General features: G+C 54.2%; 26 protein-coding genes and 1 non-coding gene across 27 annotated transcripts; 15 read left to right on the top strand and 12 right to left on the bottom strand.

Moving 5' to 3' along the window:
• Positions 1 to 1,644: 1,644 nt before the first annotated feature.
• On the bottom strand, positions 1,645 to 4,226 carry COCSUDRAFT_68404 (hypothetical protein). The gene is made up of 8 exons (XM_005642674.1): positions 3,986 to 4,226; positions 3,826 to 3,895; positions 3,658 to 3,729; positions 3,497 to 3,574; positions 3,218 to 3,349; positions 3,005 to 3,106; positions 2,734 to 2,863; positions 1,645 to 2,638 (listed from the first exon to the last, which is right to left on the bottom strand). The coding sequence occupies exons 1-8, from the start codon at positions 4,117 to 4,119 to the stop codon at positions 2,001 to 2,003; spliced, it is 1,356 nt and encodes a 451-aa protein (XP_005642731.1). The 5' UTR covers positions 4,120 to 4,226; the 3' UTR covers positions 1,645 to 2,000.
• A 667-nt stretch (positions 4,227 to 4,893) lies between these two features.
• COCSUDRAFT_45597 (hypothetical protein) lies at positions 4,894 to 8,226 on the top strand (the record flags this gene model as incomplete). The annotated part of the gene is made up of 11 exons (XM_005642673.1): positions 4,894 to 5,164; positions 5,311 to 5,518; positions 5,691 to 5,790; positions 6,007 to 6,132; positions 6,249 to 6,341; positions 6,511 to 6,759; positions 6,887 to 7,012; positions 7,172 to 7,351; positions 7,530 to 7,766; positions 7,891 to 8,035; positions 8,141 to 8,226. The coding sequence occupies 11 exons, from the start codon at positions 4,894 to 4,896 to the stop codon at positions 8,224 to 8,226; spliced, it is 1,821 nt and encodes a 606-aa protein (XP_005642730.1).
• A 1,849-nt stretch (positions 8,227 to 10,075) lies between these two features.
• Positions 10,076 to 11,049, bottom strand: COCSUDRAFT_45596 (hypothetical protein; the record flags this gene model as incomplete). Its single annotated transcript, XM_005642672.1, has 4 exons — positions 10,076 to 10,255; positions 10,401 to 10,453; positions 10,571 to 10,663; positions 10,929 to 11,049. 4 exons carry the CDS (start codon positions 11,047 to 11,049, stop codon positions 10,076 to 10,078), a joined length of 447 nt encoding a protein of 148 aa, XP_005642729.1.
• A 492-nt stretch (positions 11,050 to 11,541) lies between these two features.
• COCSUDRAFT_55015 (hypothetical protein) lies at positions 11,542 to 12,301 on the top strand (the record flags this gene model as incomplete). Its single annotated transcript, XM_005642671.1, has 2 exons — positions 11,542 to 11,942; positions 12,067 to 12,301. Coding segments are annotated over exons 1-2 (354 nt in total), but the record flags the coding sequence as incomplete, so codon positions are not given.
• Positions 12,302 to 12,620: 319 nt separating this feature from the next.
• On the top strand, positions 12,621 to 14,903 carry COCSUDRAFT_26464 (hypothetical protein). Its single transcript, XM_005642670.1, has 6 exons — positions 12,621 to 12,801; positions 12,971 to 13,092; positions 13,265 to 13,360; positions 13,579 to 13,792; positions 14,000 to 14,088; positions 14,245 to 14,903. Exons 1-6 carry the CDS (start codon positions 12,681 to 12,683, stop codon positions 14,377 to 14,379), a joined length of 777 nt encoding a protein of 258 aa, XP_005642727.1. The 5' UTR covers positions 12,621 to 12,680; the 3' UTR covers positions 14,380 to 14,903.
• Positions 14,904 to 17,593: 2,690 nt separating this feature from the next.
• Positions 17,594 to 22,743, bottom strand: COCSUDRAFT_38742 (PIP5K-domain-containing protein; the record flags this gene model as incomplete). Its single annotated transcript, XM_005642669.1, has 16 exons — positions 17,594 to 17,725; positions 17,890 to 18,038; positions 18,660 to 18,801; positions 19,003 to 19,129; positions 19,417 to 19,595; positions 19,776 to 19,898; positions 20,021 to 20,118; positions 20,262 to 20,412; positions 20,611 to 20,760; positions 20,953 to 21,132; positions 21,232 to 21,384; positions 21,468 to 21,469; positions 21,545 to 21,736; positions 21,875 to 22,067; positions 22,198 to 22,323; positions 22,537 to 22,743. The coding sequence occupies 16 exons, from the start codon at positions 22,741 to 22,743 to the stop codon at positions 17,594 to 17,596; spliced, it is 2,304 nt and encodes a 767-aa protein (XP_005642726.1).
• A 1,462-nt stretch (positions 22,744 to 24,205) lies between these two features.
• COCSUDRAFT_49383 (PIP5K-domain-containing protein) lies at positions 24,206 to 30,070 on the top strand (the record flags this gene model as incomplete). The annotated part of the gene is made up of 14 exons (XM_005642668.1): positions 24,206 to 24,427; positions 24,735 to 24,954; positions 25,105 to 25,223; positions 25,341 to 25,505; positions 25,759 to 25,929; positions 26,172 to 26,308; positions 26,561 to 26,780; positions 27,018 to 27,149; positions 27,517 to 27,699; positions 27,927 to 28,223; positions 28,455 to 28,547; positions 28,742 to 28,904; positions 29,162 to 29,319; positions 29,584 to 30,070. 14 exons carry the CDS (start codon positions 24,206 to 24,208, stop codon positions 29,728 to 29,730), a joined length of 2,427 nt encoding a protein of 808 aa, XP_005642725.1. The 3' UTR covers positions 29,731 to 30,070.
• Positions 30,071 to 41,123: 11,053 nt separating this feature from the next.
• On the bottom strand, positions 41,124 to 41,342 carry COCSUDRAFT_20922 (hypothetical protein; the record flags this gene model as incomplete). The annotated part of the gene is made up of 1 exon (XM_005642667.1): positions 41,124 to 41,342. A coding segment is annotated over one exon (219 nt), but the record flags the coding sequence as incomplete, so codon positions are not given.
• Positions 41,343 to 45,123: 3,781 nt separating this feature from the next.
• On the bottom strand, positions 45,124 to 46,997 carry COCSUDRAFT_49382 (hypothetical protein). Its single transcript, XM_005642666.1, has 4 exons — positions 46,816 to 46,997; positions 46,403 to 46,684; positions 46,085 to 46,286; positions 45,124 to 45,903 (listed from the first exon to the last, which is right to left on the bottom strand). The coding sequence occupies exons 2-4, from the start codon at positions 46,637 to 46,639 to the stop codon at positions 45,728 to 45,730; spliced, it is 615 nt and encodes a 204-aa protein (XP_005642723.1). The 5' UTR covers positions 46,640 to 46,684; positions 46,816 to 46,997; the 3' UTR covers positions 45,124 to 45,727.
• Positions 46,998 to 47,309: 312 nt separating this feature from the next.
• Positions 47,310 to 51,928, top strand: COCSUDRAFT_49381 (hypothetical protein; the record flags this gene model as incomplete). The annotated part of the gene is made up of 15 exons (XM_005642665.1): positions 47,310 to 47,399; positions 47,589 to 47,687; positions 47,902 to 47,964; positions 48,052 to 48,121; positions 48,216 to 48,281; positions 48,396 to 48,466; positions 48,580 to 48,692; positions 48,823 to 48,937; positions 49,095 to 49,265; positions 49,510 to 49,692; positions 50,013 to 50,246; positions 50,575 to 50,749; positions 50,999 to 51,210; positions 51,381 to 51,473; positions 51,734 to 51,928. The coding sequence occupies 15 exons, from the start codon at positions 47,310 to 47,312 to the stop codon at positions 51,926 to 51,928; spliced, it is 1,950 nt and encodes a 649-aa protein (XP_005642722.1).
• A 937-nt stretch (positions 51,929 to 52,865) lies between these two features.
• COCSUDRAFT_38739 (DUF1000-domain-containing protein) lies at positions 52,866 to 55,059 on the bottom strand (the record flags this gene model as incomplete). Its single annotated transcript, XM_005642664.1, has 6 exons — positions 52,866 to 52,967; positions 53,214 to 53,322; positions 53,445 to 53,605; positions 53,716 to 53,871; positions 53,969 to 54,052; positions 55,057 to 55,059. The coding sequence occupies 6 exons, from the start codon at positions 55,057 to 55,059 to the stop codon at positions 52,866 to 52,868; spliced, it is 615 nt and encodes a 204-aa protein (XP_005642721.1).
• A 324-nt stretch (positions 55,060 to 55,383) lies between these two features.
• Positions 55,384 to 57,449, bottom strand: COCSUDRAFT_45588 (hypothetical protein; the record flags this gene model as incomplete). The annotated part of the gene is made up of 5 exons (XM_005642663.1): positions 55,384 to 55,634; positions 55,853 to 56,101; positions 56,619 to 56,778; positions 56,866 to 57,066; positions 57,180 to 57,449. 5 exons carry the CDS (start codon positions 57,447 to 57,449, stop codon positions 55,384 to 55,386), a joined length of 1,131 nt encoding a protein of 376 aa, XP_005642720.1.
• A 698-nt stretch (positions 57,450 to 58,147) lies between these two features.
• COCSUDRAFT_26453 (glyceraldehyde-3-phosphate dehydrogenase, type I) lies at positions 58,148 to 62,030 on the top strand. The gene is made up of 14 exons (XM_005642662.1): positions 58,148 to 58,224; positions 58,309 to 58,467; positions 58,812 to 58,870; positions 59,030 to 59,073; positions 59,198 to 59,305; positions 59,514 to 59,595; positions 59,722 to 59,754; positions 59,844 to 59,868; positions 59,979 to 60,088; positions 60,217 to 60,387; positions 60,697 to 60,863; positions 61,173 to 61,275; positions 61,424 to 61,465; positions 61,588 to 62,030. The coding sequence occupies exons 1-14, from the start codon at positions 58,206 to 58,208 to the stop codon at positions 61,624 to 61,626; spliced, it is 1,161 nt and encodes a 386-aa protein (XP_005642719.1). The 5' UTR covers positions 58,148 to 58,205; the 3' UTR covers positions 61,627 to 62,030.
• Positions 62,031 to 62,300: 270 nt separating this feature from the next.
• COCSUDRAFT_68396 (hypothetical protein) lies at positions 62,301 to 65,346 on the top strand (the record flags this gene model as incomplete). The annotated part of the gene is made up of 7 exons (XM_005642661.1): positions 62,301 to 62,421; positions 62,548 to 62,642; positions 62,947 to 63,164; positions 63,402 to 63,655; positions 63,912 to 64,112; positions 64,404 to 64,615; positions 65,128 to 65,346. The coding sequence occupies 7 exons, from the start codon at positions 62,301 to 62,303 to the stop codon at positions 65,344 to 65,346; spliced, it is 1,320 nt and encodes a 439-aa protein (XP_005642718.1).
• A 2,010-nt stretch (positions 65,347 to 67,356) lies between these two features.
• On the top strand, positions 67,357 to 70,038 carry COCSUDRAFT_34613 (hypothetical protein; the record flags this gene model as incomplete). Its single annotated transcript, XM_005642660.1, has 7 exons — positions 67,357 to 67,601; positions 67,730 to 67,798; positions 67,904 to 68,101; positions 68,381 to 68,498; positions 68,753 to 68,871; positions 69,194 to 69,354; positions 69,702 to 70,038. Coding segments are annotated over exons 1-7 (785 nt in total), but the record flags the coding sequence as incomplete, so codon positions are not given.
• A 20-nt stretch (positions 70,039 to 70,058) lies between these two features.
• On the bottom strand, positions 70,059 to 72,355 carry COCSUDRAFT_34612 (glutathione S-transferase). Its single transcript, XM_005642659.1, has 7 exons — positions 72,151 to 72,355; positions 71,843 to 72,003; positions 71,621 to 71,727; positions 71,387 to 71,506; positions 71,014 to 71,208; positions 70,734 to 70,804; positions 70,059 to 70,527 (listed from the first exon to the last, which is right to left on the bottom strand). The coding sequence occupies exons 1-7, from the start codon at positions 72,207 to 72,209 to the stop codon at positions 70,515 to 70,517; spliced, it is 726 nt and encodes a 241-aa protein (XP_005642716.1). The 5' UTR covers positions 72,210 to 72,355; the 3' UTR covers positions 70,059 to 70,514.
• Positions 72,356 to 73,589: 1,234 nt separating this feature from the next.
• Positions 73,590 to 77,396, bottom strand: COCSUDRAFT_31829 (putative plastid geranylgeranyl reductase precursor; the record flags this gene model as incomplete). The annotated part of the gene is made up of 9 exons (XM_005642658.1): positions 73,590 to 73,826; positions 74,174 to 74,271; positions 74,579 to 74,780; positions 75,086 to 75,153; positions 75,347 to 75,473; positions 75,823 to 75,993; positions 76,287 to 76,463; positions 76,769 to 76,840; positions 77,154 to 77,396. 9 exons carry the CDS (start codon positions 77,394 to 77,396, stop codon positions 73,590 to 73,592), a joined length of 1,395 nt encoding a protein of 464 aa, XP_005642715.1.
• Positions 77,397 to 77,700: 304 nt separating this feature from the next.
• Positions 77,701 to 77,773, top strand: COCSUDRAFT_t79. The gene has a single exon. It is a non-coding gene; the product is annotated as a tRNA-Phe (tRNA).
• Positions 77,774 to 78,152: 379 nt separating this feature from the next.
• COCSUDRAFT_26448 (starch-binding domain-like protein) lies at positions 78,153 to 80,250 on the bottom strand. The gene is made up of 6 exons (XM_005642657.1): positions 80,028 to 80,250; positions 79,752 to 79,944; positions 79,477 to 79,648; positions 79,218 to 79,322; positions 78,951 to 79,049; positions 78,153 to 78,665 (listed from the first exon to the last, which is right to left on the bottom strand). Exons 1-6 carry the CDS (start codon positions 80,155 to 80,157, stop codon positions 78,582 to 78,584), a joined length of 783 nt encoding a protein of 260 aa, XP_005642714.1. The 5' UTR covers positions 80,158 to 80,250; the 3' UTR covers positions 78,153 to 78,581.
• Positions 80,251 to 80,667: 417 nt separating this feature from the next.
• Positions 80,668 to 82,811, top strand: COCSUDRAFT_45583 (glutathione S-transferase; the record flags this gene model as incomplete). The annotated part of the gene is made up of 7 exons (XM_005642656.1): positions 80,668 to 80,845; positions 81,030 to 81,136; positions 81,370 to 81,402; positions 81,590 to 81,676; positions 81,895 to 82,092; positions 82,382 to 82,452; positions 82,757 to 82,811. 7 exons carry the CDS (start codon positions 80,668 to 80,670, stop codon positions 82,809 to 82,811), a joined length of 729 nt encoding a protein of 242 aa, XP_005642713.1.
• Positions 82,812 to 83,794: 983 nt separating this feature from the next.
• Positions 83,795 to 84,843, bottom strand: COCSUDRAFT_60541 (hypothetical protein; the record flags this gene model as incomplete). The annotated part of the gene is made up of 3 exons (XM_005642655.1): positions 83,795 to 84,285; positions 84,388 to 84,468; positions 84,729 to 84,843. The coding sequence occupies 3 exons, from the start codon at positions 84,841 to 84,843 to the stop codon at positions 83,795 to 83,797; spliced, it is 687 nt and encodes a 228-aa protein (XP_005642712.1).
• A 231-nt stretch (positions 84,844 to 85,074) lies between these two features.
• COCSUDRAFT_49374 (hypothetical protein) lies at positions 85,075 to 95,150 on the top strand (the record flags this gene model as incomplete). Its single annotated transcript, XM_005642654.1, has 20 exons — positions 85,075 to 85,131; positions 85,915 to 86,001; positions 86,221 to 86,335; positions 86,947 to 87,029; positions 87,261 to 87,394; positions 87,773 to 87,890; positions 88,065 to 88,169; positions 88,566 to 88,713; positions 89,029 to 89,139; positions 89,357 to 89,493; positions 89,806 to 89,909; positions 90,385 to 90,517; positions 90,950 to 91,012; positions 91,609 to 91,768; positions 92,106 to 92,347; positions 92,551 to 92,709; positions 92,968 to 93,201; positions 93,570 to 93,743; positions 94,128 to 94,220; positions 94,540 to 95,150. 20 exons carry the CDS (start codon positions 85,075 to 85,077, stop codon positions 94,819 to 94,821), a joined length of 2,739 nt encoding a protein of 912 aa, XP_005642711.1. The 3' UTR covers positions 94,822 to 95,150.
• Positions 95,151 to 95,838: 688 nt separating this feature from the next.
• COCSUDRAFT_55008 (BAH-domain-containing protein) lies at positions 95,839 to 98,572 on the top strand. Its single transcript, XM_005642653.1, has 10 exons — positions 95,839 to 96,058; positions 96,144 to 96,190; positions 96,292 to 96,393; positions 96,490 to 96,594; positions 96,689 to 96,739; positions 96,829 to 96,866; positions 96,988 to 97,056; positions 97,216 to 97,294; positions 97,383 to 97,496; positions 97,811 to 98,572. Exons 1-9 carry the CDS (start codon positions 96,007 to 96,009, stop codon positions 97,479 to 97,481), a joined length of 642 nt encoding a protein of 213 aa, XP_005642710.1. The 5' UTR covers positions 95,839 to 96,006; the 3' UTR covers positions 97,482 to 97,496; positions 97,811 to 98,572.
• A 51-nt stretch (positions 98,573 to 98,623) lies between these two features.
• COCSUDRAFT_68388 (hypothetical protein) lies at positions 98,624 to 107,559 on the bottom strand (the record flags this gene model as incomplete). The annotated part of the gene is made up of 12 exons (XM_005642652.1): positions 98,624 to 99,018; positions 99,314 to 99,753; positions 100,015 to 100,535; positions 100,899 to 101,027; positions 101,289 to 101,709; positions 102,138 to 102,369; positions 103,136 to 103,374; positions 103,668 to 104,177; positions 104,401 to 104,910; positions 105,188 to 105,883; positions 106,044 to 106,800; positions 107,019 to 107,559. 12 exons carry the CDS (start codon positions 107,557 to 107,559, stop codon positions 98,936 to 98,938), a joined length of 5,079 nt encoding a protein of 1,692 aa, XP_005642709.1. The 3' UTR covers positions 98,624 to 98,935.
• Positions 107,560 to 108,825: 1,266 nt separating this feature from the next.
• Positions 108,826 to 109,670, top strand: COCSUDRAFT_20950 (hypothetical protein; the record flags this gene model as incomplete). The annotated part of the gene is made up of 4 exons (XM_005642651.1): positions 108,826 to 108,940; positions 109,112 to 109,192; positions 109,385 to 109,471; positions 109,600 to 109,670. Coding segments are annotated over 4 exons (354 nt in total), but the record flags the coding sequence as incomplete, so codon positions are not given.
• An 890-nt stretch (positions 109,671 to 110,560) lies between these two features.
• COCSUDRAFT_20974 (DnaJ-domain-containing protein) lies at positions 110,561 to 115,331 on the top strand (the record flags this gene model as incomplete). The annotated part of the gene is made up of 11 exons (XM_005642650.1): positions 110,561 to 110,744; positions 110,974 to 111,109; positions 111,527 to 111,697; positions 111,952 to 112,024; positions 112,315 to 112,515; positions 112,864 to 112,944; positions 113,209 to 113,403; positions 113,674 to 113,878; positions 114,220 to 114,335; positions 114,752 to 114,856; positions 115,227 to 115,331. 11 exons carry the CDS (start codon positions 110,561 to 110,563, stop codon positions 115,329 to 115,331), a joined length of 1,572 nt encoding a protein of 523 aa, XP_005642707.1.
• Positions 115,332 to 116,015: 684 nt separating this feature from the next.
• On the top strand, positions 116,016 to 131,483 carry COCSUDRAFT_26440 (pyruvate carboxylase). The gene is made up of 26 exons (XM_005642649.1): positions 116,016 to 116,121; positions 116,575 to 116,925; positions 117,199 to 117,303; positions 117,664 to 117,797; positions 118,134 to 118,272; positions 118,627 to 118,803; positions 119,149 to 119,337; positions 119,765 to 119,935; positions 120,295 to 120,399; positions 120,784 to 120,975; positions 121,313 to 121,476; positions 121,868 to 121,943; positions 122,643 to 122,836; positions 123,205 to 123,345; positions 123,748 to 123,817; positions 124,136 to 124,369; positions 124,809 to 124,890; positions 125,374 to 125,547; positions 126,048 to 126,160; positions 126,618 to 126,722; positions 127,064 to 127,260; positions 127,726 to 127,962; positions 128,876 to 129,037; positions 129,544 to 129,725; positions 130,155 to 130,283; positions 130,896 to 131,483. Exons 2-26 carry the CDS (start codon positions 116,665 to 116,667, stop codon positions 131,003 to 131,005), a joined length of 3,843 nt encoding a protein of 1,280 aa, XP_005642706.1. The 5' UTR covers positions 116,016 to 116,121; positions 116,575 to 116,664; the 3' UTR covers positions 131,006 to 131,483.
• The last annotated feature ends 522 nt before the right edge of the window (positions 131,484 to 132,005 follow it).

Below are 132,005 nucleotides of genomic sequence, written 5' to 3'. Positions count from 1 at the left end.
ATCTGTATACATCCTCGCGAGTCCCTAGCAGCTGTTCCCTTGTCCTTCGTAAGAGCATGCTTCAGGTGCGCATCCGACTGGCTTCCCGCAACCAGCTTCCCACCAAAGGGAAGCTGCGATCTCTGACAATAGTTTGGGATGTTCAGAAGGCCAACATTGCTCTCGAGCCATTCCACCACGTCATTTCTAAGCTTACAAGCGCATCAATCTGTCTCTTAACATTGATCCGCAGTAGACAAGTTGTTCCACGTTGGTGATCTGAGCCGATCGGTTTTGTCGGCATCCACTCAATTTGCCATGAGGCAGTGCTTTACCCCGCACCTTCCTCCATCCTTGGTCGTTCATTTGACACCCAGGTCATTTGCATACTTGATGAAGCGCAGTTCAATTCTTGGACAAAGACGAACAACAACGATCTCAGCCATGGCCAGACCCATCATAGACGGACATGCGATCGCTGAAGCCTGGAAAGACAGCGAATGCATTGTATTTTACACTCACACACTGTGTCCTTACGCACAACGGGTCTGGCTTGCTCTTCTAGAAAAGGTGATCGGCTACCTATATCTCTAAATAATCAAAATATGCATGTTGTGCAGGGGTGGTCAAGACCCTGACAAGCTCATGTCCGTGACAGGGGACTGACTTCCAAGCAGTCCAGATTGACCTTGCAGACAAACCATCTTTCTACCGATCCATCTCCAGCCAACAGCTGGTACCTGCTACTAGTTACCGGGGAAGCATCATCACAGAGAGCATAGATATTTGCCGATGGATCAACGAAAGGCTGGATGGCCCCAACCTGGTGCCCACTCATGAGGCAGGGAGGCGAACGATGAATGCCCTGATCTCCTCATCAAGCACCATCAATTCAGCAGGTCTAGAGCTGCTGGCTGGGAGGACGGGAAGGTAATCAGCAGTGTTGCAAATAGAGTGTACGAATGTAGTATGCATCGCTTCTGATTGCCAGTGTGCTGTTTTCATGGTAGCTAGGGGGGAATGATCCATTCTGGCAGGGTAAGCAAGGCCTGAATTTATGCAGATCGTGGGGAATTGGCACAGCACAAAGCAACTCTCAGCGGAAGTCCTTTGAGGCACAATTGAAGAGGTTGGATGCAGCGCTTTTGGAGTCTGGGGGTCCGTTTCTCACTGGCTCGGCTGTCTCTTTGGTAAGTGTGTGTTGTCAAAATCCTGAAACAACATGATCACTGTTGGCGACATCCCACCGCCAACACAGTGGATGAACACACATTGATTGGTAAACAGTGTTGAAAGCAGAGCAACACATGTGTGCCGTTGATGCAGGCAGACTTGATCTTGTTTCCTTTCATAGAGCGCTTCGCGCTTGCCATGCCCGAATTCGCGGCATATGATGTTCAAAGAGCGTGTGGAGGGTCTGTTGGAGCTTGGCTGTCCTCGATGGCTGAGAGGCCCTCATGCAAGATTGCCTCAGCAGATCCCAACCTTTTCGTGAAAGCACTCAGGTTGAGCTTCTCATGTGTGAGTGAAGTACACAAAAAGCCCCCTCTGCCTCTTGAAGAGCACAGGTGATTGTTGAACCACACAGTAGTCTTGCTTTCATGTGCTGAATGTGGTACCAGCCCTAAAGAATTCTGGATGTGTGTGTGCAGATCTCATCGCAGTCTGGACTTCTTTGATTACATAAGTTACCCGGCCACACAGCTCCATCCGCACGTGACTGAACATCAGCAGATAGAGTTGTAACTTTGAGGGACATGAAAGCAGCGAGATGGCCAGATCCGCACGGCAGAAAGTTCTGGACACCTCACAGTGCTCTGTGTGCATGCTTGTCTGTTCTCCTGGATATTCTATAGCTGGTTCTATTTCAAATCTACTTCTTCATCAGATTCTCAATCCCTTGAACAGAAACAATTGGCACGCTGACTTGCATGGCCTATTTGTACATTTCCAAGCACACAAAAGAATACGTAGACGGCCCCCCAAAATTGCGAGAACTGCTTTAGCTGCAGCACAGCTGGTCATCCGATTTGGCCCGCCAGGCAGGCATCCACATGCGCATTGAGCTCAGCATCTGAGACGGCCAGTGCCGCCCATCGCGTGCCGCAGCAGGGGCACACAACCGTCTTCTGCTGCTGTGCATTGCCAGCCGCAGCATCGCTCTCATCTGCCTCCACGAGGTCCACCCACTCGCCGATGCTGGGTGTGCTGCCAACGCCGCCTGCCACGCTGCTCTCTTGAATCTTGGTGCTTGGGCCCTCCTTGTCAATGATCACACAGTCCGGCTCCGCGGAGACACCCGCCTTGTCCTCTGTACCATTGCGCTGGCTGTGGTCTCTGATGCCGCTGCTGCTCCTGCTGCTGCTGAGCAGGGCAGTCGTGTCGCTGGAAATTTCCTGCTTTCTTGGGGCAGTCCTGCTCTCTGAGTGCCCTGCAGAGAAGCTTGGTTTGGCGTCTGCCTCCACGGCCTCCGCACTGCCCTGCAGCCGCCGCAGCGCCGCATCTGCGAGCAGCCGCCTCCGCTGCTCTGGCGTCTCACCCCGCCCCAGCACCGCTTTTGCGCGGGATGGGGTGCCATCTGCGCGCTGCTCTGTGCCCTCTTCTGCGGATCCTGCTGGCGGGATGATGCGCTCAAAGAAGTCCGTGATCTGCACAGAACCTGCGCAAGCACCTCGAGGGATGATATTCCTTGTGGCATTTGTCACATTCCAAACGATTTCATGGCAAAGGAGTCAGATAAATTGGTGGGCACACCTTGGTTGGGCGTGCTCCTAGGCCGCTTCACCGGCAGAGGTTGCCCATCCGCAGTAGCAAACTTCGCCTCCTCTCCCTTCCCTTTCTTTTTGCCTTTCCTTTTGTCCACGTACCCCTCCGGCTCTTTCACCTGGGCAAATACCCATGCGGCATGTTATGTGGCAGTTCTATGCAACAGAGCAGCATCTACGTAGTGTGCCATGAAAATAAGGTGTACAAGTGTGCACGGCATCTTATCCTCTGAAGGCCCACAATGGCTGCAGGTATTTACCTTGGTGTAGGAACCACCGCAATACCGAATGTGCATGTGGAAAGCACATCTTGGATCTACGCAATCACTTCCCTTGCCCATCCTGCTCGTGCAGTCTGCCTCCTGTTGCACACAAAAAAGCAAGTCAGCCCACAGTCACATCTGGAAATCATTAATAATCTCAGCAAACGACCAGTTCAGAACCAGTCTGTCTTGACCGAAACAACACCGTGCCTGGGGTGGTCTGTTCATCGCCCTTCTGACAAAATTACCGCAGCGGTCGCACTCCCAGTGGTGCGTCTGATAGTTCTGAACCTCTGCAATCATGCTGTGGTGAGTTGTGATGTTGTAGCCGCCTGGCGGCCTCTGCAGAACATTGCACATGTGCATCACGGGTTGGCCCCTTACACTGCATCCTGGAAAGCTCTTGTTCCGTGCATCCGCCTTCCTGCCTGGGGATGGAAACAAAAGTATAGTAGGTGGTGCCTCCACCAGTAAGAAAGCAGGCCTCACCTGAGAGTCGGGAAAATTGGCGGTGTTGATCTCATGCATGCGCTTGCAGAACTTTGGCCCATGATCAGAATCTCTTACCTGTCAACACAAAGACGCGTCCATCAATGACCAGCCTGGGAAATCCTTCACAATTATTAGCAGGGACGCGGAGTGATACTCACTTTATTGAGGGCGATGTAGGCGTGTATCATCTCGTGCAGCAGGACCTCTTTGAGATCCTTGCTTGGTCGATACTGGGATGCCAAAATAACACAGACGGTCAGTACTACTCCACCGATCTACATCAGTGGCCTGTGTTCGTTCTTCTGCAGTAGCCAGGCAACCCCTACCTTCAATAGCGGCTCAGACAATCTGATCACACAGCCGCCCTCCTTTGTAGAGGTGCAAGTGCCCGCGCAGCTGCAAAGCAAAGGAGTTTCAATCGCATCCCATCAGAATGTGATCAGCGTGTGTCACAAATAGCTCGATGTTACAAGTTTCACAGCTCACCTTGTCATGCGCTTGCTGCTCCATTGAACGGAAGCGGCACCTAGAGTGCCTTCAAAGTACAATTCATTGAAATGCATGAACAAGCCATGGATGTCAGGGTGCGGCTCGAGGATGTCAAAGGTTGTTTCTGCCATAAGGGCTTTTCAACGTTAGGACAGCAGAGCAAAATGCTGATCAGAACCCTCCCACATCTTGGCGTGCTTAACCATCAGTACATTCGAAAAGATGTCCACAATTTCCCATTACGGAAGTAATTCCAAGGTTTGACGTCACGTCACCTCAAACCCTGCAGCTGCCTGCAGGGTTCCGGGCAAGAGCCCTGCAGACTACTTGGACTTGGCGCCAATTCAAATTGGAATCCTGGATCTCACATTTGATTGCCATGCGATTGAAGCAAAGGCATTGCAATCTAAATGTCAATTTGTATCTCCAAAAGTACCTTGGAGTTTGAAGGCACCGGAGATTGCAGCTGATGAGCAGGATGTGAGATTAAGAGGGCCTCCAATTTACGCGAGGATCTGCTTAAGAAGACCTTATGCTGGTAGGTAATATGTTCACAATGTGACTGTCATAACAATCACTGCGTCTCACTGATCGTTGAATAGAGGAGTAAGAACACGTTCAAGGAGTAAGCCAGTGAAAAATTGTGTGGCAGCCAGAAAGAACATATTTGTGCAAGTTGGGATCCTCATTCTTCCCATCAAGGGTACTGATGTCAAATGCTGGCACCAGCCACTTCAATTCTAAGATCAACTTGTTTCCATCTTGAAATAGAGAATTTGGGCTGAGCTGTTGCTGTCGTCCGGTCTACCGTCAAAGCGGGACAAGCATACAATCATTATCATGGATGCTGATCATGTGCTCCAATGCTTACAGGCGATCATCAATTGAGGGGCAATTGTAGAATTATGAGGCGTGGACCCCTGGTGGCAGCCCTCTTCCTGCTCACGTGCTGCAATGCAGCGCAGTTGCGCCTAGCCATCCTTCCCGAGCAGGATGCCACAGGTCAAGCAGCCCACAAGACGGGCATGCACGACCTCGCTGCCTTTGCACGGGGTCTGGAGAAGCTTGGCTATGCAGTCAGTGTCATATCCAAACTCCCTGAGGAGGGCATCCTTGAGCTGCTGGCCAGTGGACCGGCCCCGGAGGATGCATTGTTTGATGCCATCCTATGTCAAGGTGCGCCCCTCTGCTTCTCTTAAGACCCCTTCATGATTTATACAATATGATGGCAACGTCTTTGCATGCATGGTGCATACCAGATCAAGGAAAGATGTAAGCAGGCATCAGTGGAAGGACCTATGACAATGGATCACGTGTCACAGGAGACTCCGCGAGGGCCGTGGCAGATTTTGCAGCACAGCTGGAAATCCCAGTGGTGCGCTTCGTGGCTGACAGTGGGCTGAGCCCGGGTGATGCTCCCAAGCCCTTCTATGAGCGGCCAGCTGTGCTGGTGTTTGCCAGCGAGGATGGCCTGACTGCCTTTGGCGATGTCATGGAGGAGTCGATACGCCTGGTCATCTCCCCTTCCAGGTACTGTCCACAGCCACAGGGAGATGCTCTTGTTAGCTAATATTTACAGGGTGACCTCATGTAAAGCTACGGGGGTTTTACTGATTGCTTGTTTTGGATTACTGCCTTGTCATAGTCTCAGGAGCATGTCTGCATTACTTCACGGCAAAAACACCTACTTGTGCCTGCACAGCACGAGGATTGCTCTGACAAGCCAGAATGCATACCAAGCCGTGGACAAAGCCCTTCAAGACCTCCAGTCTTTCAACCCTAACAAGGTGCCCTTGGAGCAGGTCTGCGCCCTGGTGTTGAGTATCCTTGCTGTCATTTATGAGAGATGTAGGCTGTACTATTGCCTTACCTGCCTTATCCTGGCCTGGCCTGCCCTTTAACCTCTGTGATAGAGGAATGGATGTACTTCCTGCAACATTGTGTGCATGAGTGTGATTTGATGTATGTCCCTCCATCACCAAATTAAAAAAACTGGGATCTGTGCTTTGGTCAAGCAGAAAGCCTTGGGCTTGGTCATGATTGTGAAGGACGAGGTGGCCACTATTAACACGACGCTGGGGAGCATGCGTGACATGATCGATTACTGGACCATTGTGGACACAGGGTCCACTGACGGCACTCAGGTGCCATCTGCTCCTATGCTCCACACTCCGTGTGCAGCCTTCTTCACTTATGCACCTGTCTTCCTGGATCACAGATTGATGACCTGGAAACCCATTACACAATGGTGATTATGCAGGATGCCATCCGGGAGTACATGGTGGGCTACCCTGGGCAACTGTACGAGGAGCCCTTTGTGGACTTCTCTACAACACGTAACTTTGCCTTGCGGGTGAGAGCCCCAAGTCCCCACATATGCATGCCACAAGAGAGACACTGCTTCTCTGTGTTAACAGCCTCTGAGACTGATGATACCTGCTCCCTTCAATGCCACATGCACAGCAGACTCAGATCTTGGATGCATTCAAGGCCTTGCCAAAAGCAATCTCTCTTTTCTGCAGGCGCATGGTGACAAGACCGCATATGCCTTCATGGTGGACGCGGATTATGCGGTGAACAACACGTGGCGGCTGCGGGTGGCGGCCAAGCGCATGCAACGCGAGTGCCTGCACAGATCGATTCCAGTCTGCGCAAAGGCCGTCCAGATCAGACTGTACTCGGGCACCACCATTTTTTATACTACACGGGTTTTCCCCACAGATGAAGTTGGCACCGACAACGGCTGGCGCTATTTTTACCCGGTCCATGAGGTTTGTGCTCTCTCTGCCATGGCATTTTGCTATTGTTCATATGGTACCCAGCTGACTGAGGAGGCGTGCTGAGGCAGCCCTTCAGATGATGGAAACATCTGTAGATAAGTTTGGATGCCCTATGCAGAGCCCCTCGCACACCGGCATCGGCTACATGAATCAGTTTGGTGTGGACGACGCCATGCGCTTCCCCGTCATCAAGATGTATAATCTGCCCATCACACACAACAAGTCCAGCACGCGCTGGAAGAATGTGCGCAGTCTCTCATTTCCCATGACAGGCTTATTCAAGCATTGCCTTCTCACCTGAAAACACCCACACAATTGCAAATATGGGCGTGCTGGCACTGTAAACCTCGCTGTGATTAGAATTTCTAAAGACGAAATCTTTGAGATCACTGTGGGTGCGCAGTTGGATCTGCCTCTGCTGACGGCGGAGCACCAGAAGAAGCCGCATGACACGCGCGTTGTGTTCTACCTGGCGCAGACGCTGGACCTGGTGGATGACATCCCGGCCGCGCTGGACATGTACCAGAAGCGCATCGACATGGGTGGCTGGCAGCAGGAGGTCTTCGAGGCCCACATGCGCCGGGTGCAAAACCCCTTTGACCGTCCTTTATGCCCTCGGCACTTTCTCATTGTGTAGCCCAAAGACACATGCGCATGCCGGAGTGCTGCACCCCTGAGCTGTTCGCACGGATGAAAGGCGTTTGACCTGCATGTCATGCTCATCTGGGAAGCAGGGTTGATGAAGCATGTCCTGGCTGCAGGGGCGCATCAAGCATGACCGTATTCCGCTGGGCACGGTTGATCCCCGGACAGACTTCCTCAAGGCGCACCACCTATTCCCAGGGCGGGCGGAGCCGCTCATCTGGCTGTGCTGGCACCACCACAAACTGATGGACGCCTGCCCGCAGGGCACTGCCGGCACGGAGGTTTGCTGGCTCCGCGAACGCGTTGCGGCCTACTACTATGCCCGCAAGGCCGCCGCTCTCCCCATGCCGGATGTGCGCCTTCCCTGTTATTCACCACCACAGTCTGGTATCCACATGTGTGCTGTTGCCACTTCCCCTTGGTGCATCATTGATGCAGGGCTTTCAAAGTGTGATTGTCTGATGCAAATGCGTGCAGGAGGGCCTCTTCATGAACAAGCCGGTCTATGACCACCAGTCGCTGGACGCGCTGTTGCTGCACGCCTACTATGTGGCCAAGCACCTGGGCCCATCGCGCACACTGGGCCACAATGCGGCTGCCTACGTGCAGCAGAAACTCCCAGGTGATTGTGCGCATGCAGCTGGAAGCAATGCGGACTCCATTCCTCGCTTCAATCATTGCAGCAAGTCAGTGATCCTCTGAGGTTTGCAGCTCTCTGCTCCTTCAGGACCAGAGCACCGAGCGCGCAACCTGCTGCTCTATCTTGAGCTGGCCCAGGAACTGCTCATGGACGCCGCATCTGCATCGGTCTGAGGCAATCAAGGGGCTTGAACCGTTGGAGGTTGTCCCTGACTGGGCGATGCATACCGCGCCGACACCTCTTCCGGCAGCAGGCGGCTGTGGTGGCGTTTTGACGCCATCAGTAACTGCCGACACTGGTGAGTCATGCCGACAGGGTGCCAGCTGGTGAGGACATACTGGCTGAGAAGGGTGTCGGCGGGGACAGTGCAGCTTGTGCTGGCAGAGTGGTGAGCCGTTGCAGTCGTCACTGGGCGTTGTCAAAGTCTGAAATTGCAATGCCCATGGGATCACAATTGAGATTGCCACAGCATCGACTCTGCATACGTGCCCAAATCTGTTGGTACTGGGGGGGCACTTGCCCTCACAATTGCTGCTGCAGCCTGCGCAGTGGCTTCCACGTGTATTCCAGCATCTGCCCATTGGAAGTAATACCACATCCCAGGGTTGAGTGAATGAGACATTCCGGGTATTTCCATGCCGCTGATATCGCTGCATTTATATGCTGTTGGCGGACAAGCAGCTGCAGCCCTGGGAGCACCAGATCACTGGAGGCAAAAACATTCAGATATTGATAATGTATGTTCTTTTTTTAGGCTGATGCTTGCAAAAAATATTGAAGTGATGAGCTGTGGAGCACTGTATGGCCCTGAGAGTACATACCCAAAGTGCCCGAAAAGAATCTCCCAGAATGTGTTCATTGTTGTCTAGGTCCATGTACCACTTGGGCTGGGCAGAATGTGGTCATTGTCCTTTGTTGTGTCATGAGGCACAGGTTGATTAGATCGTGAATAATACTGCAGAAGACTCAGTCAGACTCTGAACCTCATAGGCGTACAAGTGCAGATATTTTCCATGTATATGGTGGGCCTAGGCAAGGTCCATATATTAGAATGAGATTTGCCGGATCATGTGAATGCCCTTTGCGATTGTCATGTTGACCAGCAGCCTCATGTGGCATACATGGACTTGATTCAGTGCTACAGCCGGGACCCAACGATCAAGTTCCCAGCCGGCCATGGTGTGGTCTATAGAATTAAGGCGTGCGTGATTGTGCTTTCATGATTAACACGACAACGTTGTTATATTGACAAACATTGTGACTTGAGGAAGCCAGGATACCCTATGTAACAATCGACATTTTAGCAAGCCTGGTGACTTTTGTATGGGCCCCCACCAAGCTGGGCTTTTACTTGTAGCACACTCTCTGATCCATTCAATCCTCTTACATGCTTGAGATGTACGTGTGCAAAAAGCCCCTAGCAAGGCCTGGCACTGGTCACGGCATCTCAATTGTAGCCCCAAAATGCCTGATGCCAGCACAGTTGGTAGATGGCACCATGTCACGCTCACACATCAGATCTTGCGGCTTTGCACTTCCTGGACCCCGTCTGAATGCCAGCGGGCACTCGCACACTGGCAGTCACCCTAACCTAGCAAAAAAGCTTTCGAGATGTAACAGAGATTATAGCTGAAACAGCAGCCAATTCCTTGAACACAGGCAGCTCGCTGACTCAGTCATGCTGCACGCAATGCTGCGAACACAGTCACCAAGACAAAAGAAGAAAACCATTGCTCCTTCTTTGAAATCCGATGCTCCAGCAGCTGTCCTTCCCTAGCACCCTCAGGGCAAGACTGCAGAAACTTCCTAAAAGACTTGCTAGCAGTAAATCACAGACTCTCCAATAAGTGTAGTCATATGTTACATTGTAGGGCTTGGCTGTTGACTTCGTTCCTCTCAAGCAGACAAAGACAAAAACCTGGCCACAGACCCACTCAACTTTCCTTGCGAGGAGCCACATTCGAAGCAGCTGCGGAAATTTGCACTTCAGAGAAGCTGGGCACATTTTAAGGTAAACAGAAGCTAGCGGCAGTAGTCCCGTGCTCCTACTGGCTGATGGCGAGGTGGGCAAAACTTTCTCGTGCACTTCCAGTGCAAGTCTCTCATTCCAATGCCAGGCACTGAGCTGCTAGGACTGCTGCTGGTATCATTGAAGAAGGCAATAGCACCCTTGCTGGCGTTCTTTCTCCTTCGAGCTTGGTCCTGCACAATGAGAGTTAAGACATGTCATGTCATGGCTTGAAGGCAACATTCCTCAGGAATTGACTTAGTCGACACTGATAAGCTCATGGAAAGCGCAGCTGCTATCACCTTGCGCCTTGCCAACCCCTGCCATTCTCACGATGACGTGCATTGTCACCACTGTGTCAACCTTAATCTCCCCCATTGCTGGCCTCAGATCTGCAAGCACCAATGGCATGTCAGGCTGTTCAAGTACTGTGCGTCTTTTCTGCTGCTTTCAACCAACCCAGCACAAGCAAACATGCTGTGAGGCTGGTGAACGGACAGAGGGAGCACCGTTCAAGATTTCTCCATTTTCCAAGAACTTTCCTCCCAGTATAAGCTTCAGGTCTGTTATGCTGGTGGGTTGGTCGGCGTGCACTGGTCCCTCTGCAGTGAAAAGGCAGTCGTCACTCTTACACAGGTAACTATCAGATGGTGTGCACTGTTAGTTAGTTCGATCCACCATATACCAGCTCGATCTCGAGCACAGGACACCCACGTTGGATGTGCATTCTCGAGTGTGCCATGAGAATTCGGGTTCACTAAGGCAATGTGAGAAGGCACAGTTCGAGCCAGCAACCTCGACCCGTTCTCCAGAACTAGATACAGGACAGTCGTACCGAACATACTGTGTCAATGATCTTGCACACACCTTTCGGCCACTCTGGTAAAAGCCTTTCTTTGACTGCCTCCACACTCATTGTCCCCGCACACTTAATGGGTCCAATGTCTCCAGAGGTATGCCGGAACCTCAGCTCAATATCCTCAGACATTGGGTGCAATTGCATGGGCTTGATTTCCCTGCAATTTTCTTCGCAGTGCTTTGCTGGCAGGCTCACACGTCCAGCTTCGTTCACAAGTACTGCTTGGGTTGTGTGCCAATCAAGACTTGGAATGCGGATCTAAGTAGATTTTGGTTCCTAATTGATATCGACAACAGGTACTAAGGCCTGTGTGACTACGGAGATTGCTTTGATTCAAGTGATGTACTAAAAGTGGACAATTCTTCGAGACACTATATCCCAGGGTCGTCGGATGATCACGGTCGCGCTTTGAGACACTGTCGCAGTGAACATATGGATGCTGTGTGCTTTAAAGAAAAATATGGAAGGAAAGGATGGCTCTGGTCAACTCATCGTGCTCCGCCTTGCATATCGATACTTTCCACACCTGCTTAATTCCCTGAGAAAGTACAGAAACCTGTTCAGGGCAGTGCTTACAAAGGACAGGTCACTCGATCCTTCCTTTCGATATGAAGGTGGAATATATGCCCAAGTGAGAAATAAGTTTCAGAAGTTCAGGAGTCAGGTTACTTGATTGTTCCAAGTGGCCAGCGCCTGTTCACTCCAGATCACAATTGGAGCTCTTCATATTTTGAGAAGTGGTAGATATGTGTAATCGGTACAAATCAGCATATTGAAAGTGATGCTATGAAGGTTGTAGTGCTCGTGAATTCAGATCAATGAATGGAAATTTCCTCGGGAGGTTAAACTCATACGCACTGCTGGCGGATCCTTCACGAACTACCCCAGCCCTTGCCTGGCCGGATGTGCATCAAAACGTCATTATGGAGGACAAAAATTGTGTCATCTCGGACGACCCCTTCCCGATCGCAGTCCTCAGGCTGCTGCACAATATTGCACAGGAAAATGCTCAGACAAAGAAGGTATGAACGTCTTCATGTACACTGATGCTATGATCATTGGAAGTTCACTTCCTTTAAACACATCCCAATATTGTGATTGTGCACATCACTTTGCACTGAAGGGAGCCAACGTGTCTGGGTGCAGGCCTGTCATCGCTGGGGCAGCGAGGAGGGACAGGGGATGGGGGCGCGGCGATGGGGCTAGCAATAATAAACCACCACCAGGTCCTCCTGGAGTGGATCCAGCTTCAGAAGAAGAAGACTGGGACGATTGGGGGGACTGGGGAGATCCAAAGGTGCTGTCAGATTGGGTGGATGAGGCTCAAGCAGCCCGCCGCAATGGCAAATCGCGCAGCCAGTCCTCCAGAAGGAGAGGCAGGTGCATGTCACTCCCACTCTCTGCCCTTGAAGCTGGTCTTCTGCCCAGCCCAGCTTCCTTGACTGACTCCACTGAGAAAGGATCACCTCACGCATGCAAGGTTTTGTGGCCAGGCAGTTGGTCAGAAAGCCTTGTTCCTCTTATCCTGTTTTGCCTGCTGGAAAGACGTACTCATTTAGCAGATACCCCTGTGCGAGAAGTGTGCGTGTCATCAAGCCTGCGGTGGGACTTGGCACTCTAGGACTAAGACAGGAATCCTGCCTTGGCATCTACAATGCCAAAGGGGGCTGCATGCAAAGGATGCTGGAGAGATGATGGCGGGTGCATGCAGGAGGCGAAGGGACGCGCAGGATCCGCCCAGGGATGAGTACTTGCGTCCGATGGTGGATGCGACAGGCATCAAGTATCGCATCGGCCTCAACGAGGATGACATGACAGAGGACATCAGGGAAGAGTTTGAGGAGAACCAGCGCGAGTCGTTGGCGGCCCTCAAATTTGCTGGTGACATCCTGGCAGGGCACGCCACATTCTTGCTGCTTTTGTATTGACATGGCAGTGTAACTCAAGCATGCAGGCAGTTGTGGCAATCAGGAGCACAGGAGCCCCTGTTTGTGGCACATCGCCTATTCTGCAGCAGTATGTGTGTGCTGATGTGGCGGCTCGCACGCAGGTGTGCTCATTGGAGTCCCAATTATCGTGGGCTTCACGGTGAGCCGCATCTTGGCAGAGCCCTTTTACGAAGTGGCTCAGCGCTACAATCCGCAGATCTTTGCCGTCAGCGAGCGCGAGAAGGTGGGAGTGAACACTTTTCCACGTGCCAAAACTAGCAATCACTGCCCTTGGAAGGGAGGACTTCCTGGACCAAGTGCAGGGCGGCGTCTCGACATGTGCCTGATGGCTGCTCTGCTCCTTGGCCACGATGGCCCTGGTGATTGCTGATCTGTAATGCCTGTTGCTGACTCAGGTTGAAGGTGCCAAGCTGGTGCATAAGCACGAGATGCGCCTGCGCATGGACGCCGCCATTGGCCGCGCGCCCGCCATCTCAGACCTGGAGATGCAGGTCAGCCCCTGTCCTGCCCTTGTCCCCATGTCACTGCCGGTCACTCACCAGATCTACGTGTTTTCCGCTCACACGGTGCATTGCGTTGAGCTGTCGAGGTGTCAAGCACCGGCATTTGCTGTCCCGCCTTGAAGCGCAAGAGCTGGTCAATGTTGAGAGCATAACGCAAAACTAATGTAACACTTAAGCCAGGTGATCTGAAGGACATGTGCCGGCAGATGGAGCTGCGCAGGGAGGCGCTGCACCTGGCAGAGGAGTTCCGGGCGCACAACCGCACGGCGCTGTTGAACCTGCTGTCTGACAGCACGACGGCGCTGACGGGCTTTGCGCTGCTGCTGCGCAACTCGGACGGCCGCGGCGCGCTCTTCCGCACCATCGGCCGACTCTTGTCCGGCTTCTCCGACACCGCCAAGGCCTTCCTCATCATTGCAAGTACGCCTCGCCTGATGACGGCCTCTTGCCACCCAGCGAGCCTGCAAAAGTGGATTGGTGACGCAATAAGCGTGCTCATATTATCATTGCCGCAATGGACGCGCACTGCCTGATTGCTCGGGCGCTCTTCATTGTTGCATGAGGTGCATTCTTGCAGTGCAGCTTGCGCTGAGCTGGTACTGACAGCATGAGCTTGCACATTTGCAGGCACTGATATTCTCCTAGGGTACCATTCTGAGGAGGGGTGGACCGCTGCTATCCACTTGCTCACCGGCCATTATGGTCTGGAGGTCGAGGTGAACCTCTTGCTGCATTCAGACTTGCTTACGTGTGAAAGTCACCTATACCGTACTATGACTTCATGGGTTGTGTTGTGGCTATGGTCAATTTGCCTTGCATGAGTCCCCCTCGTAGCTTGTGTCCTTCCCTGATCGTGAGGTGTTGCTGCACAGGAAGCACCCATCTACATTTTTGTGGCCATTGTGCCTGTTACAATGGATGCTTTCTTCAAGCTGTGGATATTCCAAGGCCTCAACAGAGTGAATCCTGCTGCCGCTGTGACGCTGCGAAGCATGGACCGGCATTGAAGTCTGCCAGGCATGATGGCATTACCGGGACGTAGTAGTGTTTCCATGAGAAGTCCTGGTTGCTACGAGACAAGATATCTGAAAGAAGTCATTGTGGAAGGAGTTGGGGTACTGTTGAAAAGAGAATATCCTTAAAACCTGCCAATAAGCATTGCGGCTCAACACAGATCTGAGATCTCCTGGCATTGCCATGCGCAGAGTCATATGCATGGTGTCTGGAGTATTGCAGTATATTTAATGCCGCAGCGCTGGCACGTTTTCATGCTCGTGACAGAAAACCTGACCTCATTATGGCTCAGAATTTGTTACATTATCAGTGAGTAACTACTCACCTTACAAGGGGTGAATGTGCTAGCACGGTAGCAGCCAAACAATATTGATGACAGTGCACATATCTTTCAAACGTGACTGGACAGGTGCAATTGATCAACATGATTGAATAATGACTGAAATCCCAATTGCCTGCCGAAAGATGAACATGCGAATGTGCTGCAAATGTAACATGAAGTGCAATGGCAATCAAGAACCAAGGATTGAATACTGACCTACATGTTTTCTTGCAAAATGTTAGATGCGCCCAAATTAATCATGGATTTCCAATGTCTTTTCATTCGTCATGGACTTGTCTGCTCATCCTTTCTTAGTCAACTAATTGCCGCCACACCCTGACATGAATATTCTCATGAAGAACTGTTGGGTCAATTCTACAGATAATATACATGATCCTCATGAGGCATGCACATGTGCGCATGATGGTCTCCAAGATCCATCTGATTAGTCGCCTCACAAGGGGGTTTGCTTTTCCGTTTGCGTATGCGGCCATGACTTGTAGGATGGTGAATTTAATGCCGACCTCTTCCACGGCTGGACTGACTTCCACTGGATTGGCCACTAGCATGGTGTTGCGCTGGACTTGTTGGGGCCCCGGGGCGAGGTTACTTCTTCAGGATTGTGCGCCTGGGCAGAAGGGTGGCCAATGGCATTGCGCATGCGACTGAGGCAGCCTGCACAACACAGAATTTGAAAGTCAGGACAAGCAAGACAATCACCATGCATGTCAGACAGAGTTTCGACCACAATTGCGTTTTTTAATTGCTTGTTCCTCCCAAGAAGAAGAGGTTGCAGTGTGTCTTGGAACTAGACAAGCACAGGACAAATAGCTTGACACCATGCTCGATGCAGACAAGATGAATCTTGTGCACATCTTGGACATGGCAATACCTCCGAAGCAGTGCTAGCTAGAGAGTCCACTCTGTGCCTTTGCTCGGACCAGTCCGGGATGCCATAGTCATACTCTGCGCAAAGAGCTCTTGGCACTGATGAGGCAACAGAAGCACTTGGAATGGAGGCCTTCATGGGGGTCTTCCGCGTTTGCAAGCGGTGTTTGCTTGTGCAATGCCTGCGATCACGCACAGTCTTGCATCTACCTGTTCAGAAGCACCATCAGCTCTCATGATACCCTTAGAGCCCAACAAGCAAGCGGGAGCGTAGACGCAAAGGATTTACCTGGCTGGAGGTGTGAAAATGGTCTGCTGGCTTTGAGCCCCCGAGTCTTCTAGGTCGTCAACGGGCATTGGTTGAACTCGGACGCCTGCACTCCACAAGCCATGACAGCCGGATGAAAAAGAGTACGTCATAGCATGTCATCAAATATGGTAGCTTTCTGAGCTTTTTTCTTCGAGAGGTAGACAGCGGGCTGTAAATTGTGCAGCTGCATCTTGGGAACGCGAAAGATTGCGTTTGGTCAGCCTTCAACAGTGGATCTTTCGCGATGTGCACATTCGGCAGAACTTTTGCAATGATATAGGTTATCAAAGGCAGTGGACCATCAAGCCTCACCAGTTGAATGCTGGGTTGTGTCAGACGGAGCGGGTAAGTCTGCAGACTCGTCATCTGACAGTAGGTCAAGACAGCCCATCGGCGCGAACATCTTGAGCGCTACATATCGATTTGTTTTTGCGTGCATTCTTGTGCTTTGACTTGCAGTCCTCGCCTCCAGGTGCCTGCAAGGGCGTTCAGATTCTGAGGTTCTCAAGCTGGTGACCACAACTAGCCCGTCGTCGCTTTTTCAAGCAAAGGTGACCGGGACACTGCGTGCAAACTATCAACGGGACCATTTGAGTCACACGGAAGTTTTTACACGTGGACAAGGTAGGACGCAGGCCACGATCTTGAGTTCATCATTTTCTAGGTTTGGACGCACCCGGATGCGAAGACACTTGCAAGGTTTGGGTCCTGTTGAAGCTTCTGTATCAAACAAATAACTGATCCCTGTATGAAGTCATCCTATTCGAGTTCTGACATCACAACCACAAGAGCTTAACTGGATGTGCCACAAAGCTTCCTGCTCTAATTGCAATGTCTAGCAGGGTATTCTGCTCCTCACCCAAGAGAACAAAGCCTGCAAGAGAGCTGGCTACTAAATAGTGCTCTTTTAAGAGAGCTGAGAAGTTCTAGATATCGAGAGAAAGAGAGATGTCGAGAGAAAGTGAGATGTCGAGAGGAGAGAGAAATCTGTAACGCATGACGAGGAAGGATGTGATAGGAAAACGGCGTCCCCTCCCCCCTTAGGCCTTAGTTTGGGCATATGAGACAGGACATGGAGAGTGACAGTCACAATCATTGGGACATCTGCAGTAAGGGCATCTGGGTTCATCAATACCTGGATCAAAGCTTCATGAAGCCTCAATTGCAATCATCATAAAATTGAAGCCTTAAGCCGTAGATTCATGCATATGTGAAAAAGAGGCTCCTTCATGCATTTATTTGATCAGCTTGAGGCAGACACTCACATCAATTGATCACACCGTCCCCCCAGAAGTCAGATGGCAAGACATTATGAAGGACTTCCACGCGTGCTGGATTCATCATGATTGTACTTCACAGTGCATTGTGCTAGGCCTGCGGGACCGCTCTCTGCACTAATTACCGGTACCACGATGAGTAAGGTGACTGCCTATAAGTCTCATTAGAGGCTTTTAGAAAAGCAAAAGGCCTCAACACGGCACATGCTTATCGGGAGGTGTGACACTTTCTCAGGAGTCTTCCTGCCCCGTATCATCAATGTTAGCTGTGACGCCTGGGCATTCGTACATTGTACCGCAAAGCAGCGCGATCACATCTCTCATACTTTAAGTAAGCAGTGCCCTGAACTGCTATGATAGCTCTGCTTATGAGCATAAAAGAAAAAGAAGTGCACGCAGGTTGTGCATGATTACACAAACACCTTCTTCAGGAAATCCTGGAAGCGCCGGGAATAGTGCTTTGGGTCTACCGCAGAGATAGTGCGGCCATTGTTGAATATGGACTTGTAGCCATGCTCCAGCCGCTTGGTCATGTTGTACTCCTACACCATGGCAGGGCCGTTTGTCATGCACGGGGAGGCTTCAAATCACACTGTCAGGTAGATGAGAAAGAAGCATGCTCTGCACTCACCTTGGAGTGTTTTCTTTTCAGATTAGGTGCTGAACTATCAACTAGTTCCAATGCCCAGACCTGCAATGCTCACACCTGCAGGATGTCGATGATGCCAAAGTAGAGGACGACATCTTCGGGCGTCGCGTTGGAATCTGCGTCAGCCGGCAAGGCGGTCCCGACCACGTTCATGCCCAGCTGCGTGCGCTGCTGCCCCATGCTGTGGCTGATCTCGTCTGTAGCCCCTGCGCTGAAAGCGACTGGCCTGCACGCATGCGCACAAGCTCAACGATTATTGTTCATTCTCTGCAGTCAAGATCCGGAATGCTCCACAACAGGCTCCCTTATCACAGTCGCCTTCCAACACTAGGGAGAGGAATGTGTTGGTGTGAAGGTATCTTGAAATGATAGAGAGCTGTGACAAGAATGGCAGGGAGTGGCGCACCTCATGGTGACGGAGCGCTGAGGCCGCATGGAGAGGACGAAGGTGGGGGAGCGGAAGGCGTGGGCGTCGCGCGACAGCATCTGGAACTGCGCCAGGCTCATCAGGTCCGCCAGCCGCTTGCCGCTCACCCCCGCGCCCAACGACGCCTCTATGCGCGCTCGCACCGCCGCCAGCTCAGCCTCCTTCGCCGCCTGCACCACAGCAATGCGCACTCTGATCCACAAAATACCCCAACATCTCTGAGATTCTTGTTGAAGGCGCGCTGACTTTCTTAAGCAGGGCCCAGCACTGATGTGGCCTTACAGAGGGTCCATCCCATGGCCATGGGTGCAATAGGGGTTCAACAGGGGGTGCACCTGCAGGCGCGCAAAGTGCTCGACCTCAGCGTCGGCGTCGGCCATGGTCCCGAGGGCGGAGCTGCCGGCGGCGCGCAGCGGCGACGCCTGCTGCGGGGACTCGGGGCCGTCCGTGGTGGATTGCGCGCTGCGCTGCGGCAGCACGGCGAGCACGCCACCGTTCATTGGCGCGTGCGGCGTATCACCGTCATCATCACCCTCATCCTCCTGCGCACAGTCATCCATGCTTGACACGCTCAACCTCTCCATAGATATAAAGAAAATTTGACAACAATGGAAGAACCTACTGCACAAAGCTCCTTGTTCAGTATGCAATTGGCAATTCTTGCTGTGTCTGCCTGAGCGAAGAGCCAACGTCAATAAAGCCATGAGCACAGGAATGTTTTTCCAGGAGGTGTGTTGGATGACCTTGTCGGTGGCGGGCGGGGAGGAGGCCCAGCCGGTGGAGCGGTAGTGCACGCCCAGGAGCAGGGAGTAGTCCATCACGCGCAGCTCCTCCAGCAGTGCGCAGTCCGCTGCCAGCTGGTCCATCAGCCTGCGCACCCAGGCACGCACAGCCTGAGACACTGCTCACCCGCTCTCATAGCACTCAAGGGTACTTCAATCTGCTGCACGTGAGTAGGCGCTCAACGTACCAATGTGCCGACTTGACTAAAAACACTACACTCAGATACAGGCAGCCAACCTGAAAGTGCAGGAACTTCCATGCAACTATTGGAGGGTTGGAAATGCCCTGCAAGGATCTGCATGGCAGTGCCAGAGCGGATCTGCAGGGGCCTCATCTCACGTCAGCTGCAGATGCAGGATGGCAGTGGGACCCACCTGTCGTGCCAGCCCTCCTCCAGCTTCACTTTGATGTCCAGGTCAAGGTCCTTGAGGATGGTGGCGGGCCGGGGAGCGTCTGTGGCGGAGGTACGCCCTTGCGTGCTGCCCTTCAGATCGTACTGCTTGGCGATGGGCAGCGCGTTCTGAAACACATTGTTCATGACGATGAACCGCACCTGCACCGCGCAGACAACATGCTTGCCAACTGGTTTGTCAATAGGCCAAATGCAATCCTGAGGAGCTGTTAATTGATTGCTTCAGAGTGAGTCTGGGAACAGCTGCAGTTTCGAATCTGCAGCAGCATATTGCTCACTCAGAAGGCCCATGACAAAATATAGGTGGAATGGATTGGGCACCTTCGAGCCATTCTCCGGCGTGACCCTGTAGAGGCCAAAGAATTTGACCAGGAGGGTGTGGGGGTGCTTCTCCACATGTGCCGCATATTTGGGCAGAAGCTCCAGCAGCAGCTTCACCTCACCCTGTGCAAGCATTGCATGTTAGTCATGACATAAATCGAGATCTGGCACTTGTTGTAGTTTTTCCCAAGAAAGTTTTCCAATGCCATCAAGACTGTGCATTGCAGCAAAGAGGGGCGCCCCACCTTGCGCATGGTTTTGATCATGTACTTGTCATCATGCGACACAAAGAAGACGCTGCCAGATTTGCCCGGCGAAGCCAGCTCTCTCAATGCCTGGTCACCTGTGTGCACACAAAACACATAGCACTTCACTGGTATGACTTCCTTTTGCACACCTCTTCCTGTTGTCAAGCTGCATGAGTTGCCAAGGAAGTGCTTTGACACCACAGGTGCACACAGGCTTGATGTGGAGATAATTGCGCACCGCAGATAGACTTCATGTACTCGGCGGCCTCGATGTTGAACACCTCTCGAAGCTGCCGGAAGGCCATGGGACAGTAGTCCTTCCACCGGAAGTCTGTCGATGGGTGTGGCGGGGTCGCCTTGCTGCCATCCCGAGGGAAGAACTGCTTCAACTGTACATGCAGGGCAGAGCAGAGTGCCACATCACTATTAGCTAGTGATGCTCCTCCCACATTTTTAAGTTGAGCATGCGCAGGATGTGCCAACAATTTACGATGCAGTGCATCAGCTGGCAGTCACAATGACCTTTGGTTGAAAATTCCGCAGGAGCAAGGCGTGATGTGCAGCTGGTGATGCATAGCACAGCACACCTTCTGCTGAAAGTGCTCCTCAGACAGCTGCTTCAGGGGCGGCTCCTTGGCGACCTGCTGCGAGCTGTGCCGGATGCCCAGCTGCAGGTTCAGCATGAGGTCGTAGCTGCGGTGGCCCTTGTATATGGTCTCCCCTAGCTTATTTGCAACCTGCAAGAGAACATTACCTCTGATCCTTGTTGATTTATCTGTACCAGCATCACAGACGTTGCCATGACTGTCCGGGGGGCATATACCAATCAAGTAGCAACAAGTACCCTAGCAGTGAAGGCAGTCAGGCGAGATTCTGCACTACCCTGGATCAAATAATCAAGTTAAAGGACTGAGGCAGCCGACGCTCACCCGCCTCCTGCGCCGCTGGCGCCGCTCGGCTCGGTCTGCGCGCCGTCTGAAGGGGCCAAACACGGCTTCCAGCTCCTCGGGTGCGATGGGGTCCTCGCGCACCAGCCGCCCCGCCTCGTACTCCCGCACAAATACCCGCTCTGCCCGGTCACCCCGCCCGGCTGCCCTCCCAGGCACCTCCTCCAAATCGTCTGTAAAAAAGCACAGAGCCCACCATTATCAATCTTGGCACGGGTTCAGCCACTGCTGCACACTGGAGAGCAATTAATGGCCCGTGACGATGGGTTGGACCAGATGCATCCCTGTGAGGCCAAGCCGTCCGCAACAGGGGCTGACCTGATGCATCCGACGTGTGGCCGCCCCGCGGTGATGGGGCATCCCCTTCTCCCTCCACCTCCTCCACCTCGGCGCTCTCCTTCGCCAGCGCGGCAGCTGCTTGCAGAAATAAAGGGTCAAGATTACCGCATGCAATGTTCGACATGCTTGACGACAGCACACCACATTCTATTGAGGACATCTGGGTCTTTCAGCAGAGTTGAGTCCTTCAACAAGTAGCAAAGGGTGCAAGGGCGAGAGCATGAGCGTTGCTGACCTGCAGGCTGCGTTGTATGGCGTTCCAGGGGTGTTGTTGCCCTTTTGTTCTCTGTTGGGGCAGGCCGGTACACGCCCACACCCTCTTTGCAGCCTTCTCTCCAGAACCCATTGTAGGTAGAACCATCTGCCCAAGTGAAGATGCCTATTCCATCTTCCTGCCCATTTTTAAACTCCCCATCGTACCGGTCACCTGATCATGACCACCGCACATCAAAATCGCAGTGTTGCCTTGCGGATTCAGTGTAGACATTGTGATGTGTAACATTACTTATGTTGAGTCAATCCATAATCACAGCATCAATGCAATAGTAGAACTCCTGCAACATACCTGTGTTCCATTTGAGAGTGCCCTTCCCATGCATCCGTCCAGCCTTCCATTCTCCATCATACTCATTCCTATTCTTCCATCTGTATCTGCCAGGGCCTTCGCACTTGCCGGCCTTCCACAGTCCCTCATAGATGTCACCATTTGCATACACTTTCTTCCCCAATCCCTGTTTCAGATCCTGCGCCCAGCCGCCCTGCAAAGTACCCAGGCCAAAGTCAACACTCGTTCAAGAGCACCAATCTCGGGTCCTCAGCATCATGTGAATGGTTGCCTCATGCACAGCAATGATGAGAGGGTAATCGTGGTTCCAGACAACCACCTACCTCATAGCAAGTTCCATCCGGTGACTTGAAGGAGCCGACCCCATGCATGCACCCATTCTGCCATTCTCCTTTGTAGGAGGCGCCATTGGGCCATGTATAAGTGCCAAGGCCATGTTTTGATCCATTCTGCAGATGACAATCACCATCCTTCAGCAAACATTAGGTGTGTCTCCTCGCAACTCATGTTGCTTATCCAGGCAATGTCATGACAAGATTTGGTCTCCCTGCCACGTGGAGTGGTGCTTGAGGCACCAATCTACAGGGGTAGCATGCATCTGCTGCAATTAGGACGATAAGATGTGCACGTGGGAGCAGCTGCATGTTGAGGCAGGCGCTCACCTTCCAGCCTCCCTTGTAGGTGCTCGCATCGGCCCAGCAATAGCGCCCCTCTCCTTCAGGAAGACCGTTGCGCCAGCCGCCAGTGTAAGTGTCACCATTGGGAAATTTCTTCTGATGCCTGCTGTAGCCGGATGTGCTGGCTGACTGTGCCGATGCGCGACGCAGCGTCAGAGACAGAGACCGGCCCTCGCCCCTCTTCAGCGACATCCACCCTCTGGCCCAGTCAACTGCACCTCTGCAAATGTCACGCATCGGCTAAGCACAGGTTTGCAACACTCGTGTATGCACTGTTGATACTGCAGGGACCCTTAGGAAGGCAATTTCTCCCATCTTTAAATTGTTCAGTGAATACAGGATGCAAGAAGGGGGTCACTGCCAGCACAGCTCAGGTAAGTATCATCGACTGCATTGGCAGACAAAGCGCTGCAAGGGCATCATGCAGAATAATCCTTTTAAAGAGCGCTCTTGATGACTCGATGATGGACAGAGCAGCCAGATTGAAGCTCGCACCTTTTGGTCAAACAGAGGTCAAACGCTGTCAATTCCCTTAGCTCATTGAAACTCGTCCTGCCTCCGAGAATGTTATCAAGAAAAGAAGAAGTAGTCTGCTATCGATCGGTACAAGGTTTGCTAGTGTCAATTCTGAGGCGAACAAAGGAAGCTAGGAGAAGATCTCCAGGAACTTTCGGCTTCTTCCTATGTTTTTTCGGTCGCACGATCTGATTAGTACCAAAATGCAGTGCACTTAGATTTGAAGCTGCATTCCAGCAAAACTGGACGAAAGGTTGTTGAATGTGAGCTTTGAGCCGATTCATGCAAGTCTCGATATATTAACGACCCGAAGGAAACTGCTTTGAACTCACAAAACAGACAGTAAATTCTTCCAAACAACAAAGCAACATTCAAGCGAGGTAGTCCTGATTTGATACAGGCTTGCTGAAGAAATCCCCTATTTCTGGTGCTGCTGATAAAACTGCTAAAGCTGCAATCAGTGTGCTATTGGAAGTGGTCCGTTGAAAGCTTCACGGGCCGCTTGTGGTGTAGAGTACAAGCACATCTAACACTGCATGAGCCTTCGTCCTCATGCTGTTGGCCCTGGACAATTTTTCAATAGGGAACCGAGATGCTCACTGAAGCTAGGTAGGCATCTTTCGACGGGCAGCAGGTCTTCCCCAAGCGTACTCGTATTGTCCTGATAGTCATTTACCATGTGATAGTTTTTGTACTTGTGATCTGCATGGCGTCTCGCAAAATCACCAAGGGCACCTTTAATCTTACATCCACAATCCCCCCCCTTGGACGCTGAAACCACGAGAAAACGACGGGGTTTTCTACTTCTGATGGGCACATATGTGTTTTTCAGGCGCATGTTGTATCAAGCAGCAGAAATTCGTGCGAGTATAGAGGACTTGCTCCTGACCAGATGCTGGTCTGCTGCAGGCCTGTTGCGTTCATGGGGCAAGCGTGAAGCAACGTGCCTGAATTCGAACTGGGCGCAATGGACGTGGTAGCGTCCCCCTCACTCCCAGAGCGGCTCGCAGATGTAGCAGAGGCGGCACTGCCCTCCACCTCAGGGCAGAGTATATTTCCAGTGACTGCTGCACAGCTGGCAGAATCAAGTGGGCGAGGGCAGACACAGGGAGGTCCTGATGCGCTCATCCTCCTTAGCATGGCGGCGGTGTTTCTGCTGGCGTGCGTGGCGGCATACCTGACCTTCCTGCGGCTGATGAGCATGGAACAGAAACGGCGCGAGAGAGTGACAGCTGGCAGAGTGTTCAGCCTGCCAACTATCACGGCAAATAAGAAAGCCGCTGTCAGCAAAGCGCCGCCAGTGCCTGGTGTGACAGCAGCGGATGGGGGAAGCAAGTCAGCCCCAGAGACGCCAGAGCAGGTGCACACGCCTAAGCAGGTCAGGAGCAGCAGCCATGATCTGTCTGAGGTAGGCACCCTTGCAAGCACCTGACCTCCTTTCCGTCCCCATGGCATCAGCCAAGATTGCACCTGCTGTCGGCACAACGATGATCACTGGCACCTGCTGAGGAGTTGCCAGCTGATTTCTCAGCACCCTGGTATATTGTGGCCTAGGCCCCATGTCATGAAGCTCATCAACTTCCTTCCATCAGGGAAATACATTGCGCATGCCCACCACACTTTGTACAGTGTACACTATGTAAATGTGTAAGCTTGCTGCTTAACAGGAGACGGATGACGAGCCAGGGACGGCGGTGGCTGGGTCCACGCGGGGCAGCCTGTCCAAGCCGGCTGCGGTGGTGCCAGCGGTGCCGCCCGGGCGCGGCCCAATTGCGGCGGAGGGAGTGGAGGGGGAGCAGCACCATGAGTTCCCAGACGGCGGCGAGTACTTTGGCGAGTGGCAGGGCGGCCTTGCTAAGGGCCGCGGCATCTATGTCTGGCCCTCGGGTGCGCAATCCCCACACGCTGCTCGACACCCAAGTCTTCGTTGAGTCCTTATGCAGTTTTTATGCAGGCAGGACGCCATGTGAAACTAGAATTTTGTGTCTCTTTTGCCAAACCTTTGGGCAGGCATAAGAGGAGATGACACTGCTGCAGGGGTGCGATATGAGGGTGAGTGGAAGGATGGGGTGGAGCATGGCGTGGGAACGCTGATAGAGGTGGATGGGTCCACCTTCTACGGCTTCTGGGCTGATGGGAAGATGCATGGGGAAGGGGTGCGCATCCTTCACCACATTGACAGCTTCTCAGATTTTGCTTGCCTTTACAGTATATCTGATGCTCTGCTTGCGTTGAGATTGTGGCTCTCAGCTGGCTGGGCTGGAGTTGTTCAGGTGTACAAGCCGGCGTCGGGCGCTGACGTGATCACAATGCGCGACTATGCGGAGGGTGTTTTGCGGAAGGAGAACGTGCTGCGCATCGGCCACGTGGACCACCACAAGAATGAGGTCAAGGCCGACCGCACGCTGCGCTCTGAGGAGAAGCGCGCCAGTGCCAAGGTCTGTGAGCCCCACACTCGAGACATACTAGAACACACTGTCTGTCTGTCCATTACAAGGGTGGCATGGGTGATGGACCCTCAGGATGGCACATTTGCTTTCAATTTTGACATACTTGTGGCCAAGGGGGATGTGGGTGGCTGCACTTCTGTGCTGCTTTCTGTGTACTCATGCTCTTATCAGAGATGTGCAAAGGTATAGACGAATGCATTCCAACGAGCTATTGTGATTCCTGATTTCTGGTGGCAAGCAGGAGCAGAATAAGGAAGCACGTCCAGGGGAGACAATTTACAAGGGCCACCGCAGCTATGACCTCATGCGCAACTTGCAGATGGGCATCATGTTCTCGATCGCACGGAGCAGCAAGGAGGCCTCTGACGGGCTCTATGCTGGGCCCGCCAAGGAGGACGAGTTCCTGCAGCAGGTGCCTAAATTTGAACAGTCCCCATCTGAAATATTTCCTGTTCTCACGTGAGGCAGTGCTCTTTGACGCCTGAGGCTTGCTGCACTGCTATAAAGGGCTCTTTGCCTCTTTGCTGGAACTGCTCAAGCGCCATGCTGCACCTGCATACAGGGGCGCAGCTGCGCATATGACTGCGGTCATAAGTGTAGCCTGTCACCGCAGCCGTGACATTTTCATGAGCGGAGGAAAGTCTTGGGGTGCAGGTGACGCAGTACTTCCCCCGAGGCGAGCACAGCGTGTCGTTCAAGTGGAAGGACTACTCCCCCAGCATCTTCAACCGCCTGCGCGACACCTTTGGCATAGACAACAAGGACTACCTGCTCTCCCTCACTGGCGACCAGTGAGCCGTCCTGCTGTTCTTTAGACACGCATGACCAATGAACTCATACATGCAATTAATGTCCCTGCAATACTGACACCAATGCCTGCGAACAGCATTTCCCGCATCTACAGCGCATAGCTTGTGCAACCTGGCAACATCAAATGCTTGTGCCAGCACCCCAGACCAAAAGAGCGCACCTGCCACTGTCGAGAATAGACAACATGCGGCACTCCCTGCAGACGAGCTACTACTCTAACCTGTGCTGCGCAGGGCGCTGCGAGAGATGGCGAGCCCTGGCAAGAGCGGCAGCGTGTTCTTCCTGTCGGGCGACGACCGGTTCATGATCAAGACGGTGTCGCACGAGGAGATGCTGCTGCTGCTCAAGCTCATTCCCGCCTACTACCGTCACTGCGTCGAGCACCCGGCCACCCTCCTCACGCGCTTCTACGGCGTCCACCGCATCAAGTCCATCACCAAGGGCGGCTCCAAGGTGACATCTGCCTCCGCTTGTGGCCACAGGCTGAATGTGCTCTTCGTGGGAAAGACACCTTGGGTGGTGCTCTATCAAGTCCCCATTGCGGTCTCCACTGACATGCACGCAAGTGAAGCAGCTGACACGCCCTTGTCTTGATCTGGGATGAGCGAACAAGTTTCACTTAAGGCAAAGCTGTGGGCCCCTCTGCTAGATTGTCATGCTGCTGGGCTGAACCCAGGGGTGTGTGGGCAGGTGCGGTTTGTGGTGATGGGCAGCGTGTTCCCGACGGAGGTGCGCCTGCACCGCAAGTACGACCTCAAGGGCTCCACGCAGGGCCGCACCGTCGGCACCAAGAAGCTGAACAACCCAGACACCTGCCTCAAGGTGGCCCTCTCACCTGCTTCCCTGCCTGCCGCTGCACCTGCACTGTCATCTTCGTTGATGAAATAGTCAGCATCGTTCCTGTGACTCCTTACCGGCTGGTGATTGCGTGTCTTGTTGCTCCTTCACCGGCCATGCACAACCACTGCACATGCACAGCCCAAGGCTAATGCCGCTGCAGGCGCGATGATGTTTAAAAGAACCAAGCTGCAAGGAGTCACAGATAGGATGGTGACCATTCCATGAAACACATGAGCAGTTGTTGCATTGACAGTCCTGACATGCTGACCACTGCAAATTGTGGAATGTGCCGGAGCTACAAAAACTCCTGCAGCCTGTCGACTGTGTGTGATTGCATTGGTGTGCGAAGGACCTGGACCTGGACATGAAGCTGGCGCTGGCAAAGGGCGCACATGCAGCGCTGATGCGGCAGATAGAGGCGGACGCGGCGCTGCTGGCGCGCATGCACGTCATGGACTACTCCCTGCTCCTGGGCGTGCACTACCCCAAGTGGGGCCAGAACGTCTGGTACCCCCCGCACACCCCCCACAAGGTGCGTCCCCCAGCCATTCTGCCGCCCCATTGCACTACCCCTCAAGCTGCCTGACCCTGAATTCGCCAAAGGCCAAAGTCTCGGGCTTGCTCGGCTGCAACTCCTAGGACACCCACCATTGGACGGCATTGCGCTGCACAACCAAAGCATGAACATGCAACGAATGGCAACTTGTCCTTGTGCAGGCGCTCATTGCATCTGACTGGTATATCATGTGTCTGGTGCAGGGGCTGCACCAGGAGCCTAAGAGCGAGGAGGAGATCGAGGGAGCAAAGGAGAAGGCCGCGCAGGAAGAGCTGCAGCACAGGCAGCTGACCAAGGTGGACACGCTGCTGCTGGAGCGCAACCAGAAGGAGCACTATGCCCGCGCAGCGCGTGACAGCAGCAATGGGGAGGAGTCAAATCCTGCAAACCACGTTCCCAGCTCGGGCATCGCTAGCGTTGTCCGCGGCAGCACCGCCCCTCAGCAGAACGGCACAGCGTCCACATCAGCGCCAGGTGTCGTCAGCCATGGCAACGGCCCGGTCGGTGATGCGAACAGCAGGCAGCAGCCGACTCGGCAGCAGCGTAACCCTCCGCACCCGCCGGCAGGACCTGGCAGCGTGGCCAGTAGAGGGGTGGGCCCACTCTCCTCAGTATCATGGAGGCTTTGATGTCTGAAAAGCATGACAGACTCCCCTGCTGGTGTTTGGAGGCATACCTTGTCATTTGCCGAAGACATCAAACATGCATCAAGACATAAATATGTGGTGCAGGGAGAGGCCTCTGCAGCTCCGACGCAGCTGCAGGCTGCCATGCAGAGCAGCACACCAGGCGCTGCTGGCATCCTGCCGAGCCCGTTCCTGGAAGTAAGCCCTTTCTTTCTCATTGCATAGCACTACTTTGAATGCCACCTGTCAGCTTGGTGACAATCAAATCAACTGAGTGCTTATCTATTGAGAACATCGTGCAATGAAAACCCCCGAATGGGGCGACTCGGTGTCTTGCTGTTCAGAGGTGTCGACTGTGTCGGCGCTGATGCCTGAGCACTGTGTGCGTGCAGGCCAGCAGCCTGGGCTTCGATGAGCCCGGCAAGGGGGGCAAGGCGGTGTCGTTCAGGAAGAGGGAGGGCGGACCCATCGACCTGAGCGACCTGCAGCAGCAGCGCCGCGCCAGCATCGAGCTGGGCATGACCGGCGCCTCACGTTCCTCACTCGTCAGCGCAGGTGCTTGTTCATGTGCCTGATCCTATCATCACAGCCCTTGCACTCACGGAATCTCCTTGCACTGTTTCTCCCAAGCAACAATAGTAGACATGCCTCTGTTCCATTGACTGTGAGGGATGGCCACTTGCCCCAGCAGTCATGCAGGTCATTGCAATGGGCGACAATCGTCTTTGGACTTGAATGTCCTTTGCCTCCAGAGCACAGTGCAGGCTGTTGTTGAATGAGTGTTGAGCGTTTGAGCATGTGGATGATTGCAGGGTCGAGCGGACTGCGGGCTCAGGGGCGCATGATGAGCCTACACAGCGCTCTGCGGGCGCAGCTGGGAGTGGCTGTGCCCGCGATGGCGCTGCCGGAGGACACAGCCGTGGACGCAGAGCCCGTGCTGCTCTTCTTTGGCATCGTCGACTTCCTGCAGGTGCCTGCCGCCTGTGCTCAGATTCTCCTGCAGACAGGACTAGCTTTGATGCTAGCCTAGTGCACCTGTGAGCCGCAGTGCCAGTGGGATGAATTATCGCGTTCTGCTTGTCGAGTGACGCGGCACATCTTCTGCACTGTGCGCATGCGCTCTGGATCGATAAGTTTGATTTCCTGATGGACTGCATCGTTGATATGCAGCTGGCTCCCATTGCGTTCTTGAGGCTTGCCAAAGAATGTGCTGAGGTGCGTGGTGTGACTGCAGCACTACAACTTGCGCAAGAGGGGCGAGCATGCCTTCAAGAGCATCTTTGAAGACAGCCGCCAGATCTCCTGCACCGACCCCCGGACCTATGCCGATCGCTTCTGCAAGTTTGCATGCGGTCTGTTTGTTGCACGCGGCTACCAGTAAAACAAGCCAGGCCCGACGGCTTACATCTGCCAGTTGATCAATCATGTCTGTACATTGTTGCGTGTGGCTTGCTATCCATGTTTACCTGAGGACCGGAGGTCTAGCGGATATGTCCTGACAGACAGGAGGTGGCTTTGATTCTTGTGAGGGGTTCTCAGCAGACAACTATGTGAGGACTTGAGTAGTGTAGACAGCATCTGGCCACCTGATTGTGTGGACGCCTGTATGTGCATGTGGGCTTCAGCTTGTTTGCAAGGGTGTTGACGATCTCCCAGCTGCTACAGCTGCCAGTATCTGCATGTTCTAGCTAGATTCAGTACTGGTAATGAAGCTCAACAGCCTTGGAAATATTTAAATCGCCTTTTAAGAGAGGGAGACTGAAAGTGCACATGTGTCTGTGTGAGGCGATCTAACCTAACACATGCATGGGAACTTCCCCTAGAATAATATTTAAGGCGGCCCATCTAGGCCAGATCTTTAAGGCTGGCCAGTGGCTTGAAGTGACTGTAGGAACAGGGAGAGAATTTCTTTGAAGCTTTTATCCTCATGAGCACCCAACGTGATGATGTGCACACGCGCGTCATCCATGGACTGGCCAGTGCATGCACCCCTTCAAGGATTACAGGCCCGGACTCCTGGAGGCCCCTGGCAGGGCTGACAGACCATGGATTTGACCAAAATCTTTAAAGGCCTCTCATCACTAGTCCGCTACAAAGACACTGGGCCAAGATGTCAATAGCACCAGGTGCAGGTGGAAATATATCTCATTTGTTTGAGTCAATGAGACCCAGCGCACAAACATGAAGAACAACTGATGTGTTTAAAAAAAAACAACACGAGTGCTTGATCCATTGGAGCTCGTCATCCCTTGGAAGCTACTTTCTTCTGAGCCTGACTTTCAGCTTTACGGCACCGCCAGCTTTATCAGTGGCGCCTTTGGCTGCCACTGAGCCACCAGGCTCTGGGCCTGCGGCCCTGCTGGCTTTCCTTCGCGAGCCAGACCCCTGACTGGGCGCAGCTCCACCCAGTGCAGCCCCAATCTGCAGCTGAGCGCCTCCGTCTTCTGGACCGGTGCTGTCCCTCCCTCGAGGCGACCACCTCCCGGCAAGCTCTGGCTCTTGATCTTGAGATCCCCCTGCAACAGCATGCACAAATTCACTATCAGTCACTATCATGTGGCTCCACCCAAAACCACACTGGAACGGGCCCGCTACCCAAAGCATCGCCATCAATCAACAATGGTAACAACAAAAGAGCGCTGGGGCTGTTATAATCTTACGTTTTCTTCGCCTAGCAGAAACTGCCTCTGCCGCGGGGGTTTCTGCAGGGCTGCGCCGGCTCGGCCGCTGGCCGCCAGACCGCTCTGTAGGCCCCGGCGTGGCCGCAGCCGCCTTTTCTGCCGCAGCAGCCGCCGCCGCCCTGGGCCCCTTGTTGCGTTCTCGCGCGCCTGAAGGCTGCTCCTGCGAGGCAGCTGCAGTGGCAGCTTCCGCGTCGGCGGCCTCTGCGATCGCGAGCAGCTCAGCCCGCTGCCGCCGCCGCTCCGCGCCCGTGAGCGCCTCTGTTGGTGATGAGGGAGCTGAAGGTGGCGCCTGACCTGGCTCGGACTGTGGCGATGGCTCTGCACAGAAAGTCAGCACACAACATCATTTGACCCAATTTATTAATGAAGCCCGCGGAATGCTAGATGAATATGCAAGTGGTACTGAAATGACACTGATCAGAGGAGTGTGTGGGGAAGCACCTGTGGGAAGGTCAGCAGCCTCCCAGCGCCTGGCAAAGTCAGTCTCAGCAGCGTTGCACAGGGGGAGCAGGTCGGAGGTGGGCTCGTTGTACTGCCGGCAATTGGCCCATACAAGCGCCACATCGTCCAGCACTGGGCCTGTTTACCAGCAACCGAATCATTAATTACCACCAACAGAATCATTAAGGCTCAGGGGTAGGGCAATTCCTCACAATCCAGCATAGATAGTCCAAAACACTAGCAGGCATGCAGCTGCTAGATTGACAGAAGCCTCGGTTACCATAGCAGATATATTTAGCTACTTTGTGTCTTGATGTGTTTCAGCCACTGGTTTGCTTGATCGGAAGGCCAGTGCATGAAATTTGCAGCTCCACTGCTGTTGCATCACAGATGCTGCAGACCATGCCACACACAACCAAGTTGCGTACAGGGCTCACCAAGGGAAGTGTAGTCGCCACGCTTGAGCGCCTTGGCGATGGTTCCGAGGTCCATGGGCCGTGCGATCTCGCGGCTGTACCCGGGCGCCATCGCGTCAGTCACCGGCGCCTCGAACGGCCAGCCGGCCTCGCCGCGAGCAACGGCGCGCACCACCTTCCCCGCAGCCGCCAGCTGCTCGGCAGACGCCGGCGGCCACTCCACCCGCTTCCCCTTCTTCTTTTTCTTCTTCCCCTTGGACTTGTCGCCAGGGGTGACTTCGGTGGCAGCGGCAACGGCAGCCAGGAGAGACTCCTCACCCACGCGTCGCCGCTTGCCGCCCCGCTCGGCCTCTGCCGGGGCCTCGTTGTCGTGGGCGCCGACGTTGTCGCGCCGGCGCTTGTTGCCGAAGGTGGGCAGCGGCTCGTCTGCGTCCTGTTCTGGCGCCTCCTCCCTGCGCCGCTTCTTCCGCCTCGGCTGCTCATCTGCAGACGTACATCATGGTCTGAGGATCATGAATAACACTTGGACTCTCCAAATGTTGGGATCGGAATAAAATTTTCATGAGCAACTGAAGAAGTTCTATTGGATCAGCCAGGAGTCTGCCGAGCTTGGGCAGCAGAGCGTGGGGCTGCACCTTGGGTGCTCTTGTTTTTGACGGCAGGCATCTCCTGCTGGGTGCGCTTGGATGCGCGGCCAAGGGATGACAGCTGGGGCAGGCCCTCCTTGGCCCAACGCTGCTCGAACGCGGCTTCGGCCTCGGCTGCAATGGCGGCTATCTCGGACGCCTCCGTGTTGAACTCCCGGCAGTTGGCCCAGATCAGTCCCACATCGGCCGCCACCGCCCCTGCCACCACAGCCACTGCTGCTTCAAAAAAAGCTCACTGGCAGTCCCTGACCAACTTTATTGCTTAATTGAATTGAACTGAAGACAGAGATTTGCAAGAACTGCACATCCCCGTCAAAAGTGATACACCAGACATGTGACGCATGCGCAGCTGTACAAATCACAATTGCGGCAAATTATTGCATATTATTCCCCAGATAATCCAGATAACCTAACTGTAGAGATCATCTGAAAATCATTCGACCCATGCAGGACTTACGACCAGCGGCTGAGCAAGCGGCGCACCGAGGGACTTGTAGCGGCCGGCCTCAAGGCGCTGCGCGACGGTTCCCAAGTCCATGGGACGCCTGATGGCGGCGTGGTAGCCGGGCGCGTGCTCCTCCATCACCGGCTGTGCGAACAGCGCCCCCACCTTGCTGCGCGCCACCTTCCGCACCGCCGCCAGCGCCGCCGCCGCCACGGAAGGCTTTAATCCCTCCGCCGGGCCGCCTGCAAGGGAATCTTTACTGACTGACTGCAACCATCATATTGTTGCAAAGCTGCCACATGCCAATTAACTGACTTGAAGTCTGGCATTCAGACCCGGCGTGGCACACCACCCTTTCAAGAATTGTTACACAAAGTCACCTTGACAATCTAGCGGAACCACAGGCAGGACTGCCCCGGTAATTGTCACCGTCAATCTCACTGACAGAGGTGCGGTTCAGAGCTCAGCACAACTCCTGTTTCCCCCTTGGCACACCATGCAGGGGATGGGGAGGGCCTACCAACAGCCAGAGTCGCCTCTGCCCCCTTCCTGCCCTTCCTTCTGGCGCTCTCAGCTGCCGGCACAGCGCTGGGCCCGGCCTGCGAATCGTTTGCATCGGCGGCGGGCTGGGGGTGCTTGCGCGGCAGGTCAGCGTCCTTCCAGGCGGCCAGCAGCAGCTTCTCCAGGCGCTTGCAGATGCGCATGATGTCGCTGCCCTCCGCGTTGTACGCCCGGCAATTTGCCCACACCTGCCACAAACCCCAGATCCACCCTGGTCACCTCAACCCAAATCGCGAACAAACCCACGAGCATCCCATGAGAAGCACCTCGCACGAGTCTTCAGCATCCTTGGCTGCATAAAACAAGAAGCTTGCAATGACTTTGCTGCTGCTGCAGTGCAATGACCAGCAGCTGAGACACCCTCGCAAGGATTTTCCTGTTGCCCATAACAATTTCCATTGAAGGTTTATGCTTTTGACAAAGAAATCTTCGCCCTAGCGGTGCCCACGGTAGCTGCTGCTGTCCAGCCTGCAGCTCCGCTAATTTTTTAATTTTCTGTGCCTGCAGGGTCTGCAGTTTTTAAAAAGTGGGCGTAATCAGCGCGCACCTGGCGGACGTCGGTGTAGGCGTCGGCCGGGTGCGCGTACTCACGCCGCTCCAGGGCCTCGCGCAGCGTCCCCAGGTCCATGGGCCGCGCCACCACCCTGCTGTAGCCGGGCGCCACGTCATCCGTCACCGGCGCCGCAAATGGTGCCGCCTCCGGCAATGCCAGCACCTGCAGCGCGCATGCTGTGTGAAGCTCTGAAAGCAAATGAAGTCAGTGCATTCCGTACAGCACACCAGTGCGGATGGTTGACATCCATGAAAACCCGCGCTGGGACGTTGTAAACACCACTCCATTTCTGTCTCCCATGGCAGCTCAGTGTCTTCAAAGCGGGTGCTAATTTTGATACGGATGGCTTGAGCAGCCAGGTAAAGAGAAAGACTGGTGCAGGGAGAATGGTGCAAGGATGCATGTGAGCAGGAGAAGCGCACCGAGTCGATGGCGTCAATTGCGGTGCGGCGCCATCTCTTGGGCAGGCCCCTGGACTTGGGCTGCAGGCCATCTTCTGCCTCAATGCCCCTCTGCAGCAACATCCATAACTCAATTTTTGACTTTGCCGAACCAACAGGCTGCAAAAGGGATGCTTTGGTAGTGCACAACAGGTCTGCTGGGAGGGGACTTGAGAGGGTACCTGGGATTCAGAGTCCTGCCTTCGAGGCAGCTTCACGCGCAGCCCGGTCACCGGCGTTGCCTCCGCGGCCTCCTCCTCTGCATGGTGCCTCTTTTTCTTCTTCTTCTTGCCAGATCCTGCCAGCGCTGCATCTGGCTGCTCCACCTTGATCTCCCTTAATACACCCAAGATCGCATCATTACAGCAGCAATTGAACTTAATACAGCTTGAGACCAAGCCTTTCAAAGAATTTGCGGGTGGCAAATGAGCAATGCTAGAAATGTCACGGGCATCTCAAAGATCTGCAATGTGCAGAGAGACACTTACTTGGCAGAGTCAGTAGGCAGAGCAGCTGTAGTGGAGGGCAGCCTGGGCGGACGGAGGCCACCACGCCGCCGGGAGCACAGCGGACACACCCACCCGTCCATGTCGGCAACCTCCTGCATGGCAAATGCAGAAGAACATTCAATTTCTGTTCATGTTTGGAAATGTTCCACATATTATCAAGCATGGCACCCACCGAAGGGCATGCACCACCATGCATTCGTATAATGCATGACAATAAGACAGTGGCATCGGTCACGCCGACGCAGAGGCTCACTTTAAGGGCACAATGCAGCAAGTGACAGGTCAGGGATGAAGCGGGAGGAAGCAGACCTCCATGGTAGTGTCGACGCACTCGGGGTGGAACCACTGCTCGCACTTGTCGCAGGCCACAAAGTCGCGCGGCGCGGCCGGGTCGTCCGGCTGGCGGCACAGGCAGTACAGCTCAGCGGCCTGCCCCTCCTCGTCCGCCTCCCCTGCGTCCTCTTCATCACCCTCTGCCTCCTCCGTCTCCTGCCTCGCCGCCTGAGTGGCAGCAGCCACATGTTGTTATCAGCAAAGCTTCCTTGTGAGCACGCAATGGGTCCCCGCCACTTTGAGCACTGATGCATGTTGTGATGCTCAAGTGGCTCACCCTGCGGCGTGGCGGCTTCCTCTCTGTGGGTGTGGCAGCTGCAGGAGCGTCGTCAGCCTGGGCGCGGCGCTTGCCGGCTCCTGCGCGGATGCGCATGCCGCGCCGGCCCGTCTCTGCGCCGCCCTTCTTCTGGCGCTGCCTCTCGTGCTGCGCACGCCGCTGCTCCGCCCTGCATGTACACAAGCCGACGCAGCCTCAGTGTCTGTTGCTTGGCATTTTAATTTAACCCCGGTGATTTGAGCCAGAAATCAAGGGAATCACTTGCCAATAAGCTCGTGTACCCCAGAGATAGGCCAGTCCCCTCTCTAGTAAGAAGAGGGAATCTTCTCAAGTAATTCAGTCGTATGGATCTGCATTGTCACATTCCCGAAGGTGCTTGTGCTATCTATTTGTGAAACAGTTTGGCAGTATATATCAGCAACTTGGCAACAGAGACCGTACCGGTGCATCTGGCACTCGGGGCACTCCCACTCAGAGGAGCCCAGCGCATCGATCTCGTCCTGGGTGGTGCCTGCGCAGGCGCCGTGGTACCAGCGATTGCACACGCCGCACGCCACCCACAACTCGTCCCGATCCGCCGCCTCGCCCCACTGCGCCCCGCACAGCGTGCACGCGTCCGCCGCGGCAGCAGCCGCTGCCCTTGCGGCCGCGCGTGCAGCCTCCTTCTCCTCCTGTGCGCCATCAAGCCAGTCAGCAAGGCAGATGTTGAGGCTGGAGGCATGTCTCTCAGACCGCTGCATTAATAAGGCATGACTACGCAGGGACGCTGAAGGAGGTTGCAAGCATGGCAGACAGGGTAGCCAATCAAGCAAGCGCACGTTTTTTAACAGTCAAGCAAAGGCCCAAGGGGGCAACTGCTGCCATCGAATGCTTTGACTTTGAAAGCGCATTCGCCAGAAGCAAGCAAATCTTCTCAGCAACCGGCTTTGTCTGGGAACCTTGAAGACCACTCAAGTGACTGCGGGTGAGCCGTTTCTTGAGTCCAACCCCACAAAAGCAAATTAGCTTTTGGGGCCGTACCCGCTCGGCCTCTTGCGCGGCGCGCGTGGCGAGGATGGCGGCCTCACGGCGCGCCTTCTCCTCGTGCATGCGCACCAGCCACAGCGGCAGCTCGCGCTCGGCCACCCACCGCGCGCACTCCGTCGACCCAGGCATCTGCATCCCCGGCAAAAACGGTCCCCCTGAAAACCCGCCAGGCCCGCCGATCTGCAGCCGGTTTGCGTACGCCGCTGCCGATGGCACCAGGCCCGCCAGCCCACCTGCGGTCGTGCAGCCGATATATATCATGATCCCCTATGAGACTTTCATGTGCCAATCTTTCAGATTGGGTCTTGTGCACTACTTTTACGACATGTTGGGCTACATGAAGGGTTATACTGCATGCCCAGATAGGGCTGTCGGGATGCCGTTTTGCAGTACTAGTGTTATAGATTGCATGAAAGGGGGACCCACCAAGCTTCGCACGATTTGCTGGGTCAGTCGCAGCAATAGCCGCACTGGCAAGCGGCAGCCACTTGTTTGCCGACCGAACGTTTTCAATGGTTGCCGCCACTGCCGCCGCCAGCCGCGACTTTGAATCCTCCTGCTTCCCAGACTTGGCTCCAGCGCACTTCTCCACGGCTGCCTGTGCTGCGGCCGGCGAGGCCCCATTGACTATGAGCAGCGCTGAGAGCTGCGCATCCGTGAGCGCTGCAACATGGGGTCTGCCATTTGCTGGCTGCTCCTTGGGAAGTGCAACAGCGCCGTTCTGCAGGACTGCAGGAACAGCTGCTGCCGGTGCTGGCGAAGGTGCAGCGAGTGGTCCATGCTCATTTGCTGCTGCCGTTTTGGAGGCTGGAGCGCCCTCAGAGCTGCCAGAAGCCGCTGCTTGAGCTGTCTCAGGAAGCTCTTTCTCCTCCTGCGAGAAGCACTGGAGACAATTAGGACGCGGAACACCGCTGTGCTGATGCCTAGGACCTGCGTACTCCCAGCAGGGCGCCAAAAGCTTGTGAGACTGATCAGACATGAACACCTTGCCAAGCATAGAATCATCAGACAAGCCAGCTGCCCACCTCGGGCAGGTCTGCTGGCCCGCCGCGCAGCAGGTAGTGCCAGCCGGGGCCGCGCGGCGCTTTGCGGCGGGCGAGGATATCCGCGCCGGCCCATTTGCCGTCCTCGGCGGGGCGCCGCAGCGAGTCCCACAGCACGGCTGCGTCCATCGCGCGCAGCTGCAGTGCCAGCTCCGGGCAGCTCTGCGCCGCCTGTGCGGCCGCGCGCCACTCCAGCCGCTGCGCGATGCCGGGCTTCTTCGCCGAGTACACCAGCCCCGGCACGCGCTTGCGCCCTCCCCTGCCGAATACCAAACACAGGTTGTGATTCATGTCCACAATTGTGCTCCTTCATCGCAATGTCTGGGTGAAGATCACCGCCACAACCATATCCTGCCCTTGCAGGGCATGCACACGGGAAAGGGCCAGCATTTTGAACCCAGTTATCAAGACCCAGTTGCCAATTGATCAGGGGTGCAGGTAAATCTGGCCCAGAATGAAAGATGATGTTGACCTACTTGATGCGCTGACAGCACGTGCACATGACGGCACGCTCACATAACTGCTCACTGCACAACACGCATAGGTAAAGAAAGGGGCCGCACTGGCGAGCGCCGCGCTTGGCGAGGTCCTGCGGCAGGCGGAAGCGACCAGTCAACCGCGCCCACAGGCCCCGGTTGTTCACGACCCAGTGCCGAGCCTTGCCCGACACTTCCTTGGTCGCCTCGTTCTCCACAATTCTCTTGTCGTGCTCGTAGTCGAATTCGGCGCCTACGTCCTCGTCAGCGTCCTTGCTGGGCTTGCTGGAGGAGGCTGCGTTCAGCTCCGCAGCTGTGGCCGCCAGAATCTCGGCCATGCTCGGCTCCCTGTAGTCCACCGCCGCTTTCTCGCGGACCCTCCGTGTGGTCATCACCCCGGGTGTGCCCCCTGCAGATTCCACGACCCAGTTCTCTTGGTACTTCTTCATAAATTACCGTTCTAGATCAAATATGAAAGGATGCTCTTCGTGATCCAAGTGGGACAAGGGGTAAAGATAGTGATCAGGTCCCAGGACCCTGGCAGAGGTGCACACCTGCATCGGCGCCTGCTGCACCCGCCGGCCCGGGCGTGTCCGGCCGGCTCGCCGGCTCGGAGTCTGTCTTCTGGGCGGGTGCGGGCTGCCCGGAGGTGCCCGGCTGGGCAGACGCGGGCTGCATGGCTTTGCGGGGCCGCACTGCGGCGGCTGCGGCTGCTCGCGCGGCCAGCGGGTCCCACTCTGGCTTCAGGGCCGTGCGGCGCAAATGCGACTCCAACTCAAGCATGGCCTGTGCTATGGTCTCCACGTGCGTGGCATTGCGCACCTGCAACGCAACATGTCATATTTACAAGATCCTAGTGATTGAAAGACAGAGCGTTGATATGTGCATGGAGCTCTTGAGGACAATATGAAGCAAAAAGACGTCCACTACCTTTGGCTCAATTTTCCCTCATATCCCACAAGGTGGAAGAATGATAGGACTCTATTGTGAGAAATGCATGTGAAAGGTAAGGTGTTTGGGCACCTGCGAGGACCAGGAGCGTCGGTAATTGGCGTAGTCTGGGCCGTCCCAGGGGCCGTCCAGAACGCCCCACAGGTCGCGCTCCGCCTTCAGTGCATAGTTCACCAGCGTCTGCAGCCTGCGGCCAAGGCAATGTAGATTGAATTTCATAATCTTCCATTGGGTGGCCTTCATGTGTGGCTGCCATGTGTCAAGCACACCAATTAAAACAGTGTGGTGAACGAGCAGTGGGGATCCCTGTCCTTGCAAATGCTGGTCATAAGTTTCAGTATGCATTGCATGGACAGGGACAGCCAGGACCACGCCCCCAGCTGCACTCATTGGCATGCTTCCCAAGCAGTCATTGCAGGGAATGAACATCATGCTCATCACCAACACCAAAATTGCAGAGAGAGATCGCACTTGGACTGCAACTCGGGGGCTTCGTTAGGGTTTTCAGAGCGCACGATGGGGTTGAGGCAGCCCTTGCGCAGCGCCGGCCGCGTGCAGTGCACGCACACTCCGCACTTCTCTGTCGGCCGCGCCCCCTTGCCCTGGCCCTGTGTCACACAGCACACAGGGATATCAGCCGAGCACGCATTGCAGGTCCTCACATTGTTCCCTGCGTCATGGCAGCAATGGGAATCTTGCCAGCAGTAATAAGGTGGGCAGTCCCTGGCTCCGGTGATTGGACACATCTGACATGCCCCGATCATCACAGCATGCCATGATTGTTCTTACTACACGAGAGAGTTTAACCAGCACATCAAAGCAAGCAGAATTGCTGCTCTGTGGCCGGTGCAATAGCCACGATGGCGCCAGGTCAGAGGGACAAGAAGGCACAAAGGAGGGAGCTTACAAAGGGCCAGAGGAAGCGGGAGATGGGCACGGGGACGAGCAGCTCGGCCAGCGGGATGGCCGGCTTGCCGCCGACGGGCTTGCCGCGGCGCCGCACGGTCTCGTCCACAAACGCCTTGGTGGCCGCGGAGGATGCCGCCCAACCGTTGCGGTAGCGGTTCAGGTACCCCTCCGCGCTCGTCATGGCGCGCTTCTCTGCGCGGGAGAAGCAGAGGTGCTGAGTCGATATTGACTCAATGCACGTACTGCAGCATCCTGACTCATGACTGAGGACTCTCTCCTTCCACATTGTTAATGCCACTGGAGACAGTCTGGTCAGGGGATGGTGAGAGACATGCAGCCAGAGTAACACCGGGGTGCTGGTAAAACAATAAAGGCATCCGATGTTCATGTTTAGGTGTGGATAGCACAGTCATATAGACAAAGGACACCAGGTGACAGGAGATAGCGATGTGAGGGCAGGCATTCCACCATCTTGCAGATCTTCGCTCTCGTGTCCCAATGGTTCCCTCTGTCAGTATCAGCTGTGCTGCCACCACTGTAACGGCAGAGCTGGCGGCTTCGGCGCACCTGTGGGGGGCGGCTTGAGCAGGGCCTGCAGGGAGGAGCTCTCGTACTTCTCCTCGCGCTTGATGCGCTTGAGGAAGGAGGCGCGCTCCAGCGCATCGGCGCCCACCAGCCGCGCGACGGGGACGGGAACGCCATCGGCCGCCTCGACCGCATCCGCGCCGGAGCCGGCCCGGTCGGGGCGCGCGGAGCAGAAGAGCGCGCCGAGCGCCAGCCAGCAGGGGCGCCGCGCCTGGTCCAGCCCAGCTCGAGGAATGCGCAGCCCCGCGCTCTCACCTGCGGGAAGCTCAGAGAACGCTTCAACATGCTTCAACATGCCGCTCAACGTTCCCCACAGACAATCACATTGGGCACCCCTTGACACAAGCACCATTGAAGGTCTGGCGGGCTTGCCGGAAGTCCTTACGGCATTGCTGATTTTTGATTATCACCTGGGATACTCTCAAGCTACTGCAAGAGAATAGCAGATATGCATGACGAAGCTGCACTGTGAATGGTGGAACTAATGTGCAGCAGCGATCATCATGCATGCTGGGTGTGAGTACAGAGAGGGGCGCGCACCGCGGCCGCCGAGGGCGCACTCGGGGCAGAGCCACTCGCCCTCGGGCAGGCTCTTGGCCTGCTCCCCGATGCAGCGCAGGTGGTAGGAGGCCGGGCAGCCGTCGCAGCACAGCAGGCTGCCGCCCTGGTTGCACAGGCAGCAGTTGTCCGTGTTGCCGTCCGCCTCCACCCCTATCTCCTTCCCCTGTCGCAATCCACACAGCCTTCAGACTTCTTTCTTACAATGCAACCGCAAGGCTCTGCTGCCCTTGCATCCTGTTCTTTGAGATGCACAGAGGGTTCATCTCTAAGTTATCTCTTGGTGAGACATACACTACCATGAAGATGGGACCCTATGCAGTGAGTGTGACCCTCAAAATGCCGAGTAGGACGAAGTCAAGCACTGACCTCGTCATCGGATGCGGCTGCTGCACGCTGTGCGCGCTCCTCGGCAGAGCGCATGGCAAAGGCGCCGCCCTCGCCCTGCGCGCCGGCCACCCAGTAGCCGCACGTTTCGCGCCGGTCGATCTCATGCCGCACGCTCCGCACGTCCAGCAGGTATCCAGTCAGCACCGACAAGATCTGCGCCTGCAGCAGAACAATCATGCTTCAGGATTAATGTATGCAGGTACTCCTCATTACTTCCTTCACAGCAAATACAGTACACTGGCAAATTTCCTTTGATGGCAGTCTGATCATGAGCCGCTCTGGTGCCTGTGTCGGAAAGGTATGAAGTGAGCATCCTGCAAGGTGAAGTGAGCTACCTTGATGGTGGCTGGCAGGCTGTAATACTCAAGGCAGCGCCTGCGCGAGAATGGGCCGCGCTGCATCAGTTCCCGGATCTCCGAGGGCACCTCCCTGCTCTCATACTTTTTCCGCCCCTGGCCCAGGGCGTTCAGATGATGCACGTCTGCAGCTTCCTCCTCTTCATTAGCAGCCCCCGGTGCCGCCTCACCTCCCTCTGGCGCAGGTACCGGCGCAGCCGCACCCTAGACAAAACCTCATGGTGAGAATGCTAGACCTTGTTTTCAAGTGCTCCAGTTGAGTGCGACCATTTTCAAGGGACAATTAGATGATAGAAGGCGACAGCGTGCTTTCCAGGGGGCTGCAAAGTGTGTGCCTCACCCCTGCTGGTGGCGTTTGTGGCTGCGGCTGAGGCAAGAGCGCAGAGGAGAGGTGGCCAGTTGGGTCATGGGCAATGCGCAGAAAGTCCCAGAGGTACTCCGGCCATGTGACGCCGTCCAGCAGGGCCAGGTCCAGGGCGTGCTCTGCGCGCTCTGCCCTTGTTTCGTCCTCTGAAAGTGCTCGCAGCAGGCTCACGTGCACCTGTAACATTTTTACGCATTGGCTCACATTTTCACAATCTGACATGGCATGTGCTGCATGATGGATATGGACCCAAGCAATGTTGTAGGCCCCGATACTTGGGTGCATGGCCACAGACCAGGCAAAGCTGAATGTGAATAGCAACTGCTTAAGGGAGTCAATCCTCTTCACAACACACAATAGCGGCAGGATGCACACCTCGTCCATGAGAGGGGTGGGGTGCGTTGCGAACAGTGCGGCAGCAAATTCCTCGAATGCCACCGGAGACAGGCGCAGCTGCCACGAGAACGCTCGCAGGATTAGATACGCCGCCACCGCATCACCTGGTCACCAAACTATTCCATCAACTCTACTAACAACGGGCAAAGCCCCTCTACAATGAACTAATGCAAACTCAACGAATGGAGACCAAGTGGCACAGCATCACAGCTGTCCAATCACAGTAGGATAGAAGAAAGGGAGAAGGAAGTGCATACCGAGGGCATCGGTTTGGGCGGTGATGGATGCTGCGCCGCCTGGCCGCTCCAGAACAATCTCGGCAGGCATGGCTAGGTCAGGCGGCAATTCTGTGGCAGCCTTGGCGCCCGCTGGCTGAGCAGCCTCTTCCTCCTCGGGCTCGACGCCCTCTTCCTCCTCTAAGGGTGCCTCCTCTGGCGCAGCAGCTTCGTCCTCAGCGCCCTCTGTAGGCTCCTCGGCCTTCACTTCTTGCTCACCTGAAGCAAGGAGAGCAGGTCACATGATACATAAAAATATTGACGTAATCATATCGCTGTAAGAATGCGAAGTAATTCATCCTGTTTTCAAGTTCTCCAGAGTCCCATAGCCTTATTGGTTTATCTCAGCTTGCCTCCCGACTGCAGCAGACAACCGTTCCCAAAGAATCTGATCATGTTGCTCACCGTCTGATGGAAATGGATCAGACACTTGGCTGGCCGGGGGGTCCTCTGCAGGTTCACCCAGGTCGTCCGGCCCGCTCTCGCCTCCATCGCTCTCCAGCAAGTCATCAATGTCGTTATCCTCATCTTCCTCGTCATCTGACCCACGCTTGGCGGAGCGGCTGCGCCGGCCGCGCCCACGACCCTGCGCAGTGCTGCCCCTCGCGCTTGCGGGGCCGGAAGCCATGCGCAGCCGCGAGACGCGCTCCAGGGGAGGCCGCTTGACCGCTTGCGTCCGGGAGCCGTCCGACATGCGCGCGCGGCCACGGCCGCCTTTCCTGCCGGCAGCCGGGGCGCTGGCGGGTTTCGGCGCCAGGTCTGGGAGCAGCTGCGGCGCGCCCGACGGCCGGTGGCTGTTGGCGAAGCGCGCCAGCAGCTCCGAGTTGCGCGGCCGCCCCGGGCCGCGCTTGGGGCCTTTTGGCACGATCGGGGCGGTAAAGTTTTTCTTTGGCCTGCCGCGGCCCCGCTTCACCGTCTGCTCTGCGCCCTGTGCTGCGTCCTCTCCCTGTGCGGCGTCTGCTCCATCTTCGGCTTCCTGTGCTGGAGTGTTTGTCTCGCCGGGGGATTCCTGCTCGGCTGCCTCTGTGGGTTGGCTGCCTCCTGCTGGCGACACTGCTGCAGGCTGGCCACTGGCTTCCTCCAAGCCAACAACGTCCACGTCCGCATCTGAGGCGCTATCTTGGCCCATCGTGCGCCGGCTCAGCTTGCGCGCTTCAAAGATGGAAGATGCGTGTAGCAAAGCAGCCTGCAGGAACCGACCATCGACGCTGTGATATATGCCCGTATGCAGCGTTTATGTCGTTGTATAGAACGGCAATCATTGGGATTTGCCAAGCAAGCGCTGCATATTGTGGAAAGGCAAGCACAGGCTAATCAGCCATCCCTGGAGGTGTTTCGCTGCCACCAACTGTCTGGATCGATGCTTTTTGAAATGGTAGGGCTGTCTTGGCAAAGAAAAGAACTTTTACATCAGTACGATCACTGAGATAATCAGTTGCAAAACCGTAGGCGTCTCTGAGATGGAAACCCCAGGCCCTCACAATTGTCTTCTAGCCGGCAGTTTGGACATCCCATGGGGGTATTTGTTCTCTCAAGCTCCTCCTCACATACCATACTCGCGCGAGGCTGCCCCCGTGCCTCCCTTGCCATTCCTAACAGAGGCACTGTGATGGGATGGCCACCTCTACAGGACGGCTCGGGAGGTGCATGCATCATCTGGGGCCATGTCATCCGATCAACGTACAAACAATCCATGCGTGGTTCCACACCTGTGACTTCTAGATGGCAGTCCAGTCATTTCCATCCTGGTGGGGAATCATCTATGTCCGTGTCTATTCTCACTTGAGCAAAGGATAAGGACGCTTCCGCTCCGCAGTTCCGGTCTGAAGAACTACAATTCGATGCGAAGAACAGGGCGGAAGAATCTGGCACGGAAGGAGTCCGGTGCGGTGAAGCGTTGGTGCTTCGTGTCGAGGTGGCTCGAGTGAACACACCCAAGACGTCTCCTTGGGCCAAAATGAACCTTGGGTGTAGCGAGTGGGTTGGTGGTGCTACCTCGGAGCTCTGGAGGCTTTGCATGCGAGAGGGATCAGTGGGCGCGCTAAATTTGGATGTGCGGGTTGTGTCCTGGCCATGCATGGGTGCATGCAAGACCGACTTCCATGATGGTGGACCAAATCCCTTGCCTGAGGCCTGCTTTTACAATTTATACTGCAGCTCCCGGCCCTGTACCGGTATCGATATACTGAGCTGGGCACGGGGCCGGGCTCAGCTCCAGGCTGTTTGGCAAATTTGTACAAGTGTATGTACAAAACCGCTGCCAGGCTAGGATGTTCAAATCATGGAAACATTGTAATTACGACCGCCCAGCCAACATTGAATGCATACCATGGGTACCCAGTCAGAAATTGGCACTGAGTTTTACCGTAACTGTGACTGTTAAATTGATGACTTAGCAAGGCCCTGTGCGGGGCTGGCTGGTTAAGTATGCCATAGTATGGTAGCACCACATGCCATCAATGATGTTCCATGCCGGCAGTTGAACACCCACAATCAAAGGGCAAAATGCAAAGTTCGATAACGGATCACCCGGCACATATTGTATTCCAGCACAAAGGCCCTATTCTGATATACCTCTCCCCCTCACATAGCAGCCGATTTCCGCCCTCACACTACTAGATTTAAAGTCAGCAGGAGATTTTCAATCTTTCAGTTCCATTTGATGGCAGAGTTCTGCTTGTACCCAGCAAGAGCCTGTCCTGAGGATGTGTTGCCCTGAGTACTCGATGAAAATGCTTAGACTGCTTCATTGCTTCTGGAGCACCACCAGTGGCTCGAGCAGCTCAGCAAGCTTTCCAATTGCTCCTGCAGCTGCGGCATGCTGCCCCTCTGTTGCCGCCGTTGTGGCTTCCACCAGCCAGCACCCAGGCGCCACCTGCTCGCCGGCTGCGCCGCCTGTCCCTTCCTTGCACACCCTCACCACTGCGCGCAGTCCCAATGCGCATTTGAGGAAAGGTCATTTCACCCCAAATGCAGGTACAACAGATGGAAATTGAGTATCAATGTGCTCGTATGCTTATGCCATCCGAAGTTGTTTACTCCATACAGATAAGGACAGAAAAGGAGACGAGAGTGCAAGCGACGGGAAGTGTGTTGAAAGCACCTGCAACATGCACAAAATGATCGTCCAGGTAGCAGCTGACGCAGAATCCCTCTTTGACCATGCTGTACCGCCGCTGGAATCCCAGAGCTGCCCAGAAGCCGATGATGTCTGCGCCGCTGCAGCTGCTCTCCGCAACCACACGCACTGTGGCAGGCAGATCAGCTGCGCCCTTGCCCCGCAGGGGCATCCCCTCATGCCTCACCTAGCAACGGCATGTCAATTTGAGTCAGTGACGTGGCCACCTGGCAAGCCGCTCTGTCCCTCTACGTCCTTGGGTCAGATCCAGGCAAACACATGAGCCGCTGCGTCCTTGATCACCTTCCAGGCGGACGAGCCTTTCTTGTGCTGGGCGGTGTCTGGTTCTTTAAGCTGCTGCACCAAGCGGAGCTCGGGTCCCTTGGTATTTGATGTGTATGAAGGGCCAAGGAGCAATATCTCCAGCTGCTTGAATGGAGCGAGGTGCTCGCCAGAGATGCAGGACAGACGTTCCTGCAGGCTTGTGAGCGCAGACTCGTCCTTGGTAGTGTCCAGCACTCCGCTTGCCTTGCACTCCATGCTGGCAGGCGCATGACGCGCATGCGTTGCGTTCAAAAGTTTCACCTGCACCCAGCTCACAATAAGTACATTCACTGTGCAAAGCAACGAAAGTTGCAGTGTCTAAGTTTCACTGGTTGCCCCCCTTCTGTGGGCAAAAATGAAGTTCATTCGAAGGGGGACAAAAAATATCGCACCAATCCAATCTGATGGAGAATCTTGGCATCAAAATATTCTCAATAGTATTTTTTTAAAAATCTAATGCATAACAAATGTGCGACAAACTGGATCTGCAGCGTGGATTCAATGTCCTGGAAAAGGCAAAGTGATATAACGATCAAGCTTGAGCTCCAAATGGTATATTCCTCCAAGATTCGTGCAGAGCACGAAGATGTGATCAGTTGTAGGATTGATGGCAGAGCAATCGCAAAATTGATCACACTGGCGCAGTGGTGACTAACACTTCAAGCCCCTTCCATCAGTTTCCTTCCCTCGCCTCTCAAACAGAACAGCACTGCATCTTCTCGCCATAGTGCTCCCACCCATGCTGCTTGTGGATTCGGTCTTCCACCAGATTCCGCTTGATGGCGTTGTGCGCAACGCCTCAACGCATGCTATCCCCTTCTTGTGATTGAGCGGTCAGCTTTCTAGGCCCAGCAAGCGGCCTGCTGTCCCTGTATTCAGTGGCAGGATGATGGACAGGAAGACATCCGCGGTCCCTGTACCCACCCCGAACGCGAAGAAAAGGAATGCTGGAAGCTTTACTGGGACGCACGGAAAGGTGTGCAGCCGCCGTCCTGTTGCAGTGCACCAACCTTTTGAACCATATGCACGTGCGGCAGCAGCTGCTCAGTTGTCGGCTGTTGCAGCTTCCCTACCAAAACCTTTCTACTGCATCAATAAGATGACAGCACTGCATGCAGTTCCTGCAGTTTCGCGATGTTAAAAGGAAGTCTGTTGCCTTTCACAGGGGCTCCTGAAGGACCAGCTGGAGCTGGTCAAAACCCAGGTTGATGGCCGCACCCGTTATGGGATCAAGGCGATTGAGGAGCAGCTTTCTTTTGACAAGGTGATCCCCTTTCGTCGGCAGCCTTGGTGTATTGACTTGTTGGGCGTTCCTAGAGGAGCTTTGTAACATCGATGGAAGCTAGCCCGCACTGATGGAGCGGCGACATTGAAATGAGTTTCTGCTTCCTATGCTGGCTCCGTTGGCACCATGCCGACTCGCTTTCCAATAGATAATTGCTACGGCCTCAAGACGCCCCTGTTGATCTGTGTTGCAGGGCTTTTATGTGTTCATCAGAGCTATCAAGGCGCTCACGGGCCACAACCATGGCGTCGTCGTGGTGGGTTTGTACACTCAAACTTTGCATGTTATCGTTTTTCGTACAAATTGTTGAGCAAGAGCCTCAGGATGCATATGGGTGTGCCAGGTTGGTTTGGCGGGTCCCTCTGGGTCTGGGAAGACAGCCTTCTCAGAGAAGGTTCAGGACTTCATGCCAGGTGCGGATAATGGAAGGCTTGGGACGATTTTGACATCATTTTGCATTCCATTTGCTGGGATGGTTGTGCCAAATTTTGGTGCGCTCATGTGCAGGCTGCTCAGTCCTATCGTTGGACAACTACAATGACGCCAGCCGGTTGATCGATGGGAATTTTGATGGTGAGTGCCTTCACAGTGTAGAGGCACAAACTTGTGTTGTCTTCCTTGCCATTAGTACAGGATCATGGCGGCTGGCTTCTTTAAGTGATCACCCACAACATTGTTCGTGCACAGATCCTCGTCTGACGGATTATGAGCTGCTGCTGAAGAACATAGCGGATCTCAAGAATGGCAGAGACGTGCAGGTTTGTCGGCTTCTCCCCACCGCCCATTTGATATTTGCAAATCCTCTTTGTAGACATATTCTACATCAGGCATGTGAGGCAGCTCACCTTCAGGGGCAGGTGTGTGTTCGCAGGCACCCATCTACAACTTCAAGACGAGCAGCCGGGAGGGCTATCGCACCATCAAGGTTCCTGAGTCACGAGTCGTGATAGTGGAAGGCATCTATGCTCTGTCAGAAAAGATCAGGTGTGAACCTGAACCTGCTCAAGAGGGCCATTTCATTGCACAGGAAAGCGCGATGCAAACCGATCAGCACCACAGTGGGAAGCTCTTGGCTGGACGTAAGCACGTGAGGAGAAGACTGTCACTGCTGCAGGCCCCTTCTGGACTTGAGGGTGAGCGTGACTGGCGGCGTGCACTTTGACCTGGTCAAGCGCGTGCTGAGGGACATCAAGCGCTCCGGCCAGGCGCCGGAGGAGATCATCCAGCAGGTGGGCCTTGCTAGCTTACACTATCCCCATTTCTACCAGAGATGGGCGTCCCCCCGTGCGGAGGCTAACTGTGACCCTCAATACTTATAACTCATTAAGTTCTGAAGGTGTCTCAATATGATTGGTCATTAAAGATGTTGCTATGGCGTGGGTGCAGATCACGGACACAGTGTATCCCATGTACAAGGCCTTCATCGAGCCAGACCTGAACACCGCGCACCTGAAGATCTACAACAACTTCAACCCCTTCTCCGGCTTCATGGCGCCCACCTACATCCTCAAGTCCGCCAAGACTGTCACGCCCGACGCCATCAAAGCTGTACTCAAGGTGCAATCCTACCTCATTTGCATGTCTTTGCTTTGGCCCGTCAAATTTCGCTTTGGGTACTCACAGGCCTGCAAAAAGAAGGCAAGTGCTGTGATAAGATTTCACTTTGTACTCTGGCTTGTAGATCTACAGCAAGGTTGAGCTTCTCAACCTTGCTGTATGATGTGGCAGAGCTGGAGTGGGTGTGCTAGCATGCCTTCAGTGGTAGTTCTGGGGCACTGGAGTGCGGGAATGTGTGTTGCAGGAGAATCATACATCGCGGATGGACAGTGACACATACGACATCTACCTGCTGCCACCGGGCGAGGATGTGGAGACGTGCACCTCGTGGCTGCGCATGCGCAACCGCGACGGGCGCTATAACCTCATGTTTGAGGAGTGGGTTACCGATGGCCCCTTCATCATCTCCCCCCGCATCACCTTTGAGGTGCGTGCCCCTGCCGCATGTCTCCACTAGCAAGCTTGCCCTGCTGGCAAATTGCGCCCTTCTCATTCCAAATTAGGGCCGGCTGCTTACCCTTGACATTGACCAAGTGTAGATATCGGGCAAACCCAGGCCCCATGGAAGCCTTGCTGTGCGGGGCTATTATAGGCATCGAGACCCCTCAAGATTGTTCCCAAGCAGGCAAGACCATTATACTCCTTGCAGGTGCCATGCAAGCCGAACATTGTGGAGTTGTGAAAGGCATCAAGCCATTTGACAGGAACGAATGCTCTGAGGGCTGTGTGCATGTGCGGTCGCTGCAGGTAAGCGTGCGCATTTTGGGGGGCCTGATGGCGCTGGGGTACGAGATTGGGACGATGCTGAAGCGGTCGAGCGAGGTGTACGCGGACGAGACGGTCACGGTGAAGCTGGACGACATTGAGGGCATGGACCGGCAGTACGTGCAGATCCAGGGCAAGGACCGCGCGGCCGTGGCCGAGGTCGGCCGCCGCCTGGGCCTGGAGGACACCTACATCGCGCGCTCCTACATCGAGCAGGTGTCAGCTCGCCTCGCCCGCCCTGTTAGGCAGGAAGCGGTCCGTAGGCTCCTTTCCCGCAGGCCCCTTTCTTTCCATTCAATCCCCCCTTCCCCTTCTCGGCAATCCCTGAGCGCCTTAGTAAAGTGTGCTGTAGCCAGTCATGCAGTCCAGCATTCCGCAGGTTTCCTCCTATACGGTAGTTTGCGCCCATTGCCGTCTTTTCGCGTGGATATTGATTGGGGTAGAGGTGTGCAGTGTTGTTTGTTGTTGTGAAGATGCAGGAGCTCCTCCTTCACAGTGATCATAAGCAGCGTGCTGAATGCGAGTGTGTCTGTGGGTGCAACAGCTGCAGCTGGAGAAGCTGACTGCGTCGTTCCAGTGTGTGACGGAGGACCTGCGGCGCCAGTTCATGGTGGACGGCGAGCCGCTGCTGCACGAAAACTCCATCGGCTCCTCGCCCATCCTCTCCTCCTCCTTCCGCCGCACCACCGGCTTCAACATCCCCACCATGTCGACCTCAGGTGTGCTATTGTTCCTGGCCCACACTTTCGTATTCCCCTTCCAAGTGAGGATGCTTTTATTTGGCACTTGTGGCCCTGCAAACCTGCCGGGTTTGTAAATGCTTGCTTGCAGTGCGTTGGTCAGGATGATCTGCTCTAATCTTGCCTGAGGGCAAAGCCTGCCATGTACATAGCATACTTTTGGAATACTGCGGCCAAATTTTGTGCTGTGACCTATCAGCGCTTGAAAGCCTTGCGTGCGTTGTGCAGCGCCGCTGGCAAATGGCATACATATGGCCAAGGCGGGGCGCAATGGCAAGTCAAGCGGGTCCTGCAATAGCAGCGGGCTGCTGAGCCACCACATGCGTGGCGCAGCGGAGGCCAATGGGAATGGCAACGGCTACAGCAGCCGCCACTCCTCGGAGCTGTCTGTGGATGAGGAGTGGGAGCCCCGCCCGCCCTCCTCCTCAAATCTTGGCAGGGTGCGTCATACATAACCTGTCATTTTCGCTGAGTGCTCTTGGTGCTGTGGTACCGTCATGAAGACTACATGTGAACACTAGATGCCATCACACATAGCGGGATTTCTGCGAGGTGAAAGCGCAGTATGTATTTGGTCTGATGTCCCGGATGTGGCGTGCGGCTTGTGCAGGTTGAGAAGATGGTGGCGCGGCTGACGGATAGAGTGGAGGAACTAGCAGCACGGCCGGCCGATGGGAATGCTAGCCTTAGCTCCCACGTGCTGGTGAGGTCTTTTGCCACTCGCCCATGGGCCAATTGATTTCTGTGACATGTGCAGTGACAATGTACGAATACGCCACATGTTGAAGTTGATTTTCAAGTGGCTGCAGCCCTGGGGATCATGTGCCCTCTGGGAAGGCTTCCTGATGCAGTAATGATGCTCAAAAGAGGAGGGATTGAGGAGGGAAGGCCATTCTTCTCCTCACCTTTCATTTTCCTCCCTTAAAAGACAAGAGTGATGACAGTTCCTGTTCTGACGCGCAGGACCTCACGACGCAGCAGCAGGCGCTGAACGCGCAGTTGCAGTCGCTGGCCAAGGCGGTGGCCGGCATAGATAGGCGGCTGAGCAGCGCCGACGACGTCACCAGTTACTGCTGGGGCGCGTCGGCCGCCGCCGGATTCATCGCCACAGGCGCGCTCGCCGCTGTCGCTCTCCTCGGCGCAATCAGCCGGAGATGACCACTGCGGCCCCTCCACAGTCACTGCCCGGTGCCAGTATTGATGCGTCTGCAAGAGCCGCGGTTCAGCTGAGGGCCGGCAGAGCATCTGCAGGGGAGAGCACGGCCGACGTGCTCTCCTGCTGGGATTGGGCAAGGTGGCGGCGTCTCCGGCCTGCACAGCATGGTTGCCTGGCAGTGTTAACTGCTGGGAGTGGGCGTCTTTGGAGGTGGGGTGATGCGCCATTCCTTACTGGATGCGTGGGATGGGTGCAGCTTGTAGAATAGTGCATATTTAAGGAGTAGGATTTGGTGATTGCATACTTTGTTCAAGTTTGCAGCTGTGGGTGGACAGCCTGTTGGCACGTTGCAGTGCGCGCGTGTATCTAGGCAGGGACAAGCGTGCTCGTCGAGCAGACTGGCGCTCACAGAATAGAATTAGCAACTAGTCATTCTTCTGGCACTGTTGAGTTGGATATCAAGCCTGCATCTGCCTATAATGTTTGAGCAGGTTTTCAAGAGTATTCGGTGCAGTGCTGTTGTACAGCACTATTAGCTTTAGGACAGATCTGCATCAGACTGATTTGTCCATGATGTTGATGTACCTTGATCAGACATCTGTTGTGATTATCATTCAACAATTTGTGACATTTTGAAGCTTCACATTGGACGAATTAAACTTCATTACAAACGCCTGCATAAATTTAGTAACGTTACAATTGCAACATCCTTGCATGGCATATATATGTGCTCAGAGAAACATACTTGTGGAGCTGCAAAGCTCAAAATCTGCAGGGTCTATTTTGAAGATACTTTCTCCCCAAATCTGCTGAACGACGACGTTTGTCGCTATGGAGTTATCTGCTATTCTGTGCTAGGCACTTTCTAAGTGAATGGTGAGTCGGCGGGAACAAAATTGGGACCAGATAGATGAATCATGCTCATCTTGGTCATGAATCTCAAGACACATCTTGACCAGACATGAAATCGGCCCCTGGTATCTTGTGATCCGAGATCAAAGGCTTTGCCTCGTACACAGCAATAACAGCTTCCCGCTTCCCCTGCAAACAGCAGCAATCATGGTGAGTGAAGAGCTGACAGGGCTTTCTTTTGGACTCTGGTGCTTGAAATAAAAAAATGTGAAAGAAAGAAAGTCTCATCTTTTCCTTTATCTAGGTTGAACAGCCACATCATTCCCCTTCAAAAATCACTGCCCAGAGATTGCTGCTACATAAGCACGTTGAGGTGTGCAAGCACAAGCAGTCTTGACATAGACAGAGCACAGCAAGCAGCACCGCAAACAATACCTCCGTGAACTCCCCCTTGAGGCCAATGAAGTGGATGCGCGTGGAATCAGCGCCAAAATTGGAAGGGATGTAGAGGTCGATGGAGTGCACACCGCTGAACTTGGGGACCCTGGGCAGGCCACAAGAATATCACTGCCTACGTCAGGCATTACCCAGTATCAAAGCGCTTGCGAGTGTGGTCAGTGAATATGTTTTGGTGCAGCAAGAGAAACTGCAGGCTGCAGCGCTTACTGAGTGGGGTACTCAATCTGGCCAGTGAGATTCTCTTGGAGGTCCCATTGCTGCACTGGTGGCAGGTCTGCAACGAGTGAGAAGTCCAGGTCATCGCGGTTAGTGTAGGCCCTGAGCTGTAATGGCGCCGTCCCATCTGCTCCCCCAATGATGCTGATAGCCTGCATTTGCCCAGTGCAAACTCCCTTCAATGGAACAGCACGATCCAGAAGGCAGGCAGACTTTGGAGCCTCTAATATCCTGTAAGTTATGTAGAGAATGGGCGGGGCACCTTTATTTTCACAGATCCATTGAACGGCACATGGATGAGCAGCTCAGGATCATCATCATTGGAGTTCAGAGTTGGCTGTGACAGATCCAGACGCTCTGCCCAGGGCCGAAACACACTGCGCACACTGCCAGCTTGGGCTTCGTTGAGCGCTGCGATCTGCACAGGCCATACAAGCCACTGAGATTCACATGGAAAGAAAACTTGGTTGAATTAAAGAGAAGGAGAATAGAGATCCTGATCTCGAGAAACCCACGTTGGAGTGATCGATGTGTTCGTGCAGGGACCAAGCAGGTCCACACTCTGAAGCCTCACAGTCGTGATCATGGGCGCAGCATCCCTCGTATGTTGGCATTATCTTTATCTACCGTTGCAGAATCTCGGTTTATGCACGAGCACCTGGGGGATCAGCGTCAACATACTTGCATCAGACCATCAGGAAGGCACTTCAGTAGGGGTCGTTGCCACCATCAATACTCATCTCCGACTCTTCACACTTGCAAGTAATTTGATTGCTGATCATCAGCAAATCCAGGCCATTGAAGTCCAAGACAGTTCCCACACCTTGCTGAGTCACGATCGACTCCTGGGCGAGTAGCTGCAACTTGCAAAGAAACACATGTTGGGAATGTCAATGCAAGCAACGGACTCTTTTAGTACAAAGAAATTGCTCGGGCACTCTGGATCTCCAGAATTTGAGGTATCTTGGACTCTGGATCACCCAAACCTCACCTGCTCAATCAAACTGCCCAGCGAGCACACGTCCTTGACTTGTTGAGGGGTACTATATTGTAATTAAGTTCTCGTAGAAAGTCTATTAGATCCTGATTGTAAATCCATTTGAGCTTTGCCCAGCAGTAATTTACGGGCGCGCTTACCAAAAAAAAAATGTTACGGTCAAATCAGAAGTTGCAGTCGCAAGCCGAATACGCTTCCTGGGATCGCTGGTCATCAGTTGGAATGTTGTTCACATCATTTCAAGGTTATGTTGATGCCGACAATACAATTTGCATTGTTCAAAATCGTGGGGCTCCGTCAGGAGCTAAGATTGGTTGAGAGCAGATTGCTTGTTGCCGTTGCTTCATGAATCTGTCGTGGCCGCTCGATCTGCAATAATGAGTAATAAAGGAAGCGGTATTGCAGAGATATTCAGTCGATGGTGTCAGTGCGAAAATGCAGGTATGTACACTTCTTCGCATTACACTCATAACTTCGTCTGAAGACTGTACACGATTTGATGAGTATGACTGTCATAGACTATTGCGACTCTTTACCTTTTATTGTGCGCAGGATGCAGTAAATGGCGCAGATTGCCTCCTGGAACAGAGGTCGACGATAGCAAGCCATGGTTAGCTCCCTCCTGCCAAAGAAGGACCTGATCCTTGTGACAACTTGTCACTCATCTAGTTTATGACATCAGTTCGATGATTTTTTAATTCTTTGGGCTGATCTTGCGGCTGCTGCAGGTTCTGTTACATGAACCCAGATGAATTGCGCAACTCGTGTGAAGCTTCTGAAGAGGTGAGGCTTATTGACCTTCTCCCATATACTCTAAATCACTCGATAGTGGCGATCTTGGCATGAGCCTTGGCGATCATAATGTGCAGCTCCCTGGAGCGCTTCTCATTGGCATTTGTCGTGATATGACGCCGCATGCATGCATGCGCAGAGCTACAATGAGGATGTGGAGGAGGATGCAGCCGCCTTCACAGACGAGGAGGCGTCCGAGCCGGCCACCAGGGCGAGCGGGATGGCAGGCCGGCCCAGCTCGGGGAGGGGCAGAGGCAGGAAACGAGGCGGCCGCGGCCAGGGGAGGGGCCGGGGTCGAGGGCGCGGCCGCGGCCGTGGAAGCAAAGCCGACACTGCATCCAGCCCGCCATTTCCCGGCGCCGGCAAGCGGCCGCGGGTTAAGGAGGAAGAGCCTCATGATTCTGCACGAGGTGCGTTGCTGCCACCCCATCTATGCTGCTGCTGCAGCACGGCTACCTTCTGCCTGCCTTCGGAAATCTTGCATGACGCCTGCTGTCACCTTGTGAGAGGGCTAATTGGGCTTTTCAAGAGAGGGCTTCATTGAATGTGCGATTGAACTCGTTTGGGTGTTTGCTGCTATGCAGGCATGAAGAAGCGGCGCATGGTGCACCTGTCAAATGACGGGGATGCAGAGGGGGACGCAGAGCAGGGGAGGTACAGCACGGAGCCATCCAATGGCATCCCGGAGAGCCAGCAGCCAGGGCAGGGCGAGCTTGCAGCACAGGCGCAGATTGCAATGCCACTGGCGAGAGGGACGGCAAAGGCCCGCAAAGCCCATAAGGGCTTTGAGAAGCTGCTTTCAGCTGCTGGCGTTTGGGAGGTCGCCAAGGCAAGCGGCTGGTCCTACTTGGGATGTGTTCTGTCGTTGTAATGTTAACATATCCAAGGTCACAATCATCGAGAATGATGCTGCTTGCATCTGCCTTTGCTCTGACCACATTCGTAGTTTGGTTGTGCCTACCAATGTAGCCTGTGCCTTTAGTGTTTGAACATGAGTATGTCAATTGCAGGGGAAGGGCCGAGCAGTACTGGTACCACCGCAGTGGATCTGGGAGGGGTTTGCACAATTTGCACCGGATGCTGCAGAGGTGGCGTGCAAAGCTCTAGACATGCTGTCTGCAGCACGCTACTTTGAGGTGTGAATCACTTTATTCTAGCATGTCACATACATGGTGCCTTCCTGTCAGTTGTCATTTGGCTGCTGTATGCAAACATGCAAGCTGTCTTTTTGGTTGAATTTTGGGGTGTCCAAATTAAGTGAACAGATTGCTGTGCAGTCGGGAGGCTCGAGCGGCAGCCCTGCAAAGGCAGGCGTGGAGGAAGTCCAGTCAGCAGCACGCCTGGCAGTCATGATGGCGTCTGCAGCCGCGGCTGACTCTGCGGCCGGCTCTCTGGCCGCCTCAGTGACGCCGCCGGCCCCGGCTGCAACGCCACAGCCAGCGGCGCCCGGCCTTGCACCCAGCCCCGGCCTGACATTGACCGCTCATCCAACCTTGCAGTCTCCGGTGCCACCCGCCGGGCCGCAGGCGAGCGCGCCTGCGCACATTCCTCTGCCGCCTGCTGTGCGGTCCCCAGCAGCAAATTTTCTGGCAAGCATGCCCACAGCAAGCCAGAGCTTTTCACCAGCATCGCCGCAGCTGCCGATGGGCCTCGGCAGCATTGCTCTGGGGCTGTGCAGTCCGCCTGCGCACTCCTTGTGCCAGCCTGTCGCTGGGATGGCGGCGCCGCCGCCCCGGCCAATGGGCGGGACAACGCAATGGTCGCCACAGCTGTCCCCACAGCTGCCGCCTGCAGTGGCGGCCCAGGCACTGACGCATACAGGGCCTGCGCTGCCGGCACCCTCAGGCCCGCACAGTGGCGCGCACTGGAGGCCCTTCAGGGGGCCTGGGACCACGCACACTGAGCTGAAGCCACTCCCAGCTGTGTCACAGCCGCACAGTCAGCCATACGCAGCCGCAGGCCAGGCTGTGTATGGCAGTGGCCTGCCGCTGCCTGGACAAGCCCAGAGCTATGCCGCTCAAGGAAGCCCAGCTGCAGCAGCTTCTACAGCACAGTCTATGATGCCCTCTAATACTTCCGCGGCAGTGAGTAATGGATGCAGGGAACATGTTGACAGCATTGCTGCGAAGGCAGGGCAGGGTGTGGTGGGGCCATCTCAGCAGAGGGAGGTGCCTGTGAGCAAAACATCTAGTGCACATGCGCCTCATGTCATCAATGCCTTGATCAATTCATGAATGCATATGCACAAGGACCACAGCAGGTCACCAATGAGTTGACATATTGATTGGCCGTTTGTGAAGTCTGGCTTGATGGTTGGGTATAATCCAGGTTGCCCAAATAGCGTCCGTCCGTCTCAAATGTGCAATTTTGTTATGAGGAGTCTGGAGTTCTCTTTGCATTCTGAGATAGACAAGTAGCAGGAAGCAATTGACTGGCGGTCGAGCACTAATTCCCAGTGTTGTAGCCTTTTGTTTCGGTCGTACCATAAATCAATCTAGAGCGCTAGCTAGCACCTCACACAGCGGCTCCTCCAAGTACCTCACACCTAGGCGCATTGCAACCAGGCACGGCTGCATGTTCTTGGGCATAATGGTGGCGCACTGGAATTGGCCTATCCATGCCACTGGCGCCATTCTGCGCATGGATTGCCACACTCATCATGATGATGAACAAGTCACACTGGCATATATATGGGTCCTTATGATGTTGAAGGAAGTTCTCTAATGCATGAGAGTAGTCTGCTTGATGTCCAGTTGTCTGCATTCTTTCTTGGCTCATTCCTGGCCCGGCCAGCAGCAGTCTGTCGCCAAGGCGTTCGAACCTTCTGGGTGGGCAGTGACAAACTGTGAGTAATAGAGCATGCCCCAAAAGGCAGCTGCAACCCTGGCTGTTCGCGCAGAGTATACTGCTTTCTCGTCCAAACAGGAGATTTTGAGCACCCATACAGCAAGAAGTCGGACACCATGGTGCTTCAGGGAACAGGTAAGTGCTTTATGTCGCCGTAAGCAGGTGGGATCCCTGCAGCCCTAAACCCGAAGTTCCTGCTCAAAGCCTTCTGCCATGCAGGAATGCTGCACGCCACACCCAAAACCTTTGCAAGGTTTGGCAGCAGCCTCGTTGCATTACCTTTGAAGGTGAGCAGGGCATCGCCGAGCAAAAATGTTGGACGCCGTCAAGCGCGCGCCTTGGCATCGAGTGGCGAGACAATCCGTGTGGGCATCAATGGTGAGCACCCTGGTGTTCAGCGAGTGAATTCTGTGACATAAAACAGTTCAGCATATTGTCTCGGCGCTCAAGGATACATTCTTTGCCCTGCTAAAAATAAAGCTGCTGATGGACCTAGAGTTGCTACCACAATCGGCGCCTGTAAGCCAAGCCAAAGAGCACCTCGTGACTTCAGAATGAGTAAAACGAAGACCAAAAATTAGATGCTAGATCCTTGGTGCGTGCAAAGTGATAAATATGACAAGAAAGCTGCTGCCCTAGAGAGCTTGATGAGTAGGATCTAGAGTCCAGTGTAGCAATCATCCTCGGCGTAAGACGAGATACTGAATCACATTCAATCGCAGGATTCGGCCGCATTGGAAGGCTTGTGCTCAGGGCCGCTCTTGCAAAGCCAAACGTGGAGGTACAAATATCCCTAGATATTCCAGCACCTTTTTGACCTTTACAGTTGTGCATCTAGGAAGTTACATTTGCACTGATCGCCCAGTGTGGTGTTTCCTTCTTTCTCACGACAATCATTTTTGATTCTCGCTAAGCCAAAGCGCCCCTCAACTTGTTGCAGGTGGTTGCTATCAACGACCCCTTCATCGAGAATGACTACATTGCGTAAGCTCGTGTTCTCCCTGCCCTGCCATGATCTCTCCTCAAGATCCTGGCTTGCAACTTTCAGTAGTAAGTGTTACATGCATGCAACACCAGAAATGCTTACCCGCGGGGGGTGTTCATGCAGGTACATGTTTAAGTATGACAGCACGCACGGCGTGTTCAAGGGAGATGTGGTCGGGAGCTCTGAGGGCCTCTTCATCAATGGGAAGAAGATTGCCTCCTACTCAAAGATGTAAGCAGACCTCTGATACGTCTTGTCTCAGATCTCGACTTTGTCTACATGACCTTGCAAAGGCATACTGGACAGCTCCGCGTTTCAAGCTTTCATGCATGCATGCATACATACATGCATCATCCTACCTGATCGCTTCAAGCTAATAGGGCTGGAGGCCGGGAGCCATGTAAGTTTTTATATTTATGCCTTGAGTGGGACTGCGCAGGAACCCTGAGGAGATCCCATGGGGTGAGGCTGGAGCTGACTATGTGGTGGAGTCCACCGGAGTGTTCACCACCATTGACAAGGTACTGCTGTTGAGCTGCCACACGTTCTCTTGCTTGTGATTGCTCTCTTTCACTTTCAGCATGCGAGCATGTTTTCTTGGCTGCTCTTTGCAATAAACTTGCAATAATTTTCGGTGTATTGCGCAGGCCAACTCACACATAAAGGGTGGTGCCAAGAAGGTGAGACATTAATGTCAACAAACGTCCCTTTAGCTTGCCCCGATATTGTGCAAGTGGTTGAGTCTAATTAGCTTTTTGTGCTTGTTCAGGTCATCATTTCAGCTCCATCAGCAGGTAGGCACGAATCTGTATTGCAATTCCTGTAGCTAATTTACTCCCACGATCCATGCTTGTGAATCATCAACACACGATATCACTGCTTGAAACCTAGATGTGCTGTCCAGATGCGCCGATGTTTGTCATGGGCGTGAACGAGGAGAAGTACGACGCAAAGAAGGACAACATTGTGTCAAATGCCTCATGCACAACCAACTGTCTAGCTCCTCTGGCAAAGGTGACATCTTGCACCACAGCTTGTTCGGTTTTCCCTCTCCCAAGCATGGGAGTGGTGCAATGTGTGTCTTAAGCAGTTGCACAGCAAATAAAAAAGCATGTGACAACTGTGACGTTTCATGTGTGCAGGTGGTCAACGAGAACTTTGGCATTGTGGAGGGGCTGATGACGACAGTACACGCAACGACAGCAACGCAGAAGACTGTGGATGGACCGTCCAAGAAGGACTGGCGCGGCGGCCGTGGCGCAGCCGCCAACATCATTCCTTCATCCACCGGCGCAGCCAAGGCCGTCGGAAAGGTGCTGCTGCCCCCAGACCCTGGTCAGCTTCGCCTGTTAAAATCAACATGCTATGAGGGGTACACCATGGCTGTGATGGAGCCTTACAACGGCTGATGTGGACCTCTTCTAACTGTCTGAATCCCCAGAGTTGAAAAGCGTGCGGCTAATTTGTTGTCATGCTGTGACTGATGACAAAATGCAGAATTTGCCGAGCGTGAAAGCTGGCGTTGCTGCATGAAAATGATTGGCATGGAAAAAAAATCAGCTGGTGTGAAGCGGAGGACCTCAGACGTGCATGGCTGAGCAGGTGCATGCATGCGGGCGCAGGTGCTGCCAGAGTTGAATGGCAAGCTGACAGGTATGGCATTCCGCGTGCCCACCGCTGATGTGTCTGTGGTGGACCTGACCGCGCGACTGAGCAAGCCCGCCGAGTACAAGGAGATCATGGCCGCGCTCAAGGCAGCCTCTGAGGGGCCCATGAAGGGCATCCTCGGGTGCGCGCACCCTCCAGCAAACTCCTTCACGTCCTGCCCAGCTCAATACCTTGCACATTTGTAGGCACGTACACAGGACTGGAGCAGTGTGAAATGCAGGCTGCCTGGGATTGCCACTTAGAGGCCCTTTTAACACTTGGTCATGCATGTGCAAATAGCAGAAAGACCTGTAGTGAAGGCTCATAAAAGCAATGACCAGTTCAATGCGATCACCACATCTTTTCTGCATAACTTGTCTGCATTGCAACATTACGCGCCAAGTGGCTGCAGCTGCTGTTGAGGACCTCGTAAATGTGTGCATGGCTGCAGGTACACCGAGGATGCTGTTGTGTCCACAGACTTCATCACTGATGACCGTTCCTCCATCATCGACGCCACCGCAGGCATTCAGCTGTCCCCCACCTTTGTCAAGGTGATTTTCACCCTGCGTGGAGTGCTGCACTACCCTGAGCTTCACCAGCAGTTTTGCAATGAGCAGCTGTTCTCAATAGAACAGTGCGTATCCTGTTTCGCCTGGTTCGTACTGACTGCTGGTTGAGGGCTTGTGTGGTGTGCTACAGCTGGTCTCCTGGTATGACAATGAATGGGGCTACTCCAACAGGGTATGCATGCCCCCTCTTTTTGGTTTATCCCATGCCATGATACCTCGTTATCTTTTCCTGCTCTGTCAGCTTTTAATCGGCTTTGAATCGGTGACTGCAAGCTGAGCTTTGTACCTGCACAGGTTGTGGACCTCATCATGCACATGGCAGCTGCGGAGTAAATGAAGGCACGTGATGGGAGATTCGATGGCAAGATGCTGCATCGTCCTGTGTGGTTTAACAGACTCAGTGTCCAGGCCCTAGGAACAGAAGTGCCATATGGTGGCGTGCTGCTTCCAATCAGTGGAGCGGCACGTGCTGTATCAGGATTGCTAGTGAGCTTCGATTCTGCTTCTGCAAACGTTTGCTGCAGGTAAGCAAACGAGGCATTCAATATTGGATGGCACTGTGTTGGGACTACAGCAACCAGTCCCAGCTGGTGTGCTGTTGTGCAACAGAGTCTGAATGCTTACATGAACGTATGCTAGTCTCTTTCAAATGGAATGTATTATGTCTTGCTGAGTTGCATGGAATGCAAAGGCATGAGGTGCTTGCTCTCAATTCTGTAATCAGAGTGCCATAGCTACATTGGGGCTTTCCAAAACCCCTTTCTTAACATGCGGCCCATTTATTTCCCTCAATTGCCCTATATTGCTCCGACACGAGATGTCGGAATTTATGCAACGGGCGATCGGTGGAAAAGCCTGACGCAGTCTTCGATGCTGGCGCGGAGATTAGCACGAGTATAATATCTGTGAGATAGATCTAGCCTGCAGCACGCAAGCCATCTACTGAGTTGTCCCGGGAAGCAGATCCACAAGAGCAGGGACACCGATGAGCCGATAGCAGTTCCTGGATGACACCTCCATCAGGGGGTGCCGCGAGCTTCTGCCAGCGGCATCTCACCGCACTTTGCAGCACAGCTCTTCTGGGCGTCTTGCTGCTTTCGCTCATCTGCTTCGAAGGCCTCGGCCAGGGTGTCCGGAGCGTCTTCGAGGCTGTTCCCCTATTGAGCTTACAGCCTCAGCTGCAGGGGCTCAGGCCTTCATCTGCAGTACTACAGCCACCAACAGCTGCTAGATGCAATAGATTACACTTGCCAGCCGCGCTAGCGAACTCCACGGCAGTTCCATACTACCCTGCAGCCGTGAAGGACCCAGTCACTGGCGAGTGGTACCTCTTTTTCACGTACCAGGAGGTATGCGACAGCGCAGATGCCCCCTGTGTAACAACTTCCAAAACTTGGATAAGGCATCGCGAGGCGTTGCTCGTTTGGAGCGCCCTGCTGACCTCTGCATCTTGGTCATCTTGAATGAGTGTTCCAGCTAAATTTTATCGCAGCGACCAATTTTCGCAGATCAAGAAAAGTTATATTAGCTCGTGACATTAGTATTCACGGCAGATCTGTCGCCTGCCTTGCATCGACCTGAGATGATCCCAAAGTGGGACCTGCAGATCCTGGGAAGCCCTTCAGTCAGGTCTGTACCACTTGGCTGCCGCAGGAGGTGAAGGCGGGTTGCAATGTGAAGGGAGGGTGCGACACAGGAAGGCATCAGGGGGGTAGGAGTCGGTCGCACCCACTGCTGCTGCGACTGGGGTATGGAGCGCTGCCAGACATGCGCCTGGCGCAGAGCGACGTGCAGAAGCTGCAGCTGCACGAGAGCTTTGCCAAACTCAAGCAGCAGCATGGTGTCTCAGCATTAAAGGCAACAGAGTGGAGGTGAAGAATTGCTACAGTTGGCTTTTGAATAAAACAAAAAAACAGGCATTCTGTTCAAAGGCAGATGCACGACGCTCTTGGCAAATGCAAAAAGAGCCTTGTATCAGTATGTTGGCACCTCTTGTCTAAGGCCTTGCATTGAGTCATCTGGTCGAGAATGGAGACCACTACAGGTGCAGCAGCACTTCTCTTGCCAGGCAAGGTGATGACATTTCCGTGCCCCGCATGCGTGCGCAGGCCGTTCCCGTGGAAGGGGCAGATATTCCTGAGCCACTGGCTGGCGCTGCCGCCGGGGCAGGAGCGCGCGGCGCTGGCGCGGCTGGACCTGGAGCGCGGCGCCCTAGAGCATGTGTACCGCTTTGAGGTGCTGCAGGAGGAGCTGGCCAAGGAACTGGCCCACACCCGCCGCACGCGCACCCACGACCGCACCACCTCTACCCTCGAACAGGCACGGGCCTGGCCCCCTTCAGCACAGCCGCACCTTCAGCAGAGTGCATGCTGCAGCCAGGACACTATGCATGCTTACACTCCTGCAGCAGAATGATCCCGCATGTGCAATGATCTCCCGCAGCAGAGTGCACGGGAGCAGGCAGAGAGGACAAGTATCAGAAAGGACTGCCCTTGCGGTAGCCCTATATATAACGCGCAGTGGAAAGAGCAGTGGCTTACATCTTGGGGATGACGGCATCTCAAGGGGCGCCGGAGACTGAATTGAATGCTGTTGGCTGGCGCAGAGGGTGGACACAGAGGCCAGCTGGGGGTTTGTGGCGGAGAAGGACGGCCTCGTCATCTACCCTTCCCTGCTGCCGTGCACGGTTGCGCTGGAGTTTGACGCGGAGGTGCCCGAGGGGGCGCTCCTGCGCAGCAAACACTGCTACGGAGACCTGGCCTCGCGCATCGAGGACCACACAGGCACGGCCCCTGCTCCGGCTTCCTTTGTCTGCAGCTGTGTTGTATTCTTCATGACATTCTGGGACAGGCATCTGATTTGGAATGATGCAGAAGGGCGAGAGCTTTAAAGGACGGCCTCTGGGCCATGCATGCATTGCTACTCGTGTCTAAACTTGCGCAACAAGGGCATCTGATGCTCCATCTTTGCGCAAGAACCCATGTCTTGCAGAATGGACCTTCCCTGGCTAATCCCTTTATAGAGAGGCGTGCATCCCATCAAAATTATCCCCAGCCGGCTGCGCAGAATGGCGCATACAAAGGCACTGAGGAGGCGTGCCGTTCGTGCAGGGCTGGACATTATGAAGCACGACATGCTGAGCAGCGGCAACCCGGTGGCGTGGGACATAGAGCAGGGCGTGCGGTCGCGCGAGCTGATAGCGGTGCTGCACAAGCGCGGCCACGACACGGAGCAGTGGGCCGTGCGCATCGACCGCGCTTCCCACCGCATCACCCACGTCTCCGCAGGGCCCATCCTCACCATGCGCGACTTCCAGCCTGAGGTGAGATATGCGTGTATATATATATACGGTAACTTACATTTCTATAACTGCCTGAGCACCGTGCCCACGGTTGATGGGGTTTTGCTTGGGTCTGGCGAGTCCATCAAGGGGCAGGATGTGTGGCAGCTTAGACCAGCAGCTTGTCTGCAGACGAACCTTGCCTCTTGGCAGGAAAAGGGTTTGATGAGGATGTTATTTAATAATATTTACATCGTTGTCAGCCAACACGGCTCATCAGGTGAAGCTGCAACACACGTGTGCCAGAAGGATGCCAGGGATGTTTGACGCCTGGCAGTAGGTTTTGCCTGGGGTCTCTTGGGGTCACAAGAAGCTCCAAGTATCCTGTGTCAAATGGATGCAGCCTGGCAGTTGAGGTCTTAGAGTCAGAAATGCCATTGTCACACCTCAACAAGTATCGTCAGCGTTCCCACTTGGGGTGTCGAACACGTTCCCTGCAGCAAGGCATCCTTCACAACCAAACATGCCTGATGTCATGGCATATGCATGCGCAGGGGATCCTGAAGGAGACTATCGTGGTGAGCACGTACCACGTGATAGACAGGGGCGAGCCCTGGGGCCGCATCCTGCGCGTGGTCTACGGCGAGGGAGACCACCTCTTCTGCTGGGTCGACATCACGACCGAGGCCATTGTTTGGCACGCGCTGCCAGCGCCGCGCACGCTGCCCAAGCAGACACGCATGCGCTTCAAGGCATCCGGCACCATCTCCTGATCTGGCCGTTTCAGGTGTCGTCGCCTGATCAGGAGACACCGGTCTTTCCCCAATCATTGTGTCGGGAATATTGTGAGCATGGCGGCCTGGTGAGGGCGCCTAGCAGTTCTTAGTTCTGCTGCTGCGGAGTGGCAACTTGGGCGCTGAGAACCAAAGGCACCCTGTCGGGGTGTCTGAGCCTAGGCGTGCGCGGGCAGACAGGCACAGCGCAAAGGGCAGAGTAATGGAAGGGAAATTGGGCTGCAGTCTCGGGAGGCAGGGTCCAAACTTTGGTGCAGGATCCTGCAAAGCAGACAGTGCATTGGTGTGAAGGCAGGTGTCGTTTGCCCCAAGTTGTCTTTGCTCTGGAGTTAGGGGAATGATGTGCTGCAGTCGTAGCTTAGTGAGTAGTTTGGACATATAGCAGAGAGCGCATTATGTTTGGAAAAATGCTTTCAGGGCAATGTGGAACAATTGCTGAGAAAGACCTAAGCATGACTCTTTCTTCAACCATGTGGGTGTGTCATTGTTAGGCAGCAGCACTTATTTTGGTGCATGAACAGACCGTCCAAGGTCATTCACAGGGCTTTAAAGGAGGAGCCAGCAACTCAACTCGCGTTTCCAGAAGCTGCTATGATAGATCATCCGGTGTGTTCCACTTGGGAGTTACTAAGGGCGCAGGTAATCTAAACAGAAGAACTATTGTATCAGTGCGCTCAAGTCATAGCCAGGAGGCCAAAGAGAGTGACCAGTCAACAGAAAGCAGGAATGTGTTATAAGTGAATCCCATGACTTGCTCTAGGGACATCAGAATTCTTTCTATTACACCACTTATTATGCAGTAGCATTGCATGCATAAGAGGTTGAGGCTGGCAAAATTGTGCCCCTCTATCAGCTTGTGGTATGGTTGCCAGGAGAGCTGCAGTCAGCATGAGAGTCTCTGCAAGTGTGTCAAATGGTGGTTCAGGCCTCAATGTTTGTCCTGTAAATGATGATCATGGAAACAATTAGCTGCAAGCCTCTACATGGCATGTGATTGCTCTTGGCATTGATCAAACTCTCAATGCTGAGTTCAGCCACTACTTAACCACACATGTCCCTTTGTATGGTAATTTCGATGATCACTTGGTACCCAGTAGACCAGGCACATGTATCTGTGTCTGAGCACTGTCGTTGAGTCATCCAGGCCTTTGCAGGGGGCCTGGCCCGAAGGCTGGTCGTCCTGCCTTTGTGTTCTGCCACCACACAGTCACAACGGGAAGGCCAGCGCCCGCAAGCAGTATCCCAAGGCATGCTGCACCAACCTTCAGCTTGCGATGCCGTACCTGCATGCAAAAGTAAATGTCATGCTGGACCATGCAGGCAATCAGCAGTCTGCTTGAAGAAGTTTTAATAATAGAACACGGTCTCTTTGGATCCTCACACTGTCCTTTTCATGTGGGATTGAGATCCTGTATTGCCTGACAATGCATTGCAGGAGTATGATGGGAAGCTTTATGTTCCAGAGATCGCACCCTCCATATCTCGTACATGTGCTCCCGGTGTATGTAATCTGCATCCTGCACGCAGTAAGGGAGATTCTGAAGTGGAGGTTGTCAACAGAAAGCCGACGCAAGCTCGGTTGCTTCACTGGCAGTCCTTGATCAGGGCACATGATCCACGTATAAAATGTAGACAAGCTAATCAATAATGAGAAGGTGTGATAATGATATGCAATTATTGCACGACATGCGCTGTCTCTGCTGGGCCAGCGCACGTAGTAAGGCAGATCGCTCGCCGAGATCCCGTTCGGCGACACTGCAGGCAACCGAATTTCCATTCCTGTATGTTTAAGAATATTGGAGACACTCTTTTAAGGTTCTAATCTGCTTTTAATGCTAAGAAACGCCAAGAGAACTCGTATGATGGCCAAAAATCGAATTTCCAAAAATAGATTAGCAAGATTGGGAACGCCGCTCGACTGCGGAGAGCTCTCGGCTTGCGGGCTGCTGTCGGAGATCTTGATGGGGGCATGAACGCAGCTTTTTGGAGCGTCATTTTCACCCTGAAAGTGTTGTGCGATGTAATTTGAAGATACTGAAGATCACTGCTGTTTCGGTCCTCTCGCTTAAACGGAAGGCAGAGAGTGATTGGAAGTCCAGTGTGCAACTCGTTCCGTGTCGAACGGGTCAAGAAAGGAAGCTCTTAAGATATACTGATGGACATCTGAAATAGAAAAAGTCACTGATTGCATCGGTATTGCATCGGCGCTGCACGACTGGTTGGGCAGAATGGCTGTAAGTATATTCGCCGACACTTGTCGACACCATCAGCGTTCTCAAAATTGTCTTGTAAGCGCTGACAGGGTCGCATGTGAAGCGTGACAGCATGTGGGATCTCAATCTTGTCGTGGATGACGATGCAGGCTTTCCGATCAGGCGCTGTTTTGTTATGCCTTCTGGCATCAGCCTGCCTTGCAGTAGGCCTCGAGGAGGTACCAGCCTACCGACACTTACAGTCAAAATGTCATTCAAGCGTCACCTATATTTGACTTCAAATGGTCGAACCTGTTACGTGCTGCTGTGCTCAAATGTAGCAGGGCCAGTTTGAGGGGAGGAAGCTGCTTGTGACTGGCAACAAACGATCAGCGCTGAACAAGCAGAACACATGCATGGCAGAGGACATCTGCGTGCATAAGTCTTGCGGCAAAGCCTATGACCACACTGCAACAAACTTCCCCTTCACCATTGACTACCAGAAGACCACATCCAGCGAGGCAACCACCTTTGACTTCCAGGTGCGGATTTGCATCCTCACTGCACTGACGCCCTTTGGTCTGTCTATCAAGAGGCTCAGCAAAAATGTGTCATCTCGAAAGGTGTGTTCAGAGCGCCAACCGCTTGTGCTGAGCCAGCAGATCTATCTACAGAGAGCAGGTGCCGCAGTTGCAGGATGTGACCTCAATAGTATGGAGGATGGGTGTGCGAGCTCATAGGAAGCACAGGAGACACCGCCCTGTGTGGCAGCATTGTGAGCTCTCAAAGTGGTGCGGTGTTAAACAGTGCTGCGGATGCAGGTGTGCGCCAAAAGCTGCTCTCAGGAGGCGACCCACTGCGACACCCTGGCGGCCTGGTCACTACGGCTAGACACCGGGCTGGTGTCCGACAGCAGCTTCTTCCAGAGCGTGCAGCCAGGTGGGCATGTCTCAAAGCCACTCCATTGACCTCATTGCTGCCTCATCTAATGCCAGACAATGACGTCATCACATGATATTGTGCTTTCATGTTCCTGACTACAGCTGTGCAGCCTTTTTGTGAGCATGCCAGATTGTGCAGTCAAGGCTCCTGCAAGGAACAAAGGAGCCTTCCAAGAGAAATTGAAGCATAATCTAGCACCCAAATGGTGAGACCAATGCGGAGGCTGTAATGCGGCTGTGTGGCGTGCGCAGAGGGCGAGCTGCTGAGCGAGTGTGCGGAGACGGGGCTGGGCTACAGGTGGGCAGGGAGCGCGCTGGGAGATCTGGAGCAGCACCACCCCTCCACAGGGGACAAGTGCGAGCACTTCCAGGTACGGCTCCCACACCAACCACTGCACTTTCTCAGCTGCAAAGACTGCTACTTCACTCCGGATATTGACTGGATCATTAGCTATGCTGCTCGGCTTGTGCTGCACCAGCTTGTCAGCTTTGGAAAGAATAGCTTGTGGCCAGTGCCGTGCTTATGCCGTAGCTGACAGACAGGGCCTCAATGCCTGCTACCGGAATAAGTTTTGTTAAGCGCACAGGGCACAGAAGAAAGGCTGCTTTGATATATGGCTCAGGGAATGGCACCTTGCCTGAGGTCTGTTGCATGTCCAGCTTGTGCTGACGGGGCGTCCATGTGGCGTCCAGGTGTCGGTGAAGCGGGACCCCCACATGGCGGGCCACTACTGGCTGACGGACATTTGCCAGCAGGCTATTGACATCGTGTCCAGCAAGTCCGGCTCCTCTGCAGTCACACAGAGCAACATTGTGCTCAAGGCGGACCGCTACAGCGACGTTGGCTCCTGCCTGTGAGATCCCCTTCCCTCCTGTTGTGACATGAATCTTTGTGCGTGAGGAGTAGGAGGCAAGCTGCATGGTGGGGTTGGGAGGTCATGCATGCCACTAGAAGGCGAGAAGCTTCAGCCCAGATATGGAAGGGTGCCAGCTGATTGAGCAAGACTGCAGTGCTATGCCGAACTGCACTGTGATGACCCCGTCTACAGTGCATCTAAAAAAAGCTTCGCTCTATTTGATAGACATCTTGAGGGCAAGATGACACATGCTGCGCATCTCCCAATTGCCTTGCAGACTGGTTTTATCAAGGTGTGCTGGTTGAGAGGGCAGTGTGCTGAGTGGCTGTGTGCGCATGCTGCAGGGTGCACTACAAGCTGCAGAGTGGAGCGTACGGCTTCACCATGCTGGAGGATAAGGAGTATGCAGAGAAGGACAAGCGAAACAATGAGGCCAGCGATGACTCGTCAAACAGTAGATGACGGATTGGACAGTGGGAATTGCGCCTCAGATTCAGCAATTGTGACTCACATTCCATCAGTTGATGTGTGCGTCAATGCATATCACAAGGAATTCATGACATTAGCTGTACTGTAGGGCCGATATAGTTGTCTCGTCACCACCATTGAATGGTACGTTTACAGGCAAGATTCCTCGTGCCTTTGGACACAGCGAATAAGTGTAATCTATTCCGCTCAGGGAATGTTGCTGTCAAGGACATGCATGTGACATCATAGATTGCAAGCACGATCAGAGCTCTGTGGCCCATGCTGTCTCTGGTTCATAGCAAATGTTGGCTTTAACTTTAAGCTTGAAGCTTGAAGCTGCCCACAATTTATAGCTCTGGCCTCCGCCCATATGATATCTAGCTCATACATCAGTATCTAGCTCATTACACATCTACATGAAGAAGCACAGGTCTACTTCGCATCGTGAGCATGCATGCATCCCAGAAGTGGCTGACACCAAATCGCTCTGTTCTTCTGTCCTTTCACGCCATCATTCCCCACTGCCCCTCTCGCAAAACACCCCTGTTCACTCTTCCTACGCTCCACGGTCTTCACTGCCGCTGCCATTGCGTATGAATGCCGCTGCATTGCTTTCCTGCCCTTCCCAGTTTTTCAAACAGCCAAGCCAGCTGAGTGCAAGGCAATCAAGTGAGAAGCACTCTCCTGTATCAAGTAATAAACCTGCAAACAACAACCTTGATCTCAGACTGTCCCTGCTGCCACTTCAGAGGGCACTCTGCACCGGTGCTAGGAAACCTCATGGCCCTTGAATGTGCGTGCCAGTTAGCATACATATCCTGTCCGCAATCAAGACTCAGATCAGACAAGGCCAGGATCGTTTGTAAGGTGAGATGAGATAAAACCAGATGCAAAGGGAGAGCCCGCACTTCTTGAAGCTTTCAATGATGGCCTCGTCGGACGGGCCTGTCTTCTTGTTAGACTCTCTGTCCATTGAAGCCTGCACACATGCACATTCTGCCTCTTGTCCTGTACAGAGCAACCCTAACGTGCACCTACACTATTCTCCTGAAACACATGCATGGCCCACTACCATGACAACTGAAGCACAAATATCCTAGAAACTTGTGGGCACAAACCGCAAATTCTGAGAACGCCATAAACAGCAGTATTATGAAGGGTCCTGCCAGAGCAGAAGGCATGACTCACCTGGATCCAGGCAACAAGGCGGTCGAGGCCCTTGGACTTAGCGATCTCCAGCGGATCAACACCCTTGAAGTGGGGAAGGGTGACCAATGCGCGCCTCACGAAGGGCGTTGTGACCGTCTCCGCGAAGCTGTACCGCTCTCCCAAGAAATAACCGCCGCCCTCGCTGCCTGACGCCTTGATGAAATTGTCCAACACCTGATGAAGGGCAAAACATTTACCATAAGTCCCACTTCGCTGAACATATTATCAACAGGAATGAGTCCATACAGATACTTTGGTACAGCTGTGCAAATGCATTTGCTACTACAGTATCAAATGAACAAGACACTGTGTTCTGCTTAGCTGCATGCAGACGGAGGGAACAGCGGCGCACCTCAAGGTTGTGTGCAAACTCCTGCTTCAGCTGGGCCAGCTCATCATCGCTGCCAGCGCGCAGGATCTTGAAGAAGGGCGTCTGGAATTTGCTGCTGAACAGCTCCACAAAGAGCTTCACCTGCATGAACAACAGCATGCTCTAGGTAGGAAATGGAGCAGTCTCATTGATGAAGGCTTAGTTTGGATGTGCTGTGTGCTTGGGAAGCTGCAATGCCTGATCTTTGCTGCTCACCTTTGCGAGTTGCGCAGGGTCACGTGGAATGATGGGCGTGTCACCCCCATACTTGGCATCCAGATACTCGACAACAACCAGCGATTCTGTCAGCTTCTCATCGCCATCTACATGACCAGTCACTTTGAGAAGCAAGAGGCTTGTTTGAGGAACAAATGTCACCGAGCTCAGATTGGTGCAGACATGACCAGTACTGATTGCAGTGAAGATTCGAGTGCACACCGATGATGGTGGGGACCTTGGCGGAGTCGTCTGTATTTTGAACAATACTGGCGTACAAGTCCGTGAATTCTTTTGGCTTATTAGCCGGATCCGCCAGCTTGTGCTCGTATGGGATTCCCAGCTCCTCCAAAGTCAGCCACGCTCGCTGAGCAAAGGGGCATCTGCATCAGACGCGCAAAGGAGTCTCACGGAATTGGATACCCTGATCATGCATTTGTTGCATTCCTCGAAGCTATGACAAGTCCCATTGCCATTGCTGACAAACAAACGTTGGTTGATCAAAGTCCAATAGAAGCAATAGTACACACCCCCCAGGGCTTGGGGTGATGTCCCAAAATGTTATTGGTGTAGCTGCAGCAGTGGTCATGGTTTGTCGTCGCGGTGCAGCTGTTGCGGAGAGCGATCTGAGACTAGGTCGGCCGAAGCGGGACGTTGAATAACCAAACGCACGCAGTGCTTGCTGGCTAACCATATTCTGACAGCCAGTCACAGGCATTCTCGCATTAAGACACCATATCGAGGTCCAAGGTCGAGACTTACGAGAAGGGAATAATTCATGACGTGAGGTAGGCACGTTGCAGCACGTGCAATGTTCCACAAATACCAGCCCATCATGGCTTTGTTGGGACTGTCCACTACGTAGACTACCAGAGCTGCGGCTTCCCGTCATCAATGCATTGAATGTGATCACGAGAAGGCATGCCAAGCTTTGACAAGTCTGCTCAAGCTGGACTGCCCTCCGTCCAGTCATTGACTAAGTCCGGTCACGGTGGCGGCCCGGGGCCGCCAGTCTGAGGCTCATTTGCATTGTTTGCAAGCTGCAAGTTGAACTTACACGGATGACACGATGACTGTCCATGTGAGCCAACTTGGCACTCATAAGCAATGCTGAGCGTTTGTCGACTAGTACCAAAGACAGTGCATGTTCTCATCATACCAGCATGCTCGCTTGTCACAGTGGTGGCAATTCCTGATGATACAATTGGCTATGGCGGTGCCCTGACGAATCAAGCTCTCAGGCACACCTCCTGATACACGTCCAGTAACCAAACTTGTGAGGGAGAATGTCATGTCATAGTCTCATGAACACCAGATTCTTGCTAAAGCGTTTCTAAACTTCCTGAAAATAAATTCCTTGCCCATGTACCGCTCTGCTGCAGCGCCTGCCAATTTGGGGCAGATCAGGCTGCATACCAGCACAGCACACCATACTTGACGGAACCCAATCTCTGCTGAGTGTCATACATCAAACATGGCGACTCTGCGTGCTCTTCTCAAATACTGTATCAACGGGAGCGACTGGCTTGGTCTGTTGCCAAGCTGCAGCACAGCTTGGCCACGCCAAAGCATGTGACAGAACCCCGCACACTCTGAACAATTGTTGCAGAAGCTCCCAGCACTTTCACTGCTCTCTCTATGGACCACGTGCAAGTGCACCAGTTCTGTCTCTGTCCCTCGTCCCACTGTTGTGCTCTACAGCACTGCGTGCGCCGTCCCCAACGCACACCCCGCCATCGGCAATTGGCACTTGCACCCAAGTAGAACACTTGTTGCTTGCCACTCCTTCTATCCCAGGGCTTCAACGCCCACCCCTCTCATAACACTCTCAAGCCGCAGCCAGAATAAACCCTTCCGCCCTGATCCCAGAACACCCGAAGCAGGTCTGATCTCATTTGTGGGCCGATACTAATGTGCAGCCGTTGCCAGCCACGATTTGAATTCAAATTCAAGAGCAGCGCATGCCAGATCAGGCGGCGACCTTCTCGGGCTGCTTGGAGCCGAAGGAGACGGTCTTGGCACCCTGGCGGAGGGCGTTGCCTCTCAGCAGGCTGCCCAGGGTGTCGAATGCCAGCTTGGCATCGTCCAGGGGGTTGCCGGGGACGACGGTCTTGTAGAGGTAAGAGTCAAAGGTCATGCGCTGCACGTACTCGCTCTCGCACATCTCCACGAAGGCCTCGCGCGCCGGGTTGGACCGGTAGAACACCTGCGCGCACATGACCACCTCAGCCGCTGCTTGCATGTACCCCCGACCAGAAGTACCACACCGGCACCTCCCTTTGGCGCTCTTGTGGCAGGCTATCAGCGCTCTTGTGGAAGGCTAGCAGCACCATGGCATTGGCCATCAGCACCCTGAATTTGGCCAGCACGAAGCCGTCTTTGAGCCGAACACAAGGCACCCAGCTCCTCATGTCACCACAGTGAAAGCAGACCTAGCCCGAATAACTACTGTCCAATGTCAGCTCGCAAAATAGGTAAGAAACAGCAGCTAGCTATAGTTAGGGCTCCTAGCAAAATCAAATGCAGCAGCAAGTGAGCGGGGAGGGCACGCACCTTCTGCAAGATGTCCAGGACCTTGTATGTGAGCCAGTACTTTGTGTCGAACTTGGAAAGGTAGACGTTCAGGTCCTGCTCGCTGACCATGCGCGTGCCTGCAACCCCACACCCCTCCATCAGATTGACCTCCAGCAGGATTCACTAATACACATGCCATGCCGACCCTGCTTGCCACAAATGGTGATCAGGGCAGCTTCCTATACATTTCTCCATCACCTGCCTGCTAGAAACTCCTATGAATGCAACATCAAGCGAGAGCTGAGGCAATGGGGATGATATAGGGTCTCACTGGCACTAGATATCCTGCAGGTCCCATATCCTGCACGTCCTCTGGGCAGGCCATCACTCGATCTCCCAACACACAGCCACCGCAAGGGGGCGAGCAAAATAAGGGGAATGCACCGTTCTTGGAGCCGGCGACGATGGCCTCGGCGCACATGCGGCCGGACTTGGCGGCAAAGTAGATGCCCTCGCCGGAGCACTTGGTCACATAGCCGGCGGCGTCGCCCACCAGCGCAACGCGGCCCTGCGCGCGGCGCGGCCTCGGGTGCTCCGGGATCGGGTGCGCCTCAACGCGGATGATCTTGCCGCCCTCCGTCTTCACCTGCAAGGTTATGCATGCGAGTCTCAGCAAGATGAACACCTGCTGCCTCAGACTCAGGGCTTGGCTGGCAGGCAGGAAGCTGCGCAGAAATGCACTATCTCACCCCAGAGATGTGTGCAGCATCAGCAATGTTCCTGCCTCAAGCTGTGCAGTAGAGGGAGTGCAGTAAGCAAGATCAGGGACTGCAGCAGTCACGATGAACGGCTAAATTTACTGCTGCAGCGCCATTGTGGTCACAGTGGCTCCATAGTGATCAAGCGATTGAAAAGGGGCCTTTGCTCTGTCCGTGGACGCAGGTGGCTCACCTTTGACCTGTCACGGGTGGCCTGCTGGTACTGCTTGATGCCGCTCTTGTTGATGACGGTGCCGGTGCCTACGCAGCACTGTTTAATCAGGAACCACTCTTTGACAGAACATCCCCACAGAAACTCCCTGGCATGTATTTTTCCCAAGGGCAATCAATGGCTCATCCCAAGTCGCACCAAGCTGACTGCTTAAGGGCAGAAAGCCATGCAAAATATGAAACCAGGCCCAGGGCAACTTCAGGGTGTGAGGCTGGTGCGCACCGACTGCCACGTGGTCGTACTTGGGAAAGACCCAGCCGTAGAAGTCTGGAGACACGTCGTCGCCCACGTACATCTCTGCCAGGTCCATGTAGTACGCCATCTTGTCGTCTGGGATGCGGATGCGCTCCTGCGCACAGCAATTCTTTCATTTCATACTCTCCGTTTCCAGAGCACATCGATTAAGATGCCCTGCTCTCAGGCATGCTCCACAGCCAGCACAGGCGGAGCTGACAGCCAACATCCTTGTCCACCCACCACGACCACAAATGCGGAAAGGAGATTGAAAAAGGATGTGTGCAGAATGCAGCTGCAGAGCAGCCATAGAACCAACGACTGTTTGCTGCCCAATGTGAGCTCCCGCACAAAAACTGCAACTGCAAAGTGCTGCCGAAAAGTGTGAGCGACACTCCAATCACAGGATGCCAGCCGAGCATAGGCTTGCACTAATACACAGTATGACTTGACGGCCGCCCCACCTGGAAGGCGATGGCGTAGTCGTACTCGCCGGCGTCGATCTCCTTGGCAACGCGGCTGTTGGCGCCGTCAGCGCCCACCACGGCGTCCACCTTAATGGACTGCGGCTTGCCCACCTTGCCGCCCTCCTCGTAGCTGTTGAAGTGCACCGTGTAGCCGCCCTCAGGGCCATCCTGCAGCACCAGCACACCCCATTTTGAAAACTGCTGACACAGCACACACACAAGGCAGCCGATGGCTGCATGCATCTTGATCACTCAGGCTCGGGCCCCACTACCAGAGCAACGAAGGCTGTCTCACAAAGAGAAACCCCTTCTGCAGTGAGCATCAGAGCGCTGCTGGGCATTGCTGCAGCGAGTCATGAACCCGGCTTTCCTCACACAGTGCCCAAATGACATTAAACAGGCATTTTCTTCTTTTCTCTTGCACAGGAAGAGGTCAAGTGGTGGGCAGGGGATGCGCGCACCTTCTCCATGCGCATGAAGAGGCCGTTGTAGACGGTGGCGCCGTTGGACTTGGCGCGGTCGCGCAGGTAGGCATCCAGCACCTCGCGCCGGCACATGCCGATGTACTCCGTCTCTGACAGCGTCTTGCCCACATCCACCTCCCTGTTGCTGGGCGAGATCATCTTCATCTTGGTCACCTGCGCGCACACAAACACCGGCAGATTGTCAGGCCACAATAAGACTGCATCCTGGTAGTCATCACTTTGAATGGGAAACGTTTGGCCATGTGAGAGCTGCCTACAACAGTCACTGCATATTCTGTCCTGAAGATAATCTGGATACTACATCAGCAGGTCAAGGAGTGATGCAGTGTCAGGAACCGGGAGATTTTAGGGCGCTTCTGTAAAAATCACTATGTGAGACCCTCCTCAAGCTTGATAAGACATGCTGCCAATCACCGAGTAATGCTAGGTGTGGTAACATGGCAGGAGCGTGTGATCACCTTTCTGTCGATGATCTCAGCAGGGATGTTAAACTCGTCCACCATGCAAAGAGGGATGGCACCGCCGCAAGGCTGCAGGGTAATAACAAACGCGATCAGCAATTGTACAGACGCCAATGCAAATGGCCCATGAAGTGACAAAGGCCAATACATGAATCCCAGCAAATGCAACACTGTTTCAAACTATCCTTCCTTCAGTGTGCTACAGAAACCTAGTGATCTGCATATGTGTTTTCACAAAGTAGAGTAGGCGAGCAATTGAAAAGATTCCATAATCCCGAATACAGGCAGAGCAATACTCCGAGTTCCTGCGCCGTTGGGCCACACCACTGGCAAGCTGTATACATAACATACGTAGACATGCAAGAAAGCAAGTCAGACCCACCTTGCAGTTGTCGAGCTTGCGCTCGATCAAAAACGTCTCGACACCACCGCTTGCAAGTGTCTCAGCAGTGCAGGCGCCGGACGGACCGCCACCGATCACTGCCACACGCAGTTTTCTGTCGAGCACTGCTCCGTCCTTGATGGCGCACACTCGCAAGCCCACAGCACGGTCCGCTCTGCTAGTTGGAGCATTGCATTGAAGCAGCTTCTGCCCGCTGATGCTGCTGCTGAAAGCGACGCGCATATTGGGAGATTGGCTAGTTGACAAGCGTGCAATTCCACGAGTTTGTGAGCAGGCCTTGGATGGTGCAGCAACAAATGCAGTCTGCATATTGAGACTGTTGGCAACCATCCTGGGCAACTGCACTGAAACAATGACAATGCAAAAGACGATGTATTTACAACTTTTGAAGCAGCAATATCCGTAGCCCTTGCCAAAGATCAACCGCCTTATCCTGCTGGCCACGTGGAAGCAATTTGGTATGTCGATGAGGGCGCCGGTCAGAGGTACATATATGGTAGAAATTGACCAATTGCCATCACATCAAGCGACTTTAGCTCAGTTGGGAGAGCGTTAGACTGAAGATCTAAAGGTCCCTGGTTCGATCCCGGGAAGTCGCAAATAATCATGTTTGACTTTTTTGCCCTTTTTGGTGTACTTTCTTTATGGCAGCTGTGATTCCTTCACAACTGACATTTTTTTCGGTTTTTTTGCCGTTCACATGAGACATGCTTTCAAAGAGGCTTCATGACGGTACTGGTCGCCGGGCCATCATGGATGACCTTGGGGCGGCCGGCACGTGCGCATGCGGCACTGCTATATTGCCACTGTGCCTGGCATGGGCGTCTCGGCTTTGAAATGATCTAACAATGCAGCTTGCTCAATATGCATGGCAGATTGATGCCTACGTCTCAAACACGTGTGCCACAATGTGTGCACTTATGGTGAAAATTGTGAGAGCGATGCTGCGGCTCTGGCCCTGAAAAATGGCAGAGATTTGGTTGATGAATCTGGTTAATTTGATGCTAGCATCTGTCCTGATATCAGTACCACTGTCTGCATCTGCAATATCATGTAAATGGCACTTCCAGTAGCTGTGCAAAGCGCTCATAATTTTAATAGTCTGTAATCTGCAAAGCAACAATTACAGAATAACTGGCAGACATGCACAAGTACTGACATCCAATCTTGCTGAGGCGCTAATTTGAACGAAGGCACCCTGTATAATCATAGCATCGAGCAAGCAGATAGTACATTCATCAATGGTGAGGTTGATGTCACATCACTCGCACCCACTGGAGGTTTCAAAGTGTACAGCGTGTCAGTGTCATTCGACGAGACACAGTGAGCTCCCACATGCAGAGCTGCATCCCAGCGCTGAGGCAGTACACTCAGCTGAGTCAGCTCATACAGGAGGAGGCACTTGAGCTAATTTCCATCACGCACATCTGAAGGTTCTCCAGCGCCTTCTCCTTCTGTGGGCTTGAGAGACTTCAACGGTGCTGACGTCCCCTGTAAACACCAGCAAGGATGAGCTGCACCTTGCCAATCTTCAGATCAGCACAGAGAACGCAGTGCACTGCGGCATGCTGAGCAAGGCAAGGCATAGCGCAGCTGATGCAGCATGCATCTTGCCGTGGCCGTCTCAATTCATTGAGATGGAAATTTTCATCAGGGACATTCTCCATGCTGCCGACGGCCCACTAGCGCTTGTGATTGTGCCGTCTGGACTGCAAGACAACCCGCATGTGGACTCCAGCACGAAACATGGGCCACCACCGTGCGGAGGCACCGCACCTTCAGGGCCTTTCTAAGAGCAATGGCGTGCCGAGCTGCAGCCGCCACCGCTCGATCCGCTGCCAGCAGCTCCGGCGAGAAAGGATCCAAATCATTTTCCTGCGCCCATACCATCCGCTGAAGATCCTGGGCGAGGACAGACAGAGGGGCGTCTAGATAAACTGGCTCACTCATCTCCAGCCTTCATAGACACAGCATGATGCAGACAAGGAGTACTGCTGCACTGCGTGGGGACAGTTGGGATCAACCGTTGCGAGAGACAACCACCTGCATGCCAAAGGCATGGGTAATGACAGAGTCAAGCTCCCTCATCGCTCGCTCCATTGACAGGGAGACCAACTCCTCCTCATTACCTGCCTCCCTTACACCAACCTGCTGGAATCAGACAGACACAAGGAGTCAGCACCTCCTAAGCACAGAAGTGGGGGCACGGAATCATGGTCGCCAGCCTGAAACAAGAAGAGCTTTAAAGTGGTGAGAGCAAGTGTTGTAGATCTTATTCATCTTGGGGGTGAAGCCTGCACACCTCTATGTATCTGGATGAATCATCCCAAGCATCCCTGACAGCAATACAGCCCGGGGACCAGCGCTCTGCATCGCTGACAGGGATCCGTATGCAGAGGTTGCACCCAGGCTTCCAATAAACAGATCCATCTTCGCTCCGCACCACATACTTGTACTCTAGTTCCGTCCCAAGCCTGCACAACACATCTTAAAGTGAAGAAAGAAATGACTGGGGCCAAACTAAGTATCAGCAACAGGGTTTAGCGGCAATACTGTGCAGCAAGACTTGGGTCGCACTGTAGAGGGAGGTCAAAGTCAGCGCTCCACAGATCCCCGTCAGACCATTCCATGGGTACACCCTGATCGATGTTCCAGCCACCCAGGCTCTCTGTCGATCCCACGATGCATAGATGCTGGCCGAAGTTACAGTGATAGGGGATTGCCAACTTCAGACGGATGAGCCCGTCCTCAAAACTCCCTCCACAGCACACTGCAATAACATCACCTTGTTATATAAGTGTTGCAAAAAGCTACAGGGTAAGGGCACAAAGCAAGAAGTGACCTGCTTTGTACCTTTCACTGTGCTCCACCTTGACCTCTGGCATCCCTCTGCGGATCTTCTAAATGCCAAGCCTGCAGTACTCCTTACTTTCGAGAAGCACAATAAGGCTGGCTGAGAGAGCTGCGAACAACAGTTAGGCATCAACGCTACTCTGGGTAAGGACGTTGATCCACCTCCTGCAAATATACATGGGCTACCTGAGGGACTTAAGGAGGAAATTTTCAACCGCCTTTGCCCAAGTTGTGATGGTCTGCGCCTCTGTTGTCAGAAACAATCTCCGCACGTGCGATGAGCAAGCGCGCATGTGAGATATTTCGAGCTTCCATGAGCGCTGACCCTCTCGTAAGCTTGGACTTCCAAGACATAATAGAATGTTAAAGACAAAATTTTTACCTCTTTGACCTTTGGCAGCCGAAAGCGAGAATCTTGGTTCTGACAAGAATTTTGCTTCAATTCCGACCGGCATTAGCTCTTGCTGTATCGAAAAGGACAATGTCTCCGTCAGCCACCAAAGATCCCGTCCACTTTTATGACATCCTGCCAGCTCCGGGCATGTGAGTGCTCCAGTCCACATGAAATCGCAGTTACTATTGCAAGCAGACCGATCTCAGATCAGTTGTGTCATCAGCATGCCCTGTGTGAATTTCGACAATGCTGTTGGGATGTAGTTGTCCATATGCCCAGCGAGCTTGGATAGCTTTGGAGGAGCTGGGACTGGCGTATACAACTACACTCATTGACGCAACCAACAAAGCTGAAGACTTCAAGGTCCTGTATGCAAGCATTGTGCAGAATACAGAAGACCCAGCCAAAGTACCAACCATTGTTGGTGCGCACCATGCTGGAACCCAATCTTATAATACGCGCGCTTCTTGGTGCCTTCCTTGATGAGAGCATCGCAGTTTCATGATGACACCATGAGGAAGGCTCATGATCAGACATGTATCGGCTCTTGCTTCCAGAGTGTCAGCACACAGGGCCATTCATGACATACTGTGGGACCTGATTGACAGATGGAGACACCAAATTGACAGAGTCATTGGTAATTGTGGAGTACCTGGATGCTAAGTATGGTGGCAAGAAAGGGCTGCTTCCCAAGGACCCCGTCCAGCTTGCCCAGGTCAGGCAAATAACCTAAACGTGTCCTATACTTCTTAATGTCACGCTGTGAGAACCTTGGGCTTCTACACATGCAGATTAGTGTTGCAGCTGTTTCCTTGAGCGGCATGAACATCTAGGGACCAAAACTATTTCCTGGATCGACCGGTCAATCCAATCCAGGTACCTGTGTTGCTGGAGAGGAATATTTAGTCGCGTAAGAAGATGCTGAGATGAGGCTACTTTGCGGTGCAGGTCAAGCTGTTTGTGGAACTTTTCACCAACAAGGTGAGCAACTTGATCCTGCTCAATACACCTGATGTCCAATGCTTCTGCATGCCGGCGCCCATTACAATCCTTCTGTGAGATAAATACCTGGATCTGATGCGAGACTGGAGCCATCTCCCTTACCTGAGGCCGTCTAGCAACACGGGTCACTAGCTGACTTGTCATGATTAAAGTGTGTTTGCTGCAGTTTTCATCGTACATATACAAGATGCTGAGCGCCACAAGCGAGGAGGAGGTCAACACCTTGGGCAGAGCACTGGAGCACAATCTCACGGTGTGCACCTATCCGATTCCCCTGCTCATATCCCTTGCATCTGGCGTGCGGGCCTCGTTCTGCAGGGGCAGAGCTCCCAATACTTCAAGATCGCTCTGTCTCTCTGGCTAGAATTGCCTGCTCGACCAGTCAGAGTCACGTGCAGGACCTTATGCTCCGCACGTTTGCTACAGCTGTTGTGCCAGCCATGCTGATAGTGTGATGTGTGCGTTGCTTAGGTGCTAGACAAGTTCATCACCGCATCAGGCAGCAGGGAGGGGGGCACCTATTTCCTGGGTGGGCGTTACAGCTATGCCGAGACCGTCACGACCCCTTTCTTGAGGCGTGCCCTTCTCGTGCTCAAAGCGCACCGGGGGTTTGACATCTTGGACCTGGCGAGCAGCAACGGCCTGAACAGGCTGCTCCAGTGGATCCAGGTGCAGTACTGCTGTCTGCATTCAACCCATTTTAAGAATAGGTGTAATGCAGCGATGCAACCGGAAGAGACAGCTTGCACAGAGCAGACAGTCTCTGGGACGGATAGGCGCTCAGGGCTCTGCCTTTGACCAGCAGTCATCTTTCTTGAGTATTGGAAATGCTTTGAGGAACAAAGATGTGGGTTTCTTCATGCGAGTAGTTGAGCCAGCCCTCCTTTCTGCAGTGTCAGGATGCAGGGCAATCTCTCAGCACAGAGGGTGTTGATGCTGAGAAGGGTTGTGAACGCAGGCATCCCTGGACCGCGAGTCCAACAAGTCCACTGGGCCGTCGGACGAGCAGATTGTGCAATCTGCCAAGAAGTAAGGACACGCCCAGACCCAAATGTGCTTGTTGACAAGTAGTACTCTGGGGCCCTGCGGCTGGGCAACATGCAATCTGCTTGATTCTGCTGACGCACTCACTGTGCAATTGCACTGGCAGAACGGTGGCATGGTAGGTGACAACAGCAATTTCTTGGCGACGTAAGATATTTTTGATGAGCAAACACTGCTTCCGTCTGTCAGATGCACAGCACACCCCTGCACCTGTCAGACTCTGAGGGGGATCTAGTCCTGCTGCAGCAATCCATTGGTTATTTGACCCTGAAATCCACTGACTTTGCAGGTGGCTTGGGGCAGCGCTCCCAGACTACCAGTACAAGAGCGCAGGGGCTGCGTGATTTAGTGCTGTCACAGTGCTGGCACGGCGCTGTGGAGTTATTTGCTGCACAAGAAAGCCACTCTCAATTGAACAGTGGCAGCTGACACGCATGGATGGTACATTGTAGAGCAGATGCTTCCGGATCTAATGCTCAAATGGACAAGACTCGTTGCTTATGTTGTACAGATGGCATGATGCTGATCTTGAGTACACTTGGAATTACCGCACACATGTAGGGCTGTACTGTATAATCTCAGAGCAAGCTTGTACATTAGGGTGTTGCTGCTCCCTTTTCCAAAGTCCTGCACTGCTGGTCATGGCGCCTGTGTGAATGTCTTCATTTGAGGTTTGAATAAGCAAGTCTTGCAAATTGTGGGTGACGCCTTGCAATTTATTGGAATGTTTGCCTGCCATTGTTGTGTCACCAGTGTGTGTTACATGCACAGCATACTAGAATGGTCTATCACAGGCAAACACAGGTGCTTGCACTTCGCTACCCTTAGTGCCCTTGCTAGCTTCTGGCCAAGGCTTGGCTAGCTTAACCCATCACAACCACCCTTTTTGCGCCCGTCAAGCACATGTAATAACGGTGATTACCCAGAGATTGGCAGAGCATCTGATACCCTTCATTCTTCTGAAGAATGTAGGTTCAAGTTGCTGCTCAACTCAAGCTCTTCTACACAGTGTAAAAGGGCCCGTTACATGAAACCCCTCAGAGCGGTACCAGTACAAGGCCAACAGTAGCACGCAGCAATATCTTCATCAGTCAACATTTTGTACAAGGGTTTGTGGCCACATGCATCCTTTCAAGTTGGGATGCGCACGTGCGCGCATGACAGAGCATGCGCAGGTCAGGCAATTGCGCTGACTGCCCTAAATCTTCTGCCGCATAGCCACGTATGGCATCAAATCTGCCAGCCAGCAAGTGGCCCTTCTGGTGCTCGCTTTGTTACCTATGGCAGTAGCCGTAATGCCGCATCTGACTGGTACTTTGGTCCAAACTCAGTGCGGGGCGCCAACCCACAACGCAAACAAGTGACGTCGCTGCTCGATTCGGGTGACCGGACCAGCCTGTGCCGCTGCAGGACCCCTGCCAAAGTCCTCATCGTAGAAGTTCGCCAGAGCATCCAGCTGGGCGTGCATCAGCGCGCCAAGCTGGCTGGAAGTGGCCGGGTAATCGCCAGCAGGCTGCACAGCAGGCTGCGCACCCAGGGGTTGCAGCCCTCCAGCTTGCTCCTTGTGGAGCACGACCAGCGAATCAACCCCCCATGTTGCATGGTTGTTGACCAGGCGCAGCAGTGAGTTCCTGTGCTGCTGCTGCTGCTGCTGCCGCATCGCTGCCAGTTCCTGCTGCATCGCTGCCAGCTGTCCTGGCAGGCCCCCCAGCTCCTGCTGCATCGCTGCCAGCTGTCCTGGCAGGCCCAGAAAGGGTGCCAGCTGCACCTGCAGTGCCGCTAGCTGTGCTGGCACACCTGCCAAAGCTGCTAACTGGCCTGCCAGAGGTCAAAAGTACTGTCAACCTTGTGGTCTTGTTCCGTCTAGAGAACAAGCAGAAGGGCTTGTAACAAAAGACAGTCGGCTGTAAACAAGCATACCGTGTGCTGCTACGGCTTTCTGGTAGTTGCTCGAGACATCAGCTTCTTCGTGCGCTGCAACAAGAGCTGCGCATGTTGCCCCTGCAACACGGATTGCAGCAGTCAGCAGAGTGCATAGATAACACTGAACTGCTTGAGTATAGAACGATAGAACTCTGCCAAGAGTTTGCCACATACTCTTTAGTTGCTTGACAGCCTTCTTGTAGACGGCTGCGGCGACAACATCTTGCGGGGTGACGGCAGCTGGCGTAGCAACGGCTGCTGGTGCTCCAGGAAAGGCTGCTGGGGCGCCAGCGAATCGCTTTCAGCGAAAGGCTTTCACACTAAGCGGTGTCAGGCACCTGGCTGGGCCAAATCTGGCCGGTACCGCCGAATGCCGGTGGTACCCCCCCAAAAAGCCTCGTACTTGAATTCTCTATCTGTACTCGAGATACCTTCAAGATTAATCCTCGCCATTTCGTCGCCACGATCTTTCAGGTTTCTGCTTGGAGAGATTTTCTCCAAAAATCCTCGAAATGTGCTGTCGCAAGCGTATCGGCAGCAACTTCTTAGATGAGACATCTCTTGGATGATGAGAGACGACATCATCAAATGAAAGAAAAATATTTGAAGCTGAAAATCACTTGAAATTGTCTTAGTGAGCGAAAATACAGTAGTAATAGAGGGAGAGATTTACCAGTAGGCAATATGAAGGTGGCATCCCTCTTCACGGGAGCCGGGGGTTTGGACATTGGCCTGGAGCAGGTAGGAAGTCATGCTATCTTGCAAAAATAAAGCTCTTGAACTACATACAGGGTGTGCATTCCATCACCCGTAATCGCTTAGTATACTTCTCAAGCGTTGGGTCACGGCTGTTCCGAAAGGATGGGCTGGCCCGACAAACTAGTCGTTACTCGCAGGCTGGCCATTCTATCATCATGCAATGCGAAATCGATCCAGGAGCCCAGCAGGTAAGTATTACCGTGCGCCGACAATCTATCAGCGTTTGCATGGATCTCGGTCCTGGACCTTGTACCTTGACATCATGTTGACGTGCAGTGTTAGGACTCCTTTTTCGTCTGCGATACCCTGAATACCTTAGTAAATATATTTCAAATGTTCTGAAAATTGATCGAACTGTAATCAGGTCCTGAAGCAAAGGTTCCCTGGGAAGCTCTTGGTGCCCGACGTGGGCTCCCTTGCTGCACTTCCTCAGGCAAGCTGACGAACGAGCTCCCTCAGCGTATTGTGTGAGTACTTACTACGTGGTAGTGTCAATGCAGAGTTCTTAGATGATGTCAGACTGTGGCCATGGGCTTCTGACAACGTTTACGAACACAGGAGACCGAGATATTGGCGGCTGGATTTCCATGTATCGATGTCAGCCGAGCGGGGAAAAGAAAGGGTTTAGATGGGGAGGTGCTGCAAGCTGCCCCTCCAATGCCTTGCCTCTCCTCTCACGACACTTGTACAGCGTCGGACGTGCACACTCTTGGAAGGCCAGCTCAATCATTGTACCACTGACAGAGCCTTGTGCTGGCCATGCAGAATACTGGCCTTGTCCGGCATGTCTTCCGGCTGCTCGAGGCGGCTCTGAAGGAGAACAGGGGCGTTCCGTGGGTGCTGCTCGAGAATGTGCGCACTCCACGCAGACTTTAAAAACATTACTCCACATCACTAGCTCTCTTTTCACCGAAATTGCCAGCATGCCAAGATTCAGACCGCTGCAGTTGCCTCCGTGATGCATGGATGCCATGATAGCTGCAACATGCTTGCAAGCACCAGCATGAGAGAATTTGAGGGAATCTGTACGCTCTGCAAGGACTGATGAAGGGGTTCAGTATCCTTGTGCAGGTGGAGGGCCTTCTGGACCGGATCAATGGGCAGCCGCCTGTGATCGAGTATATCGTAGAGCAGTTTGAGCGCCTTGGCTATGCCAGCTGGGCGCATCGCATCATCAACACAGCAAGTGTGGATCTTGGACACCCTGTCACCTGCTTGCATCTGTCCACTTGATGCAGATCAGATCTGTGCTGAGTTGTCACTCTCTGGTGCAGTATGAAACTTCTCCCAGTTCTTGTCTTCAGAAAAATCCAGAAGTCAGAGTGACTCATTGCCCCCGACCGAGCCAGCATGCATCCCTGCCTTGGATGTCATGTAATAGTTTGCCCCACCTACAGGGCATCTTGTCAATGAAGGCCAGAGAATTGTGTTCTTCTGTTTCACCTTCAACATGCCTATGGGGCATGCCATGATGGGATGAACCGGCGAATGATTCACAGAATAGATGTGCCTTGCCAAGTTGGCATGACAGGCTTCTGTCAACATAACACGCACCAGGGTTGATCAGTAATAGCTAGTAGCTGAGCTGCAGGCATCTACATGCATTACTTTGGGGTTACCAAATTTGTGTCAGGCTGTTTGGATGTGATGCTGGGCGCTGAATCTCAGAGTCAGAGTCTGACGATCACAGTCAGACATCTGATCAGCCTGAGGTGGCTGGAATTGATGTAACCGACTGACTGACTGACTGACTGACTTTAATTTCCCCTAAGGCACATGGTTGCATGGTGCCGGCAGGTTTTGGCGCGCCGCACCGCCGCAAGCGGGTCTTTGTGCTGGCATCTCTACATGGAGACGCCCGCGATGTGTTGCTCAGCCAGGTGAGAGAGCGGCAGCAGAACCTATATCCGTGATACCCACTGTGCCACATCCTGTTCCTACCAAATTATATGGGCCAACAGAAGAGTCCACACGGTACATGCTGGTTCAGAGCTTTGAAGTCTCCGACTGTGGCCTGATTATGACTCTGGCCTGATCAGTGATGAAGCAGGCCTGCTTCAAGAACCACTGCTGGCAGCATGGTGGGCGATTATTGTTTTCTGCTGGCGCAGGGCGTCGTGTGCAAGGGCGCCTGCCTCCAGCTCTTCAGTGGGAAGCCTTGCTACCTGTGCCACCAGGTGCATGGCCCCGACGGCCCCGCCGACGCCCCGGACTGCACCTACGCTCTGGACCTCGCCAATGCCCAGTGCGCGCACTCGCCCACTGACGTGGACTCTTGACAACGCTGCCATACAAGGATCATTCATGCCGTCACGCATAGTTGCACCATAAGGATTCGGCCATTCGGCATACGGTGAATATTCGGTCGTATATTCGGTGTTTTGGGCCGAAATAGGCCGTTTTTGACCGTATTCCGTATATGTTAATACCGTATGACCGTATATTCGGCCATATATATGGTCCTCAAAATGTGTTCTGACCAAATGGTGCACAAATGCCGTAACGATTTCGAAATAAAGACTCAGATTTGATTTTCTGTCTGTTGAATGAGCAGTGATGAGAGGCCATGGGGACACCATGTCAAATTTCTTAATTAAATGGAATGTTGTGCTTTGGTGATCAGGAGTGGGCCGGGCGTGGATGTCGTGCCGACCTTCAAGACGGGAAATGGGCGAATCTGCCTCCTGCTCAAGACTGGCCAGCTGGGAGCCCTGCGCACAGAGGACGCCGAGAGGCTGCAGGTGCAGCACTCAAACACCCCTGAAGCATCCACATGTTTGCAGAGTCTCCCGAGAGCAGAAAGAGACATTTTGGCTCGTCTCAGACGACTCATCTGCATGCTGAGGCTGATGAAGGACCAGGTATATGCCGACGTGCAACATGCATGATGATTTGTGTGCTGTTGAAATGGGCAGGGCTTTGACGAGGGGTACACGCTGCCCTGCTTCCCCGTACGCCCCCCGGGCGTTGCCCTCCATGGGAACCCGACCCTCAAGGAGACAGAGGTGGAGCGCCGAGAGGTGAGCAGCGCGCTATCTCCTTATTTCCCTCCCCCTGCTGAAGCCGAACATCACAGCCCTTAGGAGCAGCCGACACTGCATCTTTTAATAAGAGAGCTGAGTGCATGCATGCAAATCCGAGTCTGCACAGTTGTGACAATCATGATTTCGAATTGGATTACAGAATCAAACCTGGTGTGCTCCTCGCTGAGTGCCTGAAATGTGCACATTCTTTCCAAGAGGCTATCAAACATCGCACCCCTAACAAGCAGCTAATACTGAATCTAAAAACAGAGAACAGAGTGCATGCATGCAAATCTGCACAGTGGTGGCAACCATGAATGTAACTTAAATGTAAAAGTCAAAGCTGATGCCCAAATGTGGTGAATGCATGTTGACATGCACTGTGTGTCGCAGTCGCACCGTTGGGCCCTGCTGGGCAACGCGGTGTCCGTTCCAGTCGCGGCGTGGCTGGGAGATCGGCTTGCCAACCCCCACCGCCACAAGTATCACTTGGGGGCGAAAGACCGCAAGATCATGGCACCACAGACCGCCGCTCCTCTAGGTGATCATGTCCTCAGCCCTTGAAGCATATGCCTCCCTGGATGCATCCCTGGCAGCCTTAACCCAAGATTCTCATTTTCTTGTGACAGGGATGGTGCTCGAGCAGGCCATGCTTGCCTGATCAGCGTGTCATGACAGCGCGTGCACCTGAGGCGGCCTTCATCCAAAGTTCACTTTTCATAGTGACTGGCATGGTGCCTGAGCGGGTCTTGCTTGCCTGGCGCCAGTTTACATCAGAGAAAGGCGCTGAAATCAAGCCATGCATATAAAAGTTTCAGTGAAGGTGCAGACCACCGAGAGGTAGGGTGTATGACAGGAGTCCAGCGGAAGCGCCGCGCAGCCCAATTCGAGTGGGAGATAGATGACACTGACATCTACGTGCCTGCCGAGGACCTGTACGAGATGGATGCTCAGCAGGAGGATTCAGGTGCGAAAAACAGGTTTACTTGCTGGATAAAGTGGTGGCTCGAGGTGTGAGCTCAATACTTGATGTGGACTTGATATGGACGTCCACCAGGCACGTCCTTGCAGAATTGTCTGACCCCTGAAAAAGATGGTGATTGCTCATTAGTCACGAGCAGAAAGTCTTTCGGCAATTTTGCCAAGCGCACTCCCCGTAATTTATTTGTTTTGTTTGTGAGCAGGCAAGGAGGGGGGAGTGGGGGGACCGGGGTCTGCTCTGCCTGAGGCAGGCCCTGAAAAGGCGGATTCAGCGCCACCAGGGCGCATGGAGAAGGTTGCAGTCATGGAGGTTGAGGACAGGGCGCCTGAGGAAGAGAAGGTTCAAAAGGAGTCACAGCCAAGACTGGGTTACTTTCAGTTCAATATCATGCGCCAGGTGACGTCACCCTTACATCACATGACGTAATGGCGGTGTCATGACCGTGATGGCCTGAATGCAATCTGCTTGAAGCCTGACACCAGGACGCTGGTGGCACAGTGCTGACCATCGCTCGTCTCACAAGTACAAGCAGCTCCCTAAGCATGGTTACTGGCAAACACAACGCCTTATCTGTCTCTGAGAGGCAGCGATGCCTCACTGCTGCCAGCTGCCACTGCTGTGCTTCACGCTGACTCTGGCAGGGTGGTGCAGACATCCAAGAAGGCGCAGGTGACGGCAGCGGGCCCCTCCGCCCTTCACATGGACGCCAAGACTGCCTGGCCGCGCGCCGCCTGGTACATCCGCGGGCTGGGCCGGTGCGACCCTGCCTCCTGGCTTCACTGTGGCATCAGAGAGGAGAATGGTGCTCCTGCTCGTCTGAGCAAATCAGCAGCAAGAGAGACAGTTCTCTGTTGGTTTGTGATGGTGCTCCAACAGCTGGCAGCATATTTGTCACTTTAAGCTTGGCAGTTTGCAGTTCCAAGATTATGATCATGGTGGAAGGCACCAGTGAGCATGTGTCATGCTTGTGCGCAGACCTTCTTTCTGAGGCCTAAGCAAAAAGAATTCAGGATGTCTGCACCAACTTGCATATGGGGTCAATAAATCTGTGCCTGTATGCAACTGGTATGCTTGATCTGTGTCTCCATCATCACGCCCTAGGCTTCATCAGAGCATATGTGTTTGATTTCATTTTGGTTTTCACTGCAGCAACATGCAATGTTGGCATGCTTGAGAGGCATTGCCTCACAGATACAACTGTCTGTCACCGCCTTCTGGGGTCGGGAGCAGGTTTGCCGCCGAGGGCGTCGGCGAGGCACCCATCCTGACGCCGCTCACTCTCCTGGGCGACTTCATCACCAGCGTGGGCAAGGCGCCGGAGAAGGAGGCCCTCACAACCTACTTCGCCCGCCTGCGTGAACAGGTCGCGCTGCGCTCGCCAGAGAGCAGCATTCTACCAAACCTGTTTCAACCATTACGGTATCTTTTTAAAATTTGGAGACCCAATTGAGCTTGAATTTTTTTCCTGCTTAGGGGGCTTGGGTTTAGCATACATCGGCAGTGGCAACGTCATGCATTCCTTTGGCATGCTCGACCTTCGTCTCCTTGTTCCCGCCCCGGGCATAATATCAGGGTTTCTAAATTTTTCTGTGGTATTTTGCTCTAGGCATGTGCCCAGCACCGCCAAAGAGTTCAACTTTAGAACCATGCCGGGAAGAAGGCCAGCATGCACGTTTCTAATGATCAGAAGAGCCAGTGATGCATCCGGCAAGCTCGAATGGGAGTAGAATGCGTGGAGCGCTTGTATTGCAAGCCTGTGCGGCAATTAAACAAAGATTTGTGGTGTGCACTGCAGGGCTTTAATATGGAAGAAGTCGTCAAACGAGCGCAGCAGTGCGGTGCTGCACTCAATCAGGAGGTGCGAAGTCCTGAGGGGCCAACACAGCTTTTAAACCCTATAAGTGTCACCTCTAAGGGGCTCCGGCTGGCGGGGGGCGATATAAATACTGAGCACCGTGCCCACGGTTGATTGGGTCTTGCTTGGATCTGGCGAGTCCAACAAGGGGTAGGATTATGAAAAGCCTTAATTGCAGCTTGTCTGCAGGACGCACCTTCCCACTTGGCAGGAACAGCGTGTAATAATAATACTAATAAAAGTGTCACCTCCATCCATACCGTGCTATGTATGCACATTGGTTTGGTCCGAGGCAGGATCAGGCCGATCATTGAGCAGTCCATGGTTCTGAGCGCTGTAGCTTGCATGTCCTAATGAGGCAGGCCCCAGGAGCATGCTTAGGAGACCGAGGTCAGGCAATATCTGGCCACACCACTGTGAGAATTTCAAAAGATTTAGGGCAGTAATTGGACCAGAAATTGGCCCAGTGTGAGCTCCCAAGTGCACCCTTAAGGTCAAAGCTTTGGGCTGTGATTCTTTGCTTCACAGTAATTCATGTTTTCAGATTCCACACCGTACCTGAGGAAAAATCCTGAGATAGGATCGTGCACATTTGGCAGGCGGTGCGCATCACTCGCTTGCCAGGGTACACGCCGGACGCAGCCACACTCGGCGTGCTGGTGTGGGCGCGCACCCCGGCCGGTGTTTGGTGGCCAGGCGAGGCGCTGGACCCCTTCCACATGCCGCCCACCCGCACCATCCCCCCTCTGGCAAGTGCAGGTGCGGTCAGCCTCTCCCTGATCAGCTCCCTCATGAGGCTCATGAGCCCTCTCCCTACTCTCAGAAGCTTCAAAAGGTTGGCTCGAATTTGACATTGGAGTTTCTAACTTAATAATAAATAGTAAGCTTGTGGCCTGTACAGGCGTACGATAAAGTGCCCAGTAGGTTTGTTTCTTTCAGAGGCCGTCTTTGTGGCTGGTCCGGTCTCCTTGAGGAATTTTGAAATCATGATATTGATGGCAACCTTGAGCAGACTTTTAAGGTGATGTGCCTTGAGCACATCTAGAGCAGATCTGCGCGCACCGCATGCTGCCGCTCTGAGCGACTGTGCTTGCAGCACTCACCAGCGCGGAGTACCGGGCGAGCATATACAAGCCCTCCGGCCAGCCGCCGCCGCCGCCAATGCGCATCGGGAGCGCCATCGTGGAGAATGCGGCTGTGAAGCTGGAGCCTGCAGAACCTGGCCTGACGGCCGTTGGATTCGGATCCGAGCCGCCGCGCTTGCCTGCCTTGCGCGACACAACTCTGCCTGGCAAGCGCAAGGCGCGGGCTGAGATCCAATTGCAAATTGCTCTGTGTGTGCACTCATAGACCTCAGCCGTGGCGGTTGATTTCCTCCTCGAAGGCTCACGAACATGCATGTCCAGCAACTGATTGGATTCGACCCCTGAAGACGGTCAGGCTTCGGACTTTGCAAACTTCAATGCTATTAGATTGACCCCTTGACCTAAGGGATTCTCCTTCCACTTTCTGACAGGGTCTGGTTTTTTTTAAATCTGCAGGTTTTGGTGGTGCTGTTTGGGGAGCGGAGCTGCATGTGGGTGTCGCCCGCGCAGCTGCTGCCCTTCCAGCGCCACATTCTGGAGAAGGTGGGCGAGGGCAACGAGTTGATTGCTGCCAAAAAGATGGCGCGCGCTGGCCTCTTCAATCGAGCCGTGGAGGTGCATATTCCTTCGAGCTGAGCTGCCGCATGCGCCCCTGCATGTTCATGAGCATGGCGTGCGTGCTGTATGCTTAGAAGTTATAACCGCTTTGGCAATCCTAACATGAACAGGCAGAGTGAGAATCTTGTGCTGGTGCCAAATACTTGGGATCATCCTTGCGCTACTGTGTGATACGGATAATATTTGACATCTACGTATGTTGGTGCAAGAAAAGACATCCAAAATTTTGGCAAACTCCCAATTTGTTGTGGGCAGGAGGCCAAGGGGCTGGCAGGGGTGATCGCGGCAGCGGCCAAAGGGGACGAGGCTCCAGAAAAGGGCCCGCATGAGGCGGCACTGGCGGCTCTGGCGGCGACGCGCGCGGCTGCGGCAAATCTGCGCGTGCGCTGCGGCCGCTGCGAGGCGTGCACGGCAACACAAGGGTCCGCGCGCCGCTGCCTGGTCAACCGCGCCGCAGCCGCCGCAGCTGCCGGCCACTCCGGCGCCCAGGTCTGCTGCCGTCCCCTCCCCTGCATCGCCCTTGCCACCTCTATTCTTTGGGCAAGAGCGCCGGCACAAATCACATTGGCCCTGAGCTATACGATCCAGTCCATTAGACTTTGAAAGCATGCAGGCTTCAAGTTGCCAGGTGACTCAAGGGTTAGTCACCCAGAGGCCTCGATGAAGGGTGCCGTCAGTCCAGGATGGCTCAGACCATGGGCTCAACACAATTTCTTATGGGGGCCTTGTCTCTCAGCTGTTGCCATGTGTCAGGTTTGAAATTTCCTTAGGCTGGCCCATGATGCCTGTAGTAATGAGTATCTCTGCGATTTCAGACATCGTGAAGCGTGTAAAGGGAATGTTTGCTGTGTTTACAGATCGCCATCTTTGGAGAGGCCGCAATGGGGGCGCGCGTGTCCGTCTGGTGGCCACTGGACGAGGCATTCTACACTGGATACATAACTGCATTTGACCCCTTGAGGCAGCGCCACACTGTGTCCTATGATGACGGCGATGTGGAGATAGTAGCGCTGTGGGCGCCGAATCAGCTTGTAAGTTCAGCGCACCTGCTCAATCTGCACTGGGTCACACTCAAGCGGATGTGATCAGACAAAGAACACACTCGGTGGAAAGCATGTGAAATCTTGTTTGCATGTGCATGCGCCTGTGTTCGGTCTAGACCATATCAAGATCTGATCAAGCTGGGAAGGCAGTCCATCAAAGTTGAGTCTTCGTTAAGCTTAATCGGCACTAGGGCAGAGTAGCCGACGTCAAGGCCGAGAAGCTTTTATTCGGCCTGGTCCATTCAAAGTAGTACTTTGTCGTGTCAGTCAGTGCGTTCCCTTCTGACTTTGCAACTTTAACATTGCCTGGTTTGGTGGGTGATGCAATTTGAAGTCAGTCCAGCTCACGGCCTGCTCATACTCTGGCGGCAGGTACGCGCGGAGACTGACCCCTCCTCCTGGCCAGAACAGGCGCAGCGCATCGACAACGATTGCAAGCTGCACAAGGCGACCTATATGAAAGAGGTAAATCCATTCATCTCCCCCGTTTGGCCCCCTTAAAAGGCCCCCAAACTTGGCAATGTACATATTGCCATGCCCTCGAACCCTTCCCCTCTGCCTGACAAGTGGCCAAGATACTAGCCAGCAAGTACATGCACGTGCAAATGTTCCCCTGGCGTTGCTGTGTCCTAAATTGGCAACCCTGGTGGTTCTGCCCAATGATGAATGTCTCTTTACTATGCCTTGGTGTTCCACTGACTCTGACTGGGCCTCCTTGCAGAATCAACTGGTAAGTGCAAGACCCGTTCAGACCAGACCCTGATGCTGATTTCATGTGGTGCAGAAAAGGGCCAGTCGAGCAACCGCCTCGCCCGCACCCAGCCTGCCGGCACAGCCTCTGAATGAATTTGAGCGGCAGCGTGCCGACAATATCGCGCGCAACAAGAGCATGCTGGCCGAGCTGGGCCTCTCCCGGGCCAAAAACTCCGCCGCTGCCCCTGGCTCTCCTGCCAGCCAGGGAAACACGGCCACTGCGGTGAAGGCTGCAGCTGCATCTCTGGGTGGAGGCAGCAAGCGTGTAGGTACCAGTGGCGAATCTGGCTGCGCGTCTCCCAAGCTCGACTAGGAATACGGGTGGGCCTGCACACCGGTAACATCTTCCGTTGCCACTGAAAGCTTGAGCAGCAGACGAAATCGGCGGTTTCTAGAAAAGCTACGGGATTACATAACATTTGGGCATACCATTGCATCATCCCGCAGAGGATGCAGTGCATGGCCTCTGACACTGCCACAGTGGCGGCCACTCGAGTGCAATACAATCAAGGGCTGGTAGCTTCCCGACGAGAGAAACCTCCTCACAATGCGCGTGGGGGCAATTGTGACTTGTAGGAAGCTATACGAGTGACACAAGACTGTGAGTAAATAGCCCACCCTGGTGTTATAATTACAGGCAGCAAAAAAATGATCCCGACAGGGTACACATCCCTTGCACCACTGCCTTGCTGGTGATCTTGTGAGAAAACTCGGAAAGAGCACTGCTTGACAGCAAGAACAGAGTCCACTGGCACCGAGTGGCAATTTTATAGCATGACAGCTTTTGGCAGAGCAAGGATTGTGCACACGCATGCATGTCAAAGGCGACTGCGCCTATGGCCACCTATAATTGATTCGTTACTCCTGTTGACTCAATGAGATGCATGAATTTGGAAAGCAGAACAATGGGCAGAGGAGTGCGACAGAGAAGGAATGTAAAGCATATATGAGTGGGAAAGGAGTGTGGCAGTGATAGTGACAGTGCCTTGACAGTGCAGGTTTTGTTGCATAACGTTGAACGCCCGACACTCAACTTCCAAGATGAGAAAATGAGTTGAAGGTACGCTGACTGGCACCAGTTGCGCATCTGATGTCTGCGTGCATGTGAGCAAATGTGTGTACAACCGAAACTATCAACAATTGGGCTCCTGGATACTGTATCACAGGCTTGCGGGTCCGGCACTCCCAGCTGCGAATCTGCGTCGTGATTTGAAATTCAAATTTTGAATTCATTGCACCGAAGGGCATCGTGACATGATGACGTCATCTCAAATCCTTGTCATGCTTCGACTACCAGGCACTCAAACATTATACAGTAAGGATTGACTTGAGGCCCCCCAACGAAACACTTTCTCCCCCAGCCCGAAGATAGAACGATCATCTCCTGTAGTCAATTGTTATTCAAGCTTTCTCTGCCTGATTGAGAATTATTGTTAAAAATAGACCCTGCAAAGGCCCCATAAATTGGCGATGTGACGTACCTAATAAAACGTTTGGAATGAAGAACAGAAAGCATGTGGACTTCACTCACAAGAACATCACATACAAAAGTGCGTACGCGTTGTGATGCAAGTGCCCTGTCAGTATCTTGTTTATTGACCTCTGAACTCATTCGCATGTGCTCCTGACGTGCAGTTGGGGACTGCATTTTGGTGCGCGGCGCGGGAGCGAAGCTCCCCTTTGTGAGAGCACACTCCTGATCCTGCTTGATATTTGAAAATTGTTGCGTGCTTATGAGTTAAATGGACAATTTCTGGCTCGTGACATTGTCTCTATTATGCAGGTGGGACAAATAAGGGATGTTAAAATTCAAGGGAAGAGCAATCAGATCAGACTGCAGGTGGCCTGGTTCTACAGACCCGAGGATGCCGCTGGGGGCCGAAAGGTGAGGGGGTTTGTCAGTCAGAGACAGGATGTTGGCCACTTGAAACTTCTCAGGTACACTTGCACATTAGGGACATCCAATTTTTCAATGGTGCAGCTGTTCCACGGAGAGAAGGAACTCTTGAAGTCAGAGCACTTGGACTGGTGCTCCGCCAGTACAATAGAGGGAAAATGCAGGGTCCACTCTTTGCAGAGCTACCAGGTACAGTCCAACAGATATGGTCGAGCTTTCCAGTGCAGACAAGTGCATTCACATATGGTCATTCCCTAAATACTGGTACTCTGTGAAACTGCAGGCGCTGCCCCGGGTGACAGAAGCTGATTTCTATGCAAGATTCACGTACAAGGTAGCTTTTGTTCAAGTCTGCATTGCAACCTCCAGCCATTTTAAAAATGCCGATCAACACATGACAACTGTTCTCGTCTGTTGATGCAGCCTGAATCTGAGGAGTTCAGCCCAGACCGTGTGCCTGTGTAAGGATTCAACTCTTTGCTCCTTTCCTGCCTTTCAATCTCACTATCCTGCACACGCGTCTAAGGCATGCATGCTTATTTGCGTTGAGCGTGGTGAGAAGCTCATAGTTGCATGTCGCAGGTACTGTCTCTGTGAAATGCCTTACAATCCTGACAGCTTCATGATTCTTTGCAGCAAATGCGAAGATTGGTACGCACATTTGAAGCGTCTTGCATGCAAATACCGCATCACTGTATGGGTATGAATGTGCAACCCGATTTCTACCCATTGTGTCATAGCTACGTGGTAAGCATCGATGCATGTTGCCATTAAGCAGCTCAGGCTGATCCAATTGTTGCGCTATGGCAGGTATCATCCCAAATGTGTCAACCTCACAAAGACTCAGTGCAAGAAGATGGTGTCTTTTGAATGCCCAGTGTGCAAGCAGGTAGATGACTGGAAGCTGAATCAAGCCTGGCTGAATTTGCTCCTGGTGATGGCTCACCTGTCAGGGCTGAAAAGTTTGCTGTGTGCAGGGCAGAGAGAGTGTGGAGGGCCGAGAGGGTGTGCAGGGCAGAGAGACGAAGCGCCGGAAGGCAGGCTTATCAGCGAATGGCAGCCACACTGGAGCCTAATGCACGTTCCAAAGAGTACGCTCTCATTCCTTGGCTCCTCCCTGTCTTGAATGATTGAGTCTGTGTAAAACCATGCGCTCGCTGGAACAAGATCAACCTTGGTCAATGCCAGCAAAGCAGACCCTGAATCCAGATATGCCGTTGTGCAGCCGACTGCGGATCAGTTTGTAGGAGATGAGATCGTTGGGATAGCTGTGCAGCATGTGGAGGATTGCATATGTGACATCACCTGCGGCCTGTGCTATGCATGCCAAGATTGAGTAGGTGCAGTGTCTGTGCTGGCACTTGTTCATGGCAATCGCACTGACTCTCTGAGGATGGCTCAACAGGTGTGAAGTATAAGTGCAGATGTGCACCGATGATGTGCATTGTGCTGGGTTGACTACTCAACAGCTGCAGATGTTCAACGATCGGAGACGCCTGCAAAGGTCAACAGCTGGCCACTGTCACACAGAGTCTTTTCTAACATGGCAGTTGATTATGAAAGCACAGCATCGGCAGCCTCACAAGCCAGCAGTGATCCGTGAGGGCTCTTATTCTGCTCTCCATTGTATCGATCCTCGGCTGGCAGGAGCCGGTAGAAGCACCGAGCACTGTGCTTGCAGATGACTGGATGTAGCTTGGATCTAGCAAGTCTATCAGTACGAAGGATTTTCAGCCTAATATTGCGATCTGTCTGCGCATACAGCTTGCAGAAACCAAGAACAGCGTGTGTTAAGTACAGGTATTGCCTGAGGGATTGCCATATGGCGGTTAAAGTGCTAGCAAAAGTGCGCACATAAGAATATTCCAAGTGTACTGGCCATGGCTCCTGCCCCACAGGCTTTGGTTTGAGGGCATGCCCACTATGGTCGATCTCATGCTACTATCAATTAGTGCTTTTTGGCTCTGAGCAATGCCAACAAGAGATGCCCTGAACGCTCAGAAGCTACAGGGGCTTACAGCATGCTTGTTGATTTCCATGTTATATATCTGCTGGAGGTTTGATGAATATCCTCATCTTTCACATACCTCGCTTGGACAAGACTGCAGCGCTGCGGAGTGTGGCAGCTCGGTGTCAACATTTCATACTTGTAGGAAATCAACATCACAAATATCATGCGCAAACCCTACAGGGAGACATGTGTTGAACACCATACAAAGGATTGGATTACGGTTTTGCATTGGTTCAACGGAAATATGCATTGCCTACGAAGAACCCATGAGAGAAAATTGACTAGGCAGTCAAACATAACCGCATCCATGGTATTCCAATAGACACCACTTCTGGTGTCCACATGAGGGACAGCTCAAGACCAAATCCACATAAATTAAATGCAACCCCTAATAAGACCAATTGAATGACAGAATGTGCTGCCATGCCCTGTCTACAATTGGAATCCTTCTTCATCTAGTCCTTTTCGCTGATCTGATGTTCAATAATGCTGCACGTGCACGTTGCCCACATTCTGTACTCATCCACATTCAAGATCCGGTTGCTGCCTCTCCTCACGGTGATCTGCCGCTGAGTGCTGCCTCTCCTCCTTTGTGATCGCCGCTGCACAGCCCATCACATTCTTCAGCCTCTCAAATCGTACCCACTGCTTCAGAACGGAATGGGCGGATTGAATTAAAACGATCATCAAAGAAGCGCGAAAGCCCCAGTCCACAGGGACACTTGAGATGTGGCAGGCAAGCAAGGCAGAAAGGCAGGCCTATTCAAAAGTCACCAACTATCATGACCAGGCTGTCTCAGTGCCCAACACAACAGGCTGCAAGCGCCAGTGCATCCAGCCGCAAAACCCCTTAAAAGCCCATATAATTAGCAGCCAGAGCAGAAAGGGTGGTCTCACCCCGGAAGCGCAGAAGGTCGCCAATCGCATGGTGGCTGATGGGCGTCTCCGGGTCGGCAGCCACCGCGCGCACCGAGCTGACAACTCCCAGAAGCCGATGCGCATCGGGCTGAGGAGGCCGCAGGCCTGACGCCACGGCCGCACCAGGCCGGCCGGCCGCACCGGCGCGCTGGTTGCCGGCTGCCGCCGCGGCCGAGAGAGGAACCGCCGCGAGCTTCGCCTTCTTGACAATTGGACATGGCGAGGCGCGCTCGCCAGGCGCGTCGGTTCGCACGCGCTTGGTCGTTGGCTGGAGGCTGAGCGGGGCTGCGGCAGCACGCCGAGTGGCGCTGCCGGGCCGGGCAGGCGTGGCCGAGGGGGCCTGCGCAGCCACGGCAGCGCGACGGCTTGCCTCCTGCATCGCCTTCTGCTGCTGCAGCGTCATCGGGGTGGGGTCGAATCTGCGGACACAACCTGTTTCAGTGGCAGTGCAGAATGCAGTCTGATCCTGGTTGACAAAGTCCAATCTCTGCTGACAGTGTGCATGGGTTAAGTGGGCTGAATGCAGCAAAAGCAGCAACAGCTTTATCCACTAAGCTGAGAGCCACTTCACTCAAGAAGAATGAACTTTCAGCATCAGTGCTTTCGCTGCTTGCTGGAGCCCATTTGTATGGCATAGAAGAGATCAGCAGCAGCAGCAGCAGCTGCAGCGCCTTGCTCACCTTGGCTGGGTCCTCAGCGCTGCGCTCCTGGGCGTCAGCATCTCGTCCGCAGCAGCTGCGCCGCCGCCAAGGAAGGACAGCTCCCGCTGGAAGCCTCTCTTTGTGCCGGCTGCTGACAGCCTCCCCTGCACCCAGCGGCCTTGAGCGTCTCGTTGGCCGCCGTTGCCCCTGACGCCCGCCGGCTGCGCTTTCCGCGCGCGCGCGATTGCAGCCGACAGGACCACGCCGGCGCGCGATCCGCAGCCGCGGTTGGCGGCGGTCGCCGGCACCTGTGCCGGGGCGTTCCCGGGCTGCCCGGCCCGCGTCAGCGCCGGGGCGCGCAGCTGCGCGGCAGCTGCGGCGGCGCGCGCGGGTGCAGGCTTGACTGCGCGTGCCCTCGGCGGCGCGCTTGGCCCTGCTGCCTCCCCGGCAGCAGCGTTGTCGGTGGCCGGTGCCGGTGTGGCAGCCGCGTGGCCCTGCAGCAGGGCGCCCTTCTCCGCCTCGAGCATGGCTATCTGCTCCGCCTGCTTCTTGATAATGTCCTGGAATAGCAGCACACATTACAGTCAGCGCTTGTGTCTAAGGGCCCCAGAGATAAACGTGTCACTCGCAGCAGTGCAGATCGACCTGCATTTGCTGGTGGCTGCAGTCCTGATATTCAAGGAATATATAGCACCTAATGCAAACAGACATGCTGAACAGCCTTAGAATGCTTTCAAGCATGGAAGCTTGATGCAGCAAACTCGACCTTATGGCCTCCTGTCTTGATGCATTAGAAAAAAGCTGCAGCACGAGCCTTTGTTTGAGAGCACGTACTGCTACCCAGCCATCCTGCCCTGCCTCGGCACTTCACAGCATTATAAGATGCAATAACAAAGAAAAGCAGTCTGCAGGCAGCAGCACACCTCCAGCTTCTTGTTGACGGCGTTGGATTGCTTCAGGCTGCCCCTGAGCGTTTTCACGTCTCCCTCCAGCATTTCCACACGCGCCAGCAACACATCCGCGCTCTGCGCCGCACTGTCAGACACCGCCACCTGCACCGCATGCAAGTCACTCCTCAGCCATTCTGATAACTGCCTTCAAGAATTTTGCTGACTCCCATCCTAGCAACAGTCACTACTGCTACACAATGCGAGCCCCTGGCGGTGTATCAGGACAGAGCTACAAATATCTCATCTGGGACTTCTCTGAATGCAGCTGTCCATCACCGGTTGCACACAAAGTAGCAGCTGCAAGGGATCCTTCATTCTTTAGACCCCGGAAGAACCCCAGACTTTAAAGGGGCGTGGCAGCACCTGGAAAGCCGCGGCCTGCCTGGGAGTTGGGTTGCAGGGACCCGCCACCTCCTTCATTATCTTTTTCAAAGCCGCCGGGAAGCGCGCCGCCGTCGCCGGGACGGCCCCGGCCGCCGGCTCTGCCCGCAGCCGCCGCTGTGGCCCCTCACCTACAATGTCGACGTCCATGTCGTCGTCGTCCTCTTCTGGCTCTGCCGCCTCCGGTGTCTGATCTGGCACGTCCTCGCCGCCCTGCCTGGCGTGGCTGACAAGGCTGGCGGCCCCCTGGGCGCTGACTTGCAGCGCGCCCTCCAGCCACTCCTGGGCGGCCTCCAAAGAGGGCAGCACAATTTTGGGGAAGCTGATGCCGGCGTCCTTCAGCCTCTGCGTGAAAGTCTCGTCGGTGTCGCGTTTCTGGCGCCCCAGGTGCAGCCACTCCGGCCTGCAGGGACCAGCGCACAGTCAGTGCTGGCAGGACGAGATGCTCAGGGAGTGTCGGGCAACGCAGCAAACAGTGGAATTGCTGTGGGCGACACAGTGATCTACACAAGCTCCTCCTTTAGCAATTGGCTCTGGCCGCAGAATTCGATGGGCGTGGCCCGCGTGCATGCAGGGCGGCGATGCTGCAGCCGATGAAACATGCTCAATACTAAATAACTAACCGGCAATCGAGCTGACAGCAGCTCGGGCTGTTGAATGCGCAGGCATGCACATGCTTCTGAGGCTCAAATGGAGTGAATGTTGCCAAGCAAGGCACAGCACAGTGGCTGGCTGAAACCCCCCAGACACAGGCTTCAGAGACATTCAATGCAGCGTGGAAAGTCAGCTGCATCAGTGCTTGTTGCATGAACGGGGAGAACAGGAGCGCACATGCACAGGGCGTGGGTGTCCAGGAAGTTTCTCAGCTCAGAGTAGCCCCGGAGAACCCGACTCGCGTAGTCAAACGCGCAATCCAGACGCAGCTGAACCATCACCTTGTAGCGCCCTTCCGGCGTCTCCTTGATGCGCCCCTCGCGCGTCATGCCGGTCGGCAGGGGCTGCAGCGGATGCGCGCATGCGCCGTCCTCAAGCGGAGCCGAGTCTTCCCGCTCTTCCTGCCTGCCTGCACCCACTGCAAGGCTTACTGCACATTTGAACTAAATACCCTTGCATCTATCCTGACAGGGAATCCTCGAGACTACTGAGTTGTCTTTAGTGCACCCTGATCCTGAAGTCATTCCTGCCAGAGGAATCAATATTACACACCTCCCCTGCTCCTCCATTGCAAGTAGCAGACGGCTGTTCATGTTCATAGCATCAGGCAGATTGACATCAATGGTTCCTTGCTTCTGTGAATTTAAATTTGCAGGGTCAGGTCACCATCCTGTTGTGCACCTATCTGAAGGATGCAAGCTGCCGTTTAACAAGTATCTGACCCTCAGAAAAACCATTTCTCAGTCCATCCTTTCAATATGCAGATAACACCCCCATGTACGCAAAGTATTTACCCTCACAAGGGTTGAATTTTTGGAACCTCTGGACCCAGGTGAGCCCTACCTACTGGAGCATGGTATCAAAAAGGGAGTGCACATGACACACCCATTGGGGCTACAAGCAACAAGGAATCACTGCTCTGGTGCAGGTTGTATTCCTGCCCAATGTCCCGCCTCTTACAGCTCAAAGGACTGAGTGCCCCCATAACAGAGTCAGGTCTGCCTCTGCACCCCTGCCGTTTCTGCCAGGTGCTTTCCCGTTACAGCAAGCCATGCTGGCACCTAAGCATCTCGTGGATCATGAGGTGTTTTCCCGTTCAGCAGCCTGGGACCTTAGGTCCCGTTAAGTACACAGATGCTGCAAAGTGTCATCATAACAATTGTATGGGGCTGCACCTGCCGCGGGCGACGCATCGGCCCCGGCCGAATGACGGCGGCAGCCGGCCAGATTGGATGCGGCCACGATGGCGCCGGCCTCATCAGCAGAGACGTCCAGCAGCTCCAGGACCATCTCCCGGAGAGAGTCGTGGCCGTGCATGACCCTTGATTTGAAGCGCAGGCCAGCAGTCTTCATGCGCTCGGCGAAGTCCAGGTCGTCCTCCTCAGCCTTTTGCGCCAGAGCCTGCCACTCCGGCCTGCACAGCAGCACAGGTTGTTCAGGATTCGTGCGTAAATTTACGGCCCGTTAGCATACAATGCACTGCTGTTCGCAGCACTGAGGAGGAAGCTGCACCAAAAAGCGCTGATCGACCGAAGGTATGCGCTGCGCAGGACAATGTAGATTGACCCATTCCAGCCAGCTTACAGGGAGAACATGTCTACAGTACATGAAGTGCTGACGAGGTAATTGATAGGAGCAGGTTAAGTACAGTGTTTCAGGGACTTTCCACGTTGGAACAGGGAAGGTATGAAGACATTGGGCGCCCACCTGCAGCCGGCGTGCCTGCGCAGGAACCTTGCAATGTCCTTGTAGCGGCGCAGGCTCACGTCAACGCCGTGCGCCGAGCATTGCGCATGGAAGTAGATGCGCAGATTAAATGCGGCCGGTCCCGCGCGGTCTTCCTTGGAGAGGCGCACGCTGAAGCCATCCGGCAGCCGCTGCCCCGCCTGCCCGCCAGCAATCCCCGGTGTGGCCGGCTGCGCCGCCGCGGTTCCGTTGCCCTCGGTGCCAGAGTCATTGTCTGTGCCTGCGGCTACGCGGCTGCTTGGCTCCGGTCCGACCCGGACGTTCATGTCTTTGGCGATGAAGCCTGACTCCAGGAGGATTTCTTCGGCAGCCGCCCGGTCGGTGAAGGGCAGCATGTGCACCGTCATGTCCACCAGGGACATGTAGCAAACCTGCTTTGTCTGCTGGAAGTGCAGGCCCGACTTCGCCAGGCGCTGCGTGTGCTCGCGATCGGTTTCATGGGTCCGCTGCATCAGACTCGTCCACTCCGGCCTGCACATGCGTACACCTGGCATTACTAACTTGACATGACCAGGGAATCAAAATTGAGACATAGAAAAGATCTCGCAGTTTCTGGACAAAGGAACGGCAAGTTACAACCAATCCGGCTTGCTGGTGGTGGCCAGGGGCCACACGTGGCGCTTCAACAGGAATGCAGACTTGAGCAAGATACAGAAGACACCGTCGCTGCGTCGGCTTCAAGGCACCGGCTCACCTGCAGAGTCCGTGGTCAGCCAGGAAGCGCCTTGCCTGGCGCGGCCTCACCAGCATCTTGCCGGCCCTGTGCATCTGGCACTTCACCTCGAACTGCATCTGCACCCACGGCCCATTCTCCTTGCGCACCACCCCCATGCGGTTGGAGAACCCCGTGGGCGGCCGCCGGATCAGGGTGATGCCGTCAGCGGGTGAGTCATCGTCGCCGTCGCTGCCTGACTCAACATCCACCGCGTCAATGTTGTTCCAGTCCAGCCAATCGTCGCGGCATCTCAGGTAGCTGTCCAGAGCTGGGCAGCACCCCCCGTCCGTCAGGCAACCACCCCTGTAGTCCCTGAGCACCGCCTCGGCTTCGTCATCGCTCATGGGGATCATGGACTGCACGGCGTCCACGGCACTCTGCCCCGGCCTTGCCGCAGCGGAGCTGATGCGCAGCCCCAGCCCAGATAGGCGCTCCTGGTAGGCCTCACCGGACTCCCCTTCACCCCGCGCCAGGTGCGCACACCCCGGCCTGCGCACACGCCACACAAGCTTCAGCTAGGCTGCTAGTTTATCCATGCCTTCTGGACCACCCAGATGTCTACAAGGACATTTCAGCTCAGGGCAGGTATTTGTGCGCATGTGGTGGTGTTCAGCCTAGAAGTACTACCCCAAGTATGGCGATAATCACTGCGGCTTTTTCTGCAATACCGCAACGAGGCGCCATCAGTGCGGTGTGCTGTACTCCTGGTCATGTCATGGGTCAAGGAGGGGACACTAGTGACTTGCGAACAGACCAAGAGGCGCACATGCAGGAGGAGTGCGCAGCCACGAAGTCCGCGACGCTCTTGCTGTCGAGCAGGACCTCGTCCAGGCCGTGCTGCTTGCACTCGGCTGCCAGAAAGATGAACATCCACCGCCTGCCCGACGGCTGGACCTTTGGGTGCCAGCGAGGGAAGTAATGGAATCCCGGCGGCAGCACCGGCGGCGGCGGCGGAGGCGGCGCGGGCTGCGGGCGGATCGCGCGGCGCGGCGCGGGTCCCTTGCGCTTGTCCCTTGGGCGGCCGGGCACTCCGTCGGAGACGGCATCCGCTGCCGGCTCCGCCCTGGCCAGTTGCGCCGCAATCGGCTCCGCCGCGGGCATCGTTGCGACCGCGGGCGCCTCAGCCTCGGGCGCCCCAGCCGCGGGCGCCGCTGCCGCCGCGGGAGCCGCCTCCGCCGCTGGCGGCCCGACCAGATCTGGGAGGATCACGACGCGCGCCCCGGGGCCCCAGGCCGGCCGCAGTATCGGCCAGTGCGCGGCGCCGGCCTCCGAGTCGTAGCTGCTTAGCACCACTGCGACGGTGTCACGGCCCTCGCGCTCGCCCCGGATGGTGTCGAAGATGGGGTTGAGCGGCTGCGGATCGAGGCGCGTCTTTCGGAAGGTTACGCCTGACGCGCCCAGCCGCGCCGAGTACTGCGACTCCGTCTCTAACGGCCGCTGCCGCAGCCCAGCCCACTGCGGCCTGCGCGGTAGTATAAGAGTTAATGTCAGTCAGCTGTGATTACTGCCCAAGCCCTTGGAACGCTTGGTGACCTACAAAGGTGGACGGCGGATACCATGGATAGCAAGCTGCACGCTGGCGCACACGAGCAGGGAGGCTGGTGGGGGCGGCCAGCGCGCACCTGCACTTGTGCCGGGCGAGGTATTCGGCGAGTTCCGCCTGGTGCACGAGCAGGCAGGTGCCGCGCCGTGGGCAGGTGGCAGCATAGGCCTTCCTCACAACGTAGCCCTCCTCTGGGAGCGCGCACAGCTGCCAGTGCTGCTTAAACCCGGGGGGCGGCGGCTTCTCTGCGGGCTTCAGGGCGACCAGCAAGCGCGCTGTCTGCGCATGGACCTTTGCGTCTTCGAGCGCCATTGCGACGGCCGCCTTCCTCACCCGCAAAGTGAACCTCACCGCCGCAGAAGCGATGAGGAGTGTCAGACTGTGGGACATAATGGGGCAATTTTGGGGGATCCCGGAGTACGTCGGGAAATCAGAGCCCAGTTTGCACGCTACTGCTCCTTCGACTGGCCATGCGGGCCCGGGCTCCTGGAATTTATTCTGCGGCCCGCGGCCCTCGGCTCGCGCAGCCAGGCCCGCCTGGCGCATTGCCAGCAGCACGGCGGCAACAGCCAGCTGTAACCGTGTGATGACCGCCACCTGCTGCGGCGGCACCGAGGGCTCTCCCGTCGCTGCCGGCTGTGCCCGTCCTGAATCACGAGGAGCTTCAGAGGCGCCCCCTTTGACCTCCACCGCTGCTGCAGCTGCCGCTGAAGGCCCCGTATTGCCTGTGGCCATGCGTGCAGCATTCGCGCCCCCGCCGCCACCCCTGGCCAGCGCAGAAGAGGGCTGCGGGGATTCGCGCGCTTGGCTGCGCCGTGGGAGGCCACCATTCATCCCTGCACCAAAAGGACTTGCATACGTGACTGGCAGGTAGATTGCCGTTCTGCTGGACCCGCTACCTCCTTTTGCAGGTTCCAAGAGGCAAAATGACACATGCCTGCTGCTGACATTGTCATTAAATGAAGGCACTGACTGTACAAGAGACTCATTAATCTGCAGGCCGACGCAAATCAATCGAAGCAATAACCAGACAGGAGACTGATCAGCACCCTACCGTTTGAGGGCAGACCCGAGGGCATAGCCGGCCTGTCCTCCGGCTGTGCTGCGGCATCGTTCTCAGCATCGCTTGCTTTGGTGACATTATCTGCCGCAGCCTGCACCTGCGCCCGCGCGCAGGCAGCCAGGCGCTTTGCCGCCTCAGCCGCGCTGGTCTCAGTGTAAGCGGCCAGTTCCTGCGCTGCTCTGGCTGCGGCAGATAGGCTCGGCTGTGCTCTGTCGCCACACTGATGCAGTGCTGCACCTGTTGCAGCAAGCTGCTTCCCAGCCGCGATGTCCTTCTGCTTCCACTCTCTGCCCGCCAGCTGACTTGCGCTCACCCCAGCAAAGCTGTCCGACCCGCTGGTGGGCAGCTGAGGCTGCACAAGCTGAGCGCCAGGTGGCGTGGGAGGACCTGAAGCGTCAGGTGCACGTGCCTCTGCACCTGCTGCTGCGGCCCCCGGTCCATCTACAATGCCTTCCACATCTTGAGCCTCTAGCTGACGAGGGATCAAGGGCCGGTTTGAGCTGTTGGGTACTGCTTCACCGGCGTCTGCCATGTCTAGGTCCTGCGTTCACCACAATCTCGTCTTGAGGAACTGCGGAGGACATCGAAGCATAAAAGGAGAGGCTTGGTCCCTTGAGGCAAGCCAGGGTGGTGGCAAGCAAGGCTTATTGCCTGGGTTCGAGAAAATTTGGGCGCCCATCTCCATGCTTACACCATGCTTGTCCGCCAGTGAGGACAGCAGACTCCTCTTCAAATGGGTGGATCAACCCCTGTCACGAAGGTACATAAGGTTATGTCAATGTCGTGGATATCCATGACCATCTGATCTTCATGAACGATAACGTGCGATCGGTGCAGTACTGCTCACTTAGAACGAGCTGAACAACAAATCATGGACGGATGTGGCGTCCTGTCTGAATGGCAAAGTTCTGGACAGGCTTGCTTTGTGGCGCTAAAAACACCATGACCTCGCGTCATGAAATGGACCTTACTATCAAGCGAAAAGGCTCATCTACTAGAGAGGACCGTTGCAGCCAAAAGAGTTAAGCATACGGTCGTGATGGAAGATCAGCCTCACCGATGAAAGCCCTCGGTAACGCACTGGCGCATGGTAAACCAGCCAACAAGCATTGCCCGTATCTGCGGTGCTGATAAGCAGCTGCAGCCCACTGTATTCTCTGCGGCGATAGTAATTTCTATAGCACCTCATCCGATCGGCTAGGGTCCAATTGCTGAAGCAGCATCTCAGGAGGGAGGAAGGTGATGGAAGTAAGATTGCCTCGGAAAGATTTCCAGAGCTACGCTCCAACTAGGGCACCCATTGCTTCCATGTGAACTTCTCTTTCAGGATAGCATTGCAATCATACTAGTCAAAATTGGGTGTTACGGGTTATAGGTTGGCAAGAGCAGGGTTCTCGAGAAAAGAACAACTTTGTAGAAGTGCCTCTTTCTGCTATCCACTTAGCAGCCAAATTAAATCCAAGATTTGCATTATCTCTTGGCGGAAACGATGCTAGCGGGCTTGATACCCCGCGTGTGCGGCGCAGCTTCAAGGACGCCATTGCGTGCTTTCGCAGCAGAAGCAGGTGCACACAACCTATGTGAGATGTGACTGCAGTAGAATGATAAGCGAGTGCAATGTGGGTCAAAGTGATGCATGTGAGTGCCTTGATGTCAATATGCAATCGACATCAGAGGATAACCATCGATCCAGGTCCTTACTGCTGTCACTGCACGCAAAACAGGTTCCAGCAAGCAAATTGTGAAGAAAGAGAGCAGAGGGGCTGGAGATGTCGAGAAGAAGGAGTATGACGCAGACTCCAGGACCATCACCGTGACCCCAGGCCAGGCCTTTCCAGGGGACAACCGCTCCTCCAGTGCGCTTGGTCTTGGGGATGGCCTCTTTTCACACACATCCAAATGGCTGCAGGTGTGTCAGAGTTCTTCAAGCCCTACTCTCTTTTACCTCAAGATGCGGCAATGCAATGCAACAGGCACAACAGGCAGAGCATGCGCATTTCGTGCTTTCAAGTCAGGAGATTCCTGTTTGATATGTGCGGGGTCTGATGCATGCTGCGCATTGCAGGTGGACGGCCACTACTCAGGCAATCTGAAGTCTCCCATGGAGTACATACATGATGCCCCTCCCATCAAAGTCCACGGATCCATTGTGGCTTCCTTTGGATGTGAGTGATGTCACCCCGCTGTGGTTCTGATCAGATGTCTGTGTTCAATAGACCCTCAAATGTGTTTGGCAGCTGTGCCTCTTAAGGGACACAGACACTATAATATTGGCGATCTGAGTGCTGAAGTTTTTGCGATTGGAGCGGAAGCATTGCAGATGAATGACTTCCTTGACGCATTTGGATGTGGTGCAGCCGATGATCCTGCATTGGGGGCACCTGTAGAGTACATTGACCTCAGAGGGACGTCTTATGACAACCCGATGGTCTGCAAATACACAGGTGCAGAGCTGACTTATTTCTTGCTGTTATGTGAATCTTCCATATCTAACCTACATAATGTATGTAATGTATAAGCACCAATTTAGGGACTACATTGCCTGACTGCTATGGCTGGGGCTGGTGCACAGGCAACAAATACTACAGCGATGATTGGGGCCCTCCCCACGCACCTGGCCACTCATCAGAATCGCATCATTGAGTGGGGGAGGATGCACTTCCCCCAAAGAGCGCCCGGGCTATCCAGCACTCAGCCACTGGTCGTCCAGCCCAATGAAGCGCTGCAAGACAGCAGGAGGAGCAGAGCAGCATTTGTTTGCATGTAACATCTTCGGAGCAGCTGCCATTGGCAAGGATCAAAGGATCCAGGTGCTGTGAATCCAGACCCCATAGGTGTCTGTGTCTGCCCCTGGAACCGTGTTGACAGTAGCATTCAATAGAAAGCCGTGGAATCTGAAGGTACTTGGTCGTCGGTAGAGGATGCTGTGGCAAATGGTGTCGCGTGGCTTGCATGAGGCCACAGCATTCAACATCTACATGATGGAGGATATTGTAGGACGTAGGTGAAGTGTAGCAGCCGTTCAAAATTGCCACAAAGTACGCATGCGGCAGTCTGGAAACTGTGGTGCCACTCTAGCACAGCTTCTAGGAAATTCAGCTGCTGCAATATATCAAGAGGAGTGAGGGCAGTCTCTGGGGCATTAAAGAGGCGAGCAATTGAAATGCTTCAAGAGCTGACCAATGCTTCACAGAGCTGACCACTCAAAAGTGTGCCAAGTGCCCAGAAGGGCAGGGCAGGCAATAAGTATAGCCTAGGTTCTTGTTGGTACATTTCCTTGACTTGCTCTGGCCATCTTTCTTATGAGGTGATCTTATTCACCAAGCATTGTCTCCAGATGCTATTATTTGTAGTAATCTGTAAGAACGCTTTCGCTGTACCTTCCTGAACAGATCCTCTGGTGTAACTCCCCACCTTGTAAAAGGCTTCACGGAGAAAGTCGACAACAGGCTATGCAAACGACACGTTATGGTAGCAGCCAAAATGGCTTGCAGGATACTGGTTCATCACGAGATGAACCAGACCTGGAGGAAATGAAGTCACAGTTCAACGATGTCTTTTCCCTCAGGAAACCAAAGGATGCCAGGGCTGGATTGTCCAGCGGCGCCAAATCTATCGGCAAAGGTGTGTTGGCAGGCGTTGTGGGACTGGTAGCGGCTCCTGTCATGATGGCCAGGGAGGAGGGCGTGAAGGGATTTGCCAAGGGCGTTGGAGCAGGTGCGTCCTCTCCTGAGCTTCTGGATGTAGAGACCCTTCTCTTCCCGCACAGCTATCAGTGGAAAGCTTTTGGTACCTTCCATCACTGGTCTGACGAGTATTGGCGCTTCTGTTCAGTCACCTGGATTTCTGTGTCTCCTTGGGCAGCACTACCTGATGCCTTGTGGCACAGAGTTGCTCAACTCTACACGTGTTTTGTATGCAAGTAAGCCCTCCATACTTCCTGCAGGCGTTTTAGGAGCTGCAGTCTTGCCGGTTATGGGAGTGGGAGTTGGAGTGACACAGATGGTGAGGGGGGTGGCAAACACACCTGAAGCCATCAGGGAGGCCCAGCGTGGGAAACACTGGGACACGGTGAGATGCCTGTGCTTTTTCAGACACCATTCAGCTACAGAAGAAGCTTTTCTGACTGCTCTGCGGTAACCCCAGTACCAAGCACAGTCTCCAGCGCAGTGTTACAGCTGAAGTCTGCTAGGGTGCATGCAGCACATGCAGCATGCACTCTTGAACCAAAATTCGTTGATCTGCAAAGCTCATTGCCCTTCCTTACGCTCAGCAAACAAGCAACCTGCATGCAGAATTTAGACTTTCATGTTGCAGCCTGGTTCACCACCTGGCTTGACCACCAGGCACACACCTACTGCACCTGTAGGCTGCTTCCTGACTTCAATGGCCAAACACGCCTAGTGCTGGGAGGCAAGCATCTAAACCATGTATTTTATCCCTCGTTATGTGCGCGTGTACATGCAGGATGCGCGAGTGTGGGTGGACCAGCCAGGGAGCGCGCTGGTGACCGATGACGAGATATTTGCGAGCGTGCGCGAGCAGTGGCACCGCAGCGGCGGCGGCGCTGCCGGTGCATCGGGCCGGGTGGATTACTACGCGCTGCTGGGCGTCGAGCGTGACGCGCCCCCTGAAGCCATAAAGCGCGCCTACTACGTTCTCGCCCGCAAGTGCGTGGCCCTGCCTCCTTGCCGAATACGCCGTGTGTTCTCCAGCATGGCTGGCAACTATTCGTGTGCACACCTTGCGGATGGACGCAATTGACAATGAGCCTGAAAAGGCAGCAGTTTTATTGCTTGCAGATCAGTTGTAACATAAGGCTGCTGATCAGTGCAAAGAATGAAGGGCAGGCTGTCTCCAGGCTCCACTTGGTGCAATATGGAGCAAGCTAAGAGAATCGATGGGAAGGACTGCACTTGTGCAGGTACCACCCCGACAAGAACAGGGGAGACCCTACTGCAAATGAGCGCTTCCAGCAGCTCGGTGAGGCTTACCAGGTACGCTGCTCCTGTGCTCTGTCACTGCAACATTCCAAAATGCCCAATATCTCTGGCTTCACACTGCCAATTGCTTGACTCCTCTACCCCGGAGTAATGGTTCTGTAGTGGGCGTAGCAGCACGTCAGATTACTCAGCAATAATTTTTAATCTTTTTAGATGAGGATAAAGCAAGGATGATTGCAAAATTTGTATGAGCGCATGTGTATGGGGCATGACCTACCTGGTGTTACACGCAATGCATGCGTCATGAGATTGCCTTGTAAAGCATGCATGGGGCGCCTGATCAGGTGCTGGGCAATGCGGAGCTGCGCGCGCGCTACGACGCCAACGGCGCGGACGGGTTGAATGTGGATTTCATGGACAGCGCCGAATTCTTCACCGCTCTGTTTGGCTCGGACCGCTTCGATCACCTGGTGGGCGAGCTCATGATCGCGTTGGCCGCTCGCAGCGGCGGGGATTTCCAGCCGGGGCAGATGAAGAGGCTGCAGGTGCGCAGCTGCCCCTTACCTAATGCATTGTCAGCTTCTTAGCTATCAGCTCTCATGCTTTGTCAATAGCATGCAGGATCATTGCTGACATTTTCTGCAAGTGCTCTGATTAGAGGAGTATGCAGGGAAAGATGCACATCCTCCTTCATGACTAGGGTTGCTGGCATTTGATTGCATGTTCTTGTGTAGCAGCTTCGGGTGTCTCAGCTGGACATGACAAACTGCACAGGAAGTGCTTCAGTTTAGGGGAAGGTCAAGGGAAGCACCGGGAAGGTGCAACAGGGTGCTTGAAAGATCACAAATGAGTGCAAGTGAAACTCTGAGAGGTTGTTTCGTCTGTGCATGCAGGCAGCGCGGCAGGAGCGGCTGGTTGTGATGCTGAATGCGCTGCTGCGGCGCTACGTGGAGGGCGACGAGCAGGGGTTCAGGGTGCGCATCCTTCTATTCCTCAGGGATCTTGAGTTTCAAATTGTGGACTCTTCTCATCGTTGGTAATCAGCTGACCTTTCGTGGCGCCCCTTATCATCTGTGAGCATGCGCAGCAGGGATGCGTGACAGACGGGCCTGGCTCAGACAAACGGCACTGCAACTGCAATATTCCAGCTGACAGACATGTCACGGGCACACGGAGACCACCACTAAACTCGATCATTCCGGCGTGCCCCCCTTCTAACAAGGGTGGTTGGTGCGCAGGAGGCGATGGTGGCTGAGGCGGACAGCCTGGCGCAGACGCCGTTTGGGCCGACGATGCTGCGCGCAATCGGGGGTACGTACCGCAGCCAGGCGGAGATCGCGCTCGGCAACTTCTTCGAGGGCTCCGTTGCCGCCATGCGCTCCAAGGGCGCCGCCTTCAAATCCCAAATACACGCCGCCGGCCTCGCCCTCAAAGTGCGGCTAACCGGCTTTCGGTGGTCCTTGTCCTGTTCTCGGGCTGCAAGGAATTACCAAGTACTTTGGAATGTTTCTTTGGGGAGGCCTCATGGACACAGAAGTGCCGTGACAGAAAGATCGACACTACATCTTTTACATTGAAAGCTGTCGCATGTTGTCCATAAGTCTGTTCACTGCATATTTGCCTTCTTTAGTGCCAAGAGGGGTGTGGGAGTGCTTTGCTGCTGGTTGGCTGCAGCAATGCATGACAAGCTGCTGCCTGTGCAGGTTTACCAGACGCAGCAGCAGATAGAGCGGCTGGAGAAGCAGCACGCGCAGCATCAGCGGGAGAGTGGAGCTGCGTCATTTTCTTCTCAACAGCAGCACTCGTCAGGGGATGCTCAGGGTGCAGCAGGCTCCAGCAGCAAAGTTTCAGCTGAAGGCGAATCAGCTGATCACTCCAGCGCTGACGCAGCTAGCGCGGTGGGCATCTGTCACCCCTTTAGAGAACAATGACTCGGAGCACTTTGTTGCAGCAATGCATTTTGGGTCAGGCAACTGCAGGAGATCTCTCTCGGTCACGCCCTACTCTCATAGGTGAATATATTTGTTGGAGAATTATCATACTGCACTGGGTGCATGACAAGTCCTGGGTAGATCCGAACAATGAGCACTGCATTCCTGCGGAAACACGCTACAAGTGAGGACGCACAGCCGTGCCAAAGGCAAATTTGGGCGCTGTTGCACTGTGCAATGACCAACTTTGTGGCAGTGCATAATTTGAAGGCATGCATGTGCGCTGGCAGGCAGAGGAGCGGAGGCAGGCGGCTGCAGCGATGGCGGCCGAGCGCGCAAAGCTGGAGGAAGCTGCGCTGCCGCTGATGCTGGATGCCATGTGGGCTGCCAACGTTCTGGACATCCAGCACACAGTCAAGGCAGTCTGCCAAGAGGTGGGTGCTTGCGGCTGCAAGACGCCCTGTCACACTCACCTCTTGATCACTCTCTCGGGCACTGCAGTGCATCTGATCTCATAAATTCCTGCCACACAAGCGACATGACTCTGTGTCCTTGCAGATGTGCATGCACCTTCGATATGCATTTGTAGGTATTTGGCCTCTTGAAATCATCGACCTCTAGGTGGGGTCATCTATCACATCATGTACAGCAGGTATGTGTGATAGGCGAGCCTGGCTCAGGCAAAGGGACGTACCGGGGAACCCTTAATCGACTGACTTAGAATCCCCTGCATGTACCTTGCGCTGTGTCCTGCTCGGCCCGCGCTCGTGCTGCTGCAAGCAGAGCTGGCGAAGCAAGCAGCAAGCTGCGCTTTGCGCTGACAAGGTACACACCATTTTTGCGCGCGCAGGTGCTGCGGAGCCCGGCGTCGCCGAAGGAGGTGCGGCGGCTGAGGGGGCTGGCGCTGAAGGAGCTGGGCGGCATCTTCCTGGACGCGGCTGCAGCGCACCTGGAAGTGTCACCGCCGCAGCAGGAGGAGCAGGTGGGATTCCCCGCTCCAGGGGTTTCTCAGAGGGATTGATCATTGGTACATTTTGTGGGTCGTTGCCTCAGCCCAATCAACACCATATCCTGCAATGATGGAGTGATCATATGTCTGCTTCTGCATCTGCATCTGTACTTTGATAGCGAGGCAGGCTCTGCTTTGATAGAGAGGCGCGGTTGCAATGTTGTGTGCCTGTGAGTCAATTGCAGGATGCTGTAAACCTGTGCAAGGATGTGTATAGCATGTTCTCCCAAGAGTTGATCTGTGTATGGCCGCCTGTTTGCATATTTCAGCAGTGTTGGAGTGGCCGACTGAAGACTGCGGCATGTTTCTGCTGCAGGGACCCTCACGCGCGAAGCAGCAGTTTGAGGATGCCATGCAGCGTATGATAGACAAGAGGAATGCTGTCGATGACGCAGCATATGGGCAGGCCCCCAGTACTTAATACTTGGTCACCACGGTGTCTGTCTGCCGAGGGCTGAAATGAGGCATTACTTACCAAATGGCAAGGTTGCGCATGTGAACACTGCCGAGGTATTGATTCGTCATGACCAGATCTAGATGCCCATGCATGCCGCGCACATGCCGGCTGACTAGTAAAGCCGCAGGACTTCCGGCCAGTGTAGAATAGTCAGGGACTGTCAGGCTGCCAGTACTGAGTATATTGATCCCAGTAAACATATTGGCCCCTGCTGGCGGGGGGCGTTACAAATACTGAGGACCGTGCCCACGGTTGATTGGGTCTTGTTTGGATCTGGCGAGTCCAACAAGGGGTAGGTATTTGGCAGCCTTTACATGCAGCTTGTCTGCAGACGCACCTTGCCTTCGGCAGGATAAGCGTGTAGTAACAATAATAATAAAAACATATTTTTGAAGGTGGGACACTATGGCACTGTAGTACAAAGATTTTGCCTCCATGTATCTGTCATGCCCATTGTAGTACAAGATGGTTCAGATCGTGGCCTGTTGCTAAGGCAGAAATGGGCGTCATTCACGCATCCTGCTGTATGTTGTAGCTTCTTGTTTCTCGAACTGCTGTTCCAACCCTTACGGACACCCCAACTCCCCTTGACCGTAATCGTCGTATTCCGCCCATGATCTGCTGGGGAGCCCATCAAGTAGTGGCTTGCTTGAAAGCGCAGATGCAATAGGGAGCGATTGCGGATCTTTACACTCATTGCTACTACACACAGCTTTCGTTTCAGTAGCCAAGCAGCCGCACCTAGTAAAGTGAGGTAGGGTTCCGAGCTGCACATCTGCATACCGATGAATTGCTACATCCAAATCCTGAAGGGCATTGTTGGGTTACAATAATTCAATAAGAAGCAGCGAACTTTGAAATGATCCTCACGGAAGCGTCTTCAAGTCGCCTCGCAAGATCCCATCTTCAGCTTCCCATGCTTTTCTGGTCATACGGGGGTAAATTGGTGCTGTTCCTGTGGAAAGCAACGATCTAAAAGCTTCCAATAAGTCCTGATCGAACAATTTTTGTTCAAGCTGCGACCTTTCGCAGACTGTCATTCGCAAGAAATCACCCCAGAGGCTGGAACAGCAGACACAGTGTTCCCAGCATTTCACAAGAAATTATGCGCGAGATGTGCATGCATCCAGCATTTCTTTCATTTGAAGACTCAACGGGGCCCCACATTCTGAACATCACAGTGATCTGGACCTTTCTCTGCCTGCAGGCTAGTAGGGGAAAGTTTATCTTCAGCAGCCAAGCCAGACCACAAGAAACTGAACAGAACAGCCTTAGGGCATGAGGTGACGTACCAATTATGTCAGCAGTGGACTTGCCAGCAATGGGGCTCAGCCCTGGGGCGCGGCTGCGCACGCAGCTGTGCAAGGGCAGCCTCGCCCCATTTTGGGGGGCACATGGCAGCACATGTTCGCAGCAGCAGCGCGGAGGCAGCATTAGAAGCCGGGCTCCCAGCAGGAGCCTCATCAGGCGGGGGCAGCTGCAGATCGTGGCCCTCAGAAACGTCTCCGGCCATGCAGTGCCTGTCTCCTCCCCCATCATCAACGAGAAGGGCATTGTGGTGAGTGCCCAGCTCCTCAACTGCCACTTTGCATTGCTTTAAAGCACTCGCACCATGTATTTGACAGTGTCCCGCTCGCCATATGGGAGGCCGAGTCCCTTGGCTGCCTCTTTTCCTTGCCTGATTAAGGGAAGCATGCATTTGCAGTGCCCTGCTTACTATGCTAGAGCACTTCAGCAGCACAGAAGTGCTTGTTCTGCGTTTGCTGTGCGTGCGTGCCAGCCTGAGTTATTGATGCTGAGAGGCTGTTAATGCATGCATGCATGCATGCAGGTGGACGCGGCCGAGAAGACGCCCTTCAAGAAGATTCTGTGCGCAAATCGCGGCGAGATTGCCGTGCGCGTCTTCCGCGCAGGCACAGAGCTCGGCCTGCGCACGGTGATGCACTCTCCTCTGTGCTCTCTAAGTCTCCTATCTTGACAGCATAGTCCTTTTCTTGGCTCAACAGCGCGGTAATGCGCTCTCCTCTGTGCTCTGTGTCTCATCCCTCCTTTGACAGCCTTGCTCTCATTCTTACCTCCAACAGGTGCAGGAAGATACCTATTGCTGCAAGTGGGTGCTGTATTGCAATTAAAGCTTGGGCATGCATGGGGTACTTGGGCTGTGCATGACACTACTTGGGCTGTCCATGATACGTATGGGTTGGCCCTGCCCCAATGATGACCACGATCAGGAGCAGGGTGCCGTCATCGGTAGCTGCTTGGTCATCCAGTTACTGAGAGGGGAGTTGTGGCGCAGCTGGCGATCTACAGCCCGGCTGACCGGCTGCAGCCGCACCGCTACAAGGCGGATGAGTCGTACGAGGTTGGGAGTCCGGACATGACCCCCGTGCAGTGCTACCTCGACGTGGAGGGTATCCTCGCACTCGCCAAGTGCGCCCCATCTCCCCTGCAGATACACTCTTTATGCCCGGGGCTGAGCGGTTTCCTCCCTGTGTGAGATTGAATGCAGATGTGGCTCATACCCCTTGGTTCTGAAGGCAGTGCAGGGCTCTTCATCTTGCTGGTTGTGTGTGGATCTTGGGGCTATGTCTAGCATCGCTTGAAAAGGCAATTGTATGCTTGGTTTCTACTCGGCGCTCAATCGGCGGTTGCTACAGGATCAAATGTGCCATGCGCGAATGCGTTCTGTGTATACTAGCATTCCACCCTCAGCGGTTTTAAGGCACATCAGATGAGACTTACTGTGGCTTGTTGTGTGATCCGTAGGGAGCAGGGTGCGGACGCAATTCATCCGGGGTACGGGTTTCTGTCGGAGAACCCGACGTTCGCGCGGCGGTGCGAGGAGGAGGGGATTGCGTTCGTGGGACCTGCGCCCGAGACCATCCAGGCAAGCTCACTACTCCCAGTGCTGTTGAGACTGTCAAACAGAGAAGAGCTGCCTGACGTGTGAGCAGATCATTCTGCGGGCTGCATGTGGCAAGCAGGACATTGATCTGCTCCTGGATCATCACCTCGACACCATGATCAATACAATCAATCACATTTACCCTCAGTAGGCTGCATGAAACAAAGGAGGAAATGTGCAGAGGCATGCTGGTCACAGCGCAGCAGGCTCTACCCCTCAACATGCCGCCGCGTCCTGCTTGTTGGAGCTGCAGCTATTCCATCTCGCCGCTGCTTTGCATGCATGGGGCCTCCCTCTCACCTCTACCTCGCATGCATGCGGGCTCCTTCTCCATGCTGCTTCGCATGCATGCAGGCGATGGGCGACAAGACGGACGCCCGCAAGCTGGCGGAGGAGTGCAACGTGCCGGTGGTGCCCGGCAGCGCCGGCGCCATTCTGACGGCGGCCGATGCGGCCGACTTCGCTGGCAAGGCCGGCTACCCGGTCATTCTCAAGGCGGCGTACGGCGGCGGCGGCCGCGGCATGCGTGTTGTCAGGGCAGGCACGCCCCTGCACAGCTGCCTTCCTTAATATGCTCGCTGCCAGGCCCAGTTTTGGTTTATCTTTCATAGTTGTTCATTGATGCTGCTCCGTTGCTATTGTGTCATTGTTGCCACCATTCGCAGCTGTGTCTGCACGCATCATGCAGTAGCTCAGCTGCAGATTACCAGCAAAGCATGCTGCTTCATAGTGAAGGCATGTGGCTCCTTTGCGAAGATCCCCAGCTTACTCTAGTTGACCTTAATGAGGATTGAACCGGGAGCTGGTTCATTCCTCAAAGCAGGAAGACGGCTAGATGCTGAGGGGCGCTGACGGGATGTTGTGATGTGCGCAGAGGAGGAGATTGAGGATGCCTTCGAGCGCGCGAGCGCAGAGGCCAAGGCGGCGTTTGGCAACGGGGCGATGTTTGTGGAGAAATTTGTCGAGGATCCCAGGCACGTTGAGGTTCAGATCCTGGCCGACAATTACGGAAATACGGTCCACCTCTACGAGCGCGACTGCTCCGTGCAGCGCCGCCACCAGAAGGTGCGCGCCCGTTCTCGATCCCATATTCCCCTTTTCACTAACCTAATTACTTGTGTGACAGAGGTCAGAAAAGTTGAGAAAAGATAGCGGCGATTGAGGTGACAAAGCAGCAAGGTCGTGGGAGCTCTGGCGTGGCTGTTTGAGTCCGGGGGAAGTCAATTTCCAGCATGTGGCCAAAGAGAACGCAGTCAAGAGATGCAACGCTGCAATGAACCCGACTTCAGTGTTCTCAGTCATGCTGCACTCAAGAGGACGCGCAGCAATAATGCGAACGTGTGATAGCCTGCCTAAGAAATATGCAGCACGTGGATTAGCAATCATCCACCACCAGCGTACATCTGTCAATCATACATGCAAGCGGAACAAATCAGACGACCTGGCAATTGTCATGCCACGGCTGAGGTGGTGCCTGTTCTGGCGCGCACAGGTGGTGGAGGTAGCGCCGGCGTACGGACTGGACCCGACGGTGCGCGCGGCGCTGCACCGGGACGCGGTGGCGCTGTGCAAGCACGTCGGCTACCGTAACGCCGGGACCGTTGAGTTTATGGTGGACAAGCACGGCAACTACTTCTTCCTGGAGGTCAACCCGCGCATTCAGGTGAGTTTGAGCCGACCTGGTCTCATGTGGGAGAGAGTGAGGGGAGGCCCATTGCTGGGGGAGAGGAAGAGGGGCCACCCACGCTGGCCTGCCTTCATCACGGGTCTGATGGGAGGTTGTAAGTGGAACTTCATGAGTGGATGATAGGGAGCTGTATGTCCTGAGTGCAGGCTGTCTCCTGGTGCACCCCTGCACTCTTGAGGTGTATATTTTGATGAGGGGAGTACGCCCTTGCTGAAACTACCAGAAAGGTGCCACAGAGATTGGCGTGTAGCCAGCTTGAGATATGGCGTAGCGGCCTGGGTCAAACTTGCATGCAACAGATTGGGAGCTTACAGGAAGGTGTGCTGCGTGCGCAGGTGGAGCACACATGCACGGAGGAGGTCACGGGGGTGGATCTGGTTCAGGCTCAGATCAGGATTGCAGGCGGTGCCTCGCTGGCAGACCTCGGCATCGCAAGCCAGGTGGGGCTGCTGCAGCCTCCAAGAGTTGATTTGATTGCCGAGTTTGATTGAGACGTAAGGCTTGGGCGGACGTAAGACAGGGAGCCCCTCTTGAGCCGAGAGAGTACCTCCTGGAGAGCGTCTGCATGCATGCTAGGATCTTGCGCAAATGTCACCCCTGCAGGACATGCGAGGCTTATAGGTTTGCCCAATGCTTCATTGATGTGCGTGCGCTCTGAAACTCCCAAGCCTCAGTGCGTTTCTTTTCTGAGCAGATGGGATCATGTGTTGCTCTTCCAATAGAGCAGTCTGAAATCCACCTCGCTCCACAGTACAGCAGCTTGGTGGAGTAGTTCAAGAGCATCTGCTGAGAGCACTGAGGACATCTTGCGCATGGCTGTCCAGGAGGACATCCCGGAGCCGAAGAGCTACGCGATTCAGTGCCGCATCACGAGCGAGGACCCGGAGCTGAATTTCCAGCCGGACAGCGGCCGCATCCAGGCGTACCGCTCCCCTGGCGGCCCCGGCATCCGCCTGGACGGCGCCATGGCTGCCGGCAACTTCGTCTCCCGCCACTACGACTCACTGCTCGTCAAGGTGACTACCTCTACGAAGGAGTGAACAGCTGCCAGCAAAGTAGGATGTACGATTGTTGCAAGGTGTCTGGTTGCTTGTGCACCTGTAGAGTATCTCCCTACAGAAGTGCCTGAGCACATATCTTTGCCTGCACCTTGAGCTGGGGAGTCTTGCTGTGTCGTCAAGTTCCTTCTGTCGGACGTGCTGGATCTAGGCTGGGGTTTGCACTGGGCCGGATCTCACATAGGTGTCAAGCTTTGAAGTGCAGCGTGCTTCATGATGTGGCAAGCGGTCCAAATCTTAGTGAGGCTGACCAAAGCGACCTGATGGTGACTGAGGGGTGACTGATCGCGCGCAGGTGATCGTGCGGTCAGGGACGTACCTGCATGCGATCCAGAAGATGCAGCGCGCGCTGTACGAGTTCCACATCCGCGGCGTCAAGACTAACATCCTGTTTCTGGAGAACGTTCTGCGGCACCCAGAGTTCCTGTCTGGCACCGCCACAACCTCCTTCATTGACAGGTGCTCCTTTTTTTCTTTTTAGACCGCCACTGACTCGATTTATACTTGCAAATTGCTCATCATAAACTTTACTCAGCACGCTGATGTGCCTTCACAGCGTTTGATTGCCTTGGACTCAGTGCCTCCAGTATCAAGCTTGGCAGTTCCGTTTCGTTACACTCCTTTTCTGGGGTGGCCGATGGAACACTCATCTTGTCACTCGCTGATGCAGAGGACATCAGGCTTACGGAACTTTCATGTGTTGCCGGCTCCTGTGTGTCTGCTACGGTTACATGTGATCGCCCGCTATCCAGGGGACATCAGGCTTCAGATCATGCATGAGTAGCTCCAGGGTTGGTCCCGGTGTTTGTTGTGTTCCATGGGTTGGCTGAGAGCTGTGTCTGCTGCGCAGGAACCCGCAGCTGTTCAACTTCAAGAGCCAGGGCTCGATCCAGTCCTCAAAGCTGCTGACCTACTTGGCAGACATGGTGCGGTGCTCGTTTGTCTGTAGTCCAGCACTTTTTAGCTTCGCAAAAGATCCTTTTCTGCTAATTTTAATTCATGCAGCCCTGCCTTTCCTTTTCCCATTTGCGCTCTTGCTGATCTTTCAGTACACTTCATGCAGCACTCCCTTGCACTTGGCCCATATATCCTCTGTCAGTGCTTTTTTCCTGAAGCCCCTCAACGGGCGAAGCCCGCTTCCACCTGTCCGTTACAAATCCTGCTCATACACGTGGCAGCACATTCCTCGAGACATTTCAGTCTTGTTTGCTGAATGTTTGGTCCTTCCTCTGGCACGGAGCGAAATATAGGTAATTCTCTGAATCGCTCACAAAGCGGCGCTAGCGCAAGAGTTTGTGGTGGTCGTGCAATGTCGTGTTTAAGATGGGCAGCATGTGTCCGTTCACGTGATACCTTTCGCGCCAGATGCTTTCCTAGCTGCATTTCTACGCAACTTGAGCTTAGGACTGCTTAGGAAGTGTGTCAACGGGGAAAGCGGGGGTTTGGGGAGGCGCAGCCCCCAAGGTTCCCATATAGGGAGATGGTAAATACGGTTGAGCTGGGATCGGGGGGGCGCAGCGCCAACAAAAGGGCCGCGTTCGAATTGACCCAAATAGGCCGCCCACTAGATGTCATGCGTGATGTTAGCTCAAAACATGCAACGAGCATTTGCCACTGGTGCGCAGGTAGTTAATGGGCCAAAGCACCCAGGGGCGGTGGGGCTGCCGCCGGCCAAGATCACACCGCCGCCGCCACCCGTGCCTCAGAACATCGTGGCTCCTACGCCCTCCTGGCGCGACGTGCTGGTGAAGGAGGGGCCAGAGGGCTGGGCCAAGGCTGTGAGGGGGCACTCCTCGCTGCTGCTCACAGACACCACATGGTGAGCGCCTGTATCGGATTGCGAGCTTACTGCATCTGACGTGCTCTTTTGTCCCGTGACTTGCTCTTTTGTCCTATTGGCACCAGCTGCATTCGTTCAGATCATAAGATGAGCCTTTGGGCAAGGCCGTTTTGTGGGGCAGGATGGGGAATTTATCGCTCCCCGTCATCAATATGATCCGTCGGTATATAAGTTCTTCTAGATTTCTCGCAAGAAAGGGAATCGAAGACGGGACGGGCCCGTCTCATAACCGGAACGTTATTCCACAATGAGGGTATGTATATAAGGTTGTCAGGCATAAGTCTGTCCTTCGGGACATCTGATAGAATTGGAACGATACGGAGGAGCATAGCATGGCCCCTGCGCAGGCGGGATGCTCACCAGAGCCTGCTGGCGACACGCATGCGCACGCATGACATGCTGAAGGCCGCACCGGCCACCTCCAAGATCCTGGCGCCCTGCGCCAGCCTGGAAATGTGGGGCGGCGCAACCTTCGACGTGGCCCTCAGGTCCGCCCTTGCGCGCACCTCAATCGATGAGGTTCATTAGGTTTATAGTATAGACCGGGCCAGAACTGTCTTTGAGTATCTCTGCTTTGCATGTCATGCGATTGCCCAACCCCACTTTGAGAACATCTGAGGCTCCGGGGTCCAAAGGAATACATAGCGGGCCCGGGACTGTCTTATTCAATGGTATCTCTGAGCGAGTTCAGCTTTCAAGCATGGGTGCTGTTATCTTGAGAAGTTGTCATGCCCTGTGATCATGGGATAGGGCCCCATGCCCGTGCTTGACTGGCTCCATTATGAAGTGGGCAGCAGTTGTTCAAAGCAGCGTGCTCACGTCTGTTGGGGCCGGAGAGAATATACATGCTGATGGCAGCGGTTTTGATGTTTGGGATGTGATTGGGACAGGTTCCTGCACGAGGATCCCTGGAGGCGGCTGGACCTGCTGCGCCAGAAAGTCCCCAATATCCCCTTCCAGGTACGGGTACTCCTCCCCTCCCTGCTGTTTGGCCCCCCGTCGTGAGATCAAGAAGGAATGCCCTGTTGCTGCACCAATTGCTTGGCAGAAAATGGTGCAACAGGACATGTATGCTGGTCTGCTGACAGAGCTGAGCCTGCTTTCCATCCAAGCTGAGCTTGATTGGCAGCTCCTGCACGTGCATGTTTCAGCAGAGACCCTGCATCTGCTGCCTGAAAGAGGAATTTTGTAAGGGATTCTGCCGGCGCAATGCTGCGCGCGCATTTCTTGCATTGTTGCATCGGCCGCAGAAATGAATGAAATGTGTGGTGCGCACAGATGCTGCTGCGGGGAGTGAACGCCGTCGGATACACGTCCTACCCCGACAACGTGGTGACGGCGTTTGTGGCGGAGTCCAAGCGCGCGGGCGTGGACATCTTCAGGGTTTTCGACTCCCTCAATTACATCGACAACCTCAAGTTTGGCCTGGACGCTGTGCACGCGGCGGGGGGCGTTGCTGAGGGCACCATCTGCTACACCGGGGACATCCTCAACCCAGAGCACCACCCCAAGGTGAATTGCTCACTCTGCTCTGTCTGCCTCAGGCTGGTGCATCACAGAGATAGCTTTGAACGTGCTTCTCCTTCTATTCTCTCTCGCTTTGAGACATTCGGGGTTGCAAGTTGACACGAGTAGCCGAGTAGAATAGGAGAGTGAGCATGCACTCTTTGCTCGCGAACTGTAAGAGCGAAGCCTTGGAAGCCCACCCCTGCTGCAACGATTTTATGCTGCGCTGGCCGGTTCTATGTTGCTGCGGCTGGCACCTTGTGCTCAAGCTGCTGAGATACCCGCCACAGAAGCGGTGAAGGCGGTGGTGCCTCCCAAAGGCAGGCCTGACAAGACCATTTGCTGCTCTTGCATGGGCCAACCAAATCTGATGTGTTTCTGCAATGCTGGGCTTGTTGTTGTCGTGCAAGCAGCATGGCTCTTAGAGGCTGCTTGTGCTTTGCAGTACACGCTGGAGTACTACCTGAAGATGGCGGAGCAGCTGGTGGACCACGGCATCCACACCCTCGCCATCAAGGACATGGCAGGTGGGCAGCCGCCCCCACATGCAGCTTAGAATGTTGCCCATGTAGATTTGCTTTCCTGCACGGCGCAGCAAGATCCCAACTGGCTGTTGTCCCCAGTGGTCTGGTTCAGACTACTGGACCAGACCCTCCCAGACTACATCATGCACAGCCTAATGCCAGCAGGTTGCCTCTTGCCAGCCAGATTACTTCCTGTTAGGCATTGGGCTCTCTTTCCCAGGATTGAAGTTCAGGATGCTGAGAGGGACTCCAGGGCCTAAGACCTCAGCTTTGAGATCTGCATGATGTGACAGGCTTAGAGTGGCTTGGTGTATAATGTGCCATAGGCTTGCTGAAGCTTCTCCTTCCCCGCCACATGGCAAGTATGACAGACCAGACCAGGGCAATGCAGGACCCTGAAACACCAGTAACGCAGTGAGGCGTTGAGCTCTCGACCATCCATGAATGCTGTCATTTCTGAGGTGCCTGGTTTGGCATGCGCTGCAGGGCTGCTAAAGCCGCGGGCGGCGACGGTGCTGGTGGGCGCCCTGCGGGAGGCGTTCCCCGACCTGGTGCTGCACGTGCACACGCACGACACGGCGGGCACGGGCGTCGCCACGCAGCTGGCATGCGCCAACGCAGGCGCTGACATCGTCGACTGCGCCATCGACTCCATGTCCGGTGCGCGCCGCATGCTTCACTGACTTTAAGAATGATATTCATGGAAGGTTCATCATCACGCAGATGGACAGGGGCTTCATGCTGTCGCCCTTGGGGGCGGGAAAGAGTTAGACAGCAGTCCCTGGCTCAGTTCCCGGCGGACAACAAGTTTTTGTGGTTCTGGGAGATTGCTCGTCGCTAAATGTGCACAAAGTTAAGCCACATGGACTTCCATGTGCGGGGCCTGCTCGCTAGGATCTCTGGGGGTTTGCATGTGATTGGGAGTGACAGGGCATTCTTGCAGGCAAACTCTCAAGTCAGCCAGGTCCCCGGGGCACGTTTGTCAGGAACCTTTGTGCCCCTGTTGTCACCACTCAAGGAGCCTTTTAGGTCTGCACCATTTGGGATATTTTGACACAGCTGGGGTGCGCATGAAAACCACAAACCCTTTGTCTTTTGAGGCTCTTTGATGCAGTAGATGGATAGAGGGAGCTGATCAGGCAGCGTGTGCGCATGTGCAGGCACCACGTCGCAGCCGTCGATGGGGGCGATAGTAAATTCGCTGCATGGAACACCCCTTGACACGGGCGTCGACCCACTCTCCCTTGCACGCCTCTCCATCTACTGGGAGCAGGTGTGCTGCCGACAGAATTGATCACCTGAAATCCAAGAATCTTTCAATAGATTTGACAACAACTCCCTACATCGCTATCCGGATTTTTTTTCGACTGTCTAGCATGGTTCTGTTGGCAACAAACACGTAAACTCTCTTTTTGCGCTGAGAATATGTCAGGAAGATCTGGTCCGTAGAAGCCGTGAAGATATATGAGCCTGCTGCTGAGAAGAATTCTCGAAGGGAAGACTTCACAGTGCCCATCTGCCTGACTATGCCATTGACACGCCAGGACCTGCCACCACCTTTCTATTCCCAGCTTCTGCAACTCAGTGCCGGACTTGTGTGTCATTGGGCTGATCGAGGCTGCGCAGCATTGAGTCAAGGAGTTTGTTGGTGTTGCCACAAGTGTGGGCAACTGAAAAGAATGTGGGGGAAAAAGAGGAAAATGTGTAACAAGTGTGGGCTGTGCGTGCAGACTCGGGCGCTGTACGCTCCGTTTGAGTCGGATCTGCGCAGCTCCTCGTCAGACGTGTACTACCATGAGATGCCGGGCGGCCAGTACACCAACCTCAAGTTCCAGGTACCCTTCTTGCTTCTTCACTTCCATCAGGCCGCTTCTGATCAGCGCCCACTGGAGCAAAATTTATGGGCAAGGTTAGATGGCGCACTTTGTGGTACCTGGCACACGTTTGTGCTGGGCTGTTTAGCATGCAGAGTGCTGAGCTTGATCTTGTAAGTCAATTGCAACGCTGGCAGCTGCCCTTGCACTTCCTGCCTCGTGAGCATTCATGCATGCCAACCAAAGCATTGCCCTCTCTGCGAGCCCATTGCGTTTGCCACTGACCCCTTGCACAAGCAGCTGTAAGGTGAGATCACCGTGGCAAGACCTGTCTTTACGCATTGTTCTGTTGCGCCGCGCAGGCGCTGTCGTTGGGCCTGGGGGAGCAGTGGGAGAAGGTGAAGACGGCGTACGCAGAGGCCAACCGCGCACTGGGGGACATAGTCAAGGTGACGCCGTCATCCAAGGTAGTGGGCGACCTGGCGCAGTTCATGGTCCAGAACAACCTCAACGAGCGCCAGCTGGTCGACAAAGCAGAGAACCTCTCCTTGCCCTCCAGGTCTGTCAGCGGTCTCTTATCACTCGCTCCTGTGATACCTACACAGAGGTCCTTGGCTGCAACAGAGCACCAAGACAGGGAGGAGGGCATAGAGATTTGACTGTTTTGGTCTTGTGCTTGGGACCGATATGTTTCTTGCCTTCACCGATCGGACAATCATATGCAGCAGAAACCAAAAAAACAGAAGCCACTCATTTTCAATGCAGCACCAGACACGGTGCTTTTCTTTTCTTTTCGCACAATGTGTGGGTGTGTACGGCTAGCCACTGTCACTGCTCAGCCAGTGGCTCCTATATGCTTTGAACTGATGACTGACGCATGCGCCGAGCTGGCGTTGCTGCATGCGCCGAGCTGACATCCTGCCGGTGTGTATGCACACACGAGCATCCCTGGCCTCTTGCTTCCTGAAGGGGTTTTAAGGCTGATGCATGCGCTGAGGTGATGTCCTGCCGGTGTGTGGCGCAGCGTGGTGGAGTACCTTCAGGGGATGCTAGGGCAGCCGGAGGGCGGCTTCCCGGAGCCGCTGCGCAGTCGCGTGCTGAAGGACCTGCCGCGCGTTGAGGGCCGGCCGGGGGCATCCATGCCGCCCATGAACCTGGTGACCATGGAGGCCAACCTTAAAGACAAGCACGACCAATACTCCATCACCTACCGGGATGTGCTGTCCGCCACGCTCTACCCCAAGGTCTTCGACGAGTTCAAGTGCGTACTTCTCTTGGTGTCTCCCTGTTTGCGCAGTGAATGTCACCGCTATAAGGACAACGGGAGAATGACATTGCTGAGCCCTTTTAAATTGTTGCCCCATTTGAATGTGGGCCTGCCACCGCAAATGAAAGGATGCTTTTCAGTCGTACTCTGTGAAGCTTCTAGAGTCTTCCAGCGAGGGGATTAAGCTTGGTTAGGTGAGTAAGTCATTTATTTGGCAGTGGCTTTCATATCTTTCGAGTTATTAACCTCACATCCGTTTGAGTTCTCTACAGCATGTCGAATGTTTCTGCAGAGAGCACTTTTCACTGTCCACATCCCAGCGTGCTTAGCTGCGTGGCTCAAGGAAGTGCATCGCTCCATGACAGTGACTCCAGATCAGCAGAAACATCAGAGCATTTGTACTGCACAGTAGGGGTGATCCCATGCCCTCACAGCAGCGAGACCAGCCATGCCATTGGCATGCTTGATCGCTGTCTCCTTAATCACGTGCTCCAGGCTTCAATAGGGGGTCTAAAGTAATAATAATAAGGATAAAAATAATAATAATAATAATAATTATTATTATTATTTTCTAATTTCTAGACTCTTTTCTAAATTCTATTACTACTGTTATTATCATTATTATTATTACTATAAGCTTTTCCTGCCAAAGGCAAGCTGAGTCCTGCAGACAAGCTGCAAATGAAGGCTGCGACAATATGGTCAACACCCTACCCTTGTTGGACTCGCCAGATCCAGGCAAGCTCAATCAACCGTGGGCGCGGTGCTCAGAATCTATACCGGCCCCCACCAGCCGGGCCCAAAGACTATTACACACGCTTGTTCCGTCCCTTAGGGCTATGTACGTTGCAGGAACCCCTCAGGGCGTCTGTACTTGATTCTGATTTTATCTTATTCTGCTGCGCAGGGCGTGGGAGGCGAAGTACAGCGGATTCACAGCAATGCTGCCGACCAAGGCGTTCCTGGCGCCCATGGACGAGGACGAGGAGATCGAGGTGGAGCTGGCCAAGGGGAACACCGTTGTTATCAAGTACAAGGCGCTGTCCGAGCTGCAGCCCGACGGCAAGAGGTGGGACTGAAGCTCTTGCTCGCAGAAATGACGTACGGATGCCCTGACGAAGCCTTAGGCATGCTTTCTCAGGCACCTGTGTTGGCCGAGATGCCCTCGCCTAGGCTTTGAGCTGCGGTTCTTGGATCATGGTCATGCTTTGTAATCGCGGTTATAGATTCTTGCGGCCAGCCAATCACAAGAGTGAGGGCCATTGAACTGGCCAGCAAGTCTGCCTTCGTCCTAAGGAGGTTGTGGCTTCAATGCCATGCTTGAGCGAGGACTCAAAGCCAGTGGTCAAGCAGGATCACATACAGTATATTCTTGTGCATGGACACGACTTGCCGACTTGCTAAATACGCTTTGCCTACGTCTCATGGCTGGGTGCGTCACCAATTGCGCTGGCTGTTTCATGCGCTTACATGGTTGATGTTGTTGGCTTGCCCTGTTGGTTGAAGCCCCTGTCAATTCCACCTACGTAGGATCCCTCACATCTGATTTTATCTGATTTATGTGCGTCGGTGCAGGGAGGTGTTCTTTGAGAGCAACGGCATTCCGCGGGTGGTCGAGGTAATCGACACGACGGCGGCCGACACGGCAAATGCGGCCGGGAGCGCCAAGGCGGCGCGCGACAAGGCCAACCCGACCGACGACGGCTCCGTGGGGGCACCCATGGCCGGCGAGGTCATCGATGTCAAGATCAAGCCCGGTGCGCGCGCGTTCCCTCCCTCTCCTTTCCTTCCCAGGGGCAGGAGGGCACTATCGCCCTGGTCACTCTAAACACCACGCCTCCGGCGGTGCGGAATATTTTGAAGGGCACCATGTAGGGTCCTTCCTGGCAATGTTATCACTTGGGCTTGCTCCTTTGGATCTGGCTTGTCGAGAGCTCCCCAAATCTGGTCTCAAAGCTGCCGCAGGTGTTATGTTTTGGGAGATACGGTCTTAAGTATCAACTTACTTCTGCCAAAAGATATAATCTGCAATCTATATATATATATAAATAAAATCTTCTGCCAAAAGATGTTTCAGCTTTTCACTGAGCAGCGCTACACTAAGGATTGTCTTGACCACAATACCGAAGCATTTCTGCCCAAGCGTTTGCATGTGAGCTGATCTTGGCATGTGCTGCGTTGAGCAGGCGAGACTGTGAAGGCGGGGCAGCCGCTGGTGATTCTGTCGGCGATGAAGATGGAGACGAGTGTGTCGTCGCCCCTCAGCGGCACCGTTCGCCACGTGGCGGTGACTAAGGGCGACCAGATCGATGCAGGTGCGTGTCATGAGCCATCGCCACCTCAGCAGGTCCCTGACACATGCAACACCCCGAGCAACAGGCCGGCAGGAAGTGCTTACGAATGCAAGTATAGTTGCGCAAAAGTTTGCAACTCGATTTTCGCATGCTCATTTCTTTGTCTAGCTGCACTTCTGGCGAGAGCTTTATTTCCAATTTTTTGCATAGCCTAACTTTCTGTAGCATAGCCTAGGAAGGTGCCGCACCAGCATGTTGCCTTTTGCCCCTCTACTTGTCTCGATGCCCATGTGTTAATCTCCATGAGCTCTCTTGAACACTGTGTGATCAGTGCTGGTGTGAACTCACACAATTAGCAAAATTTGGGTGGCCATATTGTCGAGCTTAGTGTCGAGCTTACTTTCAGCTTCTAAGTTCACATTTGTGTATAAGTGCCCGCAGTTGATTGGTCTTGCTTCTAGCAAGTCCAACTAGGGATGGAATCGTGGTAGCCTTCAACTGCGCAATTTGTCGGCAGGACGTTCCTTGCCTTTTGGCAGGACACCGTTTGATAACAATATTATTCTCCAAAGTGAACTTTGATGGTGTTGATCTGAGATGGATGAGCTGAGGAGTGAGTACATATGTGTGCAGGTGATCTTGTGGTGCTGATCTGGGAAGGAGGGGAGGCCCCTGAAGGAGAGGACGCATCTGGCTCAAAGTCTGCTGCACCAGCTCCCCAACTGCAGCCTGCTGTTGCATAGAAGCATTGTCCTGGAAGACCTCTGCTTGTTCTAGAACTTGACACTGCGCACTGCAAGCCTTACTGACTGACAGTATTGAATGATCTTTGGCTGAGAATGAGCACTCTCTGATCCAGATCGGATCTGGCTGAAGGATCTTCTTGGTGATATGTATATTATGTAGCGTGCGTTGATGAGCATCTTGGACTGCAGAATTGCACTGCACTTAGCAGGTATCTGTATCAGCAAGATATACACAGGAAAGTCATCATGCATTCGGCATGATGTCTTCATTCAAACTAGTGTCCAAAATTCTAATGCCTGCTTGAAGCTTAAAGCCATTCAATGTGCACAATGTCCATGTGGCACACAAGGTCTAGACTTAAAATTGTAGCGGTACCGCCCTGGTCACCGTTCGACTCTAGAATGAGCTACTGCAATACAAACGCTGCACAGTTCAGACTTAAGAAAGGTTTTGTAATTTTGTGATATGATGGACATATGCATGGTGTTGGCGCTGTACCGATTCACTGACTGAGAGGTGAGCTTTCAGAAATAATATCGTTCGTTAAGTTGTGAAAGCTGAGTGCCACTGGCTGGAAACTCGCGTGAGGAAGTTGAAGAAGGACATGCAAGTGATAAAAGAAGAATCAGATATTCTTGCTGCCTTTGAGGCTGCAAGATATAAGTCCCATTGCTCACCTTGATTGATGTATGACTGATTGACATGCGCATTTGAGTAATTTTGATTTTAAAAAAGCTTGAGGAAAATTTCCACTGAAAAGCTCGGTAAGTGCAGCCAGTGGTCCTCGAGCTATATCGAAATCACTGCCTTTGGAGTGCTGCTCATGACGAAGGTCCTCCTGGATCGATCAGGGAGTTGATGAGTGCTGAACGTTAGGCTAACGTAAGCACACCTGGCAGGGACCACGAAATCCCTAACCTGTCATCCGCACATGATATAATAGATCAGTACAAATGAAGAACATAAAAAGGTACTCGTATTTGGGCTTTTTGAATA

This window comes from Coccomyxa subellipsoidea (assembly GCF_000258705.1).
Source record: "Coccomyxa subellipsoidea C-169, whole genome shotgun sequence".
NCBI lineage: Eukaryota > Viridiplantae > Chlorophyta > Trebouxiophyceae > Coccomyxaceae > Coccomyxa > Coccomyxa subellipsoidea.
Note: the sequence above shows the minus strand (reverse complement) of the source record. Positions and strands in the feature narration are given on the sequence as shown.

Coding starts and splice junctions, on each gene's coding strand:
- COCSUDRAFT_68404 (XM_005642674.1), bottom strand. CDS start 4,119: ATGGCAGAAACAACCTTTGACATCCTCGAGCCGCACCCTGACATCCAT. Junction 3,107..3,217: donor CGATGAACAGACCACCCCAG/GCACGGTGTTGT, acceptor TGTGTGCAACAG/GAGGCAGACTGCACGAGCAG. Junction 2,639..2,733: donor TAGGAGCACGCCCAACCAAG/GTGTGCCCACCA, acceptor GTGCTTGCGCAG/GTTCTGTGCAGATCACGGAC.
- COCSUDRAFT_26464 (XM_005642670.1), top strand. CDS start 12,681: ATGGTGGATGCGACAGGCATCAAGTATCGCATCGGCCTCAACGAGGAT. Junction 13,093..13,264: donor CCGTCAGCGAGCGCGAGAAG/GTGGGAGTGAAC, acceptor TTGCTGACTCAG/GTTGAAGGTGCCAAGCTGGT. Junction 13,361..13,578: donor TCTCAGACCTGGAGATGCAG/GTCAGCCCCTGT, acceptor ATGTGCCGGCAG/ATGGAGCTGCGCAGGGAGGC.
- COCSUDRAFT_49382 (XM_005642666.1), bottom strand. CDS start 46,639: ATGGAGTGCAAGGCAAGCGGAGTGCTGGACACTACCAAGGACGAGTCT. Junction 46,287..46,402: donor AAGGCTCGTCCGCCTGGAAG/GTGATCAAGGAC, acceptor TGCCGTTGCTAG/GTGAGGCATGAGGGGATGCC. Junction 45,904..46,084: donor TCATTTTGTGCATGTTGCAG/GTGCTTTCAACA, acceptor GACTGCGCGCAG/TGGTGAGGGTGTGCAAGGAA.
- COCSUDRAFT_26453 (XM_005642662.1), top strand. Junction 61,276..61,423: donor TGTCCCCCACCTTTGTCAAG/GTGATTTTCACC, acceptor GGTGTGCTACAG/CTGGTCTCCTGGTATGACAA. Junction 61,466..61,587: donor AATGGGGCTACTCCAACAGG/GTATGCATGCCC, acceptor GTACCTGCACAG/GTTGTGGACCTCATCATGCA.
- COCSUDRAFT_34612 (XM_005642659.1), bottom strand. CDS start 72,209: ATGACCACTGCTGCAGCTACACCAATAACATTTTGGGACATCACCCCA. Junction 72,004..72,150: donor ATCACCCCAAGCCCTGGGGG/GTGTGTACTATT, acceptor CGTCTGATGCAG/ATGCCCCTTTGCTCAGCGAG. Junction 70,805..71,013: donor GCCTTGTTGCCTGGATCCAG/GTGAGTCATGCC, acceptor GCATGTGTGCAG/GCTTCAATGGACAGAGAGTC.
- COCSUDRAFT_26448 (XM_005642657.1), bottom strand. CDS start 80,157: ATGCCTAACTGTTGTTCGCAGCTCTCTCAGCCAGCCTTATTGTGCTTC. Junction 79,323..79,476: donor ATTCATCCAGATACATAGAG/GTGTGCAGGCTT, acceptor TGATTCCAGCAG/GTTGGTGTAAGGGAGGCAGG. Junction 79,050..79,217: donor CCCATGCCTTTGGCATGCAG/GTGGTTGTCTCT, acceptor GTATGGGCGCAG/GAAAATGATTTGGATCCTTT.
- COCSUDRAFT_55008 (XM_005642653.1), top strand. CDS start 96,007: ATGAAGAACAGAAAGCATGTGGACTTCACTCACAAGAACATCACATAC. Junction 96,595..96,688: donor ACTCTTTGCAGAGCTACCAG/GTACAGTCCAAC, acceptor GTGAAACTGCAG/GCGCTGCCCCGGGTGACAGA. Junction 97,057..97,215: donor TGCAGCAAATGCGAAGATTG/GTACGCACATTT, acceptor GCGCTATGGCAG/GTATCATCCCAAATGTGTCA.
- COCSUDRAFT_26440 (XM_005642649.1), top strand. CDS start 116,665: ATGTCAGCAGTGGACTTGCCAGCAATGGGGCTCAGCCCTGGGGCGCGG. Junction 117,798..118,133: donor GGTATCCTCGCACTCGCCAA/GTGCGCCCCATC, acceptor TGTGATCCGTAG/GGAGCAGGGTGCGGACGCAA. Junction 123,346..123,747: donor ACCTTCGACGTGGCCCTCAG/GTCCGCCCTTGC, acceptor TGATTGGGACAG/GTTCCTGCACGAGGATCCCT.